Genomic DNA, 144,179 nt, shown 5'->3' with positions numbered 1-144,179 from the left:
CTCTATGTTAAAAGTGAGTGAAATCCTCCCCCACCCCACATGTATTAGAAGCTATGTATTGTTCGAAGATAAGTACTTACTTGAGAGTATGTGTGATGGAGTGGCATTGTGAGAGGCGTAAGAAACCCTAGAGGAATGTGAAAGGGAGTGAGTTATTTGACCAGAACAATTGAAGAAGTGAGCTTGAAGTAGCAAATAAGCAAAACATTAATACATGAAACACAATGAAATGAAAAAAGTGGGGCTGAGAATAATTTATGGTATTTTAAACAAAAAACAAATACTCTAATACAAAAGAATCCCATTATGACACAGTTTTTATCTTAGAGTTTCCAATATACCAAAAGCTAAATCATACAACTTGAAATATAATCCCATTTGTTGAAAGATATGTTGGCCTAAATGGAGGGTCTTCTTATCTGACACCAGCATTATAAAAGGGACTCATTGTTGCTGTTGATGTAACAGTGGGCAGAATACAGAGTCTGATGTTTAGTTCTAATAAAAAATACTTAGCTTTTAAAAGGCCAGAAACTTACTAACATGATAAGCATAGAAAATACTAAATTGTGTGTTAATGGTCAGCGTTACTATAATAGAGATCAATTATTGTGCCTTAATGGGGATTTTTCAATGTCCTGTGAGATTCTCAATGAAGGAGCGTTATGATAAAAGATGCTTGTAAAATGCAGTTTCAATCCCCAGAGGCACTCCTACCTCACTGGGAAATCAATGATGCGCATATCAAAGATTTTCCCCAGTAAGGAAAACAGTTCAAATTTGTTTAACACTGGGTTCCCCAAATATGATACACTCTGAATATGAGTATAGGATATTGGACTATTACTGCCTAAGGATTGACATTACCTCTTTTATAAACTGGTATAATACAATAATTATTATTTCTCATTCTACTATGCTCGATATTTCTATACACTGAGTGTGTGGCTAAACCCATTTAGTAAATGAGGAAACGGACTCAGAAAATGTACTTCCATCTTCTCTTTCTTCCTTCTTTCTTTCTTTGTATATAATGTATATTTCTTGAACAATGTTCACATGCCATTATTAAGCCCTGGAGACAAATGTTAATCTAGTAATGGAGGAATCTGGATTTCAAACACTCCAACTTGCAGGAATTCAAATGACCTGCACTATCCATTAGATCTTGTTAGAGTCAACCTGACTTCCTGTTCTAAATACAAATTTAGGCAATTGTTGCTGCCTGCTTGGGACTTTTCACTATCATCTGAGAACAGATATAAAATGTGTTGGAAAATAAAATTGTGTAGGGCTACTCAGAAATGGATATCCAAAGCCCATTTCCTACTGAATGCAGGGCTACACCAAGTGGAGGCAGCCTTTCACGTGTTCATTCAGACGATGTATTAAGCACCGGTAATAATGCCTAAGGATGGTAAGCCAAGACCTAGCGAAAGAGATGGCATTTGAAATGAGAAGTAAAATGGAGCCACTTATGCAGACAGCCAGTAAAAGGACATTTGAAACAGAGGGAAGAACTCCTGCAAACAGTCTGAAGTCAACTGAATTTGCATTATTCAAGGATGAGATTGAAGATAAGTGTGGTGGACAAAGAGCCCCCAAAGATGTCGCTGTGTGGTATTTATGCCCTTGTGTAAGCCTTTCCTTTTGAGTGTTGGTGGGAGCTATGGTTTGCTTCTAATGAACAGAATACAGAAAATATAATGGGATGTAAATATTTTTAGTGATTATATTCTATAAAATTGTAACTTCTGTCTTGCTGGCAGATTCTCATTATTGATTCTCACCCTTGCTGACTTTGATAAAGCAAGAGGTCATATTGGGGAGGCCCACATGGCAAGCAACAGAGGGCAATAAACAGTCAGACAGGAACTGAGGATGGTCACTGGCCAACAGCCAGCAAGGGAATAAACCCTTTAATCCAACAGGCTGCAAGGAACTGAACCCTGCCAATAGCCATGTAATCTTTGAAGCAGATCCCTCCTTAGTTGAGCTTTCAGATGAGATCCCAGCTTTAGCTAACCTTGATTGCAGGCTCATGAGGGATCCCAAAGCAGAGCACTCAGCTAAGCTTTGCCTTGAGTCCTGACCCTCAGAAGCTTTGAAATAATAAATGTCTGTTATTTTAAGCTATTGATTTTATGCAGGAAGAGATAATTGATAGAGTAATTGTGGCTGGAATGTACTGAGAGTTGCAGAGATGAAATGAGGTAAAGATGGAGACCTCAGTATGAGCAGATTTGAAAGTCTCCTTTAGGCTGTGATGAGAAGCTTAGCTTTTTTTCTCAATGCAGTGGGCAGCCATTGAAGGATATAAGTAAGAATGTTACCTGATCTGATTTACAGTTTTAAAAGATCACTCTGGTTACTATATAGTGAAAATATTATGTCTGATTAAAGATATAAGAAACCATGAAACTAATAAATCACAGGAAGGACAGTATCTCTATGATCAAAAGTAACTTGGCAGAGAAAGAATTAAAAGAAACTTTGAAAATTGTATAGGGGATGAATGGGTCCAAGAGGACTGGGGGAAGACTCTACTATAGGAAAGAAATTTTGAGCAGTTATGGATGTGGGAATGAATGAGTCTTATGTAAAAGTATGATTATGTTTTGATTGAAGTAGGTAGTTCCCATCAAGAAGTAAAAATGATCTAGAGTAAGGAGTAATTGGCTTTCACCATTGTATCAGTGAAAAAGCAGACATTGGAATTGGAGAGTCTGAGAGTCAGGCTGAAACATTCATAAGTTATTAATAATGAGCTTCCTGGAGAGGTTCCTCATGGAAGCTCTTCCAACTGTAGCAATGTGATCAAAGTAAATACTTTTATCGTTCACACGCAGGGAGAAAATACTGAATCTATTAAAGGAAAAAATTAGTTGTGAAACCAGATTATGTACATCATATGATGAAATATCCATATGGAACAAATTACATCAGAGTACTGGTGGGGCTTTAAACATGTGAATGATAGAAGATAAAAGTATAACACTCTTCAATTTCCAACCATTTCAATGGGTTGAAAAATCAAACTGAGGACACTTTATTTCTAAACTGAGTGCAGAAATAGAAGGATAAGGAAGGCAACAGAAATTTAACAGAAGATGGCAATTGAAGACCTCGGTAAAGAAATGCCTCACTTTGCTTTGTGACAACAAAAACAAAATAAAACAAATGAAAAACGGGAGTGGGGACTTGAGACATGATTGTCTCCCTAAGTTTGTATCACTGTTTGTGGAGAGTAAAATGCTCTCTTGCTTTTACCTTCTATTTAAAAGAGAGCAGAGGGAGAGTCTCCTTTCAAGCCTTATCGTAGGTTTCAGAGAAGTAATGTCTAAAATATGTCAGTTGCTTGAAATGGCAAAATACCTCATCCGAGCTCAGGTAGTTGACAGCCTTTATTCTTGGAAGAACCAGGTAAGGGCATGAAAGGACTCAGGTGAAAAGCCTCTGGTTTTGATTACTGAGACACTCTATCTACCTTGTAACAATATGTGTTACTAAATTATGGAAAACACAAGTTATAAAACTATAGGTCAACCAACAATATATGTGCTTCACAGTTTGTGCTCTAAGAATTATTAGACCCCAGAGTTTATTTCTGATGTGCTCTAAAGAGAGTTTAATAAAAGACTTTGAAGAGGAAGAGCTAGGGTTTGCATGAAGACCTAACATGGGAACTTTGGCTAAGAACTCTTTAAAATATTTTTTTGTATATTTGGAACAATAATCTCTTCTTACAGAATTATAGTAATAATTATATGTGAGCGCGCACTTAAATACTTTACCCATCACAAAGTGTATTAGATAAATTTTACTTAATTTACATGCCATTTAATGTTTACATTATCACTGTCATCCAAATAATATGGTCTTTATTTTTGTTAGATGAGGAAGCATTTAATATCCTCATATTTAAATCTATCTAAATTTAAACCTATTTTTATACTTATATTTTATACAATCTATTTTCAATAATTAAAAAAATGGAAAATATAGATGAGAAAAATAAAATTCAGCCATAATGGATAAGAGTGATCCATAATCACTGTTAAACCATAACACTGTTAATCATAACAGTGATTATGGATCACTGTTATTTATATCTTGGTGCATTCAATATAAGCTTCATATCTAACTATATATCAAAAATAATACACGTATGATATATTACAATATATTCTTTCATTCACAAGATATTTTATGCATTTTACCATGTAAATATGTACATATCTATATTATTATTTTAATTTTTAACTGATATATCCCAAGCACTCAGTACAGATCCTTGGCACATACTGAATACATAATAATAGTTTTTGTGAATAAAAATTAATATTCTTTGTTATTCCATTGTTATAATTTGCCACAGTTTGTTTAATAAAATATATTTTTAAAGCACAATAGCAATGGATGAATGTGAACCGATATTTATCTGATTATTTTCTAAAATTCCTACATCTCTAAGGGCATATGTGCTAGACTTTGATTAAAGGGAAAAAATTTTAAGGGCCAAGAACTTTTTTTTCCTTCCCAATGCTACACAGTACTGCCATCCCAGCCAAACTTAATAAAGCATAATTAAAGCATGAACATTCTCATTACTGTTAAAGAAGGAAAACTCCATTTATAAATTCCACTGGATTCTGTATTATATGCAAATATGATTTCCTCACTATCTTCAAGTAATAATTTCTCCTTATACCGTATCTGAAACATTGCCCATAACATGTAAAAGTTGTGAAATGTTAAAACACATGGTTCCAGAGGACCAGAAGATGTGCAGAATATGATACAGAGAATGCCTGACACACAGTAGGTGCTTAACAAGCAGGATGTCTTACTGTTGTTATTTTGGTTGAGTAATTTTTTTGTTCTTACTCTTCATTATCTTAACATTATTACTAATGTTATTGTTCTTATATAAATGTCAGGTCACAACAAACATAGGGCAGACGATGAAGAATATTCATTAATAAATTATATTTTTATAAAAATATTATCATGGCAATCTAATTCAATATGTGAAGATGTAATTTAACCAATAAGTACTTAAATTCAAAATTGCCTTTAAAACCTAAGTTCTCAAAGAGGGTATACAATTGGCTAATAAGTACATAAAAAGTTGCTCAATATCATTAGTCATTAGGGAAATGTATATCAAGACCAAAATGAGGTGCTAGCACACACTGACAAGATGGCTAAAATGAAAAGACAATCGCAAGTGTTGCAAGGATGTGGAAAAACTGGAACATCCTTGATGTAAGAATTGTAAAATAGTTCAGACACTCTGCAAAACAGTCTGGCAGCTCCTCAAATAGTTAAAGAGAGAGTTACTGTATGACCTAGCAATTCCACTTCTAGTTATATACTTATGAAAATCTAATGCAAATGTTCACACAAAAAACTTGTGCATGAATATTCATGGCAGCATTATTTACAATAGCCAAAAAGAAAAACAATCCAAATGTCCATAAATTGACAAACAGATAAACAAAATATGGTATATCCATACAAGATAATATTATTCAGCCATACAAAGGAATAAAGTACTGATTTATTGTACAACATGGATGAAGCTTAAAAACATTATGCTAAAGTAACGGAAGCCAGATGTAACAGACCACACATTTTATGATTTCATTTTTATAAACTATCTGGAATATGCAAATCCATATAGACAGAAAATATATAAGTGATTGCTAGGGGAAAGATGAAGGGGGTATAAGGAGTGACTGCTAATGGGCATGCGTGGGGTTAATTTTGGGGTGATGACATATTCTGGAATCAGACAGTGGTCGTGATTGTACAGCTTTGTAAACACACTAATTGTATACTTTTATTGAGTGAATTTCATGGTACATGAATTATATCTCATTAAAGCTGCCACAAAAATACCCAAAATACTTAGTCTACCTCTAAAAATGTGCTAGTCAATATCACATTTGACCCAATGAATTTTTAATTAAGATCTTATGAAGTAGGAGATAATTTAATATGTTCACTGTTCTAGAACTCCTAGTGATAAGATTTTTACAAAGTCATGAGTGTAAAGTCATGTTTTGAACTCCCATTTTCTAATTTTAAGGCCATCACATACCTCCAGAATGAACTATTACATCCATGAGTTGAGAGAAGACAATTTGAACAATCTGGAAGCACTTGAATTTTCTTTTTAATTTACATTATAAGGTGTGACCATGAAAAACACAAATCCACTTAGCCTCATCAAGCAATGAATTGGAGGGGCAAAAATAGTACATCAGTAATAGTGTGTAATTTTCCCTCTTGACTCTCTCCCTTTCAACACATGAATCCTAATGCCTGGAGTCATCCTTCCCATCCCTACCCCTATTCATTTCTCTTAACCAGGCTAGTAAATGTCAATTCTTAGATACCAGCCTAGGGGTTAATTCTGGTATAATTCTGATGCTATACTTACAGCATCAGTACCATGGTATGTTCTTTCTCTGGGTCAGTACTCTGCCTAAGATTGCTTCCTTCCTCCTACTTACACATTCTGCTCTCCAAGTGTATGCTTATCAAACTTTCCACTTGGCTGTGCAATCTAAGAGAAGCCACTCACCATATTTTATTGACCAGAACATCCCTAGACCCTAGCACAGTGCTTGGAACTTAGTAAACATTCAATAAAAATTTGCCAATGAAATAAAAACACTTAATGCTCGTAATCGAAGCATATATGTATTACAGTATTTGCACTGTTGATTACTGTCTGAGTTGACCACGGTAGTATATACCAGCAGATAATGGTCAGGTTAATTTATTTTAACCACCTAAATAAGTTTCAAATATCAAAACATACATCATTCTCTCATACATGACCTTTCCCAATGCACTATTAATCTTTCAATAATTGAGATTTATTAGTACACGTGTCAAGCCAAATTTTTGAGAAATGTCAGACATCTCAAATGAACAGGCACCATCCCAATGGTGTGACAATGTCAGAAAAGGAGGCGAATGAGGAGCCTTTAGGAGCATGTCCTAAAGAAGAAAATATAAATTAACAACGACTTTATCAAGATTCCACAAGGAAAACATTTAATAATCACCTTCAGCCATTTCTCTCTATACAGAAATGCTATCTCTTCCTGGTATCTATTTAATTAAATAGTCCTTACACAAAATCAATAATTAGTCACTCTGAAGACAGTTGAGGGATTTTAAGGTCAGCATAAGTCGTAAACAGTCAGCTTAACCAAGTTAAACCAGATCACTGAAAACTACAAAGGAAATTCAGGCTTAGGAAGTATAGCTGCATGAAACTAAAATATATTTCTAATTTTTATTGTTCTTTCACAGGGCAATTTTACCAATCCAAAATCTACTTCCTTAGTGAAGGATACTCTGAAGATAAACCATTTTAACAAAACATTTTTCTTTAAAGGTAGTACGTTGACTGTTTTCCTTCTTGAAGTTTGTAGTGATAACAGCAACAATTCATTTCATAACTATTCTATACCAAGCATAGTGCTAGGCACTTTTCACTTATAATCTCTAATATAACAGTAATTAATATTAGATATTGTGATCCTACATTTTGGAAATGAGTAAAATGATGATGACAGGAATGAGATAATTGCACACCAATGTCATACAGTTATTAATTGGCAGAACTGGAATTAAAATCCAAGGGTGTTTGACTCAAAAGTCAGTATTTTCATCTAGTAAACCAGATCAAAATAATCTATGAATAAATAAGTTAACAAATTAATAGATGAATTCTTTTTGAGATTTGTACTACTTTAGAAATGGTGGGATATAAACTCTTTATTTTGATAACTCTTAAAAAATATCCTTAGAGGAATTTCAAACACTACATAGTTTAAAGATCCCCTAGGTAACCATCATCCAGCATCAACAGTTATGAACTCAGAGATCATTTTGTTTCATGTATGTTTCCACTCAATATGTTTCTCCCATTTCTGGATTATTTTGAGGAAATTTCCATATATATTTTATCTTTAAAAATTTCTGCATCATCTCTACAATATACGGACAAATATTTTAAACATTCACAATATCATTATCATACATTAAATAATAATTTGTTAGCAATTCAAATTTCTAGTCATGTTACAAAAATCCCAATGTACCCCATTAATATTGTATTCTCTTAAGTATGGTTTTACGGCTATATATTAGGATTGGGTGATAAGTCTCAAATCTTATTAATCTATAGATACCTCTGTTCTCTGTCTTTCTCTCTGTCTGTATGTACATCTCTTTCTTTTCTTCTCTTTGCAATTTATTTTTTGAAGAGACATGTCTTTATCCCTGCAGAGTTTTCCTCAGTTCAGATTTTACTGAGTGCATGCATATTGTACTATTTAACACAATACTCTGTATTTTGTATTTTCTGTAAACATATGTTTATATCAGGGTTTTTCAACCTCAGCACTGTTGACATTTTTTATTAAGTCATTTGGATAATTCTTTGTTGCAGGAGACTTCCTCTGCATTGTATGACGTTTAGCAGCATTCCTGGGCTCTGTCCTCCAGACGCCACTTAGCACTTCCCCAACTGTAACAATTAAAAAAAAATGCCTCCAGATTTTGCCAAATGTCACCTAAGGACAGAATTACACCTGGTTGAGAATCATGAATTTGTATCAAGGTTTTTGTTGTTGTTTTCCCAAAAGTTAGCTAAGGACAGAATTACACCTGGTTGAGAACCATGAATTTGTATCAAGGTGTTTGTTGTTCTTTTGCTGTTCTTATTTCATTTATCCTTTTTATTTTTAAAAACAAATTCATAGAAGATGGTGTGTTCTTTTGTCATTTCCCTCTTTTAGTGATGATGGCAGCCATCCATGAACATTTTCCATGTCCACAAAATCATTAAGGGTTGGAAAATGGTGACTTTCTAGTTCTATTAATCCTTCTGGTTTTGTTTTTTTGTCTCTGTTTTTAAGCTGGAATATTAGGGGAAGCTTCCCTCATTGATTCTTTGGTTAGTCTGAGATAAGGGGTGCATAATAAGGTCAGGATAATGCTTAATTTTTTTCCTGTTACCAGTTTATGAAAGAGTAAGTTCTAGCATTCTCCAAAGGTGATCAGAACTGACAATTTTTGTTTTGCTTTGTTTTCATAATAATGACTGATTAAATCATACCTTATGAATTTTAATCCACTGCAGTTATTATTCCTATCAATGGTTAGAATATCTTATCTTTGACTAATGAGACCTCTTCAGTCGGACTCCTAAATCCTTTAGTTTTGATATGACTGTGGTAGACTTTGACTATGTCCTTGATTTTTTGTATAAAGAGATGCTCTTGTATCATCCTTTATATTGCCTTCCTAGATCTAGAATCAGGCATTTTCCAAGAAGCAATTATTCCTTTTATTAAAGTCTATTACTATTTAACTGGTAGTAACGATAGTTTATTTCCTTGAACTCCTACAGAATATTGTTTATATTGCTTTGCTGGAATATTAAGAAGATGAAAAAATATTCATTTTTTAAGTTTTATTTAGCAATCCCTATAGACTTTAAAGATTGAAGACATTATACATACTATTCATCCTTTACTGTCAGCAGTTAGTAGGGTACATTGTGAATAGTTTGTGTCTTAAAAATGACTGCTATTCAAAGGAATAAATGATTTCTAGTTGAGTAGTATTAGTGACATTAACATTTGTGCTATCTGACATACCAAATGGACATATTTTTACTAACTTCCTTTCTTTTTCCCCAACATCCAAATTTGGATGCAAAGAAAGCCACCAGTTCGAAAAAAAAAACATAGATCTTCTTTGCTAAAGGAACCAAAAACACATTAAGCAGAGTAGCTATGATTTTAAGTAAAAATAAAGCTATTTGGCCACATTAAAAAAGAATGAGTCAAAGAAAATCACATTAATTTACACTACCTGTAGAACAAATTAGGAAATGTTGTGACCATCTGTGAAAGACACCAGGGCCACATAAGACATGAAATTATTTAATGTGTTAAATCCATTTAAAATGTTTGTATCCTGTTAGTTCTAACATAATTACTATGTTAATTTCTGTGTGTTTTGCATATTAAACGGAGCCCACTCTGGGAAGCTAATGACCGCTATGTCAGCTTTTTATTAAATCACAAAATAAACATGCACAATCCTGCTTTCAAAGAAAATTGGTTTACTATTTCTGCCAGGGTTTAAATACTGGGTAGGCTTTGAAGATTTGACTTCCATTTGGGGTGACAGTGGGCATGTGGTAGCTTCTTGATTCCTCAGATCATCCTTGAGGCAAGAGCATTTTCAAGGGGAGAGAATTCAAAAGGTTTTCTTTTTTTTCCCCCTTTTACCCTTTATTTTTAGCATTGCAGTTATAAAAACAACCAACAGACATTTATAGTCTAGTTTTACATAGAACTATTTTAGGTATTAGGGGGTGGGGCAAAGAAATGTAAAAGCAAATTCCTGGGTACAAAATATTTCAATCAAGTTGGAAATACAGATGCAAGACAGTCCAGATTACACTACTTCTAAGCAAAAGTCACAAAAGCAACCAGGAAGTCCTGGCCCATTCCAGCTCCAGACTGAACATACATGTGTGTCAGATGAAGATGGTAATGAATCATACCAAAACACACCAAAGACATAAAAAAGACTAAGTAAGCCTGGGGACAGCAGCAGGCTCTCTGAGGAGCCTCACGGTCTTCTCCCTATAGCCTTATAAACTAGCCTGATCTACACAGGACTTAACATAGCAGGCATTTAAGGTAGAGAGCACTGCTTTAGAGACTAAAGAATATGTAGCCCATGTTTCCTCATTCACTTCTTACTCCTGCTCTGAGCAATAAACTGGGCAGGTATTTTTGTGTGATGGAAAAGTGGTGTTGTGGGACCTCTGATGTACTTACTTTAACCTCAGCTCCATTCAATACAGGCATACTTCGTTTTATTGTGCTTTCCTTTATTTTGCTTCACAGATATTGCATTTTTTTTTACAAATTGAAGGTTTATGACAACCCTGCATGGAGCAAGTCTATTGGCACCATTTTTCCAACAGCATTTGCTCACTTCGGGTCTCTGTGTCACATTTTGGTAATTCTCACAATATTTCAATTTTTTTCATTATTATTATATTTGTTATAGTGACCTTCGATCAATAATCTTTGTTACTATGCAAAGATCATAGATCTTAGATCATAGATCATAGAAGCTTCTGATGATGGTTAGCATTTTTAGTAATAAAGTATTTTTTAATTAAGGTATGTACATTTTTTATACATAATGCTCTTGTACACTTAATGAACTACAGTACAGTATAGTATAAACAACTTTTATATGCACTGGGAAACCAAAAAAATTGTGACTCGCTTTATTGCAATATTTGCTTTGTTGCAGTGCTCTGGAACCAAACTCACAATGTCTCTGAGGGATGCCTATATATGTAATATAATCTCAGGTATGTCTCTGAGTCTTAGTTTCCACTTGTATAAAATGGAACCAATACTAAATCTGTCATATTGCTAATGCAAAATCAGGAGAGATAAGTTTTGGAAAGAACAAAGCCCTGTGTCTGGCATATGGAATGTGCTTTATACATACATAATTTATATATACTTAAGTTATAATTACTATATATAATTAGTAGAAATCTTTTAGGGGTTCAACAGTGTCTAGTTTTTGTTTGTTTATTTGTTTGTTTTAAATTTTAATTCCAGGCAGGCAGACCATGGATCATCTCAGTTTCTAATAGTAGAGAAAAAGCAGTAACAATATTAAATTATAATAAATTAAGATATTTTATTGAATTCTAATGGAGTTATAAAATATAAAAATTAAACCATTAATTATATATTTTATTTTATTAGATATTAGTATTTTATTATTTAAGTAACATGAACTATTTGTCATCTGCTGTAATCTTTAATTTTCAAACATATATGTTTTCTCATTTGGTCTTAAAAAGAAATACTGAATTATGAAGTGAGAACAAGTATTAATATATGTATCCTGAAATCCACAATGGCTAAAGGAATAGCCTAAAGACCAAAGTTAGTTGGTGAAAAAGTCAGAATAAAACCCCAGATCTCCTTTCACCAACCAGATGGCGACTTTCCTAAGGATCGTTGAATATAAGTATTGCTTTATCCCTTTTGATTTCTCCTTTATTCCTTTTTTGGTTGCTTGCCCTTGAAAACTGAAAAATTCAGCAGGTTAAAGGAAAGCTTTCAAACTGATATGCATCTCTAGTGCCCATGATGAGCTTAAAACTTGTTAGGTTTTTCATTAAATTTTTACATAAAATTATCCTAAAGCTTTTACACTAATAAAAAAGTGCTTATCAATTTTTGTTGACTCAGGATCATTATTATTTTCATCAGTGATTACCCTCAGCTATCATAAAGTGGTGCCTGAAGGCAGCATTCCCCAACATGGATTCTGAAGATGTATTACGAAGCCTTTCTGGAGGACTGCATGCAAAATTAGCCACCCTTTTTCCAATGTTTTCAGAGTATTTGGTTCATACCCACTAGCACAATTTTCATAGCATCATTGTTATTCCAGTTTTTCTACTGAAATTCTGTAGAGGCGTTCACTAATTGTGTGATCTTTGGCCAAGTCAACCCATGTTCTTAACACTCAGTCTCCCGATCTGTGAAATGGGGAAAACAATATATTTTTTTATTGAATCTGTTGAGGATTTAGAAGATAAATTATGCAAATTATCTGGCATAAGACCCAGCATTTAGTAAATTCTTAGCACATTTAGGTATCCTTTACCTCTGTATCCTAAATTAACTCTTTTAATGCTGTTTTTTAAAAAATGAGTAAGTAAATCATTTTGTTTATTGGTCATTAAAATTGCTGGATAAGTAAATTCTGAACAATTACTGACTACATTATTCTAATCAATGCATTCTTGTATATATCAGCATAGCAGTAAATATTATAACAAGATTTATTCATTTTTTCCTGACCCTTTGTCCCATTACTCTAGATACCTTAAATTTACCTCACCTCTCCTCTCCACCACTTTACCAAATACTTCTGTCTCCAGAGCTGATCTCACCTATGCTTCCCTAAGGAGTCATGGAGATGTTCCTTCTGAGACATACAGAGATAAGACTACAGATCAGTCTTAGCAGACACTCTCGTCTCTTACATCTATAACTGCCCTGCTATCCATGAACGTAATGTTGTGACTAAATTATTTTTGACCTCTGGAAAAGTTATTTCCTAGCAGACTTTTTGGTAGCTCGCATAAAGAAAGAAAAAACACCTGACAAACCCTCCCTACTGGTTGCTTAGACAGAACTGTATCCTGAGTAAATACAGTTAAGGCTTAAACTGAAAATATCTTTTTAAAGTCTCCCTCTTTATTCACAGGTGATGCTCAATATTCACAAGGCAATGTGCTCATGGAACTTGTAGTGACCAATTGACTCAGTTTATCTGGGACTGGGGGCACTGCTGGGACGTGTGAATTTCAGTCCCTAAAAGTAGGAGAGTCTGGGGCAAACCAGAACAGGTTGGTCACTGTATTTGGAAACGGCCATAACATAGATCTTTTCAGTACATCCTACTTATTTATCATCATTTGATTAATTGTATATTTATTATCTAGGTCTTGTACTCCATCACACCTTCCCCAGGGTGTAACCTCACTGAGAACAGAGACTGTGTTTTAGTCACTCATGACAGCCATGTTAGTCGCTGGGTAGGTTCTCAAAAAATGTTTATTGAAGGAAGGAAAGAAAGGAGGGAAAGAAGAATGAAGGGAGAATAGCAAAAAGAAAGAAGAAATGAAGGGTTGTTTATGCCTGCCTGTTTATCTGTCTCATTTTGGGCACAATTAATGGAAATTTATATATACAGTCATCGAGGTGAAAACCCTAGAACCCTAAGGTTTTTGTCGAGACTGTAGACAGCGAGTGACTCCCTGAAGTCTAGAGCATTGGCATGCAAAAGCTTCCTATAAACTATTGACACCATGACTGCAAGCACTGAAAGATGTTAAAAATTTCAAAAAGTCATACTTCATTGTTTGAAAATGTCATAGGCGATAAAAATCAGATTTATCTGCACCTGCTGTCTTATAAGCCTAAGATTCAGACTGATATATAATCATTGCTAATGCTTTCTGTTCAACCACACACTGCTTAACGCTGTCATGTTATTTTCTCCCGACTGAAATATTCAATCCTGTATTACATTTGCTTCAGCTTGTTTTCCCTGGATCCGTGACAGGGCTTTAGATTATCCAGGCTAATTCTAAAAGGAAGTGACTGTGAGCTCCAATTACAGATGAGACAATGGTTCAAATTCAGTGGCATGGCATCTGTGGCCCTTCAGTATTGGTAGCTGAACTACTTCTCAATCTGGTTTCTTTACTCCAAGGCAGATGGGTAAAGCTTCAACCACACAGAACTGCTCTCTTTTCATGAGTGGTCTACCCCACCTTGCTTTGGCAAAGGGACCTCTTTGTTTTCTTCAACCAAGGGAAAACATTTCATAGTATGTCTTCTTTGAAGCCATCAGTCAAAAGTGGTCAGCCTTTGTCCAAAATCACTGTGGTTTTTAATATACTAAATTGAAATTATTATTTATTTCTGTCTTATTCACTGGACTATGAGCTCCATAAGGACAGAGACTTCCATATGCATCTTTAAATCCTTGCCATCTAGCACAAGTTCTGCTACATGCAGAATATGTATATATTTATTAAATAAACACCAACAAACAATGCTGCATGAGAGTCTATAAAACAAAAACATTATTACTTGTAAGGCATAAAAATACAAAAAATCTTACAATCTTATTTTTTACCCTGGTTTGTCATTTTACCTAATTTTTTAATCATTATTATTATCAATTCTATAAAATTTTCAAAGTTAAACTGCTATTATTAAAAGAGCCAAATAAATGTGCCTAATCACAAACTTTTCTTTCAAATTAGATTTTTAAGATACAGACCCAGATAAATAGAAAGAAACTTGCACCACAACTATAGCACTTTATCTCTGGGAAACTCACTGCATAAAGTAGGATTTTCAATGTGCTTTTCTTGAGCTTTTCCTGTGAAACAAGCTACCATATGGGCTAGTCATAGTAAAGGTTTTGCAATCTCCTTTCGAAGTTGACTCTTCAAATTTACTGCAGTACCATAAAAATTTCAGACATCAGACTCAGTTTGGTGCAGTTTTAGACAGGCAAGCGTTTACACAAAGATGCTGGGCTATAAGTCTACAAAAGTTATATGAACGTAAGTAAACCCTGTTTTTACACAAGTATTCTAAACTCCCTATTTCCCCTAAGATTCAAAAGTGGCTGTTTAACATAGTAATAGTGTGGCTTTGGACAAACCAGTGAAACTATGTAAGCCACAGTTTGCTCTTCTGTAAACCACTACAAATGATACCTCCAGTGCAAGGTTTCCAGAAGATAAACAAAATATAACATAAAATTCTTTTTTGCCGAGCATATGTGCTCAAACAATGATAGTTTACTTCTTTCCTCCATTTGTTCCTGGAATTTTACACCACTGCCTTTCCTATAAATGATGTTCCTCATATTTTCCATGCTTGGAATTTGGTGTCTCTTATATGTTATTTAGAAAGGCAACCTCTGTCCAATTTCCTTGTTATTTTGCCTGAGATAATTCCCTGCTCTCTAGTTTTGGCCTCTGTCTTCCTAGTCTTATTATCAAGGAAACTATATACAAGGTAATATAAGAACTTTTTTGCTTATATGCTATTTCCTTCCTTTTCTATGCTAGACAATTTAATCTTTATCATTTCAGAATAAAGCTACTGTAGGAGAGCAATATGCACTGTTTTTTCAAACAGTTAACTTACATTCTTATCTAGGTTGTATGCCCCTGGAATGGCAAATTCATTGTCAAACATAAGGCTTGGCCCTGTGCTGGCCGTACAGTAAGTTTTTGCCACTTTATTTTTTAATATTGACTACTGTGGCAGTTCTCAATGAGTAGGAAAATGAGTATAAAGGCGCACACACACACATATTTTCTGTGTTGGCATCTTAAATATGACCTGAGAAATGGGAAATAGGGAAATGTCAATCTGTTAAACACAGCCATAAATGGTTGTTAAAATCTGCTGTATCGGGAGGAGCTTCAAGATGGCGGAAGAGTAAGATGCTGAGATCACCTTCCTCCCCACAAATACATCAGAAATACATTTACATGTGGAACAACTCCTACAGAACACCTACTGAATGCTGGCACAAGACCTCAGACTTCCCAAAATGCAAGATAATCCCCAACTACATGGGTAGGGCAAAAGAAAAAACAGAGACAAAAGAATAGTGACAGGACCTGCACCTCTGAGAGGGAGTTCTGAAGGAGGAAAATTTTCCACACACTGGGAAGCCCCTTCACTGGTGGAAACGGGGGGTGGGTCGGGGGGAAGCTTCAGAGTCACAGAGGAGAGCGCAGCAACAGGGGTGCAGAGGGCAAAGCAGAGAGATTCCCGCACAGAGGATTGCTGCCAACCAGCACTCACCAGCCTGAGAGGTTTCTCTGCTCACCCGCCGGGGTGGGCGGGGCTGGGAGCTGAGGCTCGGGCTTCGGTGGGAGCGCAGGGAGAGGACTGGGGTTGGCGGCGTGAACACTGCCTGCAGGGGGTTAGTGCACCACGGCTAGCCGGGAGGGAGTCCGGGAAAAAGTCTGGAGCTGCTGAAGAGACAAGAGACTTTTTCTTCCCTCTTTGTTTCCTGGTGCACGAGGAGAGGGGAATAAGAGCGCAGCTTAAAGGCGCTCCAGAGATGGGTGCGAGCCTCGGCTATCAGCGCAGATCCCAGAGACGGGCATGAGATGCTAAGGCTGCTGCTGCCACCACCAAGAAGCCTATGTGCAAGCACAGATCGCTCTCCATACCGCCCCTCCCAGGAGCCTGTGCAGCCACAGCCACTGCCTGGGTCCTGTGATCCAGGGACAACTTCCCAGGGAGAACGCACGGCAGGCCTCGGGCTGGTGCAACATCCCGCTGGCCTCTGCCACTTTTGACAAAATTCAACACCCATTTATGATAAAAACCCTCCAGAAAGTAGGCATACAGGGAACTTTCCTCAACATAATAAAGGCCATAGATGAGAAACCCACAGCCAACATCGTCCTCAGTGGTGAAAAACTGAAACCATTACCACTAAGATCAGGAACAAGACAAGGTTGCCCACTCTCACCACTATTATTCAACATGGTTTTGGAAGTTTTAGCCACAGCAATCAGAGAAGAAAAAGAAGTAAAAGGAATCCAAATTGGAAAAGAAGAAGTAAAGCTGTCACCGTTTGCAGATGACATGATGCTATACATAGAGAATCCTAAAGATGCTACCAGAAAACTACTAGAGCTAATCAATGAATTTGGTAAAGTAGCAGGATACAAAACTGATGCACAGAAATCTCTGGCATTCCTATACACTAATGATGAAAAATCTGAAAGTGAAATTAAGGAAACACTCCCATTTACCATTGCAACAAAAAGAAAAAAATATCTAGGAATAAACCTACATAAGGAGACAAAAGACCTGCATGCAGAAAACTTTAAGACACTGATGAAAGAAATTAAAGATGATACAAATAGATGGAGAGATATACCATGTTCTTGGATTGGAAGAATCAACATTGTGAAAATGACTATACTACCCAAAGCAATCTACAGATTCAATGCAATCCCTATCAAACTGCCACTGGCATTTTTCACAGAACTAGAACAAAAAATTTCACAATTTGTATGGAAACACAAAAGACCCCGAATAGCAAAAGAAATGTTGAGAAAGAAAATGGAGCTAGAGGAATCAGGCTCCCTGACTTCAGTCTATATTACAAAGCTACAGTAATCAAGACAGTATGGTACTGGCACCAAAACAGAAATATAGGTCAATGGAACAGGATAGAAAGCCCAGAGATAAACCCACACACATTTGGTCACCTTATTTTTGATAAAGGAGGCAGGAATGTACAGTGGAGAAAGGACAGCCTCTTCAATAAGGGGTGCTGGGAAAACTGGACAGGTACATGTCAAAGTATGAGAATAGATCACTCCCTAACACCATACACAAAAATAAGCTCAAAATGGATTAAAGACCTAAATGTAAGGCCAGAAACTATCAAACTCTGAGAGGAAAACATAGGCAGAACACTCTATGACATAAATCACAGTAAGATCCTTTTTGACCCACCTCCTAGAGAAATGGAAATAAAAACACAAATAAACAAACGGGACCTAATGAAACTTTAAAGCTTTTGCACAGCAAAGGAAACCATAAACAAGACCAAAAGACAACCCTCAGAATGGGAGAAAATATTTGCAAATGAAGCAACTGACAGATGAATAATCTCCAAAATTTACAAGCAGCTCATGCAGCTCAATAAAAACAAACAACCCAATCCAAAAATGGGCAGAAGACCTAAATAGACATTTCTCCAAAGAAGATATACCAACTGCCAACAAACACACGAAAGAATGCTCAACATCATTAATCATTAGAGAAATGCAAATCAAAACTACAATGAAAGATCATCTCACACCGGTCAGAACGGCCATCATCTAAAAATCTACAAACAATAAACGCTGGAGAGGGTGTGGAGAAAAGGGAACCCTCTTGCACTGTTGGTGGGAATGTAAATTGATACAGCCACTATGGAGAACAGTACGGAGGCTCCTTAAAAAACCAAAAATAGAACTACCATACGACCCAGCAATCCCACTACTGGGCATATACCCTGAGAAAACCATAATTCAAAAAGGGTCATGTAACAAAATGTTCACTGCAGCTCTATTTACAATAGCCAGGGCACGGAAGCAACCTAAGTGTCCATCAACAGATGAATGGATAAAGAAGATGTGGCACATATATACAATGGAATATTACTCAGCCAGAAAAAGGAACAAAACTGAGTTATTTGTAGTGAGGTGGATGGACCTAGAGACTGTCATACAGAGTGAAGTAAGTCAGAAAGAGAAAAACAAATACCATATGCTAACATATATATATGGAATCTAAAAAAAAGAAAAAAAGAAAAAAAAAGAAAATGGTCAGAATAACCTAGGGGCAAGATGGGAATAAAGATGCAGACCTACTAGAGAATGGACTTGAGGATAAGGGGAGGGGAAAGGGTAAGCTGGGACAAAATAAGAGAGTGGCATGGACATATATACACTACCAAATGTAAAATAGATAACTAGTGGGAAGCAGCCACAGAGCACAGGGAGATCAGCTCGGCGCTTTGTGGCCACCTAGAGGGGTGGGATAGGGAGGGTGGGAGGAAGGGAGATGCAAGAGGGAAGAGATATGGGGAAATATGTATATGTATAACTGATTCACTTTGTTATAGAGCAGAAACTGACACACCATTGTAAAGCAATTATACTCTAATAAAGGTGTTAAGAAAAAAATCTGCTGTATCATCAGTAATTCATCATGTTCTAGAGTTATGAGGGACCCCACAAATGACAGAAATTGAAACAGAATAGAAAACAGAATTGGATAAGGACACACAATTTCCTACCACCTTATTCAAAAAGACACTTGGTATCTCCTTTTGGCCGTTAAGCTTTATCCTCCCATGACTGTTCTCTTTTACTGAAAATGGCAAACTCATGTTCTATCATCCCATACAAATTTTGAAGGGTCTTCACATGATTTGACAGTTTTGATCTTTATAACAGCATACAGGGTTGCTATTTTTTATACTCACTAATAATAATGACAGCACTATATCAGACCAAATGTTTTGTCTTAAGTCAGATAGTATAGGGCAAAGCCACAATTTCATTACTCAGAAATATTTATTGAGCATTTACCGTGAACCAGGTATTATTTTAGACATTGGGGATATACTGGTAAACAAGACAGGAAAAAAATCCCTGTCCTCATGGAGCTTAGATTCTAGTGTAGGTGGAACATAATGAACAAGTAAATTAAAAATTTCACATATTTGGAGGAAATCAATACAGTGGTGAGGTCGAGAATATGAAGGAAGATTTACTTTAAGCCTTTTAGTCAGGGAAAGCTGTCTGAGGACAGATAACTGAGATGATAAATAAAATCTGAGAAGGAGTCAGTCTTACAAAATTCTGGGGGAAGTGAACTCCAAAGACAGGGAGGAGTAGGTTCAAATGTGGTCAGCAGTATTAAACCTTCAGTCTCCAGATTCTCAGTCCAGTGCTCTGTCCCAAATCACTGTTGACTCTTTTCTCCACCTCTGTTTAGAGAAGGTGCTTGTAGATAAACTTCTGTTTATGTGAACCCCATATTTATTGGTATTTCAGATGTGCCTCCAGAATGACTCATTCCATTTATAACGTGCCACCATCTGGTACTCCATACAGCCATGATAGTGGAGTTGGAAGAGGAGCCCTTTTTCATTTATCTTCCAACATTGCTGCATGCCCAGTGTGTTAACATACGGCCCAATTAGCTAGAACAGGGCACTAAATGAGGCCAGTTGTAAATTCAATTTTTGTATGGGCCGCTTAGCTTTTTATTTTGTTCTGGCTGAAGGTTCGCTCTCCAACTGATTACATTCTCATTAGTCCCCTCTAGGTTAGCCACTCTGCCAGCGTTTTTGGTGGACCTCCCCCTCTCCCCTCACCCCTATTCCTATTACAGGATCCTCCACAGAGTAGTTGTTCAATTAATGTCAGTTTGTTTCATCTTTTAAAAATTATGTACAGAAAGGACTTGAAGAAAGTTGATTTGTTGTACATCATATATTACAATCTGTGTGAACAGTTTCTTTAAAAAAAACAAAACTTTCTGAGGGATTGTAGTACTGAAATCCTTAGCACTATATAGTGTACCTATCTTCTCTCTCCTTTACAAAGCATATGCTCCAACCCAACGTTTTGGATCCATGGCTTATTGCATTTATATCCTTTTATGCCTAGATCCACCTGTGCTTCAAGGAAAATTTGAATGCTACTTCTTTTCTGAAGCTCTTCATGATTCCGCCTCCTTTCTTAAAACTCCCATAAGATGTTGTTATCTGTCCACATTTCTTTCACAGCATTTGTCACTTCCTGCTTTGTGTCATTTCTGTATATCTCTTAACCTCTTCACAGTCCTTAGCTTCTTGAGTGAGGGTTCAATCTCTAAAATCCACTTAAAACCACCAAAGAACCTGCTTCTCAGGGGAAGAGCATTAACCTTAAAGGCATTCAAAACTGGGTTCAATTTTTTTCTTCACCTCTTCCATTTAAAAAAAAAAAAAAGCATTTTCCTTAGATACTGTTAGTTTCAGTTTTATCATCTGAGAAATAAGTGTGTAATAATATCTACCTGTGTACTTACTGTAATGACTGAATAAGGTGATGCATGCAAAGTCAGTGTTGTGTAAGATTCTAATTCTGCCTTTTAGCTCTGCAATTTAGGAAAATTATTTAACCTGCCTTACCCTCAACATCTTTATCTGTAAAATATAAAAAGTGATGACCCCGATCTTTTAAACTTATTTTGGAAATTAAACGAGTATGAAGTACCTGACATAATTCTCAGCACATATTAACAATTCAATAAAAGCTAATTGTTTGTTTTTGCTGCTGTTGTTGTTCCTATATGACAATCACAGTGCCCGATACATAGTAGAAACTCTATAAATAATACTTATGGAGTATTGTAGTTAATACTCAAATTACTGGGTATTGATTATGTGCTTAGACTATGTGCTAGGCCCTCTGCTTAACATGAGACACAAAAATGAACGCTAAAGATGTTGAAGTTTATAGATTAGCCAATAAAACACACATTAAACATATCATTTAATCCTGCATATAAAATATATTCAATGCATGGAGTTGCATAAATTTAAGATTTTATGGGTGAATGACATATACAGGGGAGAAGTCAGAATTCCCTGCACAAATTCTGGGCCTGATATTGCTGTGTTACTGCATGAAAGCATCCTTTACTTTTTTTAAGAAACCTGAATTTTTCTATAGATAATAAACCATCAAATTTGGAAACCCAGTCATTTTCTAGATTTGGCTCAAAAGGCATTAAATTTGAAGAATGCAAAACACATTTATTGGGCAAAACTCTCTCCAAGAACCAAAACAAAATGGAAAAGGGACCATTCCTAGCAGTTTTCCCCCATTTTTTATTGCTTATACAAACTGCTTCTGCAGGATGTACTTTGGACAACTGAATTATGAGCCTTAAATTTAGCACTGCTCATCAAATTTATCTTCTGTGACTCAACAGGATCTGACTGGAAGCCAAGGTCATAATTCAGTTGTTCTCAATACATAACATCAAGGGGAAGGAAAGCATCCCGCAAATGAAAACTTGGAAAGTACAATTCTGTAGAAGGATTTTTCTCCCCTTCTTACCTTTACAAAGAAGATTTTTAAGCCTTTCTAGTCAGAAGTATTGTGGCACTGGAGGGAGATGAATTTAAGAAAGAAAACAGAAGGAATTCTTGCCTTCTACTACATGAGTCATGATTTAAATCACTCCTCAAATCGTTATTGTCCTTCCTTTACAGGTTGACATAGTGATTTTACTCCCCAAAGTAGAAATAATTAATCAGCACTGTATTGATAATACCTGGTTAATGTTTTAACCTTCTCAGCAATCTATTTTTATACAATTCATACAATGCAAGTTGACTTTCTTCTGTAATTATCACTTAGAAGGAAGCTCTAGTGTGTATATGTTTCACATGTGTTAAAAAAACTAAGAAGCATTTAAAACAAATAGTGTTATCACATGTCAATCTGATGAAACCAGAAAGAGTTATGTATTCTTAATGCACCATTAATTAATGTATGCATTTGCTTATAAAATGAAGAATGTATATTGTTAACAGATTGTGTTTCTTCAATAATGCTATTACTTATATAGGCATTGTGATTAATGAATATCAGAGAGAGAGAGAGAGAGATACAGAAAGAAAAAAAAGGCAGAAAAAAGGCACCCATAGTTTTTACCATAGTGCCATAGTACCAAACAAATACTCATAGCATCTTGTATTTTACTTGTCCTTTTTTTTCATTTCTTTTCTTTCTTATTTTGTCTTTGACCAATGTTTCTATAATTCTTGTGTTCTACTTTGTACACAACTTTTGTATCCTGCTATTTAAATTTAATATTATAATATAAGCTTTTTCTCATGGTATTACAATTCCTGAAAACATAATTTTCATGGATCTCCAATATCTTATAGAATGTATGCAAATCTGGTAGGATAGATAGAAGTTCTCTGTCTCCAGCCCTTGGAATCCCTCCATTTTCACTCTTGGTTGGGAAGATAACATCTAAGCACAATAATTGGTTGAACTTATGCTGTGTAGGGAGTGAAGTAGAGTGTCTTAGAGACTCCATGGTGAAGGCTCCACTATCTCCAACCAAAGTAGCAGTGGCATGAAATGGAACTTACCAGCTCATGTACAAAGTAGGACAATAAAGCTAGGCCCTAAAGGGAGAAAGGGAGGAAACCCAGAAGAGGAGGAAGAAAAGGAACCTAGGCATTTCTGGGTGTCCAGAGGAAGAAGACGTATGAAGGGGCAGCTGACTAGGAAGAGTAAAGGGAAATATACCATCCAATGGACTCTGGTATATTTACAACTATAACAATGTAAATTTAGATTCTCTGAAGACTAACTGAATTCAAATGCCTTCCCAGCAGTTGCAAAATATAAGAGCAGACATGACAACTTTTATTTAAACAATAGGCTTTGAATGAACATTGCTTGTTTACAAACTCTATAGTCTATAGGTTTAAAGTGTTCTCCATGTCTGGGGTAGGATGGGGCAGGGGAGAGAAGAAAAAATCTCACCCCAAATAGTTGTAGACGTCCCTTTTTTATCTGAGCTCAATTCATATTTTGCTTTGCTGTAGGTTATTTATTTCATTGTTTGCATATCTACCTCCCCTACAAACCTGATAGTACAAAACATTGTGCTTACACACACACACACACACACACACATTTTCCTTCTTTCTGATAAATGACACATTGATTTGATTAGATCATTAAAACTTTTGTCCACACATTAATGAAACAATGGAACAAATACTGCCCAGAGAAATGGTTTGAATGTAAAACAAAGAAACAAAAGATAGCCACTTTTCAAAAATATGGTTTGTGTCTTGATTTAAATCCCTCATGTACAGAAAATGTCATTTGAAATACCCAGTACCCAGGAGATGTAGGGAAATGAGTAACTACTCATCATTTGACAAAAGCTTTCTCAGCGATCAATGCATGAACGATTAAAAGGCTGGGAGGTGGGGATGGACGTTGTTCTTTGGAGGGAAGAGCTGATCCAAGGGGAGAGTCCCTTGGAAATTCATTAGAGCCTGGTTGGAAGTCAAAAATAAAGAACCTAAAATGATCCTGTGCTCCCCGACCCACACCACACAAATGATGATGGAATGCATTTGTGAACCTTTCCTGATGCCTCCATCCTGAATTAATCACTCTTCCTACCCTGAACACATGGCAATTTGCTTCAAACCCCATTTGGAATGCGTACTGCACTGGCTTCTTTTAAACTTAGTTGTATTCTTGCCTATCTTTCCTACGGAACTGTAAGATTTTCCAGGCTAGAATCCTTATCTGCAAGTCTACCCCTGGTTTTCAGTCTGAAGTGCTGTGTATTTAATTGGTATGAATTATTTAAGATTAAAATGTGACTTCTTCAAACATAATAGGTTATTCATATTTGATAAAATGTATGGAATGTTCAAGCTTTTTTAATATTATTGCTGACAGGACCAGCTTTTTTGTGAAAAGGGAAAGCATATGTGTCTATAGTTGTGAGTAAGGAAATGACTGAGAGAAACAGGCAGACCAAGAGATAGAGAAACAGAACAGGCTCTGTATGTCTTCAAGATTTCTGTTTTAAGGTTAGTCTTTAATTTGATATTAAAATAGTTATATTGTATAATTTCTCAGATCTATTAACTCATTTGAGTTAAAACATGGTTTATATTAATCAGCATATAAGTGATTCAGGAAAACAAAGGTAAGAATAAAGAATATGATATAGAGTATAAATAATAAACTGTTCAAAACAGAAAGGACTAAGGCATTATTCCAAAACCAACCCACCACATACAATTTCAGATTTAATTTTTTTTTTAAGATTTTCTATTTGGTTCATTTGGGGAAAAGCAAAAATATTTCCACTTCCAAAAATACACTGAAAACCACTGACAGTTTCTTTCCTTCTCTAACAGTTAGTGTATCAATGACAAAGTTATTATCATTTGGGCACATTAATTTGAGTAACTATCAGTAATCTATGGAGCATGATAGTGTTATTATGATTCCTTTCAAGAAAATGACACTAATAAGAATAATGATGTTCTAACTAACATTTCCATCATATGATAGCTTACAAAGCATTTTCACATGTTGAACTCCATTATAATACCTAACATGTTTTGAGTACTCACTGTCTGCCAGGCATAAAGCTAATTTTTGGGAGATTACTGCCTTTAATTTTACATCAATACCATAAAGTTGGCATTCTTATCATCATTCCAATTTAACTGATGGGAAAGATGTATCTCAAGTCATCTCAAAGATGACTTGCCAAAGGTTACACAGTGGTTGATGTAGGTTTGGTTTTTATTTTAATTTTTTAATTTAAATATACAAGTTGATATACAATATTATATAAGTTACATGTGTACAATATAGTGAGTCACAATTTTTAAAGGTTATACTCCATTTATAGATATTATACAATATTTTCTATATTCCCTGTGTTGTGCAGTATATCCCTGTAGCTTATTATATACCTAATAGTTTATATCTTTCTACCCTACCCCATATTGCCCCTCGCCCTTCCCTCTCCCCACTGGTAACCACTACTTTGTTCTCTGTATTGGTGAGTTTCCTTGTTCTGTTATATTCACTAGTTTGTTGTATTTTATTAAGATTCCACATATCAGTGATATCATACAGTATTTGTCTTTCTCTGACTTGTTTCACTTAGCATAATGCCCTGCAAGTTCATTCATGTGGTGCTAATGGCAAAATTTCCATCTTTTTTAAGTGGTATTCCATTGTGATATATATATATATATATATATATATATATATATGTATGTATCTCAATCACATCTTCTTTATCTATTCATCTGTTGATGGACACTTAGGTTGCTTCCATATCTTGGGAATTGTAAATAATGTTGCTATGAACATCAGGGTGCATGGAACTTTTCAAATTAGTGTCCTTGGTTTTTTCAGATATATACCAAGGAGTGGAATTGCTGTTTTTTTCATATATATATATCAAAGAGTTCTATTTTTAGTTCTTTGAGAACGCTCCATACTGTTTTTAACAGTGGCTGCACCAATTTACAGTCTAATCAACAGTGTATGAGGATTCCCTTTTCTGCACATTCTCGCCAACATTTGTTATTTGTGTTCTTTTTGATGCTAGCCATCATGACAGGTGTGAGGTGATATCTCATTGTGGTTCTGATTTGCATTTCCCTGATGATGTTGAACATCTCTTCATATGCCTGTTAGCCATCTGCATTTCCTTTTTGGAAAAATGTCTATTCAGTTCTGCCTTGATCTGTTTATATATGTTGGATATTAACCCCTGATCAGTCATATCATTTGCAAATATTTTCTCCAATTTAGTAGGTTGTCTTTTCATTTTGTAAATGGTTTCCTTTGCTGTGCAAAAGCTTTTAAGTTTAATTAGGTCCCATTTGTTTATTTTTGCTTTTATTTCCTTTGTTTTAGGAGATGGATCCAAAAAAATACTGCTATGATTTAGCAATGTCAATATGTCAAAGAGTGTTCCACCTGTTTTCCTCTAGGATTTTTATGGTATCTGGTCTTACATTTATATCTTTACTTTATCTTTATCTTACTTATATCTTTAATCCATTTTGAGTTTATTTTTGTATATGGTGTTAGAGAATGTTCTAATTTCAGTCTTTTACATGTAGCCATCCCGTTTTCCCAGCATCATTTATTGAAGAGACTGTCTTTTCTCTATTGTATATTCTTGCCTCATCTGTCCATAGATTAATTGACCATAAGTGTGTGGGTATATTTCTGGGCTCTCTATTCTGTTCCACTGAATTATGTGTCTGTTTTTGTGCCAGTACCAAACTGTTTTGATTACTGTAGCTTTATAATATAGTCTGAAGCCAGGGACTGTTATTCCTCCAGCTCTGTTCTTCTTTCTCAAGATTGTCTTGGCTATTCAGGGTCTTTTGTTTTTCCATACAAATTTTAAACAAAGGTAGTTTATTTCTACTTTTAAATACTATGGCATACAGCCTCCCTTAAAATAATATCACCATTAAAGTTTGTCCAGGAAATAAATATTTAATCCATGTCTATTACCTTTTGAATTTTAAGCCATGTTTTTTAAAATAGTATTTTATGTTTATAAAACAATGCAAAATAAGTAACATTATCCTCATTGTGTAGATGATAAAACTAAGGCAATGCTAGGGTGACTCATAGTTAAAACTGCATAGTTGGCACTCAAATTCCTGTTGTTTGACCCTGAACCCTAGAATCTTTCCACTGTGGCTTATTGAAGAGCACAAATGGGCTTCAAGTGTGCCAAAAGAAGAATGAAGGTTTTAGATACACAAGAATCTTCAAAATGGGAAAATACATCTGGAAAACAAAGGTTCTTATGGGAATACCTCAATCCAAGGAGAAAAAGACTTGACTTCATCATCTCTGTAGTCAAGTTTTAGCAACTGCACACCATATAGGTTAGAAAGGAAAAAGTTTTGTTGTTGTTTTTAAAGTTGTTAAAGCACAGTCATATAGTGAATTAAATTCAATCCATTGAATGGCACAAATACAACTATCAAATACTAAGAGAGAAGAGTTTGTTGGTGATGCACAGTCTCTCAGGTTTGTTACCAGCTTTGACCTTGTACTTTTAAGATACACAGACTAATCTTAATACAATGAGTTAGGACTATTTTAGAGTTAAAGAAGATGCCTCTCTATGTAAGACAGTCACCAAAATTCACCAATCTCCTTCCATCTTGTTTCAACTGTTTCATATTTTACTCTCACTTTAATGGCTTCAACCCTGTTCTTTTTGATGTGAAATAGCTTCCTAAATTTTGATTTGAGGTGGCTTCTAAGAACGTTGGTGACACATTCTCTGGGTCTTGCATTCCTGGCTTCTTTGGTTAGAGCAGTAGACCTAAGTGGGATTGACCAAATACTTCAGGCTCTTAGCAGTCTAGGCAAATGTTGGATTGAGTTTTCCTATTCTCTTTGAAATTGGGTGTGGGAATGTGACTTGTTTTTTTTCTAAGAAATGAGAGATGAAGTGATATGTCACTCCTGGATGAAAATTTAAAGAGGGAGGCCACAATTCATCAGATTGTCTTTGTACCGCTGTGTTTAATGTAGAAGTACACTTAGATAAAATGTCTTTCAGCCTGGATCCCTGAATTGCCACAATGAATAGGACCCTTATTTTAATCCCCACAACTAAAGCTAATAACTGAGATTTGAGGGGTTCTTTGCTACTTGGGCATACCTAAACATATATTACTGTTACAGGGAGATTAACTGACCTTAATAATGGCATTTCAAACAAAACTTTCTGGTCTCTATCTGTTCCTGTCCATCCCAACCCTTAATGTGTATAGATTCTTAATTCATGGATATACATAAGCATTAATTGCCACAAATGCTAAAACCATCCAAGTTAAACACTTATTTTTTCAACAATTATTTTTATGCCCAGAGTCATTTCTACTGTTTCAATAATTTTACCCTTTTCAAACACCCACTTGTTACCCTTTTACTTTTATGACAAAGGAGATTGTGCATGAGGATATTATGCCTCATAAAACTGCATATTATAACAATGTCTATGGAGAAATATATTTTCCTGAGATTGGAGGTTATCATTTGTGGAGTTATCATTTGTGGAGTTCAAGCGTAGCACCAAAATCAACCTTTTTAGATTCATTTAACATAAATACAACTTTTCTCTTTCTAAAACCAAAGGCTGGAAACTACCTACACAAATCTTCATAATGTATCTTTGATATCAACTAGCATTTAAAAAACATTCTGATGTGTTAAGTATAAAGGAATCAGAGATATGCTGATTGAATTTTCCATTGAAGTTGAACATTTTAAAGAAAAAGACAAGAAAGAAAAGAAGTTGGGGGATGCATGTTGTTCTTTGCTTCACACAGAACATTTGAAAATCTGCCTGACCTCTTATTTTTATTTATTTAAATTAACAGCAGCAGCATTCACTGCCATCTGGTCCACAGGCACAGTGAGCTAAGTTAAAAAAAAAAAAAAAAAAAAGGAACTTCAAACTATCATTTAAACCTTTTAAAATAATTCAGCCAATACAAGGGTTGAAAAAGCATCACTTGGATTGGCAAACCAGAGGAACTAGGTCCCAGAGGGCAGTAAATCTGGATTTAGCCAGAGCTAAATGTGTCTTGAGAAAATTTTGATGGAGACTTCCCCAGGAGTAACTGTACATTCCCAAGGAAGAACTTGGAATGAAAACTGGGCTGCACCCAATACTAAATGCAACTATTTGGAAGACTTTCCACCCTTTTATCTCCCCAGCTCAGGTTATAAACTTTGTTAGCAGTTTCAGTAGGTGTTTTTGTCTCTACATAGTACTCCAATTTGAAATCTTATTCCACATTGGGAATACATCCCGTCAAAGCAACAGCATCCTATATTCATTTTGCATTCTATAGGTCATTGAGTTTTTCATTTAGTTTGAAATGTCTTGAAGCTCTCATCAAAGGTGATGCTAAAAGAACAATTTTTTTTTTTTTTTTTTTTTTTTTTGCGGTACGCGGGCCTCTCACTGTTGTGGCCTCTCCCGCTGCGGAGCACAGGCTCCAGACGCGCAGGCTCAGCGGCCATGGCTCACGGGCCCAGCCGCTCTGTGGCACGTGGGATCTTCCCGGACCGGGGCACGAACACGTGTCCCCTGCATTGGCAGGCGGACTCTCAACCACTGCGCCACCAGGCAAGTCCAAGAACAATTTTAATAAGTCATCTAGTGCTTCTCTCAGCCCACACATATTTTTGGCAGCACAGGAATATTGCTTTCTGCCATCTGTGCAGAATAGAATTTGGATTTTTGTTCAGGGTCAGTTAGAATGTGCTTAAGACCCAATGTGTAGCTAGGCTTTGATTCTTGCTCTAAACTTTTGGTATGTGTTGTTTAGAATTTGAAGTGGTTTCATTAAAATCTTCTCTTTCTTTTCTGTAGCTGACATATTGTACTAATAAAGTTTAAAATAAATTCTTTTCAGTAGTAGTTGGTTGTTTTGTTTTTATGGCGATCTAATCTAACATCATTTCATTCAGTTTGTTTTGAAGATACACTCTGGGAGAGGAATAATTTAAGAATACACGACAGTCGTTGTATACACCAAGGTATAAACACTAAATCTGACTGAGGAATGTCTATGCACCAAGCAAATTTCTCAGTAATATTTGTACTTGATATTTTCATTCCCATTCTGACAGATGAAGAAACTGAGGCTCAATAATGATACACAACTAGTAAGAAGTAGAATTAGGCTGTTAACTTAGGTTTGTGTTGTGCCAAAGCTTATGTTCTATTTAAAGAAACATGCTCCAATAATATTCACTTCTTTTCAATAAAGATGCGTAAGTTCCTATTATTTGCTGAGGACTACACTGAGTTCCTTGGGAAGAAAGAAACTGAAACAGGAGGTCTCATTCTTTCAGAATTTTTAAATATAAATGAACAAGGTAGCACACATAGGAAGTAACCTCTATATTACTGCAAGGATGTTCTTTCTCAAACACAAAGCTACTTACATACCATTTTGTTGAAAAATGTCTTTAGTGTCTTTCTGTCTACAGGATAAAGCCTAAATTATTTAACATGACATTAACTGAACCTCTGCCCATTTCTCCAACTTAATTTCCAATATGCTAATGTCCTTATAGCCTACATTCCAGCTACCCCAAACTACTTGTGCTTTCTGGAATGTGACTTTTTGTCACTATCCTAAAATTTTGCTGTTCCAATTTTTCTATCTGGGGTTTCTTTCCATCATTTTAAAGGAAAGTTTCTGTCAAGAATCATCTGAAACAATACCTCTTTCATGGATTATGCTTTTTATCACCTGTAAACCACATCCATGCTTTTTCAACATAGCTATGGCAGCTACAGCTTATGTTTACATACTTTCTTCCTGGGTAGATTGAATTTTACAGTCTCAGGGCCATGTTCAGGGTATGTGGTAGAATTACAGCCATTCAATATTCTTTTAATAAGCAAAAAACTGAGAACAGGAGAGAGAGGGTGCAATAGGGAGCAATAGGAAGCCCCGCAATAAATCTTAAGAAAATTCAAAGCAAATAAATTCTATCATCATAAAGATTAGCTAGTTAATCTTTAACTAGGCTTCCATTAAAATAGTAGACGCATATCAATAAAAATGACACAGGTCACTTTAGCTACCATGTACTCAGAGAGGGGGATTCCAATAGAAATTTTCTTTAAAATACAACAAACACACTTTAATTACTGTGAATGAGAGAGAAAAGTACAGCTGTCCACACTGACATCTCACCTCTGGCCTAGATGATGGTCTTACACAGACAGGCACACACATGATGAGGGTCTCATACAGACACACACACATGCATGCACACGCCATGTGCATACACTCTCTTTTAAAATAGATTTTGGTGCTTATAAATACAAGATGACCAATATTATACGTGTTACAAAAAATGTTGATTGTATTTCTTTGGTGTTTCCTTTTCTCTTTTTATTTATTCAGTTAGTTACGGAGGTAACTGTAACAGTCATTTAGTATCACTTCTGCTTCAGTAAATTACCTTGTTTTATCCCGGGGTGGGGGGGAATACAACTAAAACTCAAAGAAGAATGTAATAAGCCCTAGAACAATATATACATTGCACTGAGATAGGATTAGCTCCTTCAGAAAGTGGTAGGGTTTAGCACAAGATGTATGAGAGTGGAGCCCCAGGGATCTTCTTAATGGGAGATTGCCACTAGGAAAAAAAAAAAAAAGAAAAACAGGAAAAAAGAGAACATGGTTAACCACAGAGGAAGGGTAGTAAAAAGAAGAGAGAGGGTAGGGTAACCAGTAAGAAAGTAAACTATATTATTTTCCCAGTGCCACATCCTGGGCCAAAAATCTTGCTCATTCAGGGAACTGGCAGAGATGAATCATTTTTCTCATTTTCAGTTTTTGGTACATTCTTTCTGAGCAGCTCATTTGAAGAATGTAAACTCCAGGAACATGGATCTGTGTATCCCAGAGCTTTCAGAGTGATGAGAACCCCGGCTGTTGGTTGAATGAAGAAGCAAGAATACCCTAGTGTCTGACACCAAAGTCCTAGGTGTGTGCCCTTAACCTGCCTCTATCTCCAGCCTCAGCTTTTGCCACATCATAGTTAACCTACTGCAGCCTCACAGGTCTGCTTCCCACCAATGAGTCCTCCAAGCTTCTGGCATTTGTTTTGGTCTAAAACCCTACGTCATCCTGCCCAATAGATACATAGTATGAACCACAAAGCAAGTCTGACGTGTAATTACAAATTTTCTAGTAGCCACACTAAAAATGTAAATTAGACAGGTGAAGTTAATTTTGATAGTAATTTTTTATTTAACCCAATATATATAAAACATTAACATTTGAGAAGTAGTCTATATAAAAATGGAGGTATGAACAAGGTATTTTATTTTCTTTTTATTTTTATAATAACATGTAGAAGTTTTTGTGTATACTGGGCTTACAGCACACCTAAATTTACACTAGCCGTTTTTCATGTCCTTCATTGGACAGTGTAGTTCAAACCCTTACTGTCTTCACTCTCCTCCCTCCGCCTTTCCCTGGGAAGCTGTTCTAATCTGCTATTATGGCTTAGAGAAAAGCTTCCCTTTCTGGAGATCAGATTTTACCTCTATATCATATACTCTCATAAAATTCTTCATTATAGAAATTCTATTCTAATGAGTAATAACTCTTGGTGCTATCAGTTTAAAATCTGTATTCCTCACTAGACTGAAGGCTCCAGGAACACTTCTTTCATATTAATCCTTATATCCCCTGTGCTTACATAATATCCAACAAGAGGAGACATTTAATTAATACCTATTGAATAATCATTATTTAGTGCCTCTGACCCTTTATTTCCTCATCTATATAACAGGGATAAAAATGCCTATCTCATAGAGTGATTATAGGAATTAAACAACTTCATACATTCATGCATGTTTGTGTGTGTGTGTGTGTGTGTGTGTGTGTCTGTACTTAGAACAATGGCTAATACATCATACGTTCTATATAGGGTCTGGCTTTTGGTAGCAGTCATAGCAGTACGACTAAATCTAATTTTGTGAGGATTAAGGCAGACAGTAGATTGAGGAGGGTGTCTGGCATATGATAGTGCTACTTTTAAAAATTTTGTTATGCTCAGTCTATTATTTCATATAAATGTCATAGCATATGCTCTAGTAATTAAACCTCTTAGTATTAATTTGTAGTCCCAACCTTGGATTGCAATATTCTTAAGAGGTCCAGGAAAATAAAGAGTATTCTTCATTTAACAGCAGCCTGCACATATAATTACTAGAAGAAATGCAGAATTAAGCTTTAATTAAGGCCCACATGAGACTGCTTGGTGAATGTGTCTAGGTGGTAATATTGTGCATCTGTAAACCATAACGTCTAGGGTTTAGTATTTCCCCTTCCATCAATGTTTTTTTTTTCAAGTATCACAATGTTTATTGATAGATACAAGTATATAAAATCAGGGCATGAACATGACTTGATAAATTAAGTAGGCTTAATTTCAATACTATAATACAAGGGACCAATTCAAATTCTCACCATTAGTTTCACACTCACAAAGACCACTTCAAGGGCACTTACAATCTCTCAAAATTTATCAGTTTTGTGCAAGTAAACCATGTTTCTTTTAAAAAGACTTGTGCACTTGCTCAGGCTCAAGGATATTAAAATCTAGCACATAAAACCCATTACTAGAGGTAGAAATACTGGCAATATACTATTACGCAATCATCAATTACAGTTAAGAATTTTTCTGTAACAACCAAATGGATAAGTAAATATTGCAACAACCCAAGTATTACTAAGCAAAGTGCATTTCTACAGTATTCAGTGTTGCTATTCAGTTTTCTAACTTAAAACAACCTATGATAACTGGCAGCAAAGAAGGTCCCTGCAATAGACTGCCTCTGCTTGAGAACTTATGATGTAATTATTGCATGCTGCTAATATACTATCTAAACATTAAAGATACTCCTAAAATATTTGATGGTAGACTATGATTAAGACATTACACTGCAAAAAAACTTATGCAGAAGGAAATCCTAACTGACACGCTTCTGCTTTAAATATTGTGCAAACATTACAGCAGAATGAATTTTCGCAGTGGTTAGGTCAAATGCAGTTATGTCATAGTAATGGTACGTTTTGCACAATTTAAGGCTTTAGCTGATTCTTTTAATCAGCTTCTTCCTCTGATTCTTCTTCTTCAGCAGTTTCTAGCCAGGTTAGTCACTGATTCACCTGGAACAAAGCCTTGCCTTTCCCTGGGAGCTCTTGGGTTATATCTTCTTTCCAAGCCAAGAAACCTTCTTCAATAATTTCCATGTCATAGAAGTGAACAAAAAAGCAAAGTAACATGCCTTTTGGGAAGTTGCTATTGTAGCAGTGCACCTGAAGAGCACAGAGGGCACTGACTTGTAGATCAATGTGATCATGAAGGAATTTCTGCATTACTGGCTTGAAGGAAAGAAGCAGTTGTTTTTCCTGCTCTGTTCTTTGGAAGGAGCAGAGGAAGAATCTCTTTCATCACTGGGTGGGTTTACTTCACTAGAAATGTACTGTAAGAAGCTAGTCACTAAGATGTTCACAAATCCTTTACCTACATGAAGTTTGGGAGAGATGTTATCTTTAATCCACTTATATATGGTTTGAGGGGATGATCCAACTTTATTTGCTTTAACAGTGCCTTCTCCAATTTGAGGAGTGGGAATAAGAAACTCAGTCCGTTTCCTCCCAAGATCTCCAACATGTGGTCCTTATTCTGATCAATTTCTGGGAGCATTTTCTGCATATTAACCTTGCTTTGTTGGAAAAGCTCTGTTAACCACTCTCAATCTTATAATTTAGCTAATTGCTGAAGACAAACTAAGAAGAGAGGAAAATGGGTGCCACTTTCCAGTGGTTGAGCTAGTTCTGAAATGCTCACCAGCTCCGAAATGATAGCATGAGCTTCAAACTGTGCTAAATATGATTTCACCAAGGGGATATCAATCTCCAGTTTGGGGCACTGGTCCAATACACTCAGGAAAGACTGCATGAAGTTGTCACTTGTGGCCATCCCTTCCTGTTTGAGTAAACTGATCAAAGAACTTGCTTTTTCTTTATCTTCATCGCTTCTATCTAGTGACAGGATGATTACTTTGCTTAATATCTCAGGGAGAAAGTGTTTAGAAGCCCTCATCTCTCTTACACCATTGGCAGCTTCGTTTGCATTTCCACTATTCAGATACTTGGTTACAACAGTTTTGGTTAGTTTAAGCAGTTCTTCCTTTGATGGTGGTGGCTTTTTACTGGTCTTGGCAGGCTTTTCCTGAATAAGTGGTGGATTAGTTTTGAGACCAAGCTGAGGTGTCTGTCCCAGAGGTGGTATTTGAGTGTGTGGTGGTTGTGCACTAGAAGGAATCATAGTTATCTGGGGCTGAAGCTTTGGAACTTGATTTTTATTCATTAGGAAAGACTGAGCAGGCCTCAGGCTAATCTCATCTGCATTAAGCTGTCCTTTCTTAGGAAACTGAGGTGGCATATCCTTCAACTGTCCTTGCAGCTGGGATAAAATTCCCTGACTCTGGTTATGGTAGAGCTGGCTTAGCCCCTGGCTTTTCATAAACCTGCCTCCCATCTCCCCAAACTGTGATTGTGTGGGAGGTATGATATGTCCCCCATGGCCACTGAAGAGTTGATCTGAACGATGACGCCCCATAGTGGGTGAAAATCTATCCTGGATAACTCCTGGACCAGTACCAATTCTGCTACCTGGCATTTGTCCAAACATATCAGCAAGTCCTCCAAGTGGGTCCCTATCCATTGTCATCCTGGGTGGCATGAACGGTTCCTCCAGAAAGAAGTCACTTCTCATCCCTTGAGCCATAGGAGCAGGAATAAACACTCCTAGATCTTTTACCGCATCTTGACGGATTTGATTGATCATCTTTGGTCCATTGTCAAGAAAAGCCTTGTGAGGAACCCAATGGTGTTCTTTCAACTCTGTGGTATGCTGCAGCAGGAAACGAATCCTCACCAGCAATTCCTTACTTAACATCAAGGAGCACATTTGGGCAAAGTACTTGATCCATTAAGGACTTGGCTCTTTCTTGGTCTAATCTAGGTTCCACTGTCCTCATTATCTGACAGAGGCACTCCAAATCCTCTTCCATATCTTTGAGTTGGAGTCTCTTCTTTTTTTCCAAAAGTGTTTTGGAAGGATAGATTCATAAATAAGATCAAGCTTTCCAAGTTCTCCAACGAATCTGATGTTCCCTAACATCTTGATCTTAGCAATGGCTCTCTGTTCCTCCTCCTCGGGGAGGAGGGGATTTTCACGCTTATCATAGATATCAACATTTCTGGTTCGGTTTTCAAATTCATCTTGTAATTTGGAAATTCAGAGGCGTCTGAATGTTGTGCTTTGCTTCTGTCCTGGTTGACCCTCTGCTGCTGGGCCATCGAAGTTTGGTTCATCTTCTGCCAATCGCAGACATAGCTGAGCATACAGTGAGCTATACTTTGGCTCTTCTAGGGCTTTGTCCACAATCAGCAGTATGATCCCTTTAAGGATGAGTTTAGACTCTACACCCACAATGAGGAGCTCAAGGCAAAGCTTGTCAAACTTCTCAGGAGTAAGCTTACTTAGTATGCCTCTTACTTTCCTGAAGATTGCATCATGTCGTTCTTTTTCATTTGCACAGTTGTTTGCTACGGAGTTGTCACCTCGTCTAGTGTTTCCTGCAGGAATCCATTTCTGCGCGTTTTTGCCCTGGGGATTTCCCCAGGAACTCACTGTTGCCAGCAGTCTTGAGATAGTGCTGAGGTGCACCCCGGCTTCCTCCTCCGCCAGAAGAAGCACTGAAACGAGAAGTACCGCCTTCTGCAATCTCACTCTTCACTTCGGCAGCTTGACAATGAAGAATCTTCAAAAGAATAATATTAATGGATGGGGTGGGAAGGGAAGGAGATGGGAGAAATGAAATACCTTCACCGAGAACTCAGCATTTGCCACTGCAGCTGCCTCCTCAGGATCTGGTCATCGGGGACGGGGAAGGGAGGGGGAGGGGAACGGAAAAGAAAAAAGGCGGAGGGAAGGGGGAGGAAGGAGTCGCCCCTTCCAGCAATGTTATGTGATTTAAGAAGGCATTTGAGTTTCTGTAGTTTTATTTGTCTAATGAGAGGTAGGACTGGTGATTACTTCCTAAATTTGGGCCAGTCATGAAAATCTGTCCCCATAACTGATTCTTCTTTAGCCCCCTCTGCAGAGACATACACTGTTAATCAGCTTATTGTACTTTCCTTTTCCTTTCATTGTCTTTACTCCTTCCATCTGAAGTGTAGTTGTAATAAAGTCAGTCGAGCCTCCTGCAGGCTAATGTGGACTGGGAAATAATGGGTTACACCTATAAAGCCTCTCTAGCTTGCAAATGATAAGAATCCGTAGTGACTATCCAGTCCATCCAACATTAAAATAGAAATCTAATAGTATAAAATGGTTGTAAAGATAACCCAACGTCCCAGGCAAGGATTTAAAACGCTTTTTTTTTTTTTTTTTTTAAGTAGAGTTGATTTACAATGTTGTGTTAGTTTCTGGTATATGGAAAAGTGATTCAGATATACATAAACACACACACATACATATATGATTCAGATATATATACACACATATACATATACACACATACATATTCATATATATTTTCTTTTTCATATTCTTTTCCATTATGGCTTATTACAGGATATTAAATATGGTTCCCTGTGCTATACAGTAGAACCTTGTTTAAAAAGCCTTTTTTAAAAAGCTGATGTTAACCCTCAAGAGGGAGCCATCTACAACTCAGTATAAAGGACTTAGTTGCCACAATAACCCTTTGTTCTGGACAAAAGTCTGATATGTTCACTGATTTCTACAATCAAAAGATGACTACATGGTGAAATTAGGCTGATTTTCCTTACTGAGGCCCAATGGTCAGTAAGTGGTCAGAATGGCCAGTAGGGATATGGAGATCCTATGGGTCACAGGCAGGAGTGGAGGTACCACCAAATTGCAGCTCAGATTATCACCAAGAGAAAAGTTAATGGCTTTTAATCAAGAAAGCCAAGATAAGTGGGCTTTCAAAGAAAGGGAAGCAAGAAATTGGAGACCTGTGGAGGACATAAAAGAAAGGGGAGTAGCTGGAGAAGGATTACTGTGCACATTTCATATTTAACACTCGATAATGCCTCTGCCTGTGGGTAAAAGCTAAATAAATTAGAAAATGTTAGTAGGATTTATTGTGCATCATGCAAATAAAAAGGTTGGAATTCAGTCTGATGTGAGTTACTTTGAATTCTGAAACCACAATTTAATAGCTGCGTGCTCTTTGTCTGCTTACTTAAGCTTGATAAGCTTCCACAGTCTCTACTTCTAAAGTAACAGGGAAATGCCTATGTTACAGATTTCTTTTGGCTTTCTTTGAATTACTAAATGGCACAGAACAGATCTAAATAATGCTATTTCTCTTTTCTGTCCCCTTCTTTCTTTCATCTGAATGGCATTGTGTTTGTACAATTCTGTAGTTAGCATGATCAAACCTTCTGCAGATTTCACACTGCACACTTAGGAATACAAAACAAATTAAAGAGAAGAATGTGACAAAATTGCAATGGTGAGTGAGTGTGTGTGTGTGTGTGTCTTGTAAAAGTTGAAGGTATTGATTAAAAAGTCTCCATTTCTTAAATTATTTCTGGCTCAATTTTCTAGACTTTCAGGTACTTTTAAGATCTTTTTTATTCTTAGGAATAAAACATTCATTTTTGCATACAAATAACTAGCTGGAGATAGAAGAATAGAGAAATATACTCAGTAGGAATTAGTAACTTTAAGATAGTAATGAGCATAACATAACTATCTTCATCACTTTCATATACACTGCCTTCTTACACACCCACAATAATCAGGTGAGATAGGTAATTACTAGTCATACTTCACAGACAGAGATTATAAGACTCATCTTAAGGTCACAGAGCAAAAAGTTGCAGGCTCTCTAGATCTCACCTTTTCATATAATATTGCTGCTGCCAAATGCAACAATATTTTCTTGTGTAAAAAGATCACATTTTAATTTCCCCTGATGTTACGAAAACACAAGTACTAGAGAGGAATGTGCTTGACATTAAAACCACTGAAAACAAACTAAGCACTCTTTTTACGGAATCTTTCCAATTTAGGAAAGCCCATAACTATAAACAAAGAAAGTACCATACAGAAGAGAATGAGATAACAGTTACTATCTAGGAAATATTATCCAAAGTCTACGTGAATAGGCCTTCAGTCCCAGACATTTAAAGTCTACTAGTTGTGGGCCTAACAGCAGTATACCCAAATGATAGAGTATCCAGGACAGTATGATGATACCTGCTTTAAAAGAAGTCATTTCCAAATCATTGAACCTTGAACAATGAAAGGTGAGCACTACTGGCATACCTGTAAGACTGAACAAACCCAGAACACAGTATACATGGATCAGATCTTTGCTATCTATAAATATTACATAAGCATTCAGTATTGGACAGCTCTGGGCTTTCTGAGTATAGGCATTGTTCTTCAAGATAGGCATATGTAATACCATGTAGTATACAGAAAAAAAAATTAATTGGGAAAGGAAGACCTTAATCCCAGCTGATTAATTCGCTCTGAAAAGTTATCTATGGTCTCTGAACTGTCATTTACCTGAGATCAAAATCTCTGACCTGCCTACATCACAGAATACTTAGGAATTATCATAGAACTAAAATACCCCATATTGTGTAAAGAACAGACAGATTATAAGGAGGTGTTATTCTCAATACAAATTTAAAACTTCCTGTTGTTTCAATCCATCTAGCTCATTATATGTGAAACTTCTTTTAAATACTAATTAATTTTATTATATTTATTTTTTTTAATTTGGAGCTCATGAATTACTTTCTTAATATTTTTATAGAGCAGGCTCTTATTAGTTATCTATTTTATACATATTATAATGTATGCCAATTCCAATCTCCCCATTCATCCCACCACCACCAAGCCGCACCCCACTTCCCCCCATTTCTGTCCATACTTTTGTTCTCTACATCAGTGTCTCTGCCTTGAAAACTGGTTCATCTGTACCATTTTTCTAGATTCCACATATATGCGTTAATATACGATATGTGTTTTTCTCTTTCTGACTTAGTTCACTCTGTAGGACAGTCTCTAGGTACATCCATGTCTCTGCAAATGACCAATTTCGTCCCTTTTATGGCTGAGTAATATTTCATTTTATATATGTAGCACATCTTCTTTATCCATTTGTCTTTTGATGGGCATTTAGGTTGCTTCCATGACCTGGTTATTGAAAATAGTGCTGCAATGAACACTGGGGTGCATGTGTCTTTTTGAATTATGGTTTTCTCTGTGTATATGCCCAGTCGTGGGATTGCTGGGTCATATGACAATTCTATTTTTAGGTTTTTAAAAACCCTCCATAATGTTCTCCAGAGTAGCTGTATCAATTTACATTCCCACCAACTGTGTAGGAGGGTTACCTTTTCTCCACACGCTCTCCAGCATTTGTGGTTTGTAGATTTTCTAATGATGCCCATTCTAACCGGGGTGAGGTGATACCTCATTGTAGTGTTCATTTGCATTTCTCTAATAATTAGTGTTGTTGAGCATCTTTTCATGTGCCTCTTGGCCATCTGTATGTCTTCTTTGGAGAAATGCCTATCTAGGTCTTCTGCCCATTTTTTGATTGGTTTGTTTGTTTTTTTAATATTGAGCTGCATGTGCTGTTTATATATTTTGGAGATTAATCCTTTGTCCATTGATTCGTTTGCAAATATTTTCTCCCATTCTGAGGGTTGTCTTTTTTGCTTTGTTTATAGTCTCCTTTGCTGTGCAAAAGGTTTAGAGTTTCATTAGATCCCATTTGTTTATTTTTGTTTTTATTTCCATTACTCTAGGAGGTGGATAAAAAAGATATTGCTGTGATTTATGTCAAAGAGTGTTCTATGTTTTCCTCTAAGAGTTTGGTAGTGTCTGGTCTTACATTTAGGTCTTCAATCCATTTTGAGTTTATTTTTGTGTATGGTGTAAGGGAATGTTCTAATTTCATTCTTTTACAGGTAGCTGACCAGTTTCCCCAGCACCACTTACTGAAGAGACTGTCTTTTCTCCATTGTATATCCTTGCCTCCTTTGCCATAGATTAGTTGACCATAGGTACATGGGTTTATCTCTGGGCTTTCTATCCTGTTCCATTGATCTACATTTCTGTTTTTGTTCCAGTACCATATTGTCTTGATTACTGTAGCCTTGTAGTAGAGTCTGAAGTCAGGGAGTCTGATTCCTCCAGCTCCATTTTTTTTCCCTCAAGATTGCTTTGCTACTAGGCATCTCTTGTGTCTCCACACAAACTTTAAGATTTTTTGTTCTAGTTCTGTACGAACTGCCCCTGATAAGTTCATAGGGATTGCATTGAACCTGTAGATTGCTTTGGGTAGTATAGCCATTTTCACAATATTAATTCATCCAATCCAAGAACATGGTATATCTCTCGATCTGTTTGTGTCATCTTTGATTTCTTTCATCAATGTCTTATAGTTTTCTGAGTATATGTCTTTTACCTCCTTAGGTAGGTTTATTCCTAGATATTTTATTCTTTTTGTTGCAATGGTGAATGGGAGTGTTTCCTTAATTTCTCTTTCAGATTTTTCATTAGTATATAGGAATGCAAGAGATTTCTGTATATTAATTTTGTATCCTGCAACTTTACCAAATTCATTGATAAGCTCTAGTAGTTTTCTGGTGGCATCTTTAGGATTATCTATGTATAGTATCATGTCATCCGCAAACAGTGACGGTTTTACTTCTTCTTTTCCAACTTGTATTCCCTTTATTTCTTTTTCTTCTCTGATTGCCATGGACATCCTTGTCTTGTTCCTGATCTTAGAGGAAACGCTTTCAGTTTGTCACCGTTGAGAATGACGCTTGCTGTGGGTTTGTCGTATATAGCCTTTATTATGTTGCGGTAGGTTTCCTCTAGGCCCACTTTCTGGAGTTTTTATCATAAATGGGTGCTGAATTTTCTCAAAAGCTTTTTCTGAATCTATTGAGATGATCATATGGTTTTTATCCTTCAATTTGTTAATATGTTGTATCACATTGATTAGTTTGCATATATTGAAGAATCCTTGCATCCCTGGGATAAATCCCACTTAACCATGGTGTATGATCCTTTTAATGTGTTGCTGGATTCTGTTTGCTAGTATGTTGTTGAGGATTCTTGCATCTACAGTCATCACTGATATTGGTCTGTAATTTTCTTTTTCTGTAGTATGTTTGCCTGGTTTTGGTATCAGGGTGATAGTGGCCTTGTAGAATGAGTTTGAGACTGTTCCTTCCCCTACAATTTTTTGGAAGAGTTTGAGAAGGATGGGTGTTAGCTCTTCTCTAAATGTTTCATAGAATTCCCTGTGAAGCCATCTGGTCCTGGACTTTTGATTGTTGTTTAACCACAGTTTCAATTTCATTACTTGTGATTGGTCTGTTCATATTTTCTATTTCTTCCTGGTTCAGTCTTGAAAGGTTATACCTTTCTAAGAACTGTCCATTTCTTCCAGGTTGTCCACTTTATTGGCTAGAGTTGCTTGTAGCAGTCTCTTAGGATGCTTTGTATTTCTGTGGTGTCTGTTGTAACTTCTATTTTTTCATTTCTAATTTTATTTATTTGAGTGCTCTCCCTCTCTATCTTGAGAGTCTGGCTAAAGTTTATCAATTTTGTTTCTCTTCTCAAAGAACCATCTTTTAGTTTTATTGATCTTTGCTATTGCTTTTCTGTTTCTATTTCATTTATTTCTGCTCTGATCTTTATGATTTCTTTCCTTCTACTAACTTTGGGTTTTGTTTGTTCTTTTTTCTCTAGTTCCTTTAGGTGTAAGGTTAGATTGTTTATTTGAGATATATCTTGTTTCTTGAGGTAGACTGTATTGCTATAAAATTCCTTCTCAGAACCGCTTTTGCTGCATCCCATAGGTTTTGGATCATCGCGTTTATGTTGTCATTTGTCTTTAGGTATTTTTTTATTTCCTCTTTGATTTCTTCAGTTATCTCTTGGTCACTTAGTAATGTATTTTTTTAGCCTTCATGTGTTTTTGTTTTTTACATTTTCTTCCCTGTAATTTATTTCTAATCTCATAGCATGTGGTTGGAAGAGATGCTTGGTATGATTTCAATTTTCTTAAATTTACCGAGGCTTGATTTGTGACCCAAGATGTGATCTATCCTGAAGAATGTGCCGTGTGCACTTGAGAAGAAAGTGTAATGTGCTATTTTCGGATGGAATGTCCTATAAATATCAATTAAATCTATCTGGTCTATTGTGTCATTTAAAGCTTGTGTTTCCTCATTAATTTTCGGTCTGTATGATCTGTCCACTGGTGTATGTGAAGTGTTAAGACCCCCAATATTATTGTGTTATTGTCAATTTCCTCTTTTATAGCTGTTAGCATTTGCCTTATGTATTGAGGTGCTCCTATTTTGGGTGCATATATATTTATAATTTTTATTTCTTCTTCTTGGATTGATCCCTTGATCATTATGTAGTGTCCTTCCTTGTCTCTTGTAACATTCTTTATTTTAAAGCTATTTTATCTGAGTATTGCTACTCCAGCTTTCTTTTTGATTTGCATTTGCATGGAATATCATTTTCCATCCCCTCACTTTCAGTCTGTATGTGTCCCTAGGTCTGAAGTGGGTCTCTTGTAGATAGCATATATATATGAGTCTTGATTTTGTATCCATTCAATGAGACTATGTCTTTTGGTTGGAGCATTTAATCCATTCACATTTAAGGTACTGATCGACATGTATGTTCCTACTACCATTTTCTTAATTGCTTCGGTTTGTTTTTGTAGATCCTTTTCTTCTCTTGTGTTTCCCACATAGAGAAGTTCCTTTAGCATTTGCTGTAGAGCAGATTTGGTGCTGCTGAATTCTCTTAGCTTTTGCTTGTACATAAAGCTTTTGATTTCTCCATCGAATCTGAATGAGATCCTTGCCGGGTAGAGTAATCTTGGTTGTAGGTTCTTCCCTTTCATCACTTTAAATATATCATGCCACTCCCTTCTGGCTTGTAGAGTTTCTGCTGAGAAATCAGCTGTTAACCTTATGGGAGTTCCCTTGTATGTTATTTGTCGTTTTTCCCTTGTTGCTTTTAATAAATTTTCTTTGTCCTTAATTTTTGTCAGTTTGATTACTATGTGTCTCAGTGTGTTTCTCCTTGGTTTCATCTTGCCTGGGACTCTCTGAGCTTCCTGGACATGGGTGGCTATTTCCTTTCCAGTGTTAGGGAAGTTTTCAACTATAATCTTTCCAAATATTTTCTTGGGTCCTTTCTCTCTCTCTTCTCCTTCTGGGACTCCTATAATGCGAATGTTGGTGCATTTAATGTTGTCCCAGAGGTCTCTTAGTCTGTCTTCATTTCTTTTCATTCTTTTTTCTTCATTCTGTTCTGCGGCAGTGAATTCCATCATTCTGTCTTCCAGGTCACTTATGTGTTCTTCTGCTTCAGTTATTCAGCTATTGATTCCTTCTATTGTAGTTTTCATTTCAGTTATTTTATTGTTCTTCTCTATTTGTTTGTTCTTTAATTCTTCTAGGTCTTTGTTCTTTAATTCTTCTAGGTCTTTGTTCTTTAATTCTTCTAGGTCTTTGTTAAACATTTCTTGCATCTTCTCGATCTTTGCCTCCATTCTTTTTCCTTGGTCCTGGATCATCTTCACTATCATTATTCTTTTTCTGGAAGGTTGCCTATCTCCACTTCATTTAGTTGTTTTTCTGGGGTTTTATCTTGTTCCTTCATCTGGTACATAGCCCTCTGCCTTTTCATTTTGTCTATCTTTCTGTGAATGTGGTTTTCATTCCACAGGCTGCGGGATTGTAGTTCTTCTTGCTTCTGCTGTCTGCCCTCTGTTGGATGAGGCTATCTAAGATGCTTGTGCCAGGTACCTGATGGGAGGGTCTGGTGGTGGGTAGTGCTGGGTGTTGCTCTGGTGGGCAGAGCTCAGTAAAAGTTTAATCCACTTGTCTGGTGATGGGTGGGGCTGAGTTCCCTCCCTGTTGGTTGTTTGGCTTGAGGTGACCCAGCACTGGCACCTACAGGCTCTTTGGTGGGGCTAATGGGGGGACTCCAGCCACCCCCCACCTCTGAAGGAGACCCTCCAACACTAGCAGGTACGTCTGCTTCAGTCTCCTATGGGCTCACTGCTTCTTCCCCCTGGGTCCTGATGTGCACACTACTTTCTGTGTGCACTTCAGTAGGGGAGTTTCTGTTTTCCCCAGTACTGTTGAATTCCTGCAATCAAATCCCACTAGCCTTCAAAGTCTGATTCTGTAGGAATTCCTCCTCCCGTTGCTGGAACCCCAGGTTGGGAAGCCTGATGTGGGGCTCAGAACCTTCACTCCAGTGGGTGGACTTCTGTGGTATAAGTGTTCTCCAGTTTGTGAGTCACCCACCCAGCAGATGTGGGATTTGATTTTATTGTGATTGCGTCCTGTTACCATCTCATTGAAGCTTCTCCTTTGTCTTTGGATGTGGGGTATCTTTTTTGGTGAGTTCCAGTGTCTTCCTATTGAATACTGTTCAGCAGTTAGTTGTGATTCCGGTGCTCTCACAACAGGGAGTGAGTGCATGTCCTTCTACTCTGCCATCTTGAGGCAATCTCCTGAAATTTTTGTTTTTAATTGGAGTAAAATTGCTTTACAATTTTGTGTTAGTTTCTGCTGTACAATGAAGTGAATCAGCTATATGTATACTTATATATCCCCTCCCTCTTCGACCTCCGTCCCCCTCTCTCCCCCCATCTAGGTCATCACCGAGCACCAAGCTGAGCTCCCTGTGCAGGTTCCCACTAGCTATCTATTTTACACATGGTAGTGCATTTATATAAAACTTAATCTCCCTATTTGTCCCACCCTCCCCTTCCCCTCCTGTGTCCACATGTCTGTTTTCTACGTCTACATCTCTATTCCTGCCCTACAATTAGGTTCATCTGTACCATTTCTCTAGATTCCACATATATGCGTTAATATATGATATTTGTTTTCCTCTTTCTGGCTTGATTCACTTTGTATGACAGACTCTAGGTCCATCCACATCTCTATAAATGACCCCATTTCATTCCTTTTTATGGCTGAGTAATATTCCATTGTATATATGTACCATTGTTCATTCACTTAGTATATATGTCTTGAACATCTACTCCACTGCAGAAGCTGTGGTACGCCCTTGAAATTTGTTTTTAGTAAAACTGTGTTCAGTAAATAATTCTTAGTATATTTATATTTGCTGCCCAAAAAGTGCAGATACTAAGAGACATTTTTCAGGGCATCTTTTGGGTCATATGTTTAAGGTGAAGGGAGAGTGGGATGGAGAAGGAGACACTAGACCTTTGAGGATAGTGGGAAAGTTTTAATATAGTTATGGAGAATGAGAAAGCAGTAAGATAAGGGGAAGATAAACAAAGCAATGTTGCTAGATTGTTGAGGATCCATTTGGTTTTGGTAACCATTAATTTACAGTCAAATCAATACATTGCTGTGTTCCTGACTCCTATAGACCCTGCCAGTACAGTTTCAGTAAATCAGCTGCAGTACACTGTGTAGAATATATGATCATATGAAGATCTTTAAGATGTCAGAGTATAGTAGTTTAATTGCAAGATGGAGAAGAGAAAGCAGATGAACTGAAGTTGTGTGATGCCAACTGTGTCGATTGCTTTAAACTTTTTTTTCTCTAGATTACTCACAGCAACTCCATGCTGTATGCATTGTTCCATCATTGCTACATATGATATGAAATTCAGGAGAGTTAAGCAACTGGCCCAAGGTCACAAGTGACAAGAGCTAGGAATAGCACCATATTGGCCCCTGTCCTAAATACATGCTATTTTCTCCCTCTGTACTATCTCTCTATAACGGGCATGCCTTATTTTATTCTACAGAGTAAAATCCTGATGTGCACTTTGCCTCAAAATGGCAAGAACACCTATCCTCCAAAATGTTCTTTAGGAGGCAGGGCCTTATCTCTTCAAGGTTTGTGCAAATATATGGTTGATGCCTGCAGTTCTGTTCCACAAAGCATGAAGAAAGTGGGCTTAGTATGGGAGGTTTTGAAGACAGGCATTTTCTATCATTTGCCTCTGCTCTGAAAGGCCCTTGAAATGCCCTGTAGAGCACGAGATTTTGAGCATGACCACATTTTGATAGACCTGCCAGGATACATTAGCTGCAAACACTTCCTCTGGGTTGACCTACTGACCTGATTAGTGGTTTGGCTCAAAATTATCCATCTGGAAGCTGAAGCGTGTCTGCCAAACACAATGGTCAGAGTTTTGGCAGGGTTGAAATTGAGCTGTTCTTTCTAATGATGCCTTGCTAACAGGTTCATTTACCTCCTATGACCACTTCTTGAATGTTATAGTAATGTCATGCTTAGTGGGGTGGAAAACACATAAGCTTTGGAACTGAATAGACTAGAGTTTAGAGTCTGAACTGATTTAACCACTTAATAGTTTGTCAATTACAGTACCACCTTGAGGCCCAGTTTTTTAAATCTGTAAAGTGGGGACAATGATTTCTCTCTTGTGGAGTTGTTTTGAGCATTAGAGATAGTGCCCTGTGGTACAATTAGGAATCATTTATTGAACCTTTATTGTTGAAAGGCATTATGTCACATGCTTTAAAAGATTATCTTATTTCATTTGGAAAATGTAACATTCCTTAAGCATTATTATTATCCCAACTTCAAGAATGAAGAAATAAAGGCTAGATGGGTAAACTTATTTGCCTTATATGACAACCTCACAAGTAGAAAGAATAGAATTTGGTGTTAAAAGAAAGACTCCAGAATTTCTATGATTTGCCACCAGGTGTAACTGCCTCCTAATGCCATTGTTGAACTTGAAATCTCCTGGTTCGGGGGGTTGGCTAGAGATCACCCACCAAAATATCAAATGACAGGGGAAAAAGTTTCAGAAGGGTTTACTAGATATATCGTATTATCATTTAGTACTCAATATTATTGTAAGAATGACAAAGAAATACATTAACTGATCTGCTGCAGTCCTCATCTGCCCTTAATTGTGCTGGGATTCCTATAGGAAGTGTACTGGAGGAATTACCAGAGCTCAGAGAGATTTACCATTCACTAGGCAAACATTTTGCAGAAGTCTCTATTGATGTTCATTATCTTTAAAGCATGTCCCTTTGGTGGTAGATGAATTAAATACGGGAAGCTGTGTTTAAAGTATACATTTTATACTGAAACAACATTTTCCAAAAGGAAACACAGACCTATTTGGGGAGTGTGTGTGTGTGTGTGTGCCTGCGTGTGTGCACAGGTGTGTACATTTTGTGTGGTGCTCTTGGTTTGCCTAATAAGGGAGTCTGTCTGCTAAGACTTGTCCTCTTTAAGATGTACTGTAATAAAGATTCTGCTTTGGACAAATTGAGCCAAGAATATGAACAAAATGAATAAAATGTCATAGTTAATGTAGCATATTTCCAGAGGTATCAAAAGAAGCACCAAAGGCATTAAGTGACTGGAAGTATTCTCTGTAAACTTACTATAAAGAGATTTCAAGTCTAAACTCCTTTGACAATCTATCAGGAACTTGACTTAACCCGCCTCTAATTTTAAGTAAATATTTTCAGTGGATGCCAAGTATTATGTCCCCCTTTTTTGAAAAAAGAAACATCAGGATGAAGACTTCAGCTGTGTTTGGCAAATGAACACTATCTTACTCAGAAATGCACCCAGCACTGCCACTGACGTGATGCATTTATAACCTTGAACAAACCATCTAACCCAGGGCACTGGGAATGAAGCACTTATTTGTCAATTGAGGGGTTTTAATTACATGATTGAAGGAGAAAAATTATAAAGGAAAAACAGTTTTGATGATTTGAGGCTCAGATCTCAGCACTACTGCTTCCTACATGTATCCCCATCATAAAAAAGAAAACTTTTATAATTAGAGTGATGTGAAGGTGAGTTCACATAACACATATCATGACTTGACAAAACATAAGTAATCAATAAATACCACTTCTCTTTCTTTTAATATCTCACCCTCCACAATTTCACAATTTTATAATTCTAAACCTAGGGAACCAGAAATCTTGATTTTCATGGGAAAGTCACTTAAATTCCTTGGGTCTCACTTTCAACATAAATATAATGAAGAAAATTAGATCAAGATTGTGAAAGAGGTTTCAATCCCTCTCATGCATTGGTAATGGCCTTCTGGAACATTCTGTTGAAAACTTTTAAGGCTATAGGAAAAAATGCTGTTATTAATAAGTCGGCCAAGATACAGGCATGCCACATACACTCCATCCTGGGATAGTGATTTATACTACTCTCGCCAGACTTTAAAGTAAAGGGTTGTGGAACTTGTTGAAGCTTGCCACTGGAAATCGAGTTTAAAAGAAAAATGATGTATTGCTTTAGTCGTAGCACAGTGGCAAGATGATATCATAAACAGATATTAAACAAGACACATATAATGCACTGGAGCCTGTGCTAGGGTTAGTGAGAGACGTAAATTTGAGAAAACATCCTGTCTTCCAAGAACAAACTACTATTTACTAAGGCTTAATTAACGGGCCTATAGATTTTTACAGGAGTCTCAGTATTAAAGCACCAGTGATGGTCATGAGTATCCTCACGCTTACAGAATAAATTTGCAAGCACACTAGAAAGAATATGTCTACTAATTATACAATTAACTATATTTAGATTCAATAAGCATTTTCATGTGCCTGACACTGGGTTAAACTTAACACCTCATTTAACCTCACTATAAATGATGAATTAGGTAATACTGTGAATTAATGTGTTTATAAACTAAAGCTTAGAAAGGTAGAGGCATGGGTCCAAGGTCATACAGTATACATTGGAGCAAAGACTTGAAGCAAGTCCTGCTTGCCTGTAAGTTGGTTGTTTTCATACACAGTTTAAAATTCCATCTTATTAAAATGTCATGGACTGATCTGTGATAGAAGGGCATAAATATGCATCACAGCTACCCAGTCAATGGCTGAAAGAGTACTTTTCCCTCTGATTTTTTTAGCCTCTCAATAAAAATGAAACAAAGTAAAAATGTATCTCCAACATTACTTTGAAAATTTAAAATTTAACAAGAAATATATTTTAGGTATCTAAATTAAAAGTGAAAAGGAATCCAGAGAGATCTAAGCAAGTCTCTTAATTTCATAACTGGGGAAAAAACAAACACAACAAAAGTAAAACTTTCAAAAGTTATCAAAAGCTAGTCAACTGGCTCTTTTTCTGAGCTCCTTCAATTTCACCATACTACTAGACTGTTGATGAATTCATTTACAACCTGAGTGAGAGATGAATGCATTGAGAATTTCTAGTTCTGTAAGAACTGGGACTTATCTAGTTTCCATTCCCAGGACTTGGCACATTGGACAAAAAAAAAAAAGGAGAACAAAGAGAAGAATTGCATAGGTCAAATTAATTTGAGTTTTGCCTTGAAGGGTATCTGGGAAGAAAGTAAACAAAACAAACAAAAACATACAATTAAAACAGCAACAAAAAACCCTCAAAAACCACAAATAAGTTAGGGCAGAATATGTTAAAGGAGAGAAGCCAAGATAGAAGCATATATGGCTATTAAATATCCATGGCCACAGGAGCTGAGAGCACTCATTGTGGAGTGTACTACAAAGTGAGTCCGTGCAAATTAAAGAATTCAATGGAGAATATTAAAACAGCAGCAATACCATTAGAGCAAAGAAGTCACATTTAAAACATTGTCTGCCCCCTGGACAAGTAATCAGCACAAAGACACAGCATTAATTCATCTGATAAATGAAACTGTGAGCTTCTAACTTGTCCTAGGAACTTTGCTTGGTGCTGTGTATATGATGGTGAATCAAACAGATTTATGTGCAGAGAACTTGACTGAGATCCTATCTCTACACTCATCGGGCTAGACTTTGTCTCAAATATAACAGAGATATTAAGTTTCTACAATTAGGGCCAGATTATCAGGACTGTTTACTGTATAGTGAGCCCTCAGAGTTTTAAAACAGTGGTCTTGATCAGCCCAGACTAGAGTCACAGGATTGAGGCCTCACTAGTCTATGCTAAGGGCCTGGGAGCCCCATCAGGAAGAGAAATCAAGGGTAAGAGATCATAAGATACTAACAATGCAGTAGTATATTTATTACTCTATTATAAAATAGTCATTCTGAGTTGTTGCTGTCATAAACTGAACTTAATGAAATGTTTCTGAGTTCTAATGTTTAATTAGAGTCTGGTTCTGTATTAGTGTATGAAATGAACTTTATGCTCACATAAGGATCTCAAATAATGTGTAATCATCCAAGGAATTGAATTCTCCATGATAAAATAAAAATGGTCATTTCAGTTATAATATGGATCTTAGATCTGGATTAGAGATCACTTTGTTCAACTCCATCATTTTACCATGAAACATCCGAAGAATATGGAAGGTAGAGGGCTTGTTTAAGGTCACATAACTACTTGGAGGGGCAAGGATCTTATTCTCCTGGTTTTCTAAATGAACTTTTCCATCAGACACCATTACATATGTCAAAACCATCACTATTTTCTCATTTTCCAAGATCAAAATGAGACATACTTTAATCCTCCATTTCCCTCTTTCCCTCTAGCTCTTCACTTGACTAATTTACTAAGAATCAAAACCATCAATGTCTCCCTCATACAGATTTTGTTCCCCCTTGTCTTAACAATATTAATAATATCAAAACAACCCTAGCTACTACTACCTCTTTTTCTCTTCAATCCAGTAAAAATACTTTTATCACTAGGGACAGGGTGGCTTCCTAAAGAAAAATGGGGCAATTCCCTGAGAATATGAGAGAAACAATCTTAGGCAGGAAAAGAACAATATTTGGAACTATAACATATTTGCAAAATCAATTTTCCTGACATACATCTCTAATCATATAATTTGCCTACTCCACAACTTTCAACATCTTCTAATTGCCAAAGAAATTAAGTTGTAATTTATCATTCTGCTATTTAAGGACTCCCCAACATTGACTGATCTATCTTTTGAGCTATTTCCCCTATTTTGCCCCATAGCTCTAAAATCTATACTGTGATTTGACTGCGTGGTCTTCAAGTTTGTTACCCATAATGTCCAACTTTACACATTGAACACTGAAAGTAGTCAATATTCATGCAGTTAAATAAACAGAAGAAAAGAGCTGATGATTCTGCCAGAGTTTATATCCCATTATAAATTAACACAGAAACATCACAATTTGTTAGATTGTTTTTCAGAGTTGGTCTAGGGATGCATTGCCTCTATGTGAATAATTAGTGGTTCTCAGTTTGCAAAACTGAGGGCCAAGATCTTGATCACAAGTTGCACCATTAGTGTGAAGAGACTCATTAGTCATAGCCTAAGGCTGCCCCTCATATTCTGCATGCCACCTTGCCCTCAGTAGGTACACAAGCATTATTAATATTTGTAGTGGTCAGGGCAATGTACTTTGCAGCTGGAAGACCAGGGTTAGAGTTTCAATTTTGATAGCCAGTAGATATGTAATGTTTGAAATGTGATATCTGTAAGGGAAATTCTCCATAGCTGAAGAATAAAAGGTTGGACACAATTGCCTCTATGTTTTCTTTAATTCTGTAATCTTATTACAATAATTACAAATTTAAAGTAATATTCAAACTCAAACATGCTTTCTAACTGGAGAGTATTATTGGGGAAGGACCCTTGAAAAATGTCAAAACTAGCTTTCTTTTAACATGGTAGTTCACTGATACAGGAATATATAAACTAGAATTGGCATATCTCTTTGGTGACACAAACCTGGTTTAAATAGAAAAATAATTACCTAACCTAACCTCTTCATGAAAAATTGTGTAGAAGAAATTAAAAGACATGGATAAAAATAACCAACATATAGTAGACATAGTAGCTTCCCCTTAACTACCTCTGCTTTCTCTCTCTCCCTCTCTCTCTTGCTCTCTTTTTCTCTGTCTAGGGATCATATATTTCACATATGAAGTATGATTTCCTATAAGATTCAAAAAGTATTTTCCTGACATAAGTGTAAGAACTCATGCAAAGCAGATATGAAAGATGGCAGAAGTGAAAGGTGCTTGGTAACTTGGTAACTGGTAATCCTTTTCAACGTATGTTGACCCAGACTTTTATCACTAAAAAATACTACAAGAATTTAAAATATGAGTGCCTGTTACTTGTTTTCCAGATACAAGGGCTGTACTGAAAAAAAAAATTAAAGAGCACACACTGATAATTTGATTTCTCTTTGAGATGTGTGCTGTATTAATCTCCCAATGCTCAAAATTTTCTGATTGTCACACTGCGTAGACAAATGAAAATATTTGTTTGTTTGTTTTCCTTGGGAGAAAATACAAATGAAAAACATTTCTTCTAGAGGAACTTGGGCATGGGATCAGGGGTGGGTAAAATTGGACCATACTGGCACTTCATAAAAACAAATCTCTGAGTAACTATACAGTGATAGCCAATAGCTCATGCTATTTTGGATGCTCTAAAATAGTAGCTCTTTTCTTATTGACTTGAAATGGATAGTGTTAGTTTACACACAATTCAATGGCAACATATAGAGGGCTTCTTTAACTCAGGGCTGTACCTTGCCAATAGAAGTATTAATTGAGATTTTTCCCCAAAATCTGTAAATGATGTTCCCACGTTCACTTAATACCACAGCTTAACAACATATTAATGAATTTATTCCTATACTATGTGCATTTACACACACACATACACACACACATATATTCTCTCTCTATATGTATATATATTTATTTATACATACAGAAACATGCATACATACTTATTGCTGTGGTTAAATACTTTATGTTGTATTATAACTCTATTATCACTCTAAATCATGTGTGTATCTGCATTAAAGTAACGAATTTGTTCATATACTGTGTGTATACACATATGTGGTAAGTAGATACATTGCTCATTTTATATCAGTGAAAAGATACTTAGCATTAGATGCAGTAGGAAAATCACACTAAATGATGATTTTTATTAATTAGATAACCGTCTAACTTCAGTTGTACCTTATCATTAAAATTATCTTCAAGGAAACAAGTTTAGAAAGTTAACAGGTAAATCTAATTACAGTGGACTGCTTCCTGGTACTGTTTTGGGTTAGCATAATGGTTGATTTCTCTACCATGCAAATAAATCATTAAAATCATCAATACCATTTTATAACATATTAATGAAAATAAAGAATAATCTCTGTAGTAGTTTTGTTGAGGAAAAATACAAATACAGGTGAAATATAAAACTAAATTACACAAACATTTTTACTATTAAACAAAATGGTCAGTTTTAGCAAAAGTACATCATCAAGCATATTAAGTTATAGATATCACAATTTTATTGATTATGTTTTTTATAAACTTTTAATTTAGAGTAGTTTTAGATTTGGAGAAAATCTGTGACGATTGTTTAGGGAGTTTCCATATGACTCACATCCAGTTTCCCCTATAATTAATGATTCACATGGCACATTTTTACAATTAATAAACCAATACTGATACATTATCATCAACTAAATTTGGGGTATTATTCAGACTTCTTTAATCTTTACCTATTTTTTTTTCCTGTCCCAGGATTACATCCAGATTGCCATATTACATTTACTAGTCATGTATCTTTAGATTCCCTTAACTGTGGGAGTTTTACAGACTTTCCTTGTTTATGATGACCTTGACAGTTTTAAGAAATAATGGTCAGATATTTTGTAAACTGTACCTCAGCTGGGATTTGTCTTTTATTTTTCAAGGTTATAGTGGGATTATGTGATTTTGTGAGGAAGACCAGAAATAAAGTGCCCTATTCTTCACATCATATCAAGGGTACTTACTACTGACATGACTTATCACTATTGATGTTAACCTTGACACCTGGCTGAGGTAGCATTTACCAGTTTTCTCCACTGTGAAGTTACTCTTGTTGAACCCTTTCACATTGTAGTCTTTGGAAAGAAATCAATCCTTGAGGCACAGCCCACCTCCCTGATGGCAAAGCATCTGCATAAATTATCTGAAATTATGGATGATAGATTTTTCTATTCTCTATTTGTTTATTCAATGACTTATTAACATCAGAATGAATTCATGGATACTTACTTTATACTTTGGGTTATAATCCAATAAAATTTTATTTATTTTGTTGCTCAAATTGTTCCAGCTGTGGTCACTGAGAGCTTTTCCAATTGGTTCCTGTGTCCCTTTGACATATTCCCATTATTGTGCGTGCTTATTTGTTTTAAGTACTATTTCATTTTCTGCACTGCAAGATACTCAAGGCCTCTTTTCTGTATATCCTACCCTAGTCCTAGATTCAGCCAAATCTCCAAGAAGGCCTGGTTCCTCTTATTGTAAGAATCATATTAGAAGCCAAGATCTAAATACTAGGTGTGCTTGTAGCTACTGAGGTGTTAATGTTTCAAGACGCTTCAAGCTGAAAGAACAAGAAATATGTGTTTATATTAACCTATATGTATATACATATCTATAAATATTTCTATATGTAACCAATTCTATCTATATTAAGCTAAACACGAATTTATACTGATGAATCTAACTGTAATCCATTACCACATAGATTACCTCCTTACTTTAGTTTTTCTATAAATTTTCACTCTAGCAGCAAGAAACCTGGCTTTCACCATCAGCCATCCATTTGCTTAATTGTGCAATTCTGGTATACATATATAACAGTATCAGAATTGTTAACCATTACGCCTGAAGGAAATAACTTTAACAACTTGACTACAGTGTCTGTGTACAGTTTCTTTTGCCTTTAGTCTTAGACTCCGGTCATCTCCAAAATTATTTAAAGCAAAAATATTTTCTCCCATCTCATTCAGTGAAATTGTTTCTTACATATATAATACAGTTAGACTGCTTTGTCCCATTCTACATTTTGTCCTGGGACACTATGATTTATGCATATTTTAAATTTGTATACACCAAGTTTCAATTTTTATGCTATAAAGTTCTATGGCTTTTGACTAATGCACAGTGCCATGTACTTACCATTACAATATAGAACAGTTTCATTACCCTAAAAAATTAGGGAATTTTTAGCTTCACTTATTTAGCCCTCTTCGCCTCTCTCCTCTCTGGCAACCTCTGATATTTTTAACACCTCTATAGTTTTGCCTTTCTCAAAATGTCATGTATTTGGAATCAAATGGGATGTATCTTTTCAAACTTAATTCTTTTACTCAGCATTTGCTTATGAGCTTAATCTGTATCTTTTCATGGAGTGATAGTTCATTTCCTTTTATTTCTGAATAATATTCCATTGTATAGATGTACCACAGATCAACAATTCGCCTGTTGGAAACCTTCTTGGTTGCTCCTGGTTTGGGGCATTTACAGTTAAAGCTGTTACAAACATTCACTTGTCCGTTTTGTACAGGCATAGTTTTCAAATCAGTTGGGTAAATACCTAGGAGCACAACTGCTAGACTGAACGGTAAGACTGTTTCTAACTTGTAAGAAACTACCAACCTGTCCTCCAAAGTGACTCTATCAGTTGGCATCACCTCCAGCAATGATTAACACTTTTTCTTGCTTTCAATACTCACCAGCAAACAGTACTGTTTGTTTTGTTATGTTTTTTACATTTTAGCTACTCTATATGTGGGCAGTGGTATCTCACTGTTGTCTTATTTTGAAGTCCTATAATGTTAAATCATGTTACTTGTCTTTTCAAATGTATTTGCCATTTGTACATCTTCTTTGTAAACATGGCTGTTTAGACCTTTTCCTCATTTTTTAATTGGGCTGTTTTCTTATACTTGAGTGTTAAGAGTTCTTTGAATGTTTGAGATTAAAATATAAAACAAACAAAAGTTACCAGATAGTGTTTTGCAAATACTAAACTTCCAACTTATGACTTGTTTTTATAGTCTATTAACAATGTCTTTCACAGAGCAGAAGTTTCTAAGTATAATAAAGTATAAATCTTTTTTTCATGGATAATGCTTTTGGTGTTGTATCTAAAAACCCATGGGTAAAACCAAGGTCATCTAGATCTCATGTTTTCCTCTAGAAATTTTACTGTTGCGTGTTTTAAATTTAAAATCTATAACCCATTTTGAGGCAATTTTGTAAAAAATGTACTTGTCTGGTTTATATTCATTCTTTTTCAGATGCACATCCAATTGCCCCAGCACCATTTATTGAAAAAATATCATTTCTTCATTGAATTGCCTTTTTTCCTTTGTCAAACATCAGTTGACTATGTTTCTGTGGCTCCACCTCTGGGCTTCCTTTTCTATTCCATTGATTTATGTGTTTATACTCTCTTGATTATTGTAGCTTTATACTAAGTTTTGAAGTCAGGTAATGCCAGTTCTCCAATTTGTTCATAAAGCATCATGTTGGCTACTCAAGGTCATTTGTCTTTCAATATAAACTTCGGATTGAGTTTTTTTGATATGTACAAAATAATTTGCTGGAAGTTTGCTTGGGATTACATTGAATCTATAGATCATGTTCAAAGGAACTGACATCTTAACAATATTGACTCTTCTAATTGATGAACATGGCTATTTCTCCATTTATTTATATTGTTGATATTTTTTTGAGTGTTGTAGTTTTCCACATACTATATATCCTGCACATATTTTGTTTGATTTATACATAATCATTTCATTTTATCAGTAATGTTATAAGAGGTATGTTTTAGCTAAGTTAAGAATATGAAAAAAATTACATTCACTTATTCCTTCTCTGATGCTTTCCCTTCTTTTACATACATTGAAGTTTCTTACCTTTATCATTTTCCTTCTCCCTGAAGAACTACTTCTAACATTTACTTCAGGTCATATATGCTTTGATGAATTCCCTCAGTTCTTATTTGTCTGAGAAAGGTTTAATTGCTCCTTTATTTTTGGAGGACAATTCACTGGATAATAATTTTAGTTTGGTAAGTTTTTTCAATACTTTAAATATTTGTGGACAAAGAATGTTGCCTGCCATATCAGTAAACAAAGGATGTTGCCTGCCAACAATCCATCGGCCACTGCAGCCAGCAAAGATGCACCCTGAGGGGAATTCAGGATAGAGAAAAACAGGATACTGGCCCTACACAGTTAAGATGCATATCAAAGGAATAATTTCAATAAGCCCTAACTCTTGCATCTTCCCCTATACAGAAAAGCACTAACATCATTAATTTGAGATGTCTGGGTTTTTTTTTGTGTGTGTGTGATTAGCAGTAATCTTTTGATGTTTGACTACATGTATTTTTTTCCCAGCAAAAAACTCCTGTGTATCCTGGCTCCACCCTTACCTCTTTGGAACAGTTCCTCAGAGTTATTTGAGAGGCTGCTTCCTGGCTATAGTCTTCAGTAATGCTCCATATAAAACATAATTCTCAACTTTTAGATTGTGTTTTGTTTTTTTTTTTTCAATCAATGTATTTCACTCCATTTTCTTTTTTCTTATTTGGTTTCTGCTGAGAAGTTCACTGTAATTTTTATCCTTGTTCATGAATAGGTAAGTTAGTTTTTCCTCCTCTCTGGCTTCACCAAGATTTTTTTTCTTTTTTGGTTTTCTGCTGTTTGACTATGATAGGCATATGTGTAGTTTTTTGGTTTGTTCATTTCTTTGTTTTTGCTTTGTTTGTATTTATCCTACTTGGTGTTTTCTGGGGTTCCTGAATATGTGATTTAGTGTGTGTCATTAATTTTTAAAGTTCTGAGTCATATACATTTTTTGCTCCATTCTCTTTTTCTTCATATTCTGATATTGCAGATACACATATATTTACACATTTTAAAATCGTCCCAGACTTCTTAGGTGTTCTGTTTAATTTTTTTTTTTCTCTTTGTATTTCAGTTGGGAAATTTCCACTGACCTATCTTCAAACTCACTGATTCTTTTCTTGGCTATGTCCAGTGTACTGAGGAGTCCATTAAAGGAATTCTTCGTTTCTGTTACAAGTGTCTTTGATTTCTAGCATTTCCTTCTGATTATTTTTTAGAGTTTTCATCCCTTGGCTTTCATTAACCATCTGTTCTTGCACGCTGTCTACTTTTCCATTAGAGCCCTTAACATATTCATCACAGATATTTAAAATTCCCTATTTGATAATTCCAACATCTGTGCCATTTCTGAGTTTGGAGCTAAGGTTTACTTTGTCTACTCAGACTGTTTTTCTTTTATTTTTTTCTTGCTTTTGTCATGCCTCATAATTTTTTTTGTTGAAAGATGGACATGTATTAGGATGGTAAATAAGGTACGTAGGTCCTTGGTGTGAGAAGCTATTTTAATCTGGTTAGAAGTGGGCTTTTTAAATATTTGTCGTAGCTGTAGTTCCCAGCGGCTTCAAATTCCTCTAGCATCTTTCTTTTTGTTTCCTCTCTTGATTGTGGTCTTTCCTACATAACTCTCCTCAGAAAGAGTTTGTGTCTTGCACCTCCTTCAGTTGTAATCTCTCCTATTATACTGGAGCTCTATTAGCACAGTAGTAAGGCATGGAGGAGGGGAAGCATTCTATATACTTCTTATTAACTCCTAATCTTTTAGTAGCCCTCTGTGGGCTATGACATTCACAAGTGTTTCTCAGCTTTTTGTTTCCCTTTGGTGACACAGGAAGACTAGAGTGGGCTGGAGTGGTGTATTTTCTTTTCCCCCCACATTAGATAAAGTTCTGATAAAGATGTTTCTCCTGGAGAGTAAGTCTTTGCTGTAAAGACTGCTCTGGGAGTATTTCAGAATTATTCTTCCCATCTACCTCTCAGAGTCAAGAAGGGATCTTTCTCAGATCTTTACCTTAAGAACCTGGTGTGGTTCCTGGAGGTAAAACCCCCAAAAGTGTGGAAGTCACTCTAAGACAGCTCCAAACCCAGGAGTTTCTCAGTCTTATGCTACTCACCACTCAGCCTCCAGCAATTTATCAAAATTATCATTTAAGTCTTTCTACCAGTTTATCACTTCAGCAACTTCTACTCCAAGTAAACAGATTTCAACTGTGACTCTCTGGATTCACCTGCCTCCCCAGATTTTGGGGTGGCAGTTTGCTCTGTGAACTCAATTCTCTGATGTGTCTAAAGAAGCTATCCTACATAACAATTTTTACTCTCCTATTTCTAATGCACTAGGATTGACAAGGATATCAATAAGGCACAAACTGGAAGCAACTTAAGGTCTTTCTCCTCAAATCACCAAACCTATCAATGATTCTATAAATTCTTCTCCCTCCCATATCCAGCTCTAGAAACAGCCTCTTGTCAAGGCCATTCTAACACCTAGTCTCCCATCTCCTCAATCTGATGCCCTCCCTATCCAACTGTTAGAAATATTGACTGCTCTGTGGGAACAGAAATCAACTCTGAGTGTTCGTGTACTTCTGAAAATTTACAGTTTATGACAGCCATTATGCCTGGACTTTTTTATTATTAAGATTTTATTTTTTAGAGCAGTTTTAGGTTCACAACAAAATTGCAAGGAAGCTACAGAGATCCCCCGTGTATCCCCTGCCTCCACACGTGTATAGCCTCCCTCATTATCAACATCCCCCATTAGAGTGGTACATTTGTAACACTGACGATCCTACATTGACACATCATAGTCACCAAAGTCCATGGTTTACATTATGATTTACTCTTGGTGTTGTATATTCTATCAGTTTGGACAAATATATAATGACATGTATCCATCTTTATGGTATCATATAAAGCATTTCACTGTCCTAAAAGTCCTCTGTGCTCTGCATATTCATCCTTCCCTTTTGTCATCCCTAACCCCTGGCAACCACTGATTTTTATGGTCTCCATAGTTTTGCCTTTTCCAGAAGGTCACATATTTGGAATCATATAATATGTATATAGACTTCAGATTATCCTTGAACTTTTTTATATTTCATGTTCTTTAAGCTCAGAATCTCTGGCCCTTACAATGTCTTGATATTCACAGATCAAGGAACAAGGTTTGGCTTGTATCTGTTCTCTGTAGCAACAATTCTATATTAAGCTGTGGATGACATGTTTCTAATACTGGAAAGGGAGAAAGGCTTTAGGAGGCATTCGGGCAAGAGATGACTCTCTAGGAAATATAACAAAATTGTATCTATACACAATTATATAGTAGCTTTAATCATATAAACATAAGTTATTTAAGCATAGTTTCATAATTGTATTAAATGATTACACAGCATTAGAATAAAAATAATGCTTTTTTTTCAGAATTTATTTGTACTTACTTTTTAATAAACACTGATTCAGAATTATTGATGTATAAAACCATTTCCATTCATACGCTGTAAGCTAATGGCAAGGACCATATTTATGCATTAATAGATCTTCCAAAATGTATGTCACTAAACTGTACACACAGTAGGTGTCAAAGATAATAAAGCTTATTTGAGCAGTTAAAACTGTAAGTTTTAGTTCCATCCATAGCTTGACAATTGCTCTGATAAGACAGTGTGTTGAATGTAGAAAGATGTCAGCAACTAGTATCCAATGAGTACCTACTTTATGCTGGGTGTAATTTTAATCCTCATAATTGTAACAAACGTTGAAAATGAAAATTAGAGTATTTATATAATTTTCCCAATAGCCAGTTGCACAGTTCAGATTTGAGTCATGTATGTATTATTGACCCCAGAGCTGTTATTTTTCCTTCCTCTATATCAGTATTCTATTGACATATAGATATACACAATTGATTTGGGATTTTATTGTAGATTTTTCCATGAAACATTCAATACTTTACATAACATATTTCTATCTTTTATCAGTACATGCAGAGGAATTACTGGCATTTTCTTTTTTAAGAAGAAAAGTTATAATCAGTTTATTTTAGATACGTTACTGTAAATGCTGTATTTTCTGCTTGTCACTGCTCTCGATTGGATAGAAACACAATTAGTGAAAGGAATATGTGCAGCAGGTTTTTCACACTTTACAAATGGTTACAAAGTGATAATTAACAATGTGCTAAATACTAGGTGATAATGCTCAACAGAATAAGGTGAAAATTAATTCTTTGAGATTCGATAACACTGGAATGGTTCATTTCCTTAAAAGCCATTGAAGCAGACGAAAATTGACAGTCTCTAGTTCTGAGGTACATAATACTCTTATCATCAACTCAATTGTGTTGAACCACTCCTAGTCATTACCATCATCTTTCATTCATGCTTCTGCTCATTCGACAAACATTTATTGAATATCAATGTTATGTCTGTGATAGATGCTGAGGATAAAGCAGCAAACAACAGACACATGGTCTCTGCCCTCATGGGAATTTTATTATATCAATTCTTATCACTTTTAGCATCACTGTTATCTTCAATATCATTCTCCTCATCCTAATCCCATAATTAGCATCATCATCATCACCACTTACTCTAGAGACAAACTCTCTATTAATGGGTGAATTAAGAGATAAAGATTAGGAGGCTGTTATATATGACAGCGCACTCTTGCCCTTTTCTCCCCATGCTCATTTACAGTATATGTTTAAAATGTCATCTCACAAACCCTTCTCTGATCACCCCATTTAAAGTAGACCAAACCCCCAATAATTTTACATCACTTGAACTTGGAATATGGTGGACACTCAAATCATATTTCCTGAATGAATGTATAAAGTAATACAGATGTTTGTTTTCTCCCCATGCCTTTAATGGCCACACATAGCAAGAAATAGTCACTAAAGGTACCAGCCCACAAACTCAGGAATAGCTCCAGTGTTTTACCTGCAAACAACTGCTTTGCCCCATCACTGTCAGAATCCCATTAAGTTTACAATTTTGCATCTTGAAACACCCTTGCTCTATTTCAGACTGGCTATCTTACTCTGATGGTGTTTGTCTGGCATGTATTAACCCTCTACAAATAATTACCTAGACGTTATTAGCAGCGATAATTCACCTGGTCAGGCCTGGGCCCCTACAAGTTAGATGTGGAAAAACGGACGACACCACACATAATACTGGCCAGAATCATGAAGACTTAAATTACAGTGATAATAGTGGGAATTGGAAAAGGGATATAAATCCAAAAGACAAGATAGGACATCACCTATACTGACAGAAGAAGAGAACACTGGGACCTGTTTTACATAAAGTTCTTCATGATATTCAGGCACCACCTGAAAGTGGGGAGCTGCTCAAGACCTTAAAATTTTTTGTTCCCTCAATCTTGAAAGAGCTTCCTCCAGATTACCGTTAGTGTCTCTCTCCTTTATCTAGTTCAGATCTCTCCTCAACTATCACCTTCCAGAGAGGGATGCCTTGAACACCTGTGGCTCTATCTTCCGTTTCCCCCTCTAGAACTAGTCTCTGTCCTTCTCTATCCTGCTGTCCTTCTCTATCCTGCTCTATGTCCTACCAGGCAGTCCAGTATCTACTGTATAGAAAAACTGCCTTGTCCTTTTATTTCTGGTAGGGCTTGTCCATTGAAGTGCATCATCTGGAGACTAGATGGAAGAAGGCATGTTAGTTTGGGGTATTTATTCCTCTGCTCTCTTTTATGGAAGTCACAGCTCCTTGTAAAGTGGCTCTATCCATAAACTCTCTCTCTACTCCAGATTCTATTCTGGACCCCTTTAGACCTGGTACTGTACACAGCTGTTACTATCCCTGGAAGTATGAAACCATCCTTTAGCATTTCCCAACATCTAGTCCATACAGTCTCTTTATTAAATTACCCTCAATTATCCCAATTTAAATGTGTCATCTTGTTCCTGCAAGAACCTTAAATATGCAATCCTATATAAAATAGCAGTCCCACAACTCTTACACATTTACTGTGCTTTATTTCCCTTCAGGGCACTGATCATCCTTTAGCATGGCTATATATCTGTTTGTTTACTATCTATCTTGTTCACTATAATATGAGCTCTGCAAGAAAATGGGCTTTGTCTGTTTTTACTGCTATATCCCAACCCCTAGGACAATGACAGGCATATAGTGGGTGTCCAATATATATGTGTCCAATGAACAGGCATACAAATAATACACCATATGCTTACCATAGCATTGCCATTTACCTTTATTTTTACATCTCTTCCTCTAATATCTTTCAGTAAAAAAATTATTTTATATTCTGAATTGTTTTGACACTATCATAATAATGTTATCATACCCTATAAGATTCAAATTCTAAGAGAATTTTGCATGTATGACATTAAATAATGCAATGGTGTGTGTGTGTGTGTGTGTATGATGGGTATTCCAAAACTATTTGGAATGAAGTAAAATTATTTTACTTTACACATTTATAAGGACTGAATTTCTAATCACCTACCACTATTTCAAACTTTTGAAATTGACTGAATTAATCAATTTTTCAGGGAGTATGTATATTCCAGGAGGAAATTGGAGGAGAGATTATAGTAAGAGAGGAAAATAGCATACCCATCTGTATTTCAAATTAATAGTATCTTGTAAAAGGTACTGTTTGAAACCATTTTATATCCACCAACAATGCAGAGAATATTCAGAGATTGCCAAAAAAAAGATAATTGCATCTTTTAAAATTTTAAGCAGTATGATGTTTAAATGTGAGCTATTTTTGAGTATTTAAGCCTCAGATATGTATTTTTAATTTTGATTGCTCCAATGAGCTATACAGCTATTTGCTAGGGATATTCTTCAAAAAAGAACTACCAACACAGTTAACTAAACACTTATACTTGCCCACTATATAATTACATGTAAGACAGCTTCTTAAAAATCACTGTTCGTTACAAGAAATGGTATATAATATAATGGAACCAAGTATGGGCACAGATTCATAATAATCCTTAGAGTATTCCCGCAATTATTTGTAAAATAATAAGAAAACTATACTGTCTTGTATGAGATTTTATAATGTACAGATGTTTTCATATGTCATTTCATTCCATACTCACAACAAACCTCTGAGATGTATTATTATCCTTAATTTCATATGAGAAAAACTGAGTAATGAAAAAGGGCTTGTTTGAGATCATCCAGTAAGTGAGTTGTCGTTAAGCTAAGATACAAGCTAAGGTCTTTCATGAGGTCCTACTCAGATGAAATTGTATTTGAATCCTCTCCCATAGAAACTCTGTGACCTTCGACAGATCATTTACATTTTCTAATTTTCAGTTTCTCCAGCTGTAAAATTGTGAGCAGTAATATCTGGGTTATATTTTAATGAAGATTAAATTACATAAAATGTAACTAGTTAAAAAACTGATACATAGTGATGACAATAATACTAGAATTAATACATGGTGATACATGTTGATGACAATAATACTAGAATTAGTAGAAGCAAGTCAAGAAGATGCAATTGTGGTTCTGTTATTATTTTGTTATTATTCTGATTCTAAATTCTATGATTTAGATTTTAATTGTATTTGGAGTCCAGAACATTTAGCTCTATAGAACTGCAAATGCATTGATCATTGTGTTACTTCCTAAATGGTCTAAAACGTTTTAAAATTTTCCTTGGGAGAAAACAATCATAGGTATTTGTGGAAATATGACAATCAAATGGTTGTGTATCTTCAGTGGCAGCCTTCAGTACACTGATATGTAATTATCACGTGGTTAAATCCACTATAAGTAGGCAGTAAAGAAGACCCTTTGTTTTCTTTCTACAAGTAGTAGAAAATTGCCATAGGCTCAGAACAGATTCGGTTTCAAATGTTTTCTTTTTTTCACCCATTTTCTCTTTGCTGCTAGTGAAATCATGTAATGTACTAGCAGTTCAGCTTACTAATTTGTCAAATTGGCATAATATTGGTATTCATTTATGCCTGTAAGAGAGTAAAGTGATTCAATCTCTATATTAGGATACCCTAGGTCACATTGGGTTAACAAGTAACCTCAAAAGTGTCAGTGTCATGTTAAAACAGATGGTAAAACAAAGTGTCAGTGTCATGTTAAAACAAATGTCTGGTCCAGGTGATTCTCCATTCCAGCTATCCTCTACATGTTATCTCAGCATCCCTAGATGCCCCTACCTAAATGCATACTTCCAAAAACATTGTTGCAGGGGAACACAGTTTGAAGAGTTGAGCATCAACAATTAAGTACTTCTACCTGGACTGATGCATATAATTTGTACTTATATACTATTGCTTAAAAGCAAATCATATGGCTTTGCATAAAACTTTGAGAAGTGGGGAACTCAACTCCTCCCAGGGACTCAGAAGTAGATGAAAACCATATATTGATGAACAGAAGTGTTACCACAACTGAGATCATAATTGACAAGGAGAATGTCTTCAAAAAATGTTAAACCATGAAACTCCATACTGATACAGCTCACAAAGCCATTTTTTGTATATGAATAGGGCATGGCTATATATCGAATGACTTCTCTGCTATAACACATTATTCTTAACCTAGAATATGTTGCCTTTTCACCTCACTACTAGAGAGAACTAGAAGATTCCTGTAGTGTCATAGTACAAGTATCAGGGCTAAGAAAATGATGGATACTGCTCAGAGAGGCAGATACTAAATCTAGAGAGGTTTACTGTGTCTTTATGTGAAAGTCGTAATGATAATGTTGGTATTTATACTGTTACACAGAAAGGACAGATTCTAAAACTTCAGCTCTGCATGGACACCACTGCACAGACTACAAATGAAGTCTCCAAACATAATGTGTGATCATTAAGTCATTGTAATATGATATATTGAGAAATTTCTGCAATTGACATTTTAAGTTTTCCATAAGAAAGTATAGTTTGAATTTAGATTCTTTCTTTTATAGTTTCAGTCATCTCTTCTCAATTATTTTTCTTGTATTCATAAAGCCTTCTAATAAAGAACCACATTAGTTCCTATTTCTTATTGCTATATGGCTGAGTGAAGCAGATGCTATTGATTCCCTAATCGGATCCACTTTATTAGGAGAGTACCTCCATCCCCCAGTTAATGTTGGGTGTTGACTGCCAATACCTGCACACATCTTCTCCAGAGCATTACCCTTGACTAACTGGAGCAAACTTGACAGAGGTGTCTGGAATGTTAGAAAGTTATAGACCTCATACCTCCAAGGCAGTCCACAGCCATGGCAGTCCTGCCTTCTTGCCTTTAGTGGGACATCTGTGAAACAATTTACCTCCAGAATTTCCTATGATATGAGGTTGAAGCTGAGCTCTTGGGTTGTTTTCCTGTCCTTATCTCTTCCCCCTCATTCCTTATAGATTTCTCCTAAGAGGACTTTAAAAAAAAATCACTTTCACATGAAATCTTGTCTCAGGCTCTGCTTCCAGGCCTGACCTAAGATACTGGGTATGCTGAACCTAATTATTGCAGTTAATATTCTGGTATTTAGAACGAAGGTAGAGCTGCTCTCACAGAAAGCATTCTTTAGAAGGTTATTCCAGCCTGGGTTTGCAATGCATTAAACAAACAAGCAAACAGAAAAAAAAACTATACAGGCTTAAAACAATACCCCCAATTAAGGCTCTGCCTTGAACCACAAATTACTGATGTTCAGCAAACTACATCAACAGACTGTTTTGAGTTAGTCAAATAGATACATGACATCACTATGTTCACTTAACCTGCTAATTACATTAAAATTGTAAGTTCTGGTGAGATCTTTAGAGAATATGAGCATTACTAACCTCTCAGGTAACTAAATGGGAAAGGAACACTAAGAAATGCCTTCTGAAGTTTATGAGAACACAGTGGAGTGCATATATAGTTCAGCTACATTATCCTCATTGAGGTAACAGATGCAATATGTCAAGCTCTGGAAACACATTCTAAGGGACATGCAGTCAATCTAATGTCCAGAAAAAAAGATTAGAGATTTGGGGTTATATAATGTATACATGTGTCACATGAAGGACGTCAAAGAGTTATGGACGTATCCCAAACAACCATTCGTTTTTTTTAATTTAATTTTATTTACATACTTTTTATACAGCAGGCTGTTATTAGTTATCTATTTTATATATATTAGTGTATATAAGTCAATCTTAACCTCCCAATTCATCCCACAACCACTAACCCACACCCAACTTTCCCCCCTTTGTGTCCATAATTTTGTTCTCTACATCGGTGTCTCTTTTTCTGCCATGAAAACCGGTTCATCTGTACCATTTTTCTAGATTCCACATATATGCATTCATATACGATATTTGTTTTTCTCTTTCTGACTTACTTCATTCTGTATTACAGTCTCTAGGTCCATCCACGTCTCTACAAATGACCCAATTTCATTCCTTTTTATGGCTGAGTAATATTCCATTGTATACAAGTACCACAACTTCTTTATCCATTTGTCTGTCGTTGGGCATTTAAGTGGCTTCCGTGACCTGGCTATTGCAAATAGTGCTGCAATGAACATTGGCGTGCATGCGTCTTTTTGAATTATGGTTTTCTCTGGGTATATGCCTAGTAGTGGGATTGCTGGATCATATGGTAATTTTATTTTTAGTTTTTTTTTTTTTTTTAACATCTTTATTGGGGTGTAATTGCTTTACAATGGTGTGTTAGTTTCTGCTTTATAACAAAGTGAATCAGTTATACATATACATATGTTACCATATCTCTTCCCTCTTACGTCTCCCTCCCTCCCACCCTCCTTATCCCACCCCTCCAGGTGGACACAAAGCACCGAGCCGATATCCCTGTGCCATGCGGCTGCTTCCCACTAGCTATCTACCTTAAGTTTGTTAGTGTATATATGCCCATGCCTCTCTCTCGCCCTGTCACAGCTCACCCTTCCCACTCCCCATATCCTCAAGTCCGTTCTCCAGTAGGTCTGTGTCTTTATTCCTGTCTTACCCCTAGGTTCTTCATGACATTTTTTTTTTCTTAAATTCCATATATATGTGTTAGCATACGGTATTTGTCTTTCTCTTTCTGACTTATTTCACTCTGTATGACAGGCTCTAGGTCTATCCACCTCATTACAAATAGCTCAATTTCATTTCTTTTTATGGCTGAGTAATATTCCATTGTATATATGTGCCACATCTTCTTTATCCATTCATCTGATGATGGGCACTTAGGTTGTTTCCATCTCCGGGCTATTGTAAATAGAGCTGCAATGAACATTTTGGTACATGACTCTTTTTGAATTTTGGTTTTCTCAGGGTATATGCCCAGTACTGGGATTGCTGGGTCATATGGTAGTTCTATTTGTAGTTTTTTAAGGAACCTCCATACTGTTCTCCATAGTGGCTGAACCAATTCACATTCCCACCAGCAGTGCAAGAGTGTTCCCTATTTTTAGTTTTTTAGGGAACCTCCATACTGTTCTCCATAGTGAGTGTATCAATTTACATTCCCAACCAACAGTGCAAGAGGGTTCCCTTTTCTCCACACCCTGTCCAGCATTTGTTGTTTGTAGATTTTCTGATGATGCCCATTCTAACTGGTGGAGGTGGTACCTCATTGTAGTTTTGATTTGCATTTCTCTAATAATTAGTGATGTTGAGCAGCTTTTCATCTGTATGTCAGCTTGGCCATCTGTATGTCTTCTTTGGAGAAATGTCTATTCAGGTCTTCTGCCCATTTTTTGATTGGGTTGTTTGTTTTTCTAATATTGAGCTGCATGAACTGTTTATATATTTTGGAGATTAATCCTTTGTCCGTTGATTCGTTGGCAAATATTTTCTCCCATTCGGAGGGTTGTCTTTCCGTCTTGTTTACAGTTTCCTTTCCTATGCAAAAGTTTTAAAGTTTCATTAGGTCCCATTTGCTTATTTTTGTTTTTATTTCCATCACTCTAGGAGGTGGGTCAAAAAAGATCTTGCTGTGATTTACGTCAAAGAGTATTCTTCCTAAGTGTTCCTCTAAGAGTTTGGTAGTACCTGGTCTTACATTTAGGTCTTTAACCCATTTTGAGTTTATTCTTGTGTATGGTGTTAGGGAGTGTTCTAATTTCATTCTTTTACATGTAGCTGACTAGTTTTCCCAGCACCATTTATTGAAGAGACAGTCTTTTCTCCATTGTATATCCTTGCCTCCTTTGCCATAGATTAGTTGACCATAGGTGCATGGGTTTACCCCTGGGCTTTCTATCCTGTTCCACTGATCTATATTTCTGTTTTTCTTCCAGTACAATATTGTCTTGCTTACTGTAGCTTTGTAGTAGAGTCTGAAGTCCGGGGATCTAATTCATCCAGCTCCATTTTTTTCCCTCAAGATTGCTTTGGCTACTAGGGGTCTCTTGTGTCTCCATACAAATTTTAAGATTTTTTGTTCTAGTTCTGTAAGAACTGCCCCTGGTAATTTGATAGGGATTGCATTGAATCTGTGGATTGTTTTGGGTGGTATAGTCATTTTCACAATATTAATTCTTCCAATCCAAGAACATGGTATATCTCTCGATCTGTTTGTGTCATCTTTAATTTCTTTCATCAGTGTGTTATAATTTTCTGAGTACAGGTCTTTTACCTCCTTAGGTAGGTTTATTCCTAGATATTTTATTCTTTTTGTTGAAGTGGTAAATGGGATTGTTTCTTTAATTTCTCTTTCTGATCTTTCATTGTTGGTGTATAGGAATGCAAGAGATTTCAGTATATTAATTTTGATTTCTGCAACTTTACCAAATTCACTGATGAGCTGTAGTAGTTTTCTGGTGGCATCTTTAGGATTACCTATGTATACAGTATCATGTCATCTGCAAACACTGACAGCTTTAATTCTTCTTTTCCAATCTGGATTCCTTTTATTTCTTTTTCTTCTCTGATTGCCGTGGCTAGGACTTACAAAACTATGTTGAATAATAGTGGCGAAGGTGGACATCCTTGTCTTGTTCCTGACACTTTCAGTTTTTCACCACTGAGAATGATGTTTGCTGTGGGTTTGTGGTGTACGGTCTTTATTATGTTGAGGTGGGGTCTCTCTATGCCCACTTTTTGGAGGGTATTTGTCATAAATGGGTGTTGAATTTTGTCAAAAGCTTTTTCTGCATCTATTGAGATGATCATATAGTTTCTATTCTTCAATTTGTTAATATGGTGTATCACATTGATTGATTTGCATACATTGAAGAATCCTTGCATCCCTGGGATAAATCCCACTTGATTGTGGTGCATGATCTTTTTAATGTGTTGTTGGATTCTGTTTGCTAGTATTTTGTTGAGGATTTCTGTATCTATATTCAACAGTGATATTGGTCTGTAATTTTCTTTTTTTGTAGTATCTTTGTCTGGTTTTGGTATCAGGGTGATGGTGGCCTCGTAGAATGAGTTTGGGAGTGTTCATTCCTCTGCAATTCTTTGGAAGAGTTTGAGAAGAATGGGTGTTTTAGCTCTTCTCTAAATGTTTGATAGAATTTTCCTGGGAGGCCATCTGGTCCTGGATTTTGTTTGTTGGAAGATTGTTAATCACAGTTTCAATTTCATTACTTATGACTGGTCTGTTCATATTTTCTGTTTCTTCCTGGTTCAGTCTTGGAAGATTATACCTTTCTAAGAATTGTCCGTTTCTTCCAGGTTGTCCACTTTATTGGCCAGAGTTGCTTGTAGAAGTTTCTTAATATGCTTTGTATTTCTGCGGTGTACACTGTAACTTCTCTTTTTCATTTCTAATTTTATTGATTTGAGTCCTCTCCCTCTTTTTCTTGATGAGTCTGGCTACAGGTTTATCAATTATGTTTCTCTTCTCAAAGAACCAGCTTTTAGTTTTATTGATCTTTGCTATTGTTTTCTTGTTTCTATTTCATTTATTTCTGTTCTGATCTTTATGATTTCTTTCCTTCTGCTAACTTTGGGTTTTGTTTGATCTTCTTTCCCTAGTTCCTTTAGGTGTAAGGTTAGATTGCTTCTTTAAGCTTTTTCTTGTTTCTTGAGGTAGGACTGTATTGCTATAAACTTCCCTCTTAGAACTGCTTTTGCTGCACCCCACAGGTTTTGGATCATCGTGTTTTTGTTGTCATTTGCCTCTAGGTATTTTTTGATTTCCTCTTTGAATTCTTCCATTATCTCTTGGTTATTTAGTAGCATATTATTTAGCCTCCATGTGCTTTTTTTTTTAACTTTTTTTTTTCCCTGTAATTTATTTCTAATCTCATAGCTTTCTGTTTGGAAAAGATGCTTGATATGATTTCAATTTTCTTAACTGATGCTTGATTTGTGACCCAAGATGTGATCTATCCTGGAGAATGTGCCGTGTGCACTTGAGATGAAAGTGTAATCTGCTCTTTTCGGATGGAAAGTCCTATAAATATCAATTAAGTCTATCTGCTCTATTGTGTCATTTAAAGCTTGTGTTTCCTCATTAATTTTCTTTCTGGATGATCTGTCCACTGATGTATGTGAGGTGTTACAGTCCCCAACTATTACTGTGTTACTCTCAATTTCCTCTTTTATAGCTGTCAGCATTTGCCTTATGTATTGAGGTGCTCCTATGTTGGGTAATATATATTTATAATTATTACTTCTTCTTCTTGGATTGATCTCTTGATCACTATGTAGTGTCCTTCCTTGTCTCCTGTAGCATTCTTTAAAGTTTATTTTATCAGATATGAGTATTGCTACTCCAGATTTTTTTTTGATTTCCAGTTGCATGGAATATCTTTTTCCATCTCTTCACTTTCAGTCTGTATGTGTCCCTAGGTTTGAAGTGGGTCTCTTGTAGACAGCATATATATGGGCCTTGCTTTAGTATCCATTCTGTAAGCCGGTGTCTTTTGGTTGGAACATTTAATCCATTCACATTTATGGTAATTATCAATATGTATGTTCCTATTACAATTTTCTTAATTGTTTTGGGTTTGTTTTTGTAGATCATTTCCTTCTCTTGTGTTTCCTAGGTAGAGAAGTTCGTTTAGCATTTGTTGTACAGCTGGTTTGGTGGTGCTGAATTCTCTTAGCTTTTGCTTGTATGTAAAGCTTTTGCTTTCTCTGTCAAATTTGAATGAGATCCTTGCTGGGTAGAGTAATCTTGGTTGTAGGTTCTTCCCTTTCATCACTTTGAATATATTGTGCCACTCCCTTCTGGCTTGTAGAGTTTCTGCTGAGAAATCAGCTGTTAACCTTATGGGAGTTCCCTTGTATGTTATTTGTCGTTTTTCCCTTGTTGCTTTTATATAATTTTTCTTTGTCCTTAATTCTTGTCAATTTGATTACTATGTGTCTCAGCGTGTTTCTCCTTGGGTTTATCCTGTATGGGACTCTCTGCGTTTCTGGACTTGGGTGGCTATTTCCTTTCCCATATTAGGGAAGTTTTCAATGATAATCTTTTCAAATATTTTCTCGGGTCGTTTCTCTCTCTCTTCTCCTTCTGGGTCTCCTATAATGCGAATGTTGGTGCATTTAATGTTGTCCCAGAGGTCTCTTAGTCTGTCTTCATTTCTTTTCATTCTTTTTTCTTTATTCTTTTCCGCGGCAGTGAATTCCACCATTCTGTCTTCCAGGTCACTTATCTGTTCTACTGCCTCAGTTATTCTGCTACTGATTCCTTCTAGTGTATTTTTCATTTCAGTTATTGTATTGTTCATCTCTGTTTGTTTGCTCGTTAATTCTTCTAGGTGTTTGTTCTTTAATTCTTCTAGGTCTTTGTTAAACATCGTGCATCTCCTCCATCTTGCCTCCATTCTTTTTCTGAGGTCCTGGATCATCTTCAATATCATTATTCTTCTTCTGGAAGACTGCCTATCTCCACTTTCTTTAGTTGTTTTTCTGAGGTTTTATTTTGTTCCTTCATCTGGTACATAGTCCTCTTCCTTTTCATTTTGTCTGGCTTTATGTTAATGTGGTTTTCTTTCTACTGGCTGCAGGATTGTAGTCCTTCTTGCTTCTGCTTTCTGCTCTCTGATGGATGAGGCTATCTAAGCAGCATGTGCAAGCTTCCTGATGGGACAACTCCCATTCTGACTAAGTAGTATGCAGTAGTTATATCATGAACTTTTACACAAGAAGTAATTATTAAGTGTTACAGATTCAATCCGCAGATTAAATGAAACCCCTATCAAATTACCAATGGCATTTGTAATTGGTAGAACAAAAATTCTTAAAATTTCTATGGAGACACAAAACACCCCGAATAGCCACAGCAATCTTGAAGGAAAAAACCGGCACTGGAGGAATCAGACTCCCTGACTTCAGACTATACTACCAAGCTACAGTAATCAGGACAATATGGTGCTGGCACAAAAACAGAAATATAGATCAATGGAACAGGATAGAAAGCCCAGAGATAAACCCATGCACCTATGGTCAACTAATCTATGACAAAGGAGGCAAGGATATACAATGGAGAAAAGACAGTCTCTTCTATAAGTGGTGCTGGGTAAACTGGACAGCTGCATGTAAAAGAATTAAATTAAAACACTCCCTAACACCATACACAAAAATAAACTCAAAATGGATTAAAGACCTAAATGTAATACTGGACACTATAAAACTGCTAGAGGAGAACATAGGAAGAACACTCCTTGACATAAATCACAACAATATCTTTTTTGACCCACCTCCTAGAGTAATGAAAATAAAAACAAAAATAAACAAATGGGACCTAACTGAACTTAAATGTTTTTGCACAGCAAAGGAAACTATAAATAAGATGGAAAGACAATTCTCAGAATGGGAGTAAATATTTGCCAACGAATCAGCAGACAAAGGATCAATCTCTAAAATATATAAACAGCTCATGCAGCTCAATAATAAAAAAAAAAATCAAAAAATGGGCAGAAGACCTAAATAGATACTTCTTCAAAGAAGATATACAGATGGCTAAGAGCCACATGAAAAGATGCTCAACATCACTAATTATTAGAGAAAGGCATATCAAAACTACAGTGAGGTATCACCTCACACCGATCAGAATGTGCATCATCAGAAATCTATAAACAAGAAATGCTGGAGAGGGTGTGGAGAAAAGGGGACTCTCGTACACTGTTGGTGGGAAGGTAAATTGATACAGCTACTTATGGAGAACAGTATGGAGGTTCCTTAAAAAACTGAAACTAGAATTACCACATGACCCAGCAATTCCACTACTGGGCATATACCCAGAGAAAAATGTAATTCAAAAAGACACATGCACCCCAATGTTCATTGCAGCACTATTTAAAATAGCCAGGTTATGGAAGCAACCTAAATGCCCATCGACAGATGAATGGGTAAAGAAGATGTGGTACATATATACAATGGAATATTCGCCATAAAAAGGAACAGAATTGGATCATTTGTAGAGACGTGGATGGACCTAGAGACTGTCATACAGAATGAACTAAGTCAGAAAGAGAAAAACAAATATCGTATATGAACACATATATGTGGAATGTAGAAAAATGGTACAGATGAACCAGTTTACAAGGCAGAAACAGAATCAGATGTAGAGAACAAATGTATGGACACAAAGGCAGTAAAGTGGGGTGGGCGGTGGTGGTGGTGGGATGAATTGGGATATTCGGATTGACATATATACACTAATATGTATAAAGTAGATAACAAAAAAAGAGAAATTTGAGTCATCTAAATTAACAGCTATCAATATATATTCTCTAATTAAGTAGAAATTGACATTTGTTGCTTAAATTTCCTATTTCCTATTTCACAAATTATTTACTGATTGTATAAAAATATTCTTTAATCATATTTCTATAAAAAGTAGAAACATGGGGCTTCCCTGGTGGCGCAGTGGTTGAGAGTCCACCTGCTGATGCAGCGGACGCGGGTTCGTGCCCCGGTCCGGGAGGATCCTGCGTGCCGCGGAGCGGCTGGGCCTGTGAGCCATGGCCGCTGAGCCTGCGTGTCTGGAGCCTGTGCTCCGCAACGGGAGAGGCCACAACAGTGAGAGGCCCACGTATCGCAAAAAAAAAAAAAAAAAGTAGAAACATGCTAGAATCTGATGTAACATTTTAGTTACTTATAAGAAAACAGGAATCATTCTCCAGTAAAATGTTTATCATAATGATGAAATAAATATAAAGGAAAAACATAAATAAAAAATAAATATTAGGGGAAAAACAAATAAATATTTATTTATTTATTATAAATTTATTATAAAATAAATTTATGCTATAATTTATAATTATAAATTATAATTATATAATTATATTTATAATTATATTTATATAAGTTTATATAATACATATAAAAATTATATAAATTATATAATTATAAATTATAATTATAAAATATAAATTATATATGGTATAATTATAAATTATAATTATAAATAAATTATAATTTATTATATATATATTTATATATAATATAAAATAAATTTATTATAAAATAAATAAATATTAGGGGAAAAACAAACTCTTGGTTCAAAAACCAAAGAGAGGTGTTAACAAATACCAAAGGACTGAGGATACCACCCCCAATGCTGGTATTAAATATGTGCATATCACTGCTACACTAAACGTTACCTAGAGATCAACGTTTTGTTTCCAAACCACCCTCATATAGATATCCGGAATTGCTCCTAAGTATGAATAGTCCCAAGCTTTACCCAAACAAGTAGTAACGAAACCTAGAGGGGCAAGATAGGGGTAGGGGATTAAGAGGTACAAACTATTATGTATAAGATAAATAAGCTCCAAGGATATGTTCTACAGCACAGGGAATATAGAAAATATTTTATAATAACTTTAGATGGAGTACAATCTATAAATATTTTGAATAACTAGGCTGTACACCTGAAACTAATATAATACTGTGAATCAACTATACTTCAATAAAAAACTAGAGAATCAGTACACAAATCATCAAGTATCCAGATGATTCATATACAGGTTCATTTTAAGAAACACTAGAATATGCTCTGAGCCCAGATTGACTCTCGTGATATTGGAAGGGTAAAGTAATTATGAAGAACAATCAATTCATTTCTTATCTTTTTACACCTGTTTTTTAATTGCCTTATAGTTGATGCACAATATTATATAAGCTTCAGGTGTACAATTTTTAAAGTTTATACTCCATCTGTACTTATTATAGAATATTGGCTATATTCCCTGTGCTGTACAATATATGCTTATATCTTATTTATTTATTTTTTAAAAGGAACATTTATTTATTTATTTTTTGGCTGCGTTGGGTCTTTGGTGCTGCACGTGGGCTTTCTCTAGTTGCAGGGAGCGGGGGTTACTCTTCGTTGCAGTGCGCAGGCTTCTCATTGAGGTGGCTTCTCTTGTTGCAGAGCATGGGCTCTAGGCATGCTGGCTTCAGTAGTCGTGGCACACGGGCTCAGTAGTTGTGGCTCACGGGCTCTAGAGCACAGGCTCAGTAGTTGTGACGCATGGGTATAGTCGCTCCGCGGCACGTGGGATCTTCCTACAACAGGGATCGAACCCGTGTCCCCTGCATTGGCAGACGGATTCTTAACCACCGTGCCACCAGGGAAGTTCTAGCTTATTTATTTTAAACACAGTAGTTTGTACCTCTTAATCCTCTACCGATATCTTACCCCTTTCCCCTTCATTTTTATCTTTTTACCTTGAATATAGAAAAAATTTTCTATCAATAACTGCAGTGTCCAGTGGTTACAAAATATTCTATTCCAAGCTAACTTCTAAAGCAATCCTTCCAAATTATCAAGTTATCCCACTACCTCCTCTTCAATCTAGAATTTGCAATAATAAAAGTACACAAAGCAGATCGAAATTCTTTAAGAAAAAGGCACAATGTTTATGCCAATTAGCTGTGCAAAAGAATCAGCATCACTCTAAGCAGCCGGTACACACGGAATGTGAAGTGAGATTTCTTTTCCACCTGATCAAATCCTGGAGAAGGCAGGGCCAAAGTGGAAAGAGATAAAGCTACGGAGCCCAACACATCCATGCTTGTGTCCTGGCTCTGCTATTTGCAGTCTGAGCTGCAACAAGTGATTTAGCCTCTCTGAGCTTTAAAATACTCTGAAAATTTGAGACTAATACTCACTTCTTTGTAAGAAAGATAATAATAATAGCTAACATACACTGAATGCTGACCCTGGGCCATCCTCCAGAGTAATAGCTTTATATGTATATATAGTTACATTTAATACTTGCTGAAGCCCTTTTTTTTTTCCCGGTACGCGGGCCTCTCACTGTTGTGGCCTCTCCCGTTGCGGAGCACAGGCTCCGGACGCGCAGGCTCAGCAGCCATGGCTCACGGGCCCAGCCGCTCCGCGGCATGTGGGATCCTCCCGGACCAGGGCACGAACCCATGTCCCCTGCATCGGCAAGCAGACTCTCAACCACTGCACCACCAGGGAAGCCCGCTGAAGCCCTTTTCATGGGTACTACTATTACCTATTACATTTGCATGTTACAGATGAGAAAACTGAGGCATAGAGTAATAAACTAATTTCACAAAGAGACAAAGATAATAAATTGAAGATCCTAGTTCTGGTCTTAGCAGTCTCACTCCAGAAAAGAAATGTTTGGATATTGAAGTATAGGTGTTATTGCAATGAATGGATTTATGGAATGCCCCATGCACATCGCAAGAAATAAAAAACACTAAGCTACTTGTCTTTCTCTCTTACCTTTTTCGGATTAAACTGAACTACCAATGACAGATAAATATTGTTAGTCTACAAGCAATGCCAATTCTAAACTCTTATTCCAAATGACTCTCTTAAATTGACAATGTGTACTCCCTTTCAATGAACTTCTAGTCAAGCAAAGCAGTAAACCAATGCCTTCCTTACAAGTAGGCTTTATATAATTTCACTGGAATGTGATAAAACTGGAATATATAGGGAGTTTGCCTATGTTTCACCAGCACAGATTTAAGTGCAAACTTAGCATTTTAGTTAGCCCCAAAAATGGAAAGTAGGAAAACAATGTATGAAGTTAGATAATTACTGAAGTTGTAATGCTTGAAATTCAAGATTTTTGAATGTTGTGTGTGTGTGTATGAGTGTGAGTGTATGTGTGTGTGTGTTAGACCTATAAGCACTGCTGATCCAGCATTTGTTATGCCATTTGACTATCCAGAGACCAAGGATTGATATTATGTGAAGCACTTGACAATTCAAGTAAAAGATAATGTGATAGTTTTCCAAAACTGGTCAATAATAAATGAATTTAGAATTTAAATCAAAACAATGGATTTCTCACAGTACATTATTGATAAGGCACACTTATTCTAACAACGTTTTCAAAGGATAATGCATTATTTACTGCCACTACTAATAAAAACTCCAATATAAATGAAAGTATTAAACTAAAAAAAAATAAAATAAAATAGGTCTGAGCATGGTAAACATTCTGCAGGGTAGTTTATTTGGAATTTGGGTAGAGAAAATGTGTAACATGATTTGCTTCACAAATTCCTGATTCTTTTTTACATTGGTGAGTAAAACGTACATTTCCTATAATGACTTAAGTGCTATAGCCAAACAGTAAAATGTCCTATAACTATTCCATATGACTTCTGGTACATACTGCTGATCTGAATAATGCAATATGAGAAAGTGACAAGTAACTTTTCATAGTAATAAAGTTATATGAGGACAGAATACTACTTTAAAGATTTATTTCAGAATTAGAAATTTTACTATGATTTTTATTTTTTTCCCAGGAGTGTTTTGATACTTTCACTTTAAATTCCATATCTAAAGAAATGCAGGCCTCATAAAAGTATGCTGACTGAACTTGTTTGTTGAATGAATAAATGAATGCATGCATGGTTACTGAAAGAAGAAAAACAATGGAGGAAGACAGAGAGATTTCAATGAACACACAATCATAAATAAAGATACAAATTTAGCATGGAGTGATGCTGATTCTTTTGCACAGCTAAGTATAAACTCTGTAAACCATTCTCATTCCACACTATATCCCCATACTACTGACCATACCTCCTGGCAACCACTAATCTGTTTTCCATTTTTAAAACTGTGTCTTTTCAAATGTTATATAAGTGAAAGCATCTCTTTTGCGATTGGCTTTTTCATGCAGCATAATTCCTTACAGATGCATCTAAAGTGTGGTGTTTATCAACAGTTCATTGCTTTTTAGTGCTGAGTAGTATTCCATGGTATGTATATACCACAGTTTATTTAACCATTCATCTACTGAAGGGCATTAGCTCTGATTCCAGTATTGGCCATCACAAATAAAGCTGCTATGACCATTCATGCACAGGGTTTTTTGGTGTGTGTGTGAAGATAAACTTTCATTTTGGATGGATAAATACCAAGGAGTGGTGGAATGTATAGCAGCTGAATGTTTAGTTTCATAGGAAACCACCAAAATGTGTTCCAGAGTTGCTGAATCATTTTACATTCCCACCAGTGATGTATAAATGATTCAATTTCTTCACAACCACACCAGCATTTTGTGTTGTCATTATTTATTATTTTATACATAGATGTGTAGTATATGTCATTATGGTGTAAATTTGTATTGTTTTGATGGCTAAAGATGTTGAACATCTTTTCATGTCATTATTTGCCATCTGTCTATTCTTTTCAGTGAAATGTCTGTTCAAAAAAAAAGTATTTCTGTTAAGGTTTGAGAGTTTTAAAAAATATATTTTAGATACTACTCCTTTGCAAATATTTTCTCTCAGTCTGTAGGTTCTCTTTTCATCTTCTTTACATGGGTTTCACAAAGTAATTTTTTTTTTTAATTTTGAGGAAGTCCAATATATCAATTGTTTCTTTCAGGGATCATGCTTTTGGTATCAAGCCTAAGCACTCTTTGTCTAGATAAGATTCTAAAGATATTCTCCTATTTTTTTCCTAAATTTTTTACTGTTTTACATTTTACATTTAAGTGTGTAATTCATTTTGAATTGATTTTTGTATATGGTGAGAAGTTTAGGCCAGATAGATAGATAGATTGATTGATTTTGCCTCTATACATCCAAATGTTCCAGCACCATTTGTTGAAAAGACTATCCTTTCCCCATTAAATTGTTTTTTGCACTTTTGCCAAAAATCAGTCAAGCATGTTTGTGTGATTTTATTTCTGGGTTCCCTATTCTACTGGCCTGTATTTTTTCCTTCCACTACTTCTATACTGTCTTGATTACTACAGATGTATAGTAGGCGTTAATATAGGGTAGAATGATCCTTCTGTCTATGGGCAGCATGTTCTATACATGTCAGTTAGATCCTACTGGTTAATTGCATTGTTTAGAGATTTAATATTCTTACTGATGTTCTGTCTAGTATTTCTGTCAGTTCCTATTATAGAGATGACATATTGAAGTCTGCAACCATAATTGTTTATTTGCTTATTTCTGCTTTACGCTCTTTCCATTACTACTTCATGTATTTTGAGCGTCTATTGTTGATGAATACCCATTTAGAATTGCCATGTCTTCCTGGTGAATAATCCTTTTGTCATTATGCAATGCCCCTCTTTGCATGTAGTAATTTTCTTTGCTCTGAATTCTACTTTATTATGTATTATTATTATAATTCCCATTTGAAAAATACTATATGCATGTTAAACTTTTGTTCCATCCATTTACTTTTAACCTACATATATCATTTAATTTGAAGTTAGTTTCTTATAAGCAGGCAAAAATTGGGTCATATCTTGTTAACTGCTCTATCATTCTCTCTTTTGATTTCTGTATTTAGATTATTTACATTTAAGATAGTTACTGGTATGCTAGAATCATATCTGCCATTTTACTAATAGTTTTTGTTTCCTCCAGTTCTCATCCCTCTTTTTTCTTGCTTTTTCATGTGTTACTTGATTATTGTATAGGATTCCATCTTGATTTATTTGTAGTGTTCATGAGTGCATCTCTCTGTGTAATTTTCACAGTGGGTGCTCTGTGTGTTACAATATACATGTATAACATCACAGTCTATGAATATCAACATTTTACCTCTTCAAGTCAATATAAAAATCTCACTTTCACACAGGTCACTTTACCTTCCTCACTTTTAAATATCTTTGTCTTGAGTATTAGATGATGTAATAATTTCTGCTTCAATCATCAAATGTGATTTATAAAACTCATGAGGAAAAGAACAGTCTACATTATGTACCCATGTTTCTGTTCTTCCATTGGTTTTTCCTCCTACCTGATGTTCCATGATTCTTTCTTTTATTATTTCCTTTCTGTTTGAAAAATTTTCTCAGCCAATCTATAAAGGTAGGTCTGCTAGCAATAAATTCTTTTCATTTTCTCCTACTGAGAATTTATCTCTCATTCATTCTTGAGGGGTAGTTTTATCAGAAATAGAATTTGCGGTTAACAGTTCTTTTCTTTTGCCACTTGAAAAAATATTGTGCCACTTTCTTTTGGACTCCAAGGTTTCATATGAGAAATCCACAGACATTGAAATGGGGTTTCCTATGGATGATACTGTTTCTCTTTTCTGCCTTCAAGGTGTTTTCATCGTCTTCAGCTTTCAAAAGTTTACTTATTGTTGTTGGCATAGGTTTCTTTGTGCTTACTTATCTTACTGGGGTTTGCTTAGCTTCTTGGACCTATATGTTGGTTCCTTCAACACATTTTGGAAGTTATCAGCCATTATTTCTTCAAATATTATTTCAGCCCCACTCTTTCTCCTCTCTTTTTGATACTCTAGTAATATGAATATTGGATTTTTGGTTTTGTTTTGTTTTGCTTTGTTTTGCTTTGTTTTTGTTCCATAGGCTCCTGAGACTCAGTTCAATTTATTTTTCAGTATATTTTCTCTCTTTTGTTTCAAACTGGGTAAATTGTACTGATCTGCTTTCAAGTTTGCTGGTTCCTTTATATGTCATCTCCACTCTACTACTGAGCCCATTTGGTTAATTTTTTTGTTATTTCTTTTATTGTATTTTTCACTTCTGTAACTTTTATTTGATCTTTTTAATATAACATTTATTTCTTTGCTATAATTTTTTTTCTATTTTTTCATTTGTTTCAAGAAATTTGTAATTGCTTATTATAACACTTTTGTAAAAGAAGCTTTAAAATCCTTGTTGGATAATTCCAATATTGGATTCATTTTGGCATTAGCATTAATTTACTATCATTTCTCATATAAATGATTTTCTTGGTTCTTGGTATGAAGGGTGATTTTTTATAGTATTCTCAACATTGTGTCTGTTAAATTTAGCAACTCATTGCCCTATTTAACTCTTTTTTTCTTTAACTCTTTATTTTAGCAGGTAGTCAACATGTTTAGGTTTATCACACAAGTTTGGCCTGCATTTGTGGACTGTGGTTCCAATGGCACTTTAATTTCCAGAGCCTTGTTTGGTTGGGTGTTCTTTTGTTTTTGTTTTATTCTTAGTTTATTAGGTACCAGCAGGGCTCCTACCATAGATACAAATGGGATTTCCCCATCTTGGGCTGCTGGGTACCTTTTCATGGGGGAGGGATGTGGTAGGAAGCCCTTAGCAGTTTCCCCCTCCCTCAGCTGCCTGGTTGCCTCTGAAGGGACAGGGGCTCTCAGACCCTCTGAGTCAAAAAGCATTTCTAAAACAGGCAGCTTGCTACTGCTGGCTCCTTCTTGCTGATTCTGCCTATGCACTCCAGTACCTCTGAAGAGGAGTGTAGTTTTCTATTTCTAGCCACTCGCTGTGGTTGTGTCCATCCATTGCTTATGTCCCACCTCCAATGTCTCTGGATGATGTTGAGGGGCTGAACTGAGGGGAGAAACGACAGTCTCAGGACTGTGTGGACAAAGAGACTCCCAAGTGGAATTTCCTTTCCTGACTAGATCCCTTCAGCCTATTCTATCTTCCTGCCTCAGTATTTCTCAGTGGGAAAGTAGAGTCTTAGGCCCTGCAGTATAGGAGAGTGCTTTCTCTGGACACTTACTGTTGTCAGAGCTCCTTGTAGATCTGCCTTGCTGGTCATGTTTGTGTTGAGTTCTTCTGATATTGTCGTAAGTACTCTGCTAGATCCAGGAGAGGGAGGAACTTACCGGGGACACCTTCTATGGCTTCCCTGGGGGTCAGAAAATGTCAGAGCTTAGTAGGCTTCTTCTGTTGGGGTGGGGCAAAATTAAAATGCCTGTTCTTCCAGTCCTGGGGTCCCAAACCAGCTCAGCTCCTTCTTACCATATTTTCAGAGTTCTCCTTTTGTTGTTGCCTGTGTTATTTCCAGGGTTTATATTGTGTTTAGCAGAGGGCAGAAAGATACAGGTTTATGCCATCCTGTCTGAATGGGAAGTTCCAAAAATATCCATTTTTATTCTTAAAATAAAGATGGATATTACTTTTCCTTATTAACAGTGACAGAAACTCAGGTACAAAAACATATTCTATTTGTTCAAGGTCATGAAGTAATAAGCAAAAGGCAGTAGAGATAATAAGCTTGATCTATCTACTAAAGGGCAATTTTTTTCTTTTCCACGTCCTCTTTTTCTTTGTACATGTAAACTGAGTAATAAACAACAACAACAACAAAGAGCAAGTTCTAAGAAACTATTCTTCACCTAATATCATTTATCTGAGGGGGTAAAAAACTATGTAATTAAAAGTGTTCATTAAGTTGTGCCACTGCAAACAGAGGCAAAGGCAGTAAATGTAAAACAAAGGCTTTCCAAGAAATGCCAAGCAAAGGCAATGAGGACAACTGTAAAGTATACAGGATTAAAGAAAAGCAGCATTTTGAAGGTCAGGTATTGTCTTGGCAAAATGACTGGCTCAGTTCTGTTGCTAGTTCCTTGGCAGCCCCCTGTCCAAATGTGTTTTCAAGAAGACTAGCACCCCAAACAAGGGAGGCATATTTGGCCTGGGAGCTTGCCAGAGAGCAAGGACAGCTGAGTTGATTTTAGGCTATCATTTTGGAAAGAGTAAAAATGGCTGTTTCTTTGTCTTTCTCCGCTAGATATTTCAGATGCTGGCAGGAGGGCAGTCTGGAACTGACAACACCAGCTGTAATTACTGAGGAGACACTCTGTAAGAATATGCTTTGTTTTGTTTTGTTGTCTTCAAATACCAAAGGCAAATAATGAAGTGTTTACGAGAAGTGAAAGATCATCCCTCACTCCTTTTCATGTTGATGAATTCCAGCATAAGTAAAAGAGATAATCCAAGCTATGGAGTAAACATGAATGAGTTCCAAATACAAGCCCCAGATAAATGGAGGGGCAGAGGAAGGATGTGAGAGGACAGAGACAGGGAAATACCTGGGATGGCCCACTGGGGATGGGGAAGCCTGATTTCAGAACTTCCTCTTCTCCTGGTGTGTGAGAGATGAAATACAGAAGCAATTTTGTATCTCTTTAAATTTTTTTTTTCTTAATGAAATTTTTAGAAAATGACATGGAGATACTGACTTGCAGTGTTTTATCTTATTAGCTTCCAAGAATGGGATGGGTGCCTGCCAATATGACAGAAAGTGCTTAGTTATCCTTTCCTTCCTAAAACTAGGATTTGACACAAACTCTTTTCACGCAAGGCAAATATGTCTAATAGACAGTGTTTTTTGCTCCAAGGCAATTATCTGTCTGGTGAAAAACAAAACAAAACAAAACAAAAAAACATGGGATCTGTAGAGGGAAGGAGAGGACATCTAATATTTATTGAACGCTTACTGTGTACTAGACACTGTACCTACAACATTTCCCTGAACTGACACTATCTTGCAATGGGATCACCCAATTATCTAATGAGCAAATATCAACTCAAAGAGTTGTCTAAAGTCATAACTAGTAAGTGGTAGAGCTAACATCTGAATCAGGACTTTCATTCAATATTGTTATTCATATTGAATAAATTTTTATTCCTATTGAAAAAAATTATTATTCATTTAAAATATTGAATGGAAACTGTTTTCTATTTTATCGCAGAAATCACAGAGCTTTTAATATGCCAATATGAACTAAATATATCATAAAAAGGAAAAAAAAATTAAAAACTTTACCAACAAAAAGTGATCTGACTTTGGGACATTCCCCCCCAGAAGCACCTATGGTTCCTGGAATCAATGATGGAACAAATTTTGGGAAATGTTGGTCTAGGTGATTAGTATTATAGGAGACTCAATCACCAATTCCAGCTCACCCAACTATTTCCTTTCTGAAAATGTTCTCATGTTTTTAGGATGCTTTAGGGTTTTAAAAACACATTCACTTCCATCTGTTTATTTTCATTTCACAAAAATCAGCAGAGACTAGAATGCTTAGCCCCACTTTGGAGATAGGGTAGTCATCTCAAGAAAGTTGAAATCCAAGGTCACAGTGTTCTTTTCCAGGAAGTCTTTCCCAACTTATCACAGAAGACATTATTTTTTCAGTTTTATTCATCATATTATCCATGTTCTCACTCAACAACTCTGGTAGACTGGAGACAACAGAAAAAACTGGAGACCCAGAGACTTGTATTTGTCACGGCTCTGCCATTCCCTACCTCTTTGATTCTTAGAATTTATACATTGTAGTATGTGGAAGTAATAAATACCCTTTGAATAGTTTTGAGAATGTAATGAAACAAAACATGAAAAGTCTGAAGAAAGTACTGAAAAGATATTAGTACCTCTCCCCATTCTGCCTTTTTCTTCTCAGTGTTTACAGATGGCTCCCACATGGCCCATGGCTTTGCACACCTCTAAGATATTTAAGATCACATGGATGTTTATCCACTATAGTTTACTGACTATCACAATTGGCTCAGCACTAATTTGAGAAGAAGGTGGTGGCAGTGATAGTGTTTTTGACAATTATTATTATTAATTTTAAAAGAACACAAAAGCAGGGGACTTAAAGAGGAGAAATAAATGGATTGAAGGTTTCATAACTTGAGACAAAATATTTAATTAAGTCCAGCACTACATTCTTTGAATGCAACTATTCAGAAACTACAATTGATATATTTTTATCTTTCTCTCTGCTGGTTCCTTCCCCAATACTTTCTCCCCCACCCTCACCCCCCAGTCTTTCTCTCTCAATTCTAAGAGAAGTTTGAGTCTTACTATCACACGTGAGATCACTCATTAACTACATCAGGATTTTATTTGTACCTGAGGAGTTGTAAGTTCACCTCACAATCCCCCAACTTTTCCCCTATACATCTCAATAAAGAAACTGTAGACTACATACTTCCTAATTCAATTACAATCTAAATACCAGATAGAATATCTAATAATAACCTGTGTATTATTTAATAAAGTTTATCTATAATAATATCAGTAATAAAATATAGCAGCTATCAGTTATTAAACACCTACTATGTATATTACTGTGCAAGTGCTTTAATACAAATATCTGTAATTCTTTTTCTTTTTTAATTAATTTTTATTGGAATATGGTTGCTTTACAATGTTGTGTTAGCCTCCACTGCACAACAAAATGAATCAGCCATACACATACAGATATCCCCTCCCTTTTGGACTTCCCTCCCATTTAGGTTACCACAGTGTACTAGGTGAGGTTCCCTGTACTATACAGCATGTTCCCATCAGTTGTCCACTTCATACATAGTATCAATAACGTATGTGTCAATCCCAGCTTCCCAATTCCTCCCACCCCACCCCTTTCCCTCTTGGTATCCGTACATCTGTTCTCTACATCTGTGTCTCTACATCTGCTTTGCAACTAAGATCATCTATACCATTTTTCTAGATTACACATATATGTGTTATTATACAATATTTGCTTTCCTCTGTCTGACTTACTTCACTCTGTATGACACTCTATAGGTCCATCCACATCTCTATAAATGACCCAATTTCATTCCATTTTATGGCTGACAAATATCTGTAATTCTTAAGGAAAGCAGGAAAGGTAAATCCTATTGTCCCTTTTTATGCTTAAAGTAAGAAAGACTGAGAGAATAAGTGAACTATACTGAAAAGTCAAAGTTATGGGGGCCAAATTCGGATCTGTATGATACAATGCCTGTGCCTTTCGTTCCATCCCATCTGGTGACACCCTTGATCACTAGGAGTCAACCTGAATTATGCCAAATTGTATTTACATAATTGATAGGACATAGACCTTCCTCTGAGCAGTGTCTCTCATTACAGACTTAAGAAAAGGGTGGTAAAATAGTTGGTAAATTAAAATACTATTGGGAGTGTCCACAATTGTTTTAAAAACTGGTTAATCAACTGATCACTTAATGGACTGGGGTGTCAATCCCAGTGGATTGGGATCCCAATTGGAATCCAGCTACACTGTTTGCTGATAACAAGGCAAAGACTACAGTTAAGGCCTTTGTCTGCCTTTGTCTCAATGTCAAGACAAGGGTTATAGCTAATGGAGTCAAAGAAAGAACTTTAATAATTTTGGTTTGACCAAAATTGTGGATTTTATAATTAAATCAAGTTTAATTATAAATTAAATAGCTTATATAATCATAAATTAAAATTGATGCATTTTTATAAATTAAATTAAATTTTGATAAACTTGATAATGTCTAACGCTTTGTTACTCAGGGTTAGTCCACTGCAGTAAATGAGTCAAACAGGGAGTCTTTATTAGGACTATCTCCTTATAATTTCACAAGCCTTCTTTGAGGACTTGCTTTGTTGCTGGCATTGTGCTAGTCATGAGGCTACGCCTGCCCTATGGAGCTTATAGACACTACTGAGTGCTGTTGTGAACACAAACGAGACCAAGATTATAAAAAAATAGCATTATTTATACTTGGAGATACGCTCTATAAATGGGAGGCCAGTAGGACACTTGGCAATTTTTGAAATCTTTGTATGTCAGGGCTAAAAGAGATTGTGTCCATCATGAAGTTCGACCGATTGAATTTCACGAGAGCGTCTGCAGCCCGTAAAAGGTAGAGGCCTTAGTTGTGCAGACCCTGTGAGCCAATGGTCATGGCAGGGCCCCAAGATCCCCTTCCTGCGTGTCAGATCCTCTTCTGAAGTATTGCTGGGCTCAGAGGAGAGAATGGTCATATTGGGCTGAGTTGGTCACCAGGTCAGCTGATGTGTGAGCCACTGTGGACAGGGCAAGGGAAGGGCCCAGAGACTGGAGACCATGCCAGAGAATAAAGATGGGACTGTGTTTTTAGACTTTTGAGTTTGCTTCAGAACTCATCATCTTGATTTGCTTTTCCTGCCTTCTGTCTCTCCGCTTTGCACTGACCCTAAAATCAAACAAATCAAGAGAAAACTACTTTGCTTCGCTTCCCTTTTCTTTCCTTCTTTCTCTTTAGATGTCTTTTGCCTGCTTTATCCCTCTTTCACTCTTTATGCTTATTTGAAAACAATAACAACAAAGACAGATAGGTAGATAGATAGAGATAACCTATATAGATCTAGATCTAAATTTATCTATTCACCTATCTATATTTGTTATTGTTTTTAAACAAAATGCAAAACTGGAAGAGTAGCATTTAAAGAGAGAAGGTAGGGGTGTGAAGGTTTTAACTTTAACTTTGTTTACACTTATTTTTTTTAATGAGAGTTAACATTACATTTACAAAGAGAAAGGCTATTGATACTGGTACTCCTAGACTGTTAGTCCTCAGGCAACTCACTTAATCTTTATAAGCCTCAGTTTACACATCTTCCAAATAGAATACTTAGCGTTTGCCTGGCATGCAGTTGGCACTCACTAACCATCTATTGGGCATAGTTTCACACAGAGAGAACACATAATGAAAGATGTCCCTTTGCTGGACTAGGGATGCACCAAGATGTGACTTGGAGGATATGGGAATGCACCTTGAACCCCCAATATTAAAGCCATTGTCCATTTATAACATTTGAAATAAAAGTAATAATCATTCATCTTTTGTATGAGATCATCAAAGATATTATTGGAAGCACAAATATGTTTTTGGTTCCAGGAACATTTTAATGTACATCAGGCATTGACTTAATTATAGTCTCTAAGAGAGAAAAGGATCTTTATCTACACCAAAATTATCTCTTAAAAAAGGAAAGTAAAATACATCCAGTGAGGCCTGCTAACTTGCTCAAGGCCAGACATTACTCAGTGACAAAACCAAAAACAGACTGTATAACTGTACACTCTGTTGTACAGACTAGAAAGCATGACACCATTACCTCACAAGACAGAACTAGAACATAAATAACCACAGTGATAATTAATAGCTAATACTTATTGAACACTAACAATATACTAGATGCTATCTTAAGTGATTTATGTGTAAAAGCTCATTCAATATTTATAAAACCTCATAAAATAGATACTGTTTTGTCCCTATATTACTACAGATCAAATAATCTACAGATTCCTCCACATTAAATTTATCTAATTGCTTCCAGGTTGTAAATTGAATCCATGTTGACAATTTTTAGCTAGTTATCTAAAAAATAATATTGGTTTCATTTGGTAATAAGAAAATTAGTAATTATGGTTTTAACCTTTTTAAAAAGTTCTAATTATTTTTTGGCCAACTAACTCTATTTATAAACACATCTTCTATTAGCAGATTTCTAATTTATTTATTTCTAATTACAATGATAATATGCAACATTTGCTGTTAAGCTCTGTGGGTCTGAGCCAAATGGATTTTAAGTATAGACAGACAAAGGAGAAGAGTTGGAGCATTCGCCATTTTTATTATTGAACTCTGAAAACAATTTCAGAATGCTGAACAGCATTCCGTTGGAAAATTAATTTTGAATGGGAATGGCATTCTGCCTTTGGTTACATGGTTGATTATTTTTAAAGTATATGGCATAACTGCCATTCACAATAATTACCTGTCAAAGATTTCTGCCTTATTCTATATTCCATTTTTGCCATCAAGATGTACCTATTACTATTTTTAACATAATATGCCTATATGTATATATGTATATGAGACATGCAATCAGGAAATACTGTATTGACTAAAGAGCTCTCTAAGTGGACAAATTTATCTGTGTTAATATCAAATCATGTCACATTTTATTTACAGATAATAGGACATGGATGGATGCTTATTTCAGTAAAAAGTAGATTATATTTCAATGTGGTTATTGGTAGTGAAGATGTTAATAGGTAGCGTAACATGGGGGATTTTACATGACTTGGAAAATGTATGTGACATGAGGAAAAGTTAATTTCAGCCTTGCCTCATTAATCGGATCTGCCGCCAGCTAAAAACTGTCACCTAAGTATATTGTTCCTTCTGCTGTGTGGTACTGATGAAGATACTGACTTATAAAACAGAAGTAATTGGGCTTGGTGCTAGGAGGAGGGGGAAGGAGAAAGTACAAGAACAAATGTGTTTATAGCTGACCTTTCGGAAGAATTGCCCAAGACACCTTGAGGTGGCACCTGTCATTGCTAATGGAGACTGTGGATTCAAGACTGTTCAAACAGTCCTGCATGTGAACTTCTGGGAACTGAAATTAACTGCAGTAGTTCGTTCATGAAGGCATTCATATCAAAGCCGGCAAAACAGAGGGAATGTCAGGCAAGTCCTGGGTCTATGTGAAGTAAATAATGGGGAGTGGAAATACAGTATGGGGTATGTAGATGTATTATTACTTCAAAGGCTTTAAAGGTACAAACATTACAAAAGGCATATAACTCAAGAGCAGAAAATGTGCTATGGTGCTACTGATGGAACAGTTTACATGGAGCACTTTCATATACATGATTTTAATTGTTTCTTCCTCAAAATGGGGAGGTAAATATGATGACTTGCAATTTATAAACAGGGTACTGATTTCATAGACTGTAAGCTACACTCCTTACATCACATAGCTGGTATTTGCATAAAAATGAATTCAAGGATTTGAACTCCAAAAACCCTACTTTTTTCAAAGGACAGGTTTCAAACAACTTTACTGAGGTATAATTTTCATGCAATAAAATTCATACATTCCAAGTGCATAGTCCAATGAGTTTGGCAAATACAAGCATAATGTAACAACACCATAATCAATATTTACAACATTTCCAGTTACTCAAAAAGTTTTCTCAGTCTCTTTGCAGGCAGTCCCCCCACCCCCTGAAGTCTTGGCTCTCAGTAATTGTGATCTGTTTTCTGCCCCTGAATGTATGCATTTTAGACTGTCATATGAATGGAACTATAGAGAAGTAGTCTTTTATAGCTTCTTTTGCTCAGAACAATGTTTAAAGAGATTTGTCCATGTTGTTGCATGTATCAGTGTTTGGTTTATTTTTATTGCTGAGAAGCCATTGTCTGTATGCATTTGTCCATGAACCAGCTTATGGACATTTGGGTTGTTTCTAGTTTGGGGCTATTATAACTAATGCTATTATGAACAATCATGTGTATGTGCTTGTGTGGACATGTATTTTCATTTTTCTTGGGCAAATACCTAGAAATGATGGAACATATGGTAAGTATGTAGAACTCAAGTCCTTGACTTTCTATCATTCTTTTTATCTACTATAATCTTTAAATTTTTTAAGATATAAATTTCCCAATAAACACTGCTTAAGCTCTATCTCCTACATTTTCATAACATATATATTTATTTTCATTTGATTTGACTTCTTGTCTAATGTCCCAAGTGAAATCTCTATTTGTTTAATTTCCAAATATTTGGGATTTTTTTCCTGGTATCACTTTTTTATTGAGCTACTGCTATTAACATTCATATACAAGTTTATGTGTAGATATGTGTTTTAATTTCTCTTGGAATGGAATTGCAGGGACATACGATAATTCTGTGTGTAACTTTTTAAAGAAACTTCCACACTATTTCCCGAAGCTGCTGTATCATTTTACATTCCCACAAACAGTGTATGAATGTTCTGATTTCTTCACATCCTTGAAACATGTGAGTATCCATCTTTTTTATTATAACCATTGTAGTTGTACCTCATCGTGGTTTTGATTTACATTTCCTGATGACTAATGATGTTGAGTATATTTTCATATGCTTATTGGCCACTTGTATATCTTATTTGGGTATATATCTATTCAGGTAACATATTTTTAATATTATTTTATTAAAGTATTAGAGACTTCACCAATTTTCTCCTCTAGTGTTTTCATCTATTTTAAAATTTATTGATATTTGAGATGCATAAAACATGAAATTTCAAACACAAAGCTTCTGCTGTATGTAATACTGCTAGAGGTTTTTACTCTACAAATTCAGGGTAATAAAAAATTGAACCACATGTAATTTATATCAAATTTTCTATCAACCAATCAATCACTCAATCTATCAGTTACTCTCTATCGATCTATCATTCAATATATTTACTTTATATGAGAATAATTAGTATATTTCTCGTAAAAGAGAATTTCCATTTAAGCAGGTATTGACCAGAACTTACTATTTTGTATTATAATGTTTTGAATAATTTAATATTTCACAGACCAGGTTCAGAAGCCACACATTTCAAACCTTCTTTCTCCCCCAGTGTCCACATACTTTGCATTCTGGGATTCATAACATACATTCAAATTAGTATATGACATCTATCCTTGCACATTTGCACTGTGATGTCAGGTGAGTCAGCGAAGTTTGGTTTAGTAGTATTCCTGGAAACTCATCCTATAATGGAAGGCCAGAACTAACTAACTGATATTCAGACATGAAGGTAAATCATATAACTATATTTTATTTAAATACAAATTAAGTACATTCTCAATTCAATTTCCCCTTAGCTGGATGACAACACAGCCCACAGCTACTCTAATGCCACCTGACATGAGATAAAGTGTGGTTAAGGGCAAGTCAGAATAGAAAGAAAAGTGGTTTTAATCAGTTGTGGCCAAAATATTTTCATTTTTGAAAATTTTGCTAAATTCTACGACCATGTGATAATCTTGCACAAAGATACTGACACAGATATCATATCATATTATATACATAGCCTATGAATCCTAGCACTGGAAGTATGTGGGCAGTGAGGGAGCAATCCAGTCTCTATGGAGACTTATTAAAGACTAGAATTTTTTATTTTTACTTTTGACTCCGAGCAATGAAAACAGTTTCTAAAATATTATGCAGGCCCAGATAAACAATTAGTTTGGTTAATTTTATATTTTAATTAAAAGAGCTCAAAGATAAGGGCCTATTGCTAGCAGAGAGCCAGAGAGAAACAATATACTTCTCACTGAATAGTTTTCTATTATCATTATCAGAAATAAAGTACAAAAATTATATTCCATTTAACATTTAGTATACGCCAACCAAATTATTAGGTGACTCTACATGCATAGTCATATTTGATCTCACAACTTTGTGAATGTTAACATTGTTGTTATTGCTATTTTAATCATCATTATTTTAGTATTTCAACTATGTGCTGAAGAAAATGACAGGCAAAGAGGTGAAAGAATTTGCCCGATGTCACCTAGTTAGCATGCCATGGAACAAGAATTATGAACATTTCTCACTTACAAACACATAGTCAGAAGGGGGTAAAGTAAAAACTATTTTTTTCATTTTTAATGTAAAAGATACCAACAATGGATAAGTGGATAAGGAAGATGTGGTATGTATATACAATAGAAGACTACTCATCCTTAAAAAAGAATGAAATCTTGCCATTTGTGACAACATGGATGGACTCTGAGGGTATTACGCTAAGTAAAATAAGTCAGACAGAGAAAGACAAATACCATAAGATTTAACTTATATGTGAAATCTAAAAAGCAAAACAAAACAAAAAAAACCAACTCATAGATACAGAAAACAGATTACTGGTTGCCAGAGGGAAGGGAGGTTGGGGGTGGACAAAATGAGTGAAGGGGATCAAGAAGTAAAAACTTGCGGTTATAAAATAGGTCAGTCATGGTGATGCACTGTAAAACACGGTGATAATAATCAATACTATTGTAATGTAAATTTGAAAGTTGCTAAGAATTAATTCTTAAAATTTCTCATCACAAAAATAACCTTGTAACTCTATATTATAATGGGTAACTACACTTATTGTGGTGACCATTTCATAATGGATATACCTGAAACTAATATAATGTATGTCAATTATACTTCAATAAAAAAGTACCAAAAATTAATTAAAATACCTGCATTTTAACAAATAATTATAGTAAGAAATTCCAAGTAACTATCATTTAAGTTAAGAAATCAGTTATTGTTACCACAACAGGAACCCCTTATATACTCTTAACTGATAGGAGCCTCATCACTTTCCTGAAAAAGTAAACCCTGTAATGACTTTCGTGATAACCATTTAATTTTTTTCTTTAACCAGTAAACAACATAATTTGGATCTATATTATCTATAAACAATATAATATATATTGATCTAAACAATACAGTATATCTTTTCCTATTTTGAATTTAAGGTAAGTGGAATCTTAATACATTTATTTTATATACTTTCTTTCCTCTTGCCAATCTAAAGTAAATGAGATTATTCTTTTGTTAGGGGTAGCTAGATTTAGTCACTTCCAGTGTTATATGAACATAGAAAATTTTATATGAATATACAAAAATTTATCCATACATTCTACAGCTGATGAACCTTTGTCCTGGATTTTGGCTTTTACAGTAAAGTATTCCTGTACATGTATCCTGTTGTACACGTGCAAAGGTTTCTCCAAGGGACATGCTTAGGAGTGACAGGTCACCTATGACTCATCATCGTAACTTCTTCAGTATTACTAGATCATGCCAAATTCTTCCAACGTGGTTGTGAGTGATGGCAACTGTTCTTCCTTCCTCCTTCTCTGCCTTCTTCCCTTCTTTCTTCCTCCCTTTATTCTTTCTCCACAGAATACAATTTCCCATTACCATGTTTTATAACTGCACCACCTATTATTTGAGGAGCTCTTCTTCTTCACAGGGTCCTCTTAGTATTCTCCACCCAACAACTGGATAGAGTACAGAACACAGCATAGGTCAGTTAAATTATTTTTTTCTCCAGTGAGATAGAGCTGTTGTCTTTTGGATTGCAAGCCCAAAGCTTATAGACGTACGGATGTGGCAGACCTCCTCTCAACCACATGGAGGGGTCCTTTATGCAGTAGAAGAAAATGATCTCAACAGAAGCATAAACAAAGGGAGAAAAAGAAATGGATGGAGATGGGTCAGAATCCTCAGCTCTAGTCCTTGATATCCTATTATGTCCAGGTTTTACTTTGTATACAGAAAGTTGAAAGCAGTCTTTAAATAACATTTTTAGCTTACAGAACACCAAGGAGGCTTGGTGACACTGTGGTATAAAATGTGGAACTACACTACATAATGCAAGAAACTCTGAGGCGAGATGATAGGAAAAAAAGTATATTCAGGGTGGAAATGTGAGCTCTTCTAGAAATTTCCAATATACATTGTTATGCTAATGTGAGTTACCCCTCTGACACTTGAAACAGATGGAAAACCCTGACTAGTACATACAGTGTCAAATCTATTGTATAAGTGCAACAAGATTGATATAATGTGCATTTCTTGAACATCTGCCACATGTTTCCATGAGACCAAAAGCATTCTCTGTGAGATTAAAACTGGGCAGGACAGGACAATCCCCTTTTGAGAGGAATACCTCTCTTGGAAGTCCCTTGAGTGATATTCAAGAGAGAACTGCAGGCCATTTCACACTTACTCATGCTTTACAAATTACCCAAGGAAGACTAAATGTAGAACCCATGTTCTCTATTACAACTAGAGGAGACTCACATTATGCATGGAAGCAACATAATTTAGAACACTGGGAAACACTCTAGGTATCAAACAGGAGGGGTGATATTGACAATCTGGACCATTTCAAAATAACAGTGATCAGAACAGTGAATGTGCACACACAGACATCATATGAGAAACAGTTGGTAGAACTGAGGATTGGTACCCTAGAAAAAACCTAGGAAGCAGGTGATTTTCTAATATCTAAAAACTACAGAAGGGACAGTGTATAACTTAATTGGGCGCACTAGAACTAGTGCATAGAAGAAACAAGAGGTAGGTCCCTATCATTGCTTATACCTGGACTACTGCAAGGTTCCCATGACCTTATCCTTAACATAGCCTTTGATGTGATTTTTAAACATACATTGAACATACACCTAGCTCTTAAGGTGACTCTTTAAACGTACAACAAATAGGATCATATATGTATAGTGGTAGCCTCCTGCAGCCTCCCTGGAGCAAGACTACCTGGCTCTGCTAAATTGTGTGACCTTGAATACATTTTTTTAGATCTCTTTCTGCCTCAGTTTCTTCAGATGATTTTTACAAGAACTGATTTACTACAAATAAGGTTCTTATGAAAATGCCTGACATTTATTAAATATTCAATAAATGTTATTTCTTCTTCCTCAACCTTCCCCTCCTCTTCTTCTTACTATTATTACCATTATTTCACTCTACTGTTTTAAACTTTTGAGATTACTCTAATCATCTATAAGTTGGGTACCAAAGCCCTTACATACTATCCTTGATATATGACTTCTGACTCTCTCTCTAGTCAAATATTTCTCTGCCACCTGTCCCATTTTATACTTAATTTATACACCACTTGCAGTTACTCTGAAATCCTTTGTTATCTCATGCAAGCGTATCTTTGCACATGCTGGGTTGTTCCACCTTTATGGTTCACCATTCTGCTGCACACAGATTAGCCATTATTATTATTATTTTTATTAAATCTCCAATGGAAAAACGAACCCCACCATCAAATGTGTTAAATTAATACCTGATATAAAATTCTACTATTGTATATATTACAGTGTACAGTATTTGTTGGCTTTTACGTCCTTTCCAAGAGGATTGCAAGCCCTTAAAAGAAAAGGATGATGTCTCTGTTATGTAGCACAATGTCTGACCCATTGATGCACTTACCAAATTCAGTGCTTGTTGAACTGAGAAAAGCTCCATATTGAAGAAAAAAAAAAATCTCACAAATAGAAGTTTACATCATTAGAATAGATTCCTCACAAAGAATCCCTGACACCTTATCATCCTTCTATCTGAACTCAAATGTCACTTCCATTTGTCCATCTCTGACCACCCATTCAATAATTTATCCCTCCATGTATTATTTTCTATTTCAGACATAGTTTTCTTTCACAATACTTAGATCTCTTTGAAACTATTCACTAATATATGTGTTTACTTGGCTGGAGATTGCTTTTATATGTTTGTTTTGTTTTTGTCTTTCTACATCATTGTAAGCTACATACAAAGCAGGAAACATTCTTAATTATATCCCTCATTCCTCAGTCAGGTCTGACTATTAATAGACATTCACTGATCAGTGTGGAATGTAAAACTGAATATTAGTATACATAGTCAAGAACAAACTGAACTATTTGTCAAGAATATTTACTGAAATATAAATATAGAAATTAATTCATCAAAAGAGTGAGAATTTGGGCTATATGTTCCCTAAGTCTGAAATTTTTCTTCACGCATCCTAGCATCACCCCCACTGAATCCCAGCACCACAGAGTATGAGAAAGATCACACTGAAATTTGTATTACTCCAACTCCGCCAACCCTACTGTGGCCCCCAATACGTTTCCCTTTTGCCAATTACAGGACTCATCAGTTCTCTTTGTCATTTAGTTATTGAGCTTTTCTTGGCCAAGCGTGCCACACAGGGCCAGCCTAGGCATTAAGCTGGCTGCCTGGCCTTCATTACTTACATCTAATCCATTCCCCAGAAAACACCCCCAGGCCATAAAATGCATCTGTGTGTTGTTTTTATTAGGTCATCTGATTGAGCAGATGCTGATGGCTCTAGAAAAGGAGTGTGTCCTCCTGCCAACCTTAATTTGTTCTGTTTAAGTTACAGGCAGGGCTCATCAATAGTGCTATTTCTGTATTTTAACATGCCATTTCAGACCAGATAGTTATTCCTATATTACAGAATCTAAAAAGTGCAGGGCAATTTCTGAGAGTCACCTAATAACTCTTCTTTAACACGTCACTGGTTCAAAGGTTTCACAGGCATAAACCTCATGTCTTCAGCCCCGTGTCATACACTCCTATCCTCCCCAGACCTTTTCCAAGTGGGGACTGCTGCACATGTTATCACTGGGTCACCAAGGGGCTTTCATCCTCAAACAACTGTCCAACTGCAAAACAAGCTGGCTTAGGATTTCTGATAACAAGAGATCTCTCTAACCACAGAATCTCATAGTTCCTGGACTAAAGGGGAAAGAAGACTTTTTTTTTTTTTTGCATTGTGACACCCGTATAAGGCTTAAATTCTTTCTAATATTTTCCAAATATGGTGTCCCGTCTCTTCCTGAATGACTCCATTGATTTCCCTCTTTTAAGCCTGTTTATTCTTTTTTTTTTTTTTTTTCAGGACAGAGCTATAAAGAGGAAGGCACTCAATTGTCAGCGTTTTATTTTTGTATACTGAGACAAAATCTGCCATCCTTTAACTTCCACTTTACTGTTACGTTTGGCATCTAAGAATATCCTTAGCATTGTCCTTCAAATGATGATAAACAGTTACCCTCACCCCAAATCACTTATTTTCCTACTTATTTCCTCTTTACTCACTGCTCAGAGATGGTGATCAGACTATTCATAGCTCCATATTGACATGAAGAATACTATTTTTCCTCTCAGCGAAGTAGTAGCTATGACTAAGGACACAGGGTAAGTTAACATAATGATGATTAATTTGAAGAAACTGTGGAATTCCTTCTTGTACTGACAGAAAGTCAGAAGACAAGAATGCCTCCCCCATCCTCAGCTGTGCCAGCCTCCTCTAAAACCCACACCGATGCCGCAAGGCTTGGGGCTTATTTTTCACTCCATTTCCCTTTTCCAGAGTTTATTGGAAAGAGGCAGAGTAATAGGCAAGAGGTGGCTGACGTTCAAAAGGATGCCAAGGGAGCAGCAGGGAGAGAAGATAAGGAGCCAACCCAAAAGCACCTCCTATTTTATCCTAGCAGAGAGGGTCAGTGGTCTGAAAGCCTCTAAACAGCTGGCTTTTTCTAGAGGATGAAATATTCCTCAGGATTTAGGCCTTCACAGAGCTGCATCAGTTATTTCAAGCCTTGTACTGAATTAGCTCTTTGTTAATTGGTATCCTAGTGGCTTGAAAAAGTCATATAAATCCAGTGAAATCTGTTTGCAGTCAGCACGCCAAAAAAAAAAAAAAAAAAAAAAAAAATTCAATGTGGTATGGCTCAAAGCCCCAGAGGATCAATAGGAGTCATCTGGGCAGAGTTTTCATTGTATTTATATTACACAACTTGCTTCGTTCAAGCTGTTGCCTGGTTTCCTTGATCTGACATGTGCGATGGAGGACAAAGCCAAGGTCAAAAACCAAGAGGTAAGCTGCAGGTCCTGAGGCATTTTGCATCTCCATGACTCGTCTGCAAACCTCAGGAAGACTCTCAGATGGTTCTGAGTCACTGACTCGAGTCCAATACTATTTAGCAAGAGAAAATGCTATTTTTATAAAGGTTGTGTGGCAGCACATCTAGGCGGAAACACACTCCCTTTATATGACATGGTCTTTCTTTCATTATTTTAGACTGCAATATGACTTTCCACAATCAGGTCAGATCAATTCATATTGGTTCTCAATTTCCTATCCAAACTCTTGTAGGATGTGATAGACAATGACTATGGGAAGGAGAAAAATGAGAAGTGAAAGCAGCAACTCTAGTGAAAAAGACTCAATGTATTAAATCTTACACATGAAAATGGATAGTAATAAGAGTCAAATGGGCAAAATGGGGCAGAAGAGCTAAGTCTTGATATTTAAGTTCATGACAGACATCAGCCTCAAACTGGCGAGTCTTTAATGATATTTAAGTCTTCAGGTTAATAATGATCATTTTCTCCTTCTGGTACAGTCTTTTTGCTGTGTTGCAAAATATAACTAAACATCTGTTTAAACAAACAAAAAAGATTAAGGGTAACGTTTAAGTAAGGAGAGGATTTGTTCTTATTTTACTTCAAAACCTTACTGTTTTACATTTGTCTCCTGCTCTAGGACCTGCAATGACTTCCATTTACTATGGCTGTGACATCCAATAGAGCAGTCACAAGTCATGTGTGGCTGATAAGCACTAGAAATGTAGTTGGTAAGACCAAGGAACTGAATTTAGCATCTGATTCTAGTTGACATGTAGGTGTAAAATGCACACTGAATGTCAAAGACTTAATATGAAAAAGAATATATCACACTGACCATGTTTCACAGAGATCACAATTTGAAATGACAATCTATGGGATATACTGAGTTAAGGAAAATAAATTATTAAAATTAATTTTACCTTTTTTTTTTTGCTTTCTAAATGTGGCTATGAGAACATTTAAAATTAGATATGTGGTTTGCATTAAATTTCTGTTGTACAGTGCATCAAGTTTGACCTGCATCTGACTTTCTGAAGCCCTCTAAGACTAGGTACACACTTAAAATACCATTCATTCATTCAGAAAACACTTCAATGAGCATCTATTCCATTCCAGACCATGGGACAACTTCTGGAATTCAGAAAAGAGGTGTAGGTTGGAGATACAGATTTTGGAGCTATTGGCTTATATAATTAAAATCATGGTGGCAATTCACACTGCCCAAAGAAAGTGAATAGCAAATAAGGAAGAGAAATGAAAATTCAAAACTCTAGAACATAATATGAAATTAATAGAACAAAAAGTAAGAGGAGTCTCTGAAAGAACATGAGAAGGGATGGCAAGATTTTTAGGACGAGAACTAAACCAAATCTGGAAATTAGGATCTTGAACTAATTATAGAAAAGAATCAGTTTACAGAGGGTAGGATGCTCTGTGCTCTCAACCAATATTTAGCTTGAAATCCATGGTGATGATGTAATTGAGGAAAAAAATGGTATAATTTGGAGTAATCCAATTCAATAAGCTTTGTAAAGCATATTTTTTGGTTGTATTTACCAACTTCTGAGATGTACAGCGACTAACAAACATAATCTCTAAGATTTTTTTCTAGTGTAGCCAAGAAGATAGATTAGCACTGAAACAACTATAGCTAGTGAGAGAATAGGACAGCTCCTGGGATAAGAGTACAATCAGACAAAGGAGGGACAATCCCACTGGGAACTCAGAAGAAGTGCTTTCAGGTACAAATGACAATGACTTCAACAGACTGAGGTGAAAGCACACAACTGTTCCGATCCGTGGGTTGCATGGATGCATACAGATTTGAGGTGTAGGTTGATGACAAATCCAGCAAGGCCTTAAGTGTCCTGAAATGGATTGTGGACATCACTTGGACAGAGTATGAGAAATAACCTAATAGGCGAGAAAAGTAAAACCTAAAAACTATTAAAATAACATTTAGCTAATAAGGCTTCCTCCTGGCCACTCCAAGCACTGCTGCAAACATTCAAGATTCACAGTCAATTGTCAGTGGGGAAATAAGAATAAAAACAAGAGTGAACACTGGGGTGGATGTGCAGATCTGCTTAACTAAATAGATGTTGTTGGCTGAAGGAAAATAAAAGCTTGATAGTAGAGAGATATTTTTACTAGGAACAAAGACTGTTATTTGAGGAAATCATTTGGAAATTTTGAATATTAACCCCCTCCCAGAAGCCTGGTCTCAACACCAGGAAGACTGATTTACCAACCTGTACAGCAGACCTTTGAGGAAACAACTAGCCATTGCAGAGCCCTTAATGTTAATGTAGAGGCTGTGATTATTAGCAAGTGTTAAAAGCACTGGCTGGCAGCTTGGATGAACAAGAATTAAAGTCACCACAAATAACCAGGGGGAGCTGATGCTTGTTAGTATTCTGGGAGATGTTAGATGCACAGAAAATGGAAGTCTCAACAGTGACTTTTTCAGGCAGCCTAGCAGTAACCTCAGTTCAAAAATGGGGCAGTAGGAGAGGGTCACTGATATTAACTGATCTCCTCCTGTGAGCCTGACATTTTCAAGAGGGTTAACTCATTTAATCCTATGAACTGGATTTAGTAAAGAATTCTACAGATCAGAAAACTGACTGTCAGGGCTGTAGACACAGGAAGAATTTGAACCTAATCCTGAAACAGTTCCCAAGTCGCTGCATTAGGAGTACATCAGTGCCAATTCATTTTATTTTCTCTTTCTATGAAGAGCTAGAGGAAAAGATGGACATACACATTTACAATGTATTAAGCACCAACTATATGCAAGGTATCAGTGCTAACTTCCCTAATATACATAATCCACACAATAACTTTACTGTAAAATGTTGGTTATTTGCCCCTCCCCATCCTTCTATAATGAATTTGGGGATCAGAAAGAATGTATTCAGGAATTATTGAGTTAATTATGACTTTTCTCTGCTTCCTTCCTTTTGATACTTTGTAATAAAATCAGAATAGGAGGTAGACTGATGTTCTTTAAACATAGCTTTCCCACCACTGCTACACATTAGAATCCGCTGGGGAGCTTTTTAAAGAGCTCTAATGCTAAGACCACACTCCCAAAGATTCTCATTTGATTGGGCTGGGGCAGGGAGGGTTCTATTCAAAATCTCCTTCATTGGTTGTGGGGTGCAGCAGGAATAACTCGATAATGCCAGAGTTACTTTTTTCAAAACCTGAGGGTGGTCAAAATCACATTAATAGTGGGAACATATTTTCCTCATTTAGAAGTAGAGTGTATTGTGTTCAGCACAAGAAAAGTCACTCTGTCCAGAATGATCTCTTCCTAAGAATTTCAGGAAGAACCTGACAATAGCCATGGATGGGCAGAGCCTTGCCTGCATGTGCAGGCTCTGAATTATTTCCACCATGCAGTTCTACCCTCTTGAAAGCATGAAGACACAGCAAACCCTACATTATCATTTTCTCAAAGTTGGAGATAGCAGGGCTTATGGGAATAAGGAAGGAAGCATGGCCAGGACTTTTTCTTTCTCAGTTATGGGGAAGAGAAGAAAAATGGTCTTAAATAGGAGTGAATGGAGGAAAAAATGGGGGAAGATTAGGGAGTTAGAGGGAATTAGAAAATGGGGCATAGGGGAGGACCTTCAAGATGGTGGAGCAGTAAGACGTGGAGATCACCTTCCTCCCAACAAATACATCAAAAATACATCTACATGTAGAACAACTCCTACAGAAGACATACTGAATGCTGACAGAAGACCTCAGACTTCCCAAAAGGCAAGATAATCCCCACCTACCTGGGTAGGGCAAAACAAAAAAAAAAAAACAGAGACAAGAGAATAGGGACGGGACCTGCACCTCTGGGAGGGAGTTCTGAAGGAGGAAAACTTTCCACACACTAGGAAGCCCCTTCACTGGTGGAAACGGGGGGTGGGTCGGGGGGAAGCTTTGGAGTCACAGAGGAGAGCACAGCAACAGGGGTTCAGAGGGCAAAGTGAAGAGATTCCCGCACAGAGGATCGGTGCCAAACAGCACTCACCAGCCTGAAAGGCTTGTCTGCTCACCTGCCAGGGTGGGGGCTGGGAGCTGAGGCTCGGGCTTCGGAGGTCAGATCCCAGGGAGAGAACTGGGGTTGGCTGAGTGAACACAGCCTGAAGGGGGCCTGTACGCCACAGCTAACCGGAAGGGAGTCCAAGAAAAAGTCTGGAACTACCTAAGAATCAAGAGACCATTGTTTCGCAGTGCATAAGGAGAGGCGATTCAAAACACTGCCTAAATGAGCTTCAGAGACGGGCGTCAGCTGTGGCTATCAGCGCAGACACCAGAGACGGGCATGGAACTCTAAGGCTGCTGCTGCAGCCACTAAAATCTTGTGTGCAAGCACAGGTCACTATCCACAACTCCCCACCCAGGAGCCTGTACAGCTAACCACTGCAAGGGTCCCGTGATCCAGGGACAACTTCCCTGGGAGAACACACTGCACGCCTCAGGCTGTTGCAACGTCACACTGGCTTCTGCCGCTGCAGGCTCGCCCTGCATTCCTTACCCCTCCTTCCACCCCGCCTGAGTGAGCCAGAGCCCCTTAATCAGCCACTCCTTTAACCCACTCCTATCTGGGCAAAGAACAGATGCCAGAGGGCGACCTACATGCAGAGGCAAGGCCAAATCCAAAGCTCAACCCCAGGAGCTGTGCGAACAAAGAAGAGAAAGGGAAATTTCTCTGTGCAGCCTCAGGAGGAGCGGATTAAATCTCCACAATCAACTTGATGTTCCCTGCATCTGTGGTATACCTGAATAGACAACGAATTATCCCAAAATTGCAGCGGTGGACTTTGGGAGCAACTGTAGACTTGGGAGTTTGCTGTATGCGACTGATTTGTTTCTGATTTTTATATTTATCTTAGAATAGTTTTTAGCGCTTGTGATCATTGGTGAATTTGTTTATTGGTTTGGCTGCTCTCTTCTTTTTTTTAGGTTTTTATTATTTTATTATAATAATATTTCTTTATTTTTTTATTTTAAAAACTTTATTTTCTTTTATTTTTTTCTTTCTTCCTACTTTTTCTCCCTTTTCTTCTGAGCCGTGTGGCTGACAGGGTCTTGGTGCTCCAGCCAGGTGTCAGGTCTGAGCCTCTGAGGTGGGAGAGCCGAGTTCAGGACATTGGACCACCAGAGATAGCCTGGCCCCACGTAATATCAATCAGTGAGAGCTCTCCCACACATCTCCATCTCAATGTTAAGACCCAGCTCCAATCAATGACCAGCAAGCACCAGTGCTGGAAACTGCATGACAAACAACTAGCAAGACAGGAACACAACCCCACCCATTAGCAGAGAGGCTGCCTAAAATCATAAGTTCAGAGACATGCCAGAACACACCACCAGATGCAATCCGGCCCACCAGAAAGAAAAGATCCAGCCTCATCCACCAGAACACAGGCACCAGTCCCCTCCACTAGGAAGCCTACACAACCCACTGGACCAAGCCAACCTTACCGACTTGGAGCAGACACCAAAAACAACGGGAACTATAAACCTGCGCCTGCAAAAAGGACACCCTGAACACAGTAAGTTAAGCAAAATAAGAAGACAGAGAAATACGCAGCAGATGAAGGAGCAAAGTAAAAACGCAACAGACCAAACAAATGAAGAGGAAATAGGCAGTTTACCTGAACAAGAATTCAGAGTAATGATAGTAAAGATGATACAAAATCTTGGAAATAGAATGGAGAAAATACAAGAAACGATTAACAAGGACATAGAAGAACTAAAGAGCAAACAAGCAATGATGAAGAATACAATAAATGAAATAAAAAATTCTCTAGAAGGAATCAATAGCAGAATAACTGAGGCAGAAAAACGGATAATGACCTGGAAGATAAAATAGTGGAAATAACTACCAGAGAGCAGAATAAAGAAAAAAGAATGAAAAGAATTGAGGACAGTCTCAGAGACCTCAGGGACAACACTAAATGAACTCACATTTGAATTATAGGGGTCCCAGAAGAAGAGAAAAAGAAAGGGGACTGAGAAAATATTTGAAAAGATGATGGTTGAAATCTTCTCCTAATACGGGAAAGGATAGTCAATCAAGTCCGGGAAGCGCAGAGAGTCCCATACAGGATAAATCCAAGGAAAAACACATCAAGAAACATACTAATCAAACTATAAAAAGTAAATACAATGAAAAAATATTAAAAGCAGCAAGGGAAAAGCAACAAATAACACACAAGGGAATCCCCATAACATTAACAGCTGATCTTTCAACAGAAACTCTACAAGCCAGAAGGGAGTGGCAAGACATATTTAAAGTGATGAAAGGGAAAAACCTACAACCAAGATTACTCTACCCAGCAAGGATCTCATTCAGATCTGACAGAGAAATTAAAACCTTTACAGACCAGCAAAAGCTAACAGAATTCAGCATCACCAAACCAGCTTTACCACAAATGCTAAAGGAACTTCTCCAGGCAGGGAACACAAGAGAAGGAAAAGACCTACAAAAACAAATGCAAAACAACTAAGAAAATGGTAATAGGAACATACATATCAATATTACCTTAAATGTGAATGGATTAACTGCTCCAACCAAAAGACCCAGGCTGGTTGAATGGATACAAAAAAAAGACCCATATATATGCTGCCTACAATAGACCCATTTCAGACCTAGGGATACATACAGACTGAAAGTGAGGGGATGGAAAAAGTTATTCCATGCAAATGGAAATCAAAAGAGAGCTGGAGTAGCAATTCTCACATCAGGCAAAATAGGCTTTAGCAATTCTCATATCAGGCAAAATAGGCTTTAAAATAAAGTCTATTACAAGAGACAAAGAAGGACACTACATAATGATCAAAGTATCAATCCAAGAAGAAGATATAAGAATTGTAAATATTTATGCACCCAACATAGGAGCACCTCAGTACATAAGGCAAATGCTATCAGCCATAAAAGGGGAAATCAACAGTAACACAATCATAGTGGGGGCCTTTAACACACCACTTTCACCAATGGACAGATCACTCAAAATGAAAATAAATAAGGAAACACAGGCTTTAAATAACACATTAAACAAGATGGACTTAATTGATATGTCTAGGACATTCCATCCCAAAACAACAGAATACACTTTCTTCTCAAGTGCTCATGGAACATTCTCCAGGATAGATCATATCTTGGGTCATAAAGCAAGCCTTGGTAAATTTAAGAAACTTAAAATCATATCAATTATCTTTCCTGACCACAACACTATGAGACTAGATATCAATTATAGGAAAAAATATGTAAAAAATACAAAAACACGGAGGCTGAACAATACACTATTAAATAACCAAGAGATCACTGAAGAAATCAAAGAGGAAATAAAAAAATACCTAGAAACAATTGACAATGAAAACACAATGACCCAAAACCTATGGATGGAGCAAGAGCAGTTCTAAGAGGGAAGTTTGTAGCTATACAATCCTACCTTAAGAAACAAGAAACATCTCAAATAAACAACCTAACCTTACACCTAAAGCAATTAGAGAAAGAAGAACAAAAAAACCCCAAAGTTAGCAGAAGGAAAGAAATCATAAAGATAAGATCAGAAGTAAAAATAAATTAAGGAAACGAGAGCAAAGATCAATAAAACTAAAAGCTGGTTCTTTGAGAAGATAAACAGAATTGATATACCATTAGCCAGACTCATCAAGAAAAAAAGGGAGAAGACTCAAATCAATAGATTTAGAAATGAAAAAGGAGAAGTAACAACTGACACTGCAGAAATACAAAGGATCATGAGAGGTTACTGCCAGCAAGCATATGCCAATAAAATGGACAATCTGGAAGAAATTCTTAGAAAAGCACAACCTTCCGAGACTGGACCAGGAAGAAATACAAAATATAAACAGACCAATCACAAGCACTGAAATTGAAACTGTGATTAAAAATCTTCCAACAAACAGAAGCCCAGGACCAGATGGCTTCACAGGCGAATTCTATCAAACATTTAGAGAAGAGCTAATACCTATCCTTCTCAAACTCTTCCAAAATATAGCAGAGGGAGGAACACTCCCAAACTCATTCTACGAAGCCACCATCACCCTGATACCAAAACAGACAAAGCTGTTACCAAAAAAGGCCAATATCATGATGAACATACATGCAAAAATCCTCAACAAAATACTAGCAAACAGGATCCAACAGCACATTAAAAGGATCATACATCATGATCAACTGGGGTTTATCCCAGGAATGCAAGGATTCTTCAATATATGCAAATCAATGTGATAAACCATATTAAAAAATTGAAGGAGAAAAAACATATGATAATCTCAATAGATGCAGAAAAAGCTTTTGGCAAAATTCAACACCCATTTATGATAAAATCCCTCCAGAAAGTAGGCATAGAGGGAACTTACCTCAACATATTAAAGGCCATATATGACAAACCCACGGCTAACATCGTTCTCAGTGGTGAAAAACTGAAACCATTCCCTCTAAGATCAGGAACAAGACAAGGTTGCCCACCGTTGCCACTATTACTCAACACAGTTTTGGAAGTTTTAGCCTCAGCAATCAGAGAAGGAAAAGAAGTAATAATAGGAATCCAAATCGGAAAAGAAGTAAAACTCTCACTGTTTGCCGATGACGTGATACTATACATAGAGAATCCTAAAGATGCTGCCAGAAAACTACTAGAGCTAATCAATGAATCTGGTAAAGTAGCAGGATACAAAATTAATACACAGAAATCTCTTGCATTCCTATACACTAATGATGAAAAATCAGAAAGAGAAATTAAGGAAACACTCCCATTTACGATTGCAACAAAAAGAGTAAAATACCTAGGAATAAAACTACCTAAGGAGACAAAAGACCTGTATGCAGAAAACTATGACACTGATGAAAAAAATTAAAGATGATACAAACAGATGGAGAGATATACCGTGTGCTTGGATTGGAAGAATCAATACTGTGAAAATGACTCTACTACCCAAAGCGATCTACAGATTCAATGCAATCCCTATCAAATTACCAATGGCAGTTTGTACAGAACTAGAACAAAAAATCTTAAAATTTGTATGGAAACACAAAAGACCCCAAATAGCCAAAGCAATCTTTAGAGAGAAAAATGGAGCTGGAGGAATCAGGTCCCTGACTTCAGACTATACTACAAAGCTTCAGTCATCAAGACAGTATGGTACTGGCACAAAAACAGAAATATAGATCAATGGAACAGGATAGAAAGCCCAGAGATAAACCTACGCACCTATAGTCACCTTTTGTTTGATAAAGGAGGCAAGAATATACAGTGGAGAAAAGACAGCCTCTTCAATAAGTGGTGCTGGGAAAACAGGACAGCTACGTGTAAAAGAACGAAATTAGAACACACCCTAAACCATACACAAAAATAAACTCAAAATGGAATAAAGACCCAAATGTAAGGCCAGACACTATAAAACTCTTAGAGGAAAACATAGGCAGAACACCCTATGACATAAATCACAGTGAGATCCTTTTTGACCCACCTCCTAGAGAAATGGGAATAATAACAAAAATAAACAAATGGGACCTAAGGAAACTTAAAAGCTTTTGCACAGCAAAGGAAACCATAAATGAAACGAAAAGACAACCCTAAGAATGGGAGAAAATATTTGCAAATGAAGCAACTGACAAAGGATTAATCTCCAAAATATACAAGTAGCTCATGCAGCTGAATATCAAAAGAACAAACAACCCAATCCAGAAATTGGCAGACCTAAGTAGACATTTCTCCAAAGAAGATATACAGATTGACAACAAACACATGAAACAATGCTCAACATCATTAATCATTAGAGAAATGCAAGTCAAAACTACAATGAGATATCATCTCACACCAGCCTCAAGGAATTTATAGTTCTTCACTAATGTTGATCATGCATCTCCCTTCCTCCTCCTCTCCCTCCCTTCCATCCTTTCCTCCTCCTTACTTCCCACAGTCCTGAGGAATCCAGCTACATCTGCTTTGGCCTTATTACTCCCCCCACCATCTCTACATACTTGTCTCAGCTTCTTCCTCCAGTGCTTGGTTGCAAAATTAGGCCACCACCTCCCTAGATTTCTACTTCATAGTCTCCAGTTTCCCGAGAATCTCTTTAAAGAAATAGGATAGATATGTGGGGAGGAAAAAAGTCATACAGGAGAAGCATGAGAGCAGATAAAATTTTAGAGCCATTACTATGTGCTAGGCTTTGGTGTAAGCGCTTATCACATTTTAACTCTTTTAAACCTTACTACAACTTTATGCAATAATAATAGTATCATCCAATTTTATAGATGAGGAAGTAGAAACTGAGAAAGGTTGTCTTGTCAAAGGTTACCAGCTAGAAAGTTTTTGTAAAGGCAGGATGTGGGACCAGATAGTCACTCAAGAGCTCAGAATTTTAACCACTTTCCTCTGAATTTGGTGATTTTTATAAAAGTTCTCCTTGGTGAATTCCTCTCTACAGTTTTTTGCTCAGTTCTTTACATTTTCCTTGAAAGTTCTCTAAAATGTCCCAGAAAGGACACTAGCCTTATTGTTAAATTTGCTGCTTTTACTTCTGAAAGGAGAACTCATGAATGTCCAAACATATGTCAAACTTCTCCATTCTGAAACCATGGCAAGGTCTCTAGTTTTACAAATAAAAGTAATTCCCAAACATGGCACAGAGGAAGTTTTATATATATAAATACATATATATATATATATTTTTTTTTTAATTAATTTTTTGTCTGCCTTGGGTCTTTGTTGCTGTGCACGGGCTTTCTCCAGCTGCAGCGAGCGGGGGCTTCTCTTCGTTGCACTGCGCGGGCTTCACGTTGCGGTGGCTTCTCTTTGTTGTGGAGCACGGGCTCTAGGTTCACAGGCTTCAGTAGTTGTGGCACGCAGGCTGAGTAGTTGTGGCTCACGGGCTCTAGAGTGCAGGCTCAGTAGTTGTGGCGCAGGGGCTTAGTTGCTTCACGGCATGTGAGATCTTCCCGGACAAGGGCTTGAACCTGTGTCCCCTGCATTGGCAGCCGGATTCTTAACCACTGTGCCACCAGAGAAGTCCCTATATTTATATAACTTAACATAGAGCCTTTTTGTTTAAAATATAAAAGTCAAGAGCTAAGAAGGTATGAACACCATATTATTCTATATCATGATTTGATTTATGATCCAAGACAGGTATACTTATATGTGGAATCTGAAAAATAAAACAAAGGGATATAACAGAACAGAAAGAGACTCACAAATATAGAGAACAAATGAGTGGTAACCAGTGGGGAGGGGGCTGGGGGGTTAGGAAAAGATGGGTGAAGGGGCTTAAGAGGTACAAACTACTAGGTATAAAATAGTTAAGATACAAAGATGTAATATATAGCACAGGAATATTGTCAATATTTTATAATAACTTTATATGAAGTATAAACTATAAAAATGTCAAATCACTATGTTGTACACTTGAAACAAATATAATATTGTAAGTCAACTATACTTCAATAATAAAAAAGGTGCTTCCCTGGTGGCGCAGTGGTTGAGAGTCCGCCTGCTGATGCAGCGGACACGGGTTCATGCCCCGGTCCGGGAGGATCCCACATGCCTCGGAGCGGCTGGGCCCGTGAGCCATGGCCGCTGAGCCTGCGCGTCCGGAGCCTGTGCTCCACAACGGGAGAGGCCACAACAGTGAGAGGCCCGCGTACCGCAAAAAATAAATAAATAAAATAATAATAATAAAAGACAGATAGAATCCCTGTGAATACAAATCAGAGTCCCTGACTCACTGCATTGCTAGAAAATCAACTATATAAGGAAGAGGTCACATTTTGACTAGTTATATTTTAAAAATAAATAAAAACGATACAACAAATGAACAAATTTTGTGTTTATCTCCTATCTGAGAGAAAGGCTGGTAAACTGGGATCACCATGACTTCTGGAATTAGGAGGGATTTCAATGAATACCTGGCCACTACTGAGCTGTGGGACATAACATTACCCAGCCTCAGTTCCTTGACTATAAATGGAGTTAAGGGTCTTAGAGGGACTTGAGAAGAATTAACTGCATAGAAGGTACATTTAGTACTTTCATGCAGAAGGGATCAGTGCTACCTCACCCCAACTTCTTTCTTTTTCCTTCACTTCCATGGGCAGGTCCTCTAGAGTCCACATGCCTAAACCCCTTCAAGGCTCAAACCAAAGACTACAAAGTCCTCAAAGCATTTAACTTTTCCTCTGACAGATGTTCCTTCAAATTTGAAAATTCCTATAGCAACTTCCTTTTGTCAGATCCTTATTCCACGAATCCTGAATCCAGAAACTTAGGTACTGCTTACAGCACAGTTCATCAAAACACTCCAGTCCCTCATTAGGAAGTTTAGAACTATTAAAGAAGATTAAATTCTTAAAATCCAGCAATACTGAATGTTTCCTCTTTCCACATACACTCTCTGAGGTCTTTCATTCCCTTATATTGTCCCTCTGTTTGTCCATTTCTTCCTCTCTCTCCCATCCCCTGGTCTGTGTTTGTGTTATATAGTTCAGTTTAGCTGCATTTTCCTTTTTCTCCCATCCTGTAAATAACCTACAGTCGTCCCCTGGTATCCAAGAGGGACTGGTTCTATGATCCACCATGGATACGAAAACCTGAGGACGCTCAATTCCCATAGTCCTCTGTATCTGCGAGTTCCTTACCTGTGAATTCAACCAGCCTCAAATGTAAAACATAGTACACGGAACCCATGGATACTGAGGATTGACTGTACTTTCTTTCCTTCATTTGTCTTCATTCCCCTATTCTCCTTTCTCATTCATTCCTCAGAAATTCATCTGGGTAAATAAAGGCAACTGTGAAGGCAATGACCATATTGTCTTAAGTACACTTAAAGAACTATTGAGAAACGTGAATGAGAATTTACAGACTGATAGGTTTCTTGAGCTGCAAATATGCCAATTACTTACATCTTTGCCTCATGCTAACCTGCCCTTCATTCTATGAGCTCTTGAGCACCTTATCTTAACCATACCTCTATGCCTGACAATATCTGGCCTAGAAAAGCTAATCATTTCTGCCCCCATCCTTCACTCTCATTGTAGAGGCCTGCACTGCCTTCTCACTTCACCATCACAACCTCAGCCAAGATGATGGAGAGTCACATGACCCTGTCCCAGTCCACTGCTGATTGGACCAGAGGTAAACCCCCCTCTCTAAGAGGGCCCATAATGTTCTTTCTTGTAGGAATTTGGAATCCAGTCTCACCTTGTTCAGTCAAGCACTGTTTTGAAATTAGAGGTGAGGAGTAGCCAGGTATGAGGAAGCTTTATTTGGACAGGTGTTTGCAGAAGCAGAAAAAGCAAAGGTAGTTGATTGTAGAGATAGATGAGAGAGAGAGATAATTAGAGATAAGAGATTAAGGCGGCCTGAGAAGAGCACAGCTACCTGCAATACAATACCATTTTGCCCCTTGGTTACTGGCTCAAGGGAGGCCTAACTGACTTTCCTGCCCTTGGGCCCCATGATAAACCTTTGTATTTTGTGTAAGCTGTTCTGTAAGGATTACGTCCCTTATTCCAAGCAATTTCTGAAAGAAATGGCATTAGACACAGAGATGACAAAACTATAGATTTGGTTCACATAAATTTCTATCGCTGAAGAATCATGTTAGAAAAATAGGATACCATTTTATCAAAGGCTGCTTTGATGCATTGGCAGTAGGATTTGTGAAATATTTAGACACATATGTCAGCAATTCTCAAACTAAAACTAAATTGGACTCCTCAGTAGTTCAGTAACCAAAGTTTGACATCTCCATCTATAAAGTGACAAAATTGGATAAATGGGCCAGAATTTGAGAGGGGAGGAAATATTTTTGAATGTGTGATTTGTTTGGACACAGACCAAGCTAGGTACAAGTTCCAGCTCTCACTTACTGAAATTTTGGGCAAGTTGTTTAATGGTAATAAGTCATTGTTTCCTTTTCTGTAAAACTTACATAACAGTTTCCATCTTTCAGGTGAGGATTATGAAGGAAAAGAAGCAAAAAGAAAGAGAAAGAAAGAGAAGAAAAAGAAAAGCACAAGGAAAAAGGCTGAAGTGGAAGCAAGAAATGAGAAAAGTTCCATTTGAGTTGTTATGCACCAACTTAGTCTAATGCACTTACAGAGTGATGTGTATATGTAAAGACATTTAATCCATACACTTGAAGAAGTAGGCATGATTCATAACCTCACCATCATTCTTTCCACATAGTTCTTTCTAAGTATGATTTTTATTCATGCACTAGTTATTGTATTTTGTTCATATATTTTCTTTTTAGCCTTTGATGGTATAGATAGATCATTCACACTCATGGCTGGTCAAGTCTCACTGACCCTATTTGAATATTTTGGATACTCTGGGTTTTATTTCAAACAGAGAAAACATGTAATTCATTGATATATTCTAGAGAGACTGCATGGGTTCAGCTATTCAATCATTCAACCACTTTGTTAAATACCTACTAACTGGTTTGCAATTTCATCTCCTATTTATTTATTTATTTATTTTTTTGTGGTATGCGGGCCTCTCACCGCTGTGGCCTCTCCCGTCGCGGAGCACTGGCTCCGGACGCGCAGGCTCAGCGGCCATGGCTCACGGGCCCAGCCACTCCGCGGCATGTGGGACCTTGCCGGACCGGGGCACGAACCTGTGTCCCCTGCATCAGCAGGCGGACTCTCAACCACTGCGCCACCAGGGAAGTCCTCATCTCCTATTTATTATATTTCCTCTAGGTAACAGAACTCCCTAGAATCTCTAGATTTTGTATATTCCTTACATGAATATGTGTTTTCCACAATGGAAATATCAATGCCACATTAGGAGATGAAGACCTCTGGGAAAAGATTATGTATTAGTATAACATAGTAAGGATTCAGACCTGATGCCTGGTGTTCCTATGTGAGGTATCTGCAGCCCTGTTGTTACATTTGCTCTAATTGTGTCTATATCCACTATGTCACCTTATACCAACTTTTTCCATTTTATTTTTCCGATCCTTATATTAGGGGAAAATAATTTAATCTTCAATTCTTATTTATATAAAAATTTGACTTTTTCTGAATTGAGAATCTAAATCTCAGTTCATACTCTAATTCTAAAATTCATTTACAAGATTTTACATCAGATTTTAAACCTGAGGTGATGTGAAGCCAGGTCTTGGAAAGCCATATTTGGCCAGGTGTTAGCAGAAGCAGAAAAAGCAGAGGTAATTGAGTGTGGAGAGAGATGAAAGAAAGAGAGAGAATTTTAAATGAGGAAAAAAGAAAGATGTAATCTGGACTGTACACTCATTATGACTAGAAATCTCTTTAACCCTACTGCTTCTCAGGGCTTTTTTTCCCCCTTAAATCCATAAAATGGCACTTATAACAGCTATCTCATTGCATTTATCTTGGATGACACTGTGTGTGCAATATAAGATAAAAGGTTTGTATTATTAAAATAAAAATACTAATGTAGTTTCATTTTATTCTCATTATTAAAATAGTTGATTGCTAATGATAGATTGTTCAACTTATTTATCCTGTTTCATTTTTATGTCCCTTATTCCACACTGAGTTAAAAAAAAAAACTCTATTAAAAGAGTTACATGACCTTTAAAATGTTACAAGGAATTTCCATTGCCTTTTTCCTCCTCCTCTTCCTCCTCCTCCTCATTGTAAGAGGAGTGTGATAACAATTTTTACAGTGTGACTTCTAAAGGAAATTATAAATGCAGAAAAGATTGAGTTGTTTGGTAATGGGGAAAGTCAGAATTTTGCCTTATCTACACCTACACACCATTGCCGAAGTCCCCTATCACTTTAGACTCTGTGTTTGAGTAGTGTGATATTGACTGCCATGTTGCAGAAGCCAGCCCAGCAGCCTGCATCCTCGGGAGAATCGCTGGTTGTGGAGGCACAGGATGGGTGACTGACAGCAAGCACCTAGTTCTTTTTTCTGACAAAGCTTTCACTTGTTATTAATTCTCCATCTTCTCTCCCGTTAGCGGCTGCCAGTTTCCACCTAATGCCCAACTGCCAATCAGCTACCAGTTATTTTTAATTAAGACCACTCACAAATTTCCCTCACGTAACACGCATGGAAAGAAGGGGAATCCTTTTATTCATAATCGAATTTCATGTGTAAATTGCCTTAATCACACTTGTCTGGCAGTCCTGTAACGTGCCACAGGAAAGCAGCACTTTTTCCTGTTCAGTCATGCATGGACTCCACACCTTACCTCTCAGATCCACAGCCGCAATTATCTGCTTTTATTTGTGTCTCATTAAATCTGAAATTTATTTCAGAAGCTGGATATTGACTGCCCCAATCCTTGAACTCCACTGCCCACGAACAGATGGCATTGGCTTCACTTGGGTCAAAATCTGAGATGGTCTTTCAGGAATCATTCACAAGGAATATTGTGAGTTTGGCAATAATGACTCTCTGACAACGAACAGACTCTGTCATGTTATGATCTGACAAGTATCAGAACACATATGGAGGTTGACATTCAAGCCTCACTTGAATGGCATCAAAATAACTTCAATATGTTATTGATAAGAAATAACATAAGAAACTTCTCTTATTTTGTAAAAACATTCTTACAAATACTTGAAGGCTACCCGTAAAATTGAGGGAAATTGTCCTTTTTAAAAATTATTCTTGTACTATGCGGAAACTGTCCTTTTAAAAATTATTATTGTACTATGGGGTAGTCAGGACCTTGTGTGAAGTTTTGAGTTTAAAAAAATGATGTAATACACTCATGATTAGAAATTGCTGCCAAATCGTTCTGAGCTTGAAATCCAAAACATACTTTGAGGCTGTTATATCCACCTGGATAATGACAAAGTGTGGGAGATCTTTTCAATCTCTGAAACACAAAATGTTTGAAAACTCATGGCTACGGAAAGTTTTATTTAATAGAAAGGAAAAACTCTGCCAAGCATTTGGTCACACCAAACAAAGACCATTAGAACTCCCTTAATCACATCTGTAGTACCTGGTTGAGGAGTTCTGCCTGTGCATGAGTTTCATCTGTTCCGATTTTTTTTCCTATATCAAAGTCTGTGCTAAAAATCTTTCAATGGCACCTATCACTTAGCATGTTAAAGTTCATATTTTCTACGCATAGTCTAAAAGGACTTCAAAAACCATCCCTCCCCCTCCCTTTCCCCTTCTCTTTCCCCTTCTGATTTTGACTGACATCTGAGTATTCAGTATGCATGGCACTCCTCCATGTTCTTTATGTGTATTATGTCATTTAATTCTCACGACATATGTGTTTGCAAATGCATAAAACTGAGAATTAGAGAGATGATATAATTTGCCTAATGTCATAATAACTGGCAGAACTACTACTGGATCCCACAAATTCTGCTTTCATAGCCTGTGCTCTTGAGGATTATGCTGTATGGTTACCCTAAGGTTCAACAATAAGGGGTTACTAGCAAACACACTACCTAACATACATCAATACTGTACATATTTAGTGATTCAGCACCTTATTCCATTCTACCTTTCTGGCTTGCATGTGACCCCAGTGGCTCATTCACTGTATGATTTTTTCATTGTTCCTGCCTCTTCCCCTCATAATTTCCTAAAAGAAGAAAGTATATTGTATTTTTGCACATCTAGTGCCTAGTGAAGGATACATAGTACATAACTGAATATATAATCATGTTTTTCTATAAATAAAGACATATTTTTCATTGAAGTGAAGAAAATGCAGAATCATAATGAAGGGATAGGAATTCAACATGAAGAATACTATAATGGATAATTTTATAGAAGACAGCAAATATTTCCTGTGCACCAGTCACTTGCACATGGTATATTACGTTTGAGCTTTAAATCATATGTAATATGATTAAATTTTCTCTTTTTTTTGGGTCAAATAAACCAATTCAACTCCTTTATATTTTTAACCATCTATCTTTCTTTTTCTAGCTACACATGAAGAGAAATACATCTAAAACTATAGATGCCAAAATCTTCTAAAGTAGTTTGTTTTTGTTTCATTTTTTTTCAAATAAAGCTATAGGAGCTTTTATATTCTGCTCTATTTATTGCTCTATTTCTTGAATTGCATAATCAAACTAAAGGACAAAAAAAATTCGCATGATATGAGTTGGGTACTGGACATGTAGGGTTTGAAGAGCTTTTGTACAATTAATTACATACCATTCTGGAGTTAAAAAGTTAAGTCATAACAGAAAGAGATTTTGCAGCCACAGCATAAAAATAATCATTTATACCAAGGGGACAGATAATATCAACTATCAACAAGGTAAAATATAGAATAAGAAGAGATGCATAAGACACCTTTCCCTGCTAATTTATTCAAGCCACCAAAAGGTTTATTTAATTCACCCATATTTAATCACCCTTCTCCCACCAAACACTTAGCTATTGCCAATGTGGCCCTTAATTTGAGAATTGGCAAATTAATCCAGCAAATTCTCATGGAGTTTCTTCTATGTGTTCAACAGTAGTAGTCATTTTATATAACTTATGTCATCTATACAACAATCTAATGAGGTAAATACTGGTATTAACACCATTACAAAGATGAGGAAATTGAAAACCAGGATGATTAATGTAACTTCTTAAGATTATTAATAAGTGGCTAAGTGAAACTTCTGAATGACACATAGTTTCTAGATCATTTAAAGGGAGACTAAGAAAAAATTGCAGTTGTAATGCATATACAAATGAGGTTGTAGGAGCAGAAATGAGAGGCCAGAAAAGTCAACTAGAGGAACCCAAATCACAGATGTTGAGTTTAAAATAAATTAAAAGTAAAAAATTTTGATGACATTAGGTCTCATATAGGCAGTCTACTTTTTACATTGACTGTTATCTTTTTATATCTCACTTCATCTTTTCCTCTCTCCTTAACCAGCCCTGTGAAATACCGATGCTCCCAACAGAGTGTTTAGAACACACTTTCGACATTTTTACAGAAGAATTAACTTAGAGTGTGGCAAATTTAAAATGGTCATACAAATTTTGACAATTCTCCCATTGACAGATGGGGTATATCTCACCTCCCTTTGAATCTGAGAAGGCCTGTGACTGCACTGATAGTGTACGGCAGAAGCGATGTTCTGTCAGTTCCATGCCTAGCTTTGAAAAAGACAGGCAGCTTTTGTCTTGTTCTCCTCGAGCCCTAAGCCACAGTGGAAGAAGTCTGATTACTCTAAGGTTGCCATGTTCTGAGAAGGCCCAAGTTAGCCATATGGAGAGTTGGTATGGGGGAGGGAGAGGAGAGAAAGAGACAGAGAGACAGAGAGATGACACAAGGTACTTTGGTCATTCCAGCTTCCACAAGACCCCAGACATCATGGAACAAAGACAAACGGTCCCTGATGTGTCCTGAGCCACAGAATATTAAGACCTATTTATAATAAACTGATGGTTTGCATAGTTTGTTACACCAGAACAGAGAATCAATGTCTTCTTACTTCTAAGGTTGGAAGAATTAAGGAACTGTCAGCAGGTCTTTCTTCCTGTCCTCTCTTCCTTATCTCCTTCCCAAACTGCACTTTTTGATCTGGCAATGCAAGGCCATTTATTCCAAGATGACCTTCTGTTAGTATAAGGAGATTCAAGCTGTGAATTGGGGTCACGGTTATTATACAGTTGGAAGGATAAGCGGGAGCAAGGTACTAAAATTTGAAACTGAAAGTAAATCGCCCACACAAATACCTCCTTTCAATCATTCAGCAAACCATCCCCATGTCTCTGAGTCTGTCTTTATCAGTGGCACACACTACTAGAGTCTCACGTAAATGGCCTTTCACTGAGACTAGTAATTTTGAATCTGCAGAAAGAGACACCCTAAAGAACTTTAGATTCTATTTGGTATATCTTTTTAATTCTGTTGCAGTCTTTCTCTACAAGGGAGTAGCTCAAAGATTAATACAGAGGGTTGTTGAAGATCAACCCCAGATATTTGTAAAAAATCCCTGCATAACCTATCTTATATCAACTACATGTTTCAAAGCAAATGACTCAAGTCTTTGCCGTGTGTTTTTACTTACTCTAATTGTTGCTTTCTATTTTATAATGTCTTCATGCTTCTATCCCATATTAGGATTAGGACTTAGATAACACCATATATCAAAGAAAATTCAACAACCATCTAGTCCAACCCCTTTCTTTCACAAATGAGTTAAATGAGGTCCTGAAATTATAAGTGACTGTTAAGGTCACAGGATCAATTAATGCCACTGACTACAGAGCTGTATTTCTTAACCTTGGCACTATTGACATTTGGGGCTGTATTATTCTTTGTTTAGGGGGATGGGTTATCCTGTACACTGTATGATGTTTAGCAGCAGCTCTGACCTCTACCCACTAGATGCCACTAGTACCTGCCTCATGATAAATAAAAGTGTTTCTTGACTTTACCAAATATACCGTTGAGCAAAATCACCCCTGACTGAGAATCACTGCTCTAGAGGGTTTAATGTATGAATTTCTCTTTCTCTTCACTTTGCTTTTTTTTTTTTTTTTTCCCTCCCCCACAACCCAACCTGGAACTAGCATGCTCCCAGCTAGGACAAGTCAAAGCATGCCTTCTTTTTCACAGAAGTCAGATTGTGGTAGATTAAAGATGGCTGAAATTTATGTGTATAGGCACAACAAACATAAGACACTTTTGAATCTGTGAATGATACTGACTAAATGGTAAGGTTAAGTCAGAACCCAGAGCTTTCTTTCCTTCTGTTCCCCTCCAGAACTTTCTGGTTGTGGCTCTGTTGTTATAACAGCTTACTGAATGATCAATGAAGTCTGATACTTCAAGGCCTGTTTTTCAGATAGGCTGAGAATGTCAATCCTTGTTCTCATCACACTGACTGGAAAGAAACAGCCTTTTAAGCACAAAGACATTCTGCTCCTTGATTTTGGATACATTCTTCTCAATTTAACTTGTTCTCTCAAATGAGGATTTGATGTTTAAGTGAGGTTGTAATTTCTCTGTTGTACAGACATATGTGTCATTCATTTTAAAGTTTTCAGAATCATGAAAGAAAGTGGTTCCTGAAAGACACTTTTGTCCACTGACAACTCATGCCCTCATTCATTCAAGAACTCACTCTGTACCAAATGCCCTGCTAATGTGTGTAGGGGGTTAGAAGATATAATAATGCAATAATGAAGGGGAAATTCCTGGACTCAAAAGAATCATGGCCCTGAAAGAAAAACAGCTATCATTAGAATCCACTGTGCTGACTGATCTGATAGATGTAGCCCCCAAGTGCTGAATCTAATATATAATATGGGACCTGAAGTATGACAAGAAGAATGACTGGCACACAAAGAAGCAGGTTGCAGTCTAGGCTGAATGCACATCACGTGCAAAGGCAGAGAAGTATCCTTTATTCTTCTTGATTGAAATACCTAGAAGATATTTAATATAAAATAAATATAATCAACAAAATAATACAATGATATATTTAAAAAAAGAGGATGGTTAGGGGAAAGGTCAAGAAAAATATGTTGGTACCAGATAGATAAAGGTTTTCTATGTCAATAGGAACCTGCACTTTCTCTTGTGACCATGAGAAATCACTAGAGGTTTATGCAGGGATGTGACATGATAGATTTGGAATTCATAAAAATCATTCTGAGGCTGTAAAAAGGAATATCAAAACAAAAACCTAAAGTAGAGAGGAAGCAGCAGATATGAAGAAACAATAGGACAGGGAGGTGGGAAATATATATAAGAAAAAATAAAAAGATGAACTGATGAACTTTGGTTACTAATTAGACATGAGAATGAAGCAGAAAGGCGTCAGAGATTATAGGACATTGTGAAGGACTGAAAGAGAAAGTAAAGGCTTTCATTTTGGACACAGTCACTTTGAGGTACCTGTGAGATGCATAGTTTGAGGTGTTCAATGGACAAACTGGCTCTAAAATCTGAATCTCACAGGAGACATCTAAGGTGGAGATGTAGGTATCAGCAGTGGATAGACAGGAATGAAAAAGATAGCCAGAAGGAATAGAGCAGGCAGAATGGAGAGCCATAGATTAACACCGGAAAACTGAACAACTTCCCACGTAAAGAAGGTTTTCTTCCTCCTTGAAGATGTGAAATTCCTATTTATGCCTGGAAACTCCTCTTCTCCCCTTGTCAAAAATTTGATTCTCTTCCTGAGCTTAGAGTTTTAAATGTTATCCCATATATAAGTAGGTCCCTCTTGTTATTCTGTCACTGCACCTTCTTTGAATCCTCCATAGAATGTAACACAATGAGGAATCATATAATGAATTATTTCTTTACTTGATCAGTGTCTATCTCTTCTAGCAGATTACAAGCTCCTTGAGATCATGGATCATGCCTATTTAATTTATTAAAACATTCCCTTTGTTTTCCATTGTGACTAAATAGAGTAGTAACTCAAATATTTGGTGAATGAACAAGTGAATATTAAGTACATGGATCATAAAAAGGCTTAACCCAGTTTGGAGTTTGGTGTAAAAAGGATTGATATTTATAGTTTGATAACAAGAGCTGACCTGAGACTGTGGCTGCCAAATTTGATTTCTGAATCCCAAAATTGACCCTCTGATTTCCTGTCTTCTCCTCAGAAACTCTTACATTTTATTCCAGGAACCCACAAACATGAGGCTGTACGCTTGGAAAAGACATTTGTTTTACTCTTATAATTATGGCATAAATCCCTCTCTACGATGAGGAAAGGATCCCAAGCACCAAGCATTATCAATGAATAGGGAATATGTGTTGCTGGAAGAGGAGTTGTTCATTTTAGTGAAATTATGCAGCTGTAATCAAGTGACACAAAACTCAATTTCTAAGCAATACCACATGTGAGAAAGATCAGGCATTTTAGAATAAAGTATCATCCATCTCAGGACTTCCCTGGTGGTCCAGTGGTTAAGAATCCACCTTCCAGTGCAGGGGATGTGGCTTTCATCTCTGGTTGGGGAACTAAGATTCCCACATGCCACAGGGCAACTAAGCCTGTGCTCTCTAGAGCCCATGCATCACAACTAGAGAGCACCGCATGCTGCAACTACTGAGCCCATGTGCTCTAGAGCCTGCGTGCCACAACTAGAGAGAAGTCCATGCACCACAACTAGAGAGAAGCCTGCGCATTGCAACAAAGAGCCCGCGCCGCAACAAAACATCCCGCCTGCTACAACGAAGATCCCATGTGCCACAACTAAGACCCGATGCAGCCATATAAATAAATACATATTTTAAAAATATATATCATCCGTCTTTCTAAAAGATGTTGGAGGTGTTAGATGATCCAAAGGAAAAAAGATCTTTCTGCCCTAGGCCATAGTCAGGAGAATCTATTCACTAGATGCTTGTCCAAGACTTCCTGAGCTTCAAAACTTCATGAAATGGATACCCAGACCTTGTGGACCCATCTCTTTTAACCCAAGGGAAATCCTGATGACCACCACTCAGTTCACTCTTCTCTGGCTTCATTATATAACTGTTTACTATAGTGCCTCAATCAATTACTTTATCAACCTCTTTGTCCTAGTAATGACACTGATTTATTTAGGCACATAAAAACCACCACAACTCATGAATAAAATCTTTGTACACAAACTGAGTTCTAAATACCGTTCCTTCATTTTCCTTATCTGTTAAATGGAAACAATATTACTTATTCCTCATAGATAGTCACATGGGTTAAACAAAATGCTCCAAGAAAGGGTCTATCTCAGTGGCTGTATTGTAAAGAACTGATAAATGCAGTCTCCTCTCCCCATAATGATTCATTAAGTATGAGTTAGTGTGTAACCTGTCCAATTTGTTACAACATTTTAAGCATAAGGTTTTTTTTTGTTTTGTTTTGTTTTTGCGGTACGCAGGCCTCTCACTGTTGTGGCTTCTCCCATTGTGGAGCACAGGCTCCGGACACGCAGGCTCAGCGGCAATGGCTCACGGGACCAGCTGCTCCGCGGCATGTGGGATCCTCCCGGACCGGGACACGAACCCGTGTCCCTACATCGGCAGGTGGACTCTCAACCACTGCGCCACCAGGGAAGCCCCTTAAGCATAAGTTCTAAGTGTAGCCTATAATATACTCTTGGATACTTATTAAATACCCAAAAGTTATGAGATTCAATTAGCAACATTTAGGCAACAAGGATAGCTTTCTAGAATCCAATAAATTGTCTCACATCTTCGTTACTATTTGCTTTCTCTTATTTACTTAGGACATCAGGGACACGGATGGTTTAACCAAGCTCTTCCTAGCCACAGTTCAGATCAGCTTTCACAGACCTCCACAATCTAACCTATGCCATAATCCTCAAAACTACATCCATGTGATGAACATTTTCCAAAGTCCTATTATGCTCCCTACCTGGGCTAAATGATTAGGATAAACGATAAATCAGATGTAATTCTGTATACCAGGGCTTGACAGATGCAAGGAAGGCCTTGTCAAAACCACCACCTCTTCTTTATAATCTCCTTTCGAGATGCAGTAAATCGATACCTATTTCATATGTAAGAAAAGAATGGGAACAGAGAAGTTAAAAGGTACCAAGAACAAGATTACACAGCCAAGCTGCCAATGTAGGCTTCTTGATCCTAAATAACATTTTTCTTCTACTTCCATGGAGCACTATCCACTCATAGGTTTATACTGAAGACAGAGGAAGGAGCTGAAGTTTTCTTAGCAAGAAAGCAATAAAGTGAAGGACATTTTTTGATTACTCCAAGTTCAGAAAATCTCTAACTCCAAATTCACCAGAAAAGGTAAAAATAAGTTTATAGGAAATGTTTTTTAATTTATTCATATTTTAATTAGTCTATTAGCATGTGGAGGTAATGCACTTTAATGGGACCTTGGCAGGAAAAGCACATTTTAAACAATAAGAAGCCAGGGAAAACATTGAACATAGCTATTATTTTCTGCAGGAGTCTTTTCTTCCATCCTCTTTTTTTTCTTTTTGTTTCTCCTCTCTGGCAACAAAAGGGGAAAAAAGCTTAAATGGAAGAAGATTGCATAGAGTTGGGGATTAACATATTTAATTTACATAATGTCAGTGTGTTGAAGACTATGGAGATGCAGTAGTATAAAATATTCTTAGTTAAAAAGCAGCTCAAAATAGGAACCTCTTTTACTGTGCACATTTCACCAAGTTCATTGTGCGGCTAAGTTAAAAAAGAACACCATTTCTCAGCAAAGGCAGCATGAGATATGCAGAGAGGTATAATTATTTAGGAAGAAGAGTAGTTCTTCATTTGATTAACTCCCCAGGTGATGTAATGAAGACATCATTGATGATATAATTTGACCCTCCTGGCCCATCAAAATGGTGACGTCCACATAGAAACATACCACCAGACTTAAAATTTTAACAATACAAAGTCAATGATGTTGGAAAGTCTTGTGTGTTTTTTTTAAGTGGAATCATCAAAATCTCCCTCTGTGAAGGCACAACAGGCTGCAGAGTAGCTCTCCCTCTTGGATACCACTAATGCTCACTGGCAGCTTTCACTCAGAAAGAGTTTTGCAGAACCACAGTGCCTTTCTCTCTGTGCAGCATGCTTAGCCTAATGCCTACACTGGAACACCACTTCAGGAGTCTTATCTCCTAAGTGCAGAAACTTAAAAAACTACTCTATTTCCAAAACTCAGCTGTCCTCTAGCCTGAAGCCTTTGGCTTCCTTTTTATCTCAAGGCTGTTTGGGAGTGAGGGAGGAGGAAAATGAGAATCAATGACCTAGAGTTAAGATCAGTCAGTATAATGAAAACATCATGGGTCCAGAGTGACTAACTGGGTTCAAAGACTGCTGGAGTGGGGAAAATACTTCATCCCCTTGCATCTTGTTTTCTTTCGGGTATAGGGAACTCCACTGTTGTGACCTTTGTGGGTACTCTCCATTCCTTTATACTCTTTATCTTAGGGAATCTGGAATGACAATCGTAAGATAAATTTGAAAGAATTGCAATGTTCAGCTCTGCATCATATTTCTTCCTCTTGGGGCTTAAGCCTACATGTGTCCAGTGATCATTCAAGTCATCTTACCTAGGCAGACCCATTCCAAGTGATTAGCCCTGCTGCCCTGGTCCAAACCCATTTGGGACTGAGTGAGTCCACATCAAATTCTGGGATAAAGAAGTAGCAAGTTCATCTGACTAATTAATCTAATGCCACATCCTCTGATCTTACCTATCCTTAATGATAACCAAAAAGATATTTTGGCCTCCATATGTATTCTTCATTCTTTTTTCAGGTTGTTCAGAATCCTTGTTTGAAAATGAGCATTATCTAAATTGTAGACCCACAATATAGAGGTTTATCATGCATGTGACCTTGGGGTACATACTGAAACTTTGAATTCCAGTTTCCTCATCTGTTAAGTAGAAATAGTGATGATCTCTGTTTAATAGTTTTATTACAAAGTTAGATAAAATGAAAACACACAAAGCTTCCCTGTTTTATTGAAGTATAACTGATTTACAGTGTTGTGTTAGTTTCTGGTGTACAGCAAAGTGATTCAGTTACATGTATACTATATATATACTATATATATATATATAATATATGTAATATGTATTATTTTTCACATTGTTTTCCATTATGGTTTATTAAAGGATACTGAATACAGTTCCCTGTGCTATACAGTAGGACCTTGTTGTTATATCCATTCCATATATAATAGTTTGCATCTGCTAGTCCCAAACTCTCAATCTAACCCTTCCTCATCCCCCACCCTTGGCAACCACAAGTCTTTTCTCTATCGTCTGTGAGTCTGTTTCTCTTTCACAGATAAGTTCATTTATGTCATATTTTAGATTCCACATGTAAATGATATCACATGGTATTTGTTTTTCTATTTCTGACTTACTTCACTTAGTATGATAATCTCTAGGTCCATCTATGTAGCTGCAAATGGCATTATTTCATTCTTTTTTATGGCTGAGTAATATTCCATTATGTGTGTGTGTGTGTGTGTGTGTGTGTGTGTGTGTGTGTATATTCCACATATATTATATATATTCCATTGTATGCATGTATATGTCTGTCTGTGTGTGTGTATGTGTGTGTGTATACCACATCTTCTGTATCCATTCATCTGTCTATGGACATTTAGGTCGTTTCCATGTTTTGCCTATTGTAAATAGTGCTGTTATGAACATAGGGGTGAGTGTATCTTTTAGAGTTATAGTTTTGTCCAGATATATGCTCAGCAGTGGGATTATTGGATCATACGGCAACTCTGTTTTTAGTTTTTTGAGGAACCTCCATACTGTTCTCCATAGTGGCTGTACAATTTACATTCCCGCCAACAGTGTAAGAGGATCCCCTTTTCTCTACACCCTCTCCAGCATTTGTTATTTGTAGATTTTTAAATTATGGCCATTCTGACCGGTGTGAGGGGGTACCTCATTTTAGTTTTGATTTGCATTTCTCTAATAATTACTGATGTTGAGCATCTTTTCATATGTTTGTTGGCCATCTGTATGTCTTCCTTGGAGAAATGTCTATTTAGGTCTTCTTTGCATTTTTTGATTGGGTTGTTTGTTTTTTTGTTATTGAGTTGTATGAGCTGTTTGTATGTTTTGGAAATTAAATGCTTGTTGGTCACATCATTTGCAAATATTTTCTCACATTCTGTAGGTTGTCTTTTCATTTTATTTATAGTTTCCTTGTAGGTTTGATTAGGTCCCATTTGTTTATTTTGGCTTTTATTTCTATTGCCTTGGTAGACTGACCTAAGAAAACACTGGTATGATTTATGCCAGAAAATGCTTTGCCTATATTCTCTTCTAGGAGTTTTATGGTGTCATGTCTTATATTTAACTCTTCAAGCCATTTTTAGTTTATTTTTGTGTATGGTGTGTTCTGACTTCATTGATTTACATGTGGCTGTCCAGATTTCCCAACACCACCTGCTAAAGAGACTTTTCTCCATTGCATTGGGTTGGCCAAAAGGTTCTTTTGGGTTTTTTCCATAAGATGGCTCTAGTAGCACTTAGTTGTCTTTAACTTCATTCAAAACAACTGTTAGGTCATATGTGACAACTGTCATATCAGCATGCATCTAAAAAAAAAGACTTATCAAAACTGGTGAATTTTTGTGTAGCCATTTTAATATTGAAGGTGGAAGGAAAAAGCAACATTTTTGGCATGTTATGCTTTATTATTTCAAGAAAGGTAAAAACGCAACTGAAATGCAAATAAAGATTTGTACAGTGTATGGAGAGGTGCTGTGACTGATTTAACGTGTCAAAAGTGATTTGCGAAGTCTCGTGCTCGAGATTTCTTGCTGGACGATGCTCCACGGTCAGGTAGACCAGTTGAAGTCAATAGCGATCAAATCGAGACATTAATTGAGAACAATCAGTGTTATACCACACGGGAGAGAGCCGACATACTCAGAATATCCAAATCAATTGCTGAAAATCATTTGCACCAGCTTGGTTATGTTCATTGCTTTGATGTTTGGGTTCCACGTAAGTTAAGTGAAAAAAACCTTCTTGACAATATTTCTGCATGTGATTCTCTATCTAAAGGTAACAAAAACATTCTGTTTTTAAAACAAATTGTGATGGGTGATGAAAAGTGGATACTGTACAATAATGTGGAATGGAAGACAATGGAATGGTGGTTCATTTCATGGGCAAGATAAATGAACAACCATCAACCACACCAAAGGCCAGTCTTTATCCAAAGAAGGTGATGTTGTGTATTTGGTGGGACTGGAAGGGAGTCCTCTATTATGAGCTCCTTCTGGAAAACCAAATGAATAATTCAAACAAGTACTGCTCCCAATTAGACCAACTGAAAGCAGCACTCGACGAAAAGCATCTAGAATTAGTCAATAGAAAACGCATAATCTTCCATCAGGATAAAGCAAGACTGCATGTTTCTTTGATAACTGGGCAAAAACTGTTACAGCTTGGCTGGGAAGTTCTGATTCATCCGCTGTATTCACCAGACATTGCACCTTCGGATTTCAATTTATTTAGGTCTTTACAAAGTTCTCTTAGTGGAAAAAAATTTCAATTCCCTGGAAGACTGTAAAAGGCACCTGGAACAGTTCTTTGCTCAAAAAGATAAAAAGTTTTGGGAAGATGGAATTATGAAGTTGCCTGAAAAATGAGAGAAGGTAGTGGAACAAAAGGGTGAATATGTTGTTCAATAAAGTTCTTGGTGAAAATGAAAAATGTGTCTTTTATTTTTACTTAAAAACCAAAGGCACTTTTTGGCCAACCCAATATATTCTTGCCTCCTTTGTTGAAGATTAATTGACTGTAGGTGTGTGGTTTTATTTCTGGGCTCACTATTCTGTTCCATCGATCCATATGTCTGTTTTTCTGCCAATAACATGTTTTGATTGCTGTACCTCTGTAGTACTGTCTGAAGTCTGGGAGGGTTATGCCTCCTGCTTTGTTCTTTTTCCACAGGATCACACAAATCATCTTATGGAGTATCTGTAAAGGGCTGTATAAACCTTACTTGATATCACAACTCTCCAGAAAAATCATATTCTTGGCCAGAAAAGTCCTGGTGCCTGGCATGTCATATCTAGACAGGAATGTCCAGATGATTGTTCTTACAGATGATTCTATTAATAACCTGTCCTTCCTTAAAATCATTGAATGGCTGACCTAAATGAAAATAACAAAGTTCAATGTCCCTAGCACGATATAGAAAACTTTTAATGATTTGGCCATGTCTTTCATTTCCCCCACATCAGTAGCTCCCCCAACTTCTGTGGGCCTCCAGGCCTTAGCTCATGTTCAACCTTCTATCTTGAATGATTTCACTCTTCTTTCTCCACTAGGTAATTTCACCTGACAAGTTTCAAGGCCAAACTTATATGCCTCCCCCTCTGAGAAATTATATTAATTGTTCTGATCTCTGTATTCTCAGAACACTTTATTAATATCTTTAAAATGCATTTATCACATTGTAACGTCATTAATTATGCATGTGTTGTTTCTTTGTTCCTGACAAAGCTATGATCTCTAGAGGATAGGGACCATGATTTATCACTTTTCTCTTTAGAGAGCCTAAAAGACACTACAGTAGGTATTAAATAAATATATAAGGAACTTAATCTATAACACTCAAAAAAGTCTAATTTGGATTTACAAAGCATGAAAGAATTTTTTCTTTAATCTCCATTATTTAAAAAGGGAAAAAAATCTCCGTTAAAATACGGATCATCAAACCCTTTGTTTTGCCTTGGTCTCCTTATGTCCCTTTGCATTTATGATTTTGTTAATTAGTTCCTTCTCCCTCTAGGTTTATAACTAGCTATTGGGTAGTTATGTTTATAAACCAAATAATGCTGATTTTTATGTGATCAAATTACATACAACTGATGGTGAAAGTGTTGCATGGTATTTACAACAGCTTTGTGAAATTGGGGAAGAATATTTAGGAGAATTCCAATCAGGAAAAAAGCTATTTTTCCCACAAACATTGTCTGGTGAAAGTAATTAATTTTATAGAGAAAATGCATTCATCAACACAAAATATTTCAACACTAACGACAAATTAATAGCTAACAATTATTCAGCAATGATTATGTGTCAGATACTTTTTAAAGCAATTCACAAATATTAAATCATTCAACGCCGTTACGTGTCTTTATTTTCCCCACTTTACAGCTGAGAAAAAATGAGGCTGTAGAAGGAGGAAGTATCTTAGCTCTTTCTGAACACAGTCAGCCAACTTACGAAGTCCCGTACTTCTAACTTAATGAATGTCACTATTGTGGAAAGAAAGAAAAGTCACATAACTTCAAAGTAGTTCATGCATTTTATTTGCAGCGCTTAAAGGCCATGAAAGGGCACAAGGTCTAAAGTCATCCTTTTTTTTTTTTTTCTTGTTTCCCTTCCATTGTTCTCACATACAATAGCTACTTGGGCATCTTGCTCTCCATTCCCTCTGCATTTGATTGCCCGCTCTGTAGGCACTTTCCAATCCCTGGCCAGTGTGCCTCATTTCATACTGTCTCTGTTCTGTTTCCACCCCACAATTCCCATGACTAAAGTCCAATGGAAAACCAGGAAACAGAGAATCCTTTTCATATCACATACTCATTTCTTAAGAAAGTTTTATTCACACTTTCTTAAGAAAGTAGGCACTTTCCAATCCCTGGCCAATGTGCCTCATTTCACACTGTCTCTGTTCTGTTTCCACCCCACAATTCCCATGACTAAAGTCCAATGGAAAACCAGGAAACAGAGAATCCTTTTCATATCACATACTCATTTCTTAAGAAAGTTTTATTCAGCTAGCTAAGCTAAAGCATCTTCCTCTCATCCCATGACCTCCTTTAAATGCATTAGTCTCTGGATTTACTTTATTAAATTACTGGTCAAGTGAGTGTTGTCTGTGTCCCCCACTCCTCCTTGAAAATAAGCTCCTTGAGACCAAGAACATCATTTTGCTTACTACTCAATCTTAAAAGGAAACAAAACAAAACCAACCAAACAAAAAACACTTATCTGACTGATTAGCGTACATAGAGGGGAGAAAAGCCTGAGGACTTTGTAATTAAGATGGGTGGGAAGAAAGAACTCGAGGACATTCACATCATATGATTTTTGAGTAAATACAACACTGATTTTTGTATATCACTATATATTAATATATTTAATACTACATACACACATATACCTGATATGTATGTCTAGAAATAGGTATACTGTTTATTAACTCACAGACCACCAGACAACAAAACAGATATGCCCTCACATAGTAAACATATTGGAAATAAATATGTTGGGTGCCAATGAAAATCCAGACAAGATGTCATTAAAGGATTGTTATCAGATTTTGGTTCCTTCTTTATGTTATAAGTAAAGCACATCACTAGTTATTGTCATAGACATAGACAACACCTGGCTCTAGTAATATTAATATATGCATCACTCATTATGTATCAGGCATCAAGTTTAATGTCTTATGTACATCTTTCTTTGTCTTTTTTGATTCAGCACAATGTCGTGAGAAAGACACTTTCATTGCCCAATTAAACTTGGGGAAACTGAGGCTCAGAGAGGTTAACTGAATTGCTCTAGGTCAAGGACCAGGATTCCAACCTAAGTTTGATTGATATTGTCTTAACCATGATGCTATAACTTATTAAATATCATAAAGTGTCCAACACAAAATTGGTCAAATCTAGAAATTAACAACCCCCCTCCATGCATCTCTCTAACCTAGCCCTGTACTGAATAGACTTAAAAGAAAGTGTAATTGTTGTTGTGATGTGGGAGATGTATGTTGTAGGTGTTTATTTTATTTACATTTTTCTTTCTTTCTTTTTTTTTTTTTTTTTTTGCGTTACGTGGGCCTCTGTTGTGGCCTCTCCCGTTGCGGAGCACAGGATCCGGACGCGCAGGCTCAGCGGCCATGGCTCACGGGCCCAGCCGCTCCGCGGCATGTGGGATCTTCCCGGACCGGGGCACGAACCCATGTCCCCTGCATCGGCAGGCGGACTCTCAACCACTGCGCCACCAGGGAAGCCCCCTTTATTTACATTTTTCTAAATCTGCCACAATTACTTGCGTCTGCCAGAAATAAGGGCTGCTCTTATTCTACAATATAAGCTTGGGGTTGGAGTGCTTACGTTATTTGGCAACTATATTCCCAGGTGAAAGGCAATGGATTCTAATAGAAATTTAACATGAAAACAATACATGCCTGGCAACAGCAGTCAAGACAGCATATTGTGTTTATTCCTGCACACTTGTAAAGCTTTAATTGGGAATCTTCCCTTATCACTAGCACTTTGCTAGTGATAATTAGCAAAGCAAATAATTAGCAATCATTTCAGTTGGTTTACAGTACAGAAATCTATGTGAAAAGTTGTAAGGGTAACAATTAGAGAAGAAATGTTGCCCTTTTAATCACCCATTTTCTGCACAAGATTTTACTCTGTTTCTATTACTTATTTGGGGTAACTGCTTCCAGAGTAACAGTAAACTAAAGATGCTATGAGTAACTGTAGATATTATTTATTGTGTGTAAGCTCTCTAAGGGTTCAGACAATATCTGTACTTTACTTATTGTATTCCAAACAGGTAGCACATTGTAGTGCACATTGTAGCCTGAAAATATTGTCAAATAATTGCTAGACGATTTCTGTCTTATCATCTCTCTATCTCTATCTAAGTTGCAAGTTAGTATGTGGTATTATTACCCTTTTGCTGATTAGAAAACACTGCCTCAGGGAGATATGTCTAAATTCATATAGTAATTTGATAATAAGAAAATTTTTTCTTTTCCATCCTCTTCTGGAATTACACTCACACTTCAGGCTTTCATTTTCAAAGGCATTTTCCCGTGTTATTTTTCAATTATTGAATGGTTTGAACATGGTAAGACAGTGAGCTGGATTATTATGTCCATCACTAATTACTAACTGGTTGGCCTTCACAAGTTATGAGATTTCTTAACCTTACTTTTCTCATCTATAAATTTAGCTTGCTAATACATAAGATTAAAGAGAAAAATCAATATAAATGATCACTGACCAATATAAATGATCAGTAAATCACAAAAGAAGCTTGACACAAGTTAGTCTTTATTTTCATACTTAGGTGTACTCAGCTAAAACAAAACCAAGAAACCAAGTTTCCTAAAATATTGGTATAGTAGAACCAATAGTAGAATATTAATTTCTGCTTTTCTTCCTTATTATTACAATTTAACTTTTTTTCCAAATGAATATCTGCTGTTTTTTCCAAAATCCTGCACGTTAGGATTTTATCAGTATTATTCTTTATATGTTATTATAAACTTCGTAAACCGTTATTTGCATATTTCCTCATATTTCATTGGACACACATACTTTATAATTTTATTTACTTTTTATACGAGCTTAGATTTTCTTCTTTCTTAAATAGTATTAGAATGCACATCTTGTTTGGGAGGGGTGGGATAGGGAGGGTGGGAGGGAGGGAGACGCAAGAGGGAGGAGATATGGGAACATGTGTATATGTATAGCTGATTCACTTTGTTATAGAGTGGAAACTAGCACACCATTGTAAAGCAATTATACTCCAATAATGATGTAAAAAAATTATTTCCTTATTATAAGTAAATAAGTACATTTTAAGAAATTTCTATAGGGAAATATTATCTAGTTACTTCCTCTAAAGTCCTATTCAAAAGCAAGATATCATTACTGTAATTGCTGTCCTGCTTCAGAACACAAATCAAGGTAAATATGAACAGGAAGACATTGTTTAATAGCTGATAATCAGAGGAAGAGGCCTTACTGTTAAGTATTTGATTTAGGAAAGGACTTAGGAAAGCTACCTTATAATGATTGGGTAATGCATTAATTTTATACTTGGAAAGAAATGGACATCAAAAAAGAATTACACGATCCTCAGTGACCACACATTTTAAAAAAAAACTCTTAATGAAAGCTAAGCTTTCAAATAAACTCATTGTTCTTTTGGCATTTCAGTATGTGGATTTGATAGAGTGAAAAAATGTAGGTCATTCTATAAAGAAAAGTAGATAAGTTAAACTATGTGTTATTTAGGCCCCATTAATATCTATCTATTGGAAACACACCTGTGAAAATTTAGAACTGTAATTAGGAAAATCATGTAGATGTTTCCTGGTTGCTGCAGTGGAAATGCTGTCATTCTAGTTCCTGCTGTATAAACAATACCAGATGTACCTAAGTCAGACTGCCTTTTTAAAGAGAAATAAATAAATTCAACAAATATTTACTGTCTTTTTCTTATTATTTTACTTTACTAGAAGGTTAAAAAAACATGGTAAACAAATCTTTCTCACAAAATAGTTTGCATTTAAAAATATAAAATATTTAAAGCACTTATGCACAGAAAGATAACATAAGATTTTTATACCCAGTAAGGAACTGAGACTTGGCTCAACTGGACTTGGATCCACTGGTTTCTAATCTATGCCTCTCTGGGACCTTAGAGGCCCGCAAAGGCAGTTATGGTTTTAGGGAGACTATTTTATAGTTTTTAAAGATTTAATTTTTTAAAAAAATCATTATTTTTAACATCAAGGGGCAAAACTAAAAAATCACATGTTTTTCCTATTTATAGACAGGTGTACTTTCAACAACAGAGTGACATGGGAAATACTGAGGCACATGGACTGATTCTGTCAATGCCAAGTCCATCCAGAAGTGGAAGGTTCAGTTGATCCTGCGATAAACTTTCAACCTGACAACACACCTCTCCAGAGCATCTCAATCGTCATCTCACCCAATCCTGTCTAACATTTAACCCCAGTTGCTTAATGGTTCCTCCAGAGAAGGGGTTGTTTTAGAGTCTCATGTCATTCAATCAAAATGTTAGAGCTTTAAAAATCTTCCTCCAGGAAACATAATTAAAACAATTTCTTCTGAATCTGTGTGTATGTGTGTGTGTATGCGTGGTATAGATGTGATGTAGATACACACACACACACACACACACACACACACACACACGCAATATTTTCTCTCTATGGTAAAGAGTCACAATAGCCTAACAAGCTAGTCAGAAAAGGCAAGGACTAGAGTAGGGACACTTACATGTAATGCCTTAAAAAGCTCAGTCATAAAACTCACTCAAGCACAGTGTGGATCATGAGTGAAATGGAGAGTTAAGAATGAAGGACATAGAGAGAGCCAGCACAGTCATAGGCACTATCTAATAGAACATGATGCTTAGGATTCCACTCTGACTAATGTGAATACAAAAAAAAAAAAAAAATCTCACATGCTGAATGGGGCCCAAAAAGGACTCCAAGCAGTGCTGATGGAAGGCTGTATTAAAATCCAAGGGTGGATATGTGATTTTAGGCCAATGATACCTATATCATCTAGGCCTATGAGTAAAGGTCCATTCCCAGGAAAAGAAGAAGACAGGTGAAGGCTATACTTGGCGTCAGAACATTTGCTAAATAGTTTAGTTTCAGCAAAGAGCTGTATCCTGCAGGGAGCTGCAGAGCTTATCCGTAAATAGAATCATGGGATCTCAGCAAACGTATAGAACAAATATAGAGTTGTGTCAAGTTGAACATGTGGGTTGATAGGGCTACCCCAGGGTGCACTAGATGGCAAGCTTAAAGTATCATGGTGAACTGCAGAAAATGGGAGCAAACATACTTGCCAGCACTTTCAAGGGCTATCAGGGAGAAGAATTATTTCAGATTAGCACTGAGCAGTGGTCCCTTTAAACGAGCTAGAAGTTTATACTGGATTTTATTCCCATGGATTAATTTTTAAAAATAGGAAGATAAAACTGATGAGGTCACTCACTCCTACGCCCATTTAAAATATTCAAAGGCTACCCATTACTTTTGGGATATTCTCCTTTTATATGGTCCACAATGCCTTGTACAATCTTTCCTATGTATCTCTCTAACTCAGTTTATCTTTTGCCAGCTCTCTTTCTCTCTCTCTGTTATTACATATATAATCCTCTTAGATCTGAGAAACACTGGCCCTCTCTGAACTCAGCATGATTCCTGACCCACAGAACCTTTTCAATGGCTTTTCTCTACCTCACCCTCTCCATTAATTAATTAACTCTCCTCATCCTGGAGCAAAATTGAAGCAGGAATTTGTGAGGTAGGCCATTCCTGACCAGATCAAATTCATTCAACGTAAATTCATTGAGGGTCCACTAGTACTAGGCACTGTCCTTAATACTAGCATTATAGCAGTAAACAAATTGCCTATGATATACTTTTATTATTCCTTGTAACTCCCCTGTACATCACTTATCACTGACGTAGCTTAACTACTATCAGTGTCATACTTAAATGCTCATCGCCTCACTTATCATTACTCTCCTTGAAGCCAGGAAGCATGGCTGCTTGCTCACTTTTGGAATCAAAGTTCAAACTGTAGTTTGATGCACAGTATTTGTAGAGTGAGATAACGAATAAAATTATGACTCCATATCATAAGGGTAAAAGAATAAAAAGGATATTTGGTTTGTACAACTAGGAAGTACTGTCTATCTTGATTCACGAGTAAACAGTTTACCTATTTGCCTCTCTTTTAAGCTGAGATAGGAGGTACGAAAAAGCACAAAAATAAAGGCACAGAACACATACCTAGAGAGAAAGAAGACATTCATCACAGTTTAGCCGTGTACAGAGACTACCCAACTTTGGTCAACGAAGCCCATACACCTAAACCTCTCTTGGTACAAAGTACAAAGTACACTTTGGGCATAAAGAGATCCAATTTTGTTGTCTGCATTGATCACATTCACTAGCAGATACCCTTCTCTGTACTCAACCAACATCTCAACTCTGGATACAGCCAAACAGTTAATAGTTTTTAAAGACATTATAAGGGAAGAATAGATTCTCTTTGTTTTTCCATAGCTGCAAAATCCTCATAATAATATTAGAATTCCTTTTCTCTTTGTAGAAATGGCAGAATTTTATTTTATTTTATGAGTGGAAATAAGACTGGGTGGTTGCTGGCAATAGCAGGCAGCTGATAATTCTTTGAAAAGGGAGGTAAGTGAGGCATAAGACGGGGATCATTGAGAGCTGAATTCTAGTCTCTGCTTTGTTACCATGGCTTTAAGGATTTCTTTCAATCTATTTCTTCACTTGATTTACCCAGAGTTAACATATTAATTACTTTTATAGCTCTAATTTCTATAATTCTATATAAACTTTTGCTGCTTTTATTTTGGAAACTTTCAGAAAATTTGCTCTCCATGATGAGAATCAACATTAAAGAAAAAGAGGTCTTCATCTGATTTTACACAATTATAAACATTTTTTTAGTGTTTAAAATATCTTATTGTTCCACTCTTTCATGGGGTATTATTATTTTAAAGAATTTAGTATTTGTATGCATATTATGCTTCCCTTTTGCAAAACAGACAGCAAGGAAGTTCAGAAATTTTGAAATAAAAAAGTCACTTGCAGTATCAAGTTTATTTCCTTTGTCTTTCTCATTACTATCACTGTCAAAATAATAGGTTCAATTTGTTATGTTCTCATTACAACCTTGAATGAGGCATCAGAATTTTAATGCCTCACATTTTCAGAGAATTAGAGAGCATGCTGTATTACACTGACCTTTTCAATATTCCATACAAATAGATTACTAGAAACCACCTTTGAGAAAACGTATTTGTAACTCTCCTGCTTTCCCCACATGGCAAATTCTTTCCTTTAATTGGGAAGGAGAGTAGGAGAAACTGTCCAATCAGACAGGCACAAGTCCTGAAAAGGTCATAAAGTCTGTGCCTCTGTGTGTGTGTGTGTGTGTGTGTGTGTGTGTGTGTGTGTATACCCATACATACACACATACATATATATACATATTATATGTATGTATATAATGTTGAATATACATAACATTTTTTATAATGTAAATAAATATACTGACACCTTTAGCAATTGTATCCTTAAGTTTAGAACCCACTCAAAAGATAAAGCTCCACAATGTCAAATTAGGCAAAGTTTCTTCTCATTCTCACTTACGAAATACAGACTGAGGCTGGGCTTCAACATTTATACTAGATGAATTATAATGCCCTCACTATAATATTACCTTATTTTCCATGTTTGTGATTTAGAGAAATAACTCCATTTGAATCTACTAAAATGGGTACCATAAAGAATAAGATAATATTATGTTAAAATTCACTCAGAACACATTAAACACTAGTCAATAGTCTAAGCAATGTATTTGTATTCAAATATTCTCTTCTCATTACAACCCAAGGTGTCATCAATATTTGCAGAGGCACAGAGAGATTCATCTAATGTTTGAGGCCATGTAACTAAAGAGATGGAATCAGAAATAGCTTAACTTTAAAAGAAAATAAAAACATTCTTATATTTACTATAATATCACCGTTAAAATCCTAGTAAAAGGTTTGATTCATTTTCTTGGAAAATATATTCAACTGATTATAATTTTAGCATACTGTTAACAATTTTGTTATAATTTTATCATGCTATAATTTTATATGATACAATCCTAGCATACCACAATCTGCAACAGGAGAGATGGAGAGAAATCTGATCTATAGCCCTTCAGCCTCTTGATCAGTGGGTAAACATGAAATCCATATGTGTGTAAATCAGCAATATTTGTTATAAGATCTCCTGTCATGTCCCATTGCAATCAAATTCAGAGTCGAGGATTGTTGTTGTTGATGATGTTGATTATAACTCCACTAGATCATATGTAACATTTTAGACAGATGTGACCTCAAATTGTACTAAAATGACACAATTTAAAATGCCCTAAACACCACTTTTTTTAAAGACTAAATATTTGTAATCATTCAATTAGATGTAATTTATACTTACACTTATAAAATTTCCTAATTCTTAATTATACATTGACAAATAGAAGTGGGGTGGGTGCTAGAGGGGGGTAGTTTATGTGTTAAACTATTTTAAAGGCTTCTCTATTTCCATATTTAATTAAGAATACTAACATATTTTTACTGTTAAAAACCATTCAGCTCAAACTTGTACATTTTAAACAATCATTCAGTACTACCTGATTGTAGGTTCTCTAATTAAAACTTTAAACTAAATTGAACTTTCTTCTCCACTCTACCTAATACACACACGCATACTCTACAGAAACCTAAAACAGATTTCTAAATTTTAATATAGAATTTAAAGACTATAATTTCCTGTATCTTCTTTGTGGATTTTGAGAGCTTAATTGCTATATTATGGCTGCACTTATCAGAAAGCATTGAAAAGTGTTAATTACTTTGTACTTTGGTTAGTTATTAATGCATGCAAAATTTAACTTTTTCCCCAGATGCAAATAAAGTTCACATTTATTATATTGCATAAAAGTTATGGAATGATTTAAAATAATTAAGCCAAAGGCAGTCATACTCCAAGTTTCAAACATTTGTGTGATGCATAAAAGAAGTCCTGGAAAATTCCACAAAACCATAGAGCCATTTTAATAAGAACAAATCATTAGTGGGGAATGGGGAAAAAATGTGTGTGTGCATTATATGTGCATGTATGCACAAATGTGTGTATATGTATATTGTCTGTCAAACATAAAAGTCTGTAAACAGTAAGCAAGTAATAGAAAATGAGCATAGAAAGGACTTAAAAAAATCACCTGTCCCAACCATTTTCCTGGTACTACCTCGATATTAGTACCACATTCTAGTTCCTGAATCCAGTACAAAATCTTTGTCAATAATCTTTGTGAGAAGGCTTCTACTGATTGGGACTACTGCTTGAGGTCCTGTATTTAATTTGACCCTAATTAATTTTTTAAACTATGCTTTGTGTTTAACTGGGATATACCACACAGCTAATATATTTGCTACAATTCATTAAATTGAGAAATGTTTTGGGGCATCTGCTATATAACCAGCACTTTTTTATATGCTGAGTCATAGTGATGGACAAAAAGGCAAAAAAATCCCTGTCCTCATGGAAACTGTGTGCAGGACTGTGTGATGTTAAACAAAGATAAATGATGAGGATAAAACATTTAGTGTGAAAAGGGAACATGTTATGATTAAGACACAACTCTTGGCACCAGGGCCACTACTGCTATATAATAGACATGAGATCATGGACTACTTCTCCCAGTCCAAAGCTATAGAACCATATGACCCAGCACATAAATATGGCTTGACTTTGTTCTTGCCTCAGCATTCGTCAGTCTTAACTATTGGGTTGACATGATTATGATGGTGGCTCTGGGAATGCTGGAGGTAATGGTTTTCTAAAAGAAAAATGATCAGGTCCATATCCTCCTCCACACTGCAGTCCTTTAAATATTTGAGGATAAGTCACAGTCCATTTGAGACATCTTTTTTTTATATACATCTTCATTAGAGTATAATTGCTTCACAATGCTGTGTTAGTTTCACAACAAAGTGAATCAACCATATACATACATATATCCCCATATCCCCTCCTTCTTGAGCTCCCTCCCACTCTCCCAGTCCCACCCCTCTAGGTGGTCACAAAGCACTGAGCTGATCTCCCTGTGCTATGCAGCTGCTTCCCACTAGCTATCTATTTTACATTTGGTACTCTATATATGTCAATGCTACTCTCACTTCTCCCCAGCTTCCCCTTCCCCCACACCGCTGTGTCCTTTAGTCCGTTCTCTACGTCTGCATCTTTATTCCTGCCCTGCCACTAGGTTCATCAGTACCATCTTTTTTAGATTCCATATATATGCGTTAGCATATGGTATTTGTTCTTCTCTTTCTGACTTACTTCACTCTGTATGACAGACTCTAGGTCCATCCACCTCACTATAAATAACTCAGTTTCATTTCTTTTTATGGCTGAGTAATATTCCATTGTATATATGTGCCACATCTTCTTTATCCATTCATCTGTTGATGGACATTTAGGTTGCTTCCATGTCCTGGCTATTGTAAATAGTGCTGCAATGAACATTGTGGTACATGACTCTTTTTGAATTTTGGTTTTCTTAGTGTGTATACCCAGCAGTGGGATTGCTGGGTCATATGGTAGTTCTAATTTAGTTTTTTTAAGAAACCTTCATACTGTTCTCCATAGTGGCTGTATCAATTTACATTCCCACCAACAGTGCAGGAGGGTTCCCTTTTCTCCACACCCGCTCCAGCATTTATTGTTTCTAGATTTTTTGATAATGGTCATTCTGACTAGTATGAGGTGATACCTCATTGTAGTTTTAATTTGCATTTCTCTAATAATTAGTGATGTTGTGCATTCTTTCATGTGTTTGTTGGCCATCTGTATGTCTTCTTTGGCAAAATGTCTATTTAGGTCTTCTGCCCATTTTTTGATTGGGTTTTTTGTTTTTTTGATATTGAGCTGCATGAGCTGCTTGTATATTTTGGAGATGAATCCTTTTTCAGTTGCTTCGACTGCAAATATTTTCTCCCCTTCTGAGGGTTGTCTTTTCGTCTTGTTTATGGTTTTCTTTGCTGTGCAAAAGCTTTTAAGTTTCATTAGGTCCCATTTGTTTATTTTTGTTTTTATTTTCATTACTCTAGGAGGTGGGTCAAAAAAGATCTTGCTGTGATTTATGTCAAAGAGTGTTCTTCCTATGTTTTCCTCTAAGAGTTTTATAGTGTCTGGTCTTACATTTAGGTCTTTAACCCATGTGGAGTTTATTTTTGTGTATGGTGTTAGGCTATGTTCTAATTTCATTCTTTTACATGAAGCTGTCCAGTTTTCCTAGCACCACTTATTGAAGAAGCTGTCTTTTCTCCATTGTATGTTCTTGCCTCCTTTGTTGTAAATTAGGTGACTAATGTGCGTGGTTTATCTCTGGGCTTTCTATCCTTTTCCATTGATTGATATTTCTGTTTTTATGCCAGTACCATACTGTCTTGATTACTGTGGCTTTGTAGTATAGTTTAAAGTCAGGGAGCCTGATTCCTCCAGCTCCATTTTTCTTTCTCAAGATTGCTTTGGCTATTTGGGGTCTTTTGTGTTTCCATACAAATTGTAAAATTTTTTGTTCTAATTCTGTGAAGAATGCCACTGCGAGTTTGATAGGGATTGTACTGAATCTGTAGATTGCTTTGGGTAGTATAGTCATTTTCACAATATTGATTCTTCCAATCCAAGAACATGGTATACTTCTCCATCTGTTTATGTCATCTATGATTTCTTTCTCTTCTGATTCCTAAAATGGTTCTTGCTTTCTACCTTCTCCATCATTTTTTTTCAGTCTCTTGTGAAAAAAATGCCTGTGTCTTAATTCATGTTCCTGCATTCAGCATGCATATATTTTAAAATGAGAAAAACAAATAACATAAAGATGTAAAATCAAAATAACATAAAGAGGAAAAATCCATAGAATGGCCTTTTTGAGAAAGGTAAAAAACCTGATGATCCCACTGCAATGTAGAAATAATCTTTAAGAACTACATATAATGTACAGCATGGTGACTACAGTTAACAATATTGTATTACACATTTGCAAGTTGTTAAAAGAGTAGATCTTAACATTTCTCATCATACAAAAAAATTTGTAATCAGATGAGATGATTGATGTGAAATAAACTTGTGGAAATCATTGTGTGGTATATACACGTATCAAATCATTATGTTGTACATCTTGGACTAATACAATGCTATATGTCATGTATATCTCAATAAAACTGGAAAAACTTAGCAACCTTTGTTTTTTTTTTTTTCTTTTCAGTACGCGGGCCTCTCACTGTTGTGGCCTCTCCCGTTGTGGAGCACAGGCTCTGGATGCACAGCCTCAGCGGCCATGGCTCATGGGCCCAGCCGCTCCGTGGCATGTGGGATCCTCCCAGACCGGGGCACAAACCCGTGTCCCCTGCATCGGCAGGCGGACTCTCAACCACTGCACCACCAGGGAAGCCCTTAGCAACCATTTTAAAAAATTACTGAATGGATTACCGAATGGATGATTACCATTATTCTAAATAGTGAAACACAAAAACCCATATCAATTCAAACCAGAAACAGGGATACTCTATATCACCCTAAGTATTTAACAATACTCTGAAAGTGTCAGCAATTGCAATAATAAAATGAAATAATCGTATAATCTTCTATGCATTAGAAGATGTCAAATTATCCCTATTTGGTGATGATTATTCTTATATGTATAACTAGAGCTTAATAAGGAAATGTGGTAAAACAATAGATTACAAGTATACAATAATCAGTAGATTCTTCTTTCCTCAAACAAAACAAATGAAGAATTGAAGTTTAAAAATCTATTCCCAATAGCAAAATGTTAATAACATATGTAGGAATATACTCAATAGAAGAAAGGCATCAGACCTATATGAAAAAAGCTATGTAACAAATGGAAAGGCTTCTTGAAAGACTTAATA

At 36.3% G+C, this 144,179-nt stretch overlaps 1 pseudogene; it reads right to left on the bottom strand.

Annotated features, from left to right (window-relative positions):
• Positions 1-34,479: 34,479 nt before the first annotated feature.
• LOC114902931 lies at positions 34,480-100,364 on the bottom strand (annotated as a pseudogene).
• Positions 100,365-144,179: the final 43,815 nt, after the last annotated feature.

This window comes from Monodon monoceros, unplaced genomic scaffold (genome assembly GCF_005190385.1).
Source record: "Monodon monoceros isolate NGI ecotype Baffin Bay Population unplaced genomic scaffold, NGI_Narwhal_1 Super_Scaffold_10, whole genome shotgun sequence".
NCBI lineage: Eukaryota > Metazoa > Chordata > Mammalia > Artiodactyla > Monodontidae > Monodon > Monodon monoceros.
The sequence above is the reverse complement of the archived record's forward strand: the minus strand, read 5'-3'. Positions and strand labels throughout refer to the sequence as shown.